At 39.6% G+C, this 128,509-nt stretch overlaps 2 protein-coding genes across 2 annotated transcripts in view; both read right to left on the bottom strand.

Moving 5' to 3' along the window:
• The window catches only part of wdr11 (WD repeat domain 11), a 51,553-nt gene extending 27,324 nt beyond the window's left edge, over positions 1 to 24,229 (bottom strand). Inside the window, exons 1-12 of the mRNA XM_027027527.2 lie at positions 24,075 to 24,229; positions 18,275 to 18,386; positions 16,192 to 16,345; positions 15,582 to 15,755; positions 15,100 to 15,292; positions 11,191 to 11,356; positions 9,299 to 9,401; positions 8,584 to 8,788; positions 8,319 to 8,419; positions 7,296 to 7,475; positions 3,782 to 3,866; positions 939 to 1,045 (exon numbers count right to left, since the gene is read on the bottom strand). Coding sequence (XP_026883328.2) covers positions 939 to 1,045; positions 3,782 to 3,866; positions 7,296 to 7,475; positions 8,319 to 8,419; positions 8,584 to 8,788; positions 9,299 to 9,401; positions 11,191 to 11,356; positions 15,100 to 15,292; positions 15,582 to 15,755; positions 16,192 to 16,345; positions 18,275 to 18,386; positions 24,075 to 24,160 — 1,666 coding nt within the window. The 5' untranslated portion in view covers positions 24,161 to 24,229. The remainder of the gene's footprint in view (positions 1 to 938; positions 1,046 to 3,781; positions 3,867 to 7,295; positions 7,476 to 8,318; positions 8,420 to 8,583; positions 8,789 to 9,298; positions 9,402 to 11,190; positions 11,357 to 15,099; positions 15,293 to 15,581; positions 15,756 to 16,191; positions 16,346 to 18,274; positions 18,387 to 24,074) is intronic.
• A 39,676-nt stretch (positions 24,230 to 63,905) lies between these two features.
• Positions 63,906 to 125,121, bottom strand: plpp4 (phospholipid phosphatase 4). Its single transcript, XM_027026355.2, has 7 exons — positions 124,666 to 125,121; positions 99,284 to 99,392; positions 96,194 to 96,284; positions 94,085 to 94,148; positions 93,524 to 93,648; positions 75,187 to 75,357; positions 63,906 to 68,405 (listed from the first exon to the last, which is right to left on the bottom strand). The coding sequence occupies exons 1-7, from the start codon at positions 124,752 to 124,754 to the stop codon at positions 68,194 to 68,196; spliced, it is 861 nt and encodes a 286-aa protein (XP_026882156.1). The 5' UTR covers positions 124,755 to 125,121; the 3' UTR covers positions 63,906 to 68,193.
• Positions 125,122 to 128,509: the final 3,388 nt, after the last annotated feature.

Genomic DNA, 128,509 nt, shown 5'->3' with positions numbered 1-128,509 from the left:
TGAAAAACTGGTCTTGGATCCCTGATGAATCTGCTGAGACATTGCAGTCTCACGGAAAGTTTCACACCTCACCCTGGAACAAGGAAAAACGTGCTCAGCAAAGTTTAATCGTCTTCCAAACGAGATGAAGAGCGCCTGCGTATCCTGTCCGCAAAAGTGAGTAGCGTTAAACGGGGCTGATCATAAATATATGGCCCGTGGTACGCACAGTGTACAGCCTAATGTGCAAGTCGCTCGGCCTCAGTGTTCTGCAGGCAGTTGGCAGGAGTGTGGAAATGCCTCTGTACTGTTCCCCCAAGTACCCAGAGCAGCACTGCTGGGGGCTGACGCACTCTTCTCCTGCTGCTTTTGCTGCATGCATGGCACCTGAAATTGGTCTCAGTGCGCAGGTCCCAGACCAGCTTGCCATTTCACCGAAAGGCGTGACCCTCCCCAGCACTCAGGCCGTGCTCCAGCCTCACATGCTCGCACCCAGACTAACAATGCCCAGGAAAGCAAAACGCAATGCCGACAAATCTCTCGCCAATTGCTAACGCTGCAGTGCAGTATCCCCTTAAAACTACAGTAAAAGATGGTGAGAAGCAGTGAGTAGAGTCGGCTGTCGCCTCCCACAAAGGCAAACAAGCATCCCTCTGAGAGCGTTTTCTCCCTCTGACTCGCTTTTCATTCACTCTCTCCCTTGGTGTGGCCTCCCACTGCCTCTCTGTTGAACTTTTGCTCTCTTTATCTTCCTGACCATCCTTTAATCCAACTGCTTCTGCACCCAGCGGCGCCCCTCATGACCAACTCAGACAGTCTGTTTCACGAATTTTAATGAGAATGTTCAAATTAAGGAGTGAGACAGGGATTTTTTGGAGTTGATGGTACGGTTAAGGCATGTTTAATGAAGCTTTAAGAGTGTGTGTGCTTGTGTGTGCGCGCGTGCACGTGTGTCTTACCTGTGCGTAAGTCAACATGCTGAAGCTCGTTCCTCACAAGGCCCATGTTATTAGGAGCAGAGGTGGCAAAGGAGAGGAAACTGGTCAGACTCACCCATTCAATCCCTCTGTGAGAGAATGTAAGAGGCAAGAGAGAGAGAGAGAGCAAAAAAAAAGTACATTTGATTTTAATGGTCCACTTCAATAAGTTTTTTAGAAGGCTTGACCAACTCTAGCTGTCTGTGGTAGCAGAATGTAGGCCCAGTCAAGATTTTACATTTTCACCTCTATTACAGTAGGTCAAGTCTTTACAAGTCCTCTATGATTGATCAAAACCAAGAGGCAAAGATGAAAACTACAGAAATTTTTACAGAAACTTTCCAAGGGTAGCTGTGGGGAGGGAGGGGGAGGATCATGTGGATGGTGAACAGGGATCAGGGAGAGGGGCAAAGTGTGGAGCAGCACCGCTGGCTGGGGATGCCAAGCTGAGTTCAAATAAGATGCTAAACGGCCACATGATTAATTAGCCCTCTTTTCTTTGAAATATGCAAATGATATGGAAATGAAGTCCTCCATGGAATGAGGGCACAGACAGGACCAAGAGTAGCTTTGACACTGTGTCCAGCCAAAGTGCAGGCTTTGGGGGGGTGTGAGTGTGTGTGTGTGTGTGTGTGTGTGTGTGAGCCAGGCTGAGTAATGGCTATTTGAATCTGTCCTTAAAATGTATGTCCATCAAACGTCTACCAAAGTAATGGGTGACCTGTGTGTGTCAGAGAGAAAAAGAGGGTAAAAAGAGAGAGAGCAAAAGAGGTCAGATGAATGACTAAAAGCGGTATTATAACTTCAGAGAAAGAGAGAAACGAGATATTATTTCTTTGAACTGTGATAAAAGGTGTGTGTAACAGTAGTTTTAAAGGACTGATGGTATTGAATCAGCCGTGTTCATTTTGGCCATTAAATTGACATTTTTCAGTATAAAAATGGAAAGTGGAAACAACCTGCTATACAGTGTTTACAGATGCAATCAGAAAACAGGAAGCTACCCTTTCTCCAGTACCTGTCCACCCAGGTATCTGAACATACATAAAATTAAAGAACAGCAGCCCTCAGAGGGATGCAATTGTTGCTACTGATAATGGATTTCTTTTATATGGTTGCACCAATATTTCACAGAAAGTGAATTCTACTAATTTTTAACTAGATCAAAGAGGGAACGCATGCTTCAAAAAACGTTAAAATACATCTAATTATGTTCTACATATTTGTTTTATCAATACACAGTGACATTAAACAAAAATAACAAAAACATCTTGCAATTACTATTACAAAGGCACCTAAACAGCTGGATCATATTAGGTCGAAAGCAGTTCAGCAGAACACTGATAGAAAGCTAAAGAAGCTATGCCTAAAGCTATATAGGTAAAGTATGGAAGCACAACCATACCAGAGAAAGTCAAATCCAAACGCAGGGAAGGCTGCTTTCAAGCGCATAAGTGAATGTGTTTCATTTCGTTAGTGTGAAAAATTGTCAGATGACTGAAGTCAGTGACTGGTTGTTTCCCATTTTACAATTGTATATATTTAATTTTATATTTTGTCATTTCCCATTTTTCAATTATAAAACAAAAATAAAATGGTAGAATCGATTATCTTTAGCCGATTCACAGCAGTGAATCAGCAGGTCAGATATATATATATTTTGTGGAAACATCAAGTAAGGACAGTGATTTAGGCTGGATGTTTCCTTAAACCGCAACACTATCTGGTTTCCATTCTATCATTTTATTTATTTGTTTTATTTATCATCTCAGTCTATAAGTTTATGCTTCAGCCAAATGTTATATAGAAGGTAATCTCTCTCTGCAGTATGGTGACAAGAACACAACTCTCTGAATTATAAGCATTTTAAGGCTATATTTCAGCCAAATATATAGAAGGTACACCATCTCTGCTTTTGCTGCGTGGTGCCGTTAACTCAGAGAAAAAAACAACAACAACAAAACAAGTCGCTCTTGCAAGTTTCACACCAATAGAAACACAATGTTTTTAGACCCATGAAAACACAATGTGGGAGGAGCTGTATGTGGTCCAACTTCGACTTTTGGCTCTGCAGCAAGGACTACTTGTAGATTCCTTCAGCTAGACATGTCTGGGAAGACTCCTCTAATGAGGTGTTGCCTGATAGCAAAAGAATGGATGGTGTTTGCTCCCAATCAATCTCGTATTGATATAATTGATTCAATCTCTTGCATAATTAGAAGGGTGAAATTGTTTCTGCACTTGTTAAGGGAATGGTAATTAACGAGGCACAGACTGCTGGGATGCTCTGGGGCTTAGGCCTAGTGCCCAAGAGCCAGGACTAGAGGATTCAGCCTGTCATGCAGGACCCAGCGCTCCAGAATATGAAGGCCTGTTGATCACGTTCGGCTGATGTTTCAGGACAAGGCCAATAAGATTTGCCTGCCTGGGTTTAATGAAATCAATGAGCCTGTCAGGGAAACAGTGATGAAAAATGCAACTGAGACAACAAAGATTCTGTGCCAGAAGAAGAAGAAGAAGAAGAAGAGAGTTCAACAGAAAGTCTGATTCCAATTCCAATTTTGATTATTTTTGAAGGTTTATCAATTCGAATTCTGATTCCAATTCCAGGTCTGGCTCTTATAAAATATTTTATAATCCATTCTATAAGATTCCATTAATGAAAAAAGTGAATTAAAGAGAGTATTCAGCAGTAATTGAAATGTTCAAAAATTAATATTTACACAAATTTCAATGAATTGAAGTGTCAGTAACACTTTCAACAACATCTGTTGTCAACGGCAGCAAAAAAAAACCTCATAGCAGTCACACAGGAGATTTCTCACCTGACTTCACAGGAATGGACGCTGAGTTCTTTGTGCAGGAGGCCACTGGTCAGGTTATACACCAACACTGAGCCATTGCTGCTGCCTGAGGGACAGATACACCATCATGCATTCATCCAGCGAGCATCAACCTAAATGTCAGCCCTTCATTGCAGCCTGACTTTTTGGGTGGTGAAGTGTCATGGTAAATTTCATGCACGTTTCACATTTTGCTTCAAGTGGTTGGGAAATATCAGAAACCATTAACCATAAAACATGTCAAAAACATGAGAAGCCACTGTGTTTCAGTGAGACCTTCGTAAATGCAAACCTGTAGGCTGGATCAAAAATGCTCGCAGCCAGCCTACAGTCCAGCTGTTTACCAGATGAGGCAGATTTATTTGTGCAGGGAACACTAGTGCCCAGCTTACTGTAACATTCCAAACTTAACAAATGTATGAAATACATGGGACATCATATCTATCCTGGCGGCCTGGATAGCAAGAATGAAATGAAGTGTTAGGTAACTGAGACTAATAGGCAGTGGAAGGTCAGAGGGATTATGGGGACACTGCTCACCCCATGAGGCACACAATTTCCTCCGAGACTGGAAGCACAAAGCAACCCAGGTGATGCGTCATTTCTCTCTCACTCACACACACACACACACACACACACACACACACACACACACACACACACACACATATTAATTTGCACTCACTCAAATACTCACACTCACTCACTCAATCATGCAAAACACTAACACCCACAAATACAAATTCTCACACACTCACTTAAACATGCATACTGGAGGAAAAAAAGGTAAACTGAAAATGGATGTGGAGAAGAACTAATCTATATTGTTCCTTCCCAATACAGTTCAACTGAAACTCACTGTAACTCTGTTGAATAGTTTTCCATTTCAAATGCATATCTGATCCAAGTATCAGGCTGGATAACCCTGAGTGTTCATGAGGATATCAGTCATGTGCAATCACACAACAGTGTGTAACTGTCTTTTTGCAGTGGCATTCTGATGGCCTTTATGACTGTGTCTGTATATGGGCAAGAGGAATTAAATTTTAGTATCCAATAGTTCTGAGAACAGAAACAAATGTGAAAATATACATACAAACTTTAAATTTTATACTTTATATATAGGTCATTTTACAGAGGTTTGTACTAGAGGTCTTTAGATAAGAAGGTAAACTGTCTCACGGTGATGAGGTGTATCTCTCTGACCTGTGTTTGTGTGTGTGGTGTCCGTAATGAAAGTTTCCACTGTCAAACTCCAGTGTTTACTACAGACTGTACAGACAACTGTTGCTATGGGCATGATGTAGCTGTCAGGGAGCCATAAATAGCGTGGGCAAGGAATGGAGGGATGCCATGATGAATGAGAGCAGTAGTAATGGAGGGCGAGACTGAAGTAAGAATGAGTGGCAGTGAAGTGGCTAAGGAGGAGGGGTCATAAGGGAGGCCATGTTTGTGAGTGCCAGCGTTACAGAGGGTCTGGAGCGGTCTGTGGGCGGGGCAGGGTCGTGTGCTGCAGCTCGCTAGCAAGGGTGTGAAACTGTGAAGTGAAGAGATGTGTGCTGTCTAAAGTGTAAATGTATCTGACAGTCTGAGAGTGGTGGGAGACAGCAGTCGGCCGTGAGTGTGTGTGTGTGTGTGTGTGTGTGTGGGTCGGTGGCAGTGTGGGAGGGAGGTTAAAATGTCTGGGGTGTTGGTGGCGGGTGGGGGTGTATCTGTCCTCTGTCTCTGAGATGGATCATGACAAATTTAGCCTCTGCTGCCTCTTCCGCTTCAGTATGTATACAGCCCAACCTTCCTTTCTCCCTCCATCCTGAGTGCTCAGAATGAGTCCACCAGCGTGTCGAATGCCTGCACTACACGTTGCTGCAATGGGCCCACACTGACCTCAACGATGCCCCAACAATACCCCATCCATGCCCCATCCATACCCCTTGATCCTCATCATTCACTGGCCAACCGGGGTGACTGATTTCCAGGAAAAGGCCAAGCTGATTGTTTAGGATTTGATTTTTGAGACTCGTCTATAAAGCCAAAGGCTGTTGCTGAAGCAACACAAAGAAAAAGTCTAGAAGATCTTCTATCCAAATGGTACCTTTCAACGCTTCTTTGCCAGGAGCACAAATATTCCCTGATGAAACATGAAACACTCATTTACATATATCTATGGCAATTATGTTCATATAAATGTTTCATGATTTAACATGCCCTAGCTAGCAAAAGGAGTCAGTGCAGAGCTCTGTTTGTAAGATAGACGTTTACATGACAAGGAGGTGGTCACTGGTCCTCAGCCCCAGTGGGCTCATGCACCTTTAAGCAAATGCAGGACAGTGTCAAATATCCAGTGCTTTTGGGTGGTGAAACTGGGTGAGAGCAATTCAGGAAATCTTTCCTAACAAGATTGAAGAAAGGTAAAAAATATAAACCCACTAATCATTGGGCTCCAATTATAATTCATATTTCTGCAGCAGTGATGGGGAAGAACCACATTTGCAACATGTTATTTCACTGATGGCAAAGGGGTGGGGAAAAAAAGCTTATTGCAGAGAAGCCTCATACAGTGAGGTGGTATACAACAGTATGATACAAGGAGGTGGATACATGTGTAGACCGAAGTCACTGGTTTCTTTCCAAAACTGAATTAATGCTGAAATGAGCTACTGATAGAGTGTACTTTTTCCTTTTTTTTCCTTCATCCAATTCCATGTTTTATAAGAATCCAAAAAGTTAATGTCCAAAAAGTTTTTTTGTTTTTTTTAACTGCCCTTGTCAGTGAGGTTTTCTAATATCCATGCACATGTCCAGTGAGATTTTAATCACTGGGATGAGTGAGTGAATGAGTGAGACAGGGAGAGAGAGAGAGAGAAAGTGCGAGACAGAATTAGAGAATGAGAGATTGAGAGCGAGAGGCAACTACTGCAGCAATGCTGGGATTGAATGACTTCATGACATGTTTGTGCCTTTTGCTCCTACCCAATCATTTAGCAGATTTGCCAGTTTGTTTTGCTTGGGCAATTTCTCCAGCATTTTGTTTGGAGCTACTCTGCAGACAAGGTCAGGAATACAGAGTGAGGTGACACGAGGTATCTGAATGGCAGGGGACACAGAGTGGAGATTCATATGCAGCTTTCCATCCTCTAACCCATATTCACCTTTCTCTCTTCAACTATTGTCCTAGTGTTTTACTCTTTGAGATTCAAATGGTAATAATAGTAAGAATAGGTTGAAATTGTTGGTGTGGAGGGTGCACGTATGGTGAATGCAAACATCTGCAGAGTATGAAGACCCTAGGAACACAAGTGTCTGAAATGCTGTATGTTGAAGAACAGATATCTGGCCTGCACAGCAGCACCTGATCATCCATGTGGGAAACAACATTTAAACCCAACTGCTTCTGATCCTTGACAAACCATAGAGCTGTACAAAGCAAAAGACAGCGCTCTCAACAGTTCTCAAACAGCTTGTCAGGGTGGCTGGGGGTGTTGTGGGCAGGACTCACCCACGGCCAGCAGGGGCTGATAGTGGTTGATGTTCTTGGTGGTCAACGGGGGACACATCCGCAGGGAGAAGGGTGGCAGGGGCAGGCCAGACAGCAGCCCCGTCAGTATGAAGCGCAGCTGCACCTCCTGCTGGCCCGCTGATGGCCAGGGAGGGTCTACGCCCGAGATCAGCGTGTGACCTGACAACAAAGTCAGAAGGGGTGGGTCTCGAGGGTTGAAGAGGCACGCATTAATATACATCACGTGGGCTACAGCCAAAACAAAGAAATCTGTTGGATTGAGTTTCAGCTTAAGGGCATTAAAAGGTCTTCAGATGCATAACATGCACAAAAGGATATGAAAGTTTAAATATAAGAATTATATTATATAATTATATTATAGATTTTTGATTAGAAGATTGTTAGTGCATACAGGATGTTCAGTGTGCACGCACACTACACACTGTTGCTATACCTTGAAGGCAAACAGGCAAACAGCAGTAAAGCCTTTCAGGGCCAGTGCTTAAGGAGATACAAAGCAGATAGGAATGCCCTATATTTATGAGAAGTTTATCTATGTTGGGCTGCTGACAGGAGCAGGAAGATGAAAGGTAGAGTTGTGGGGGCCACCGCGGGCATCTGCCCTCAGCCAGACTTCACAGGAAAAAAGCAGTTTATTCCACCTCGGAGACAGTGACAAGATAAGGGGTCTAGGGGATGAAATGGGGAAAAAGGGCTTGTCTTCTTTCAACTATGTTTTTTGTTGTTGCTGTTTTGCTGGTTATCATTTAGGACCATTTGTCTTAAAATGAATAAATTCTCTATTTTCTTTTTTATGTTTGATGGTCTATGTAGGAGATCAGGGTTACAACTGCAGTTTAGGTTCAGGTAAGAGTGAGGTTATTGTGGTTCGGGTCAGTCAGCAAAGGGTAGGGACAGGTTTAAGTTTATGATTAGGGTTATCAGTTGTTCATGGAATTAATAATTTACATGTTCGGTAATACACGAGTATGTATTGTGTATGTATGGCGTAGCATGTCTTACCAATCATACTGTTGAGGGAGAGGTCTGGGATCCGTTTCTGGTTCTGAGCCAAAGGAGTGGCACAGAAATCAAGGGGGGTGTAGAGAGGAGACAAGCCAGTACTGCAATCAAATCAGAAACACATCGGACGGGGGGGGGGGGGAGAGAGAGAGAGAGAGAGAGAGAGAGAGAGAGAGAGAGAGAGAGAGAGAGAGAGAGAAACCCCTTCAGAACCTTTGGTGTTGAAAACAACCCAAATGTGGCAAGGTGGCTGTTGCTGAGATACCTGGGGTTGGCTGCCGCTTTGCTTGCATGCGCCTTGAGCTCCCAGAGCATGACGCGTCCATCACTGACCACTAGAGCAGCCCTGTTCTCGTTGACAGGACAGAGCATGGCGCGGTAGGGTCGCACCGTTTTAGTGACACGGATTGCATCACACTGCGCGCGCAAGTCGTACACCAGCTCCTGCACAGCCTGCTCCGGGTCCACCGCTGAAATGGATGGTAAGGTTTAGTGCTTGGCCCTGCCCACTCCCGACTGGCCCCGCCCTGGTAGTGCATTCTAAGGGACAAGGCCTTCCGAAATGAAATCTGTGCATCTATGCATCCGTTTCTTCCTATAGGAGTAATGCAAACTGCATTATTTAATCTTTATCTAAAACTGTTTATTTAATCTTTAAAAGTCCTAGCATAAACATTCCTGTAAAAATTCCTTTAAATGGATGCAATTAAATGAGCTGCATTAACATGGAAGAGAGTAAGGACTAGGCCATTAGGTCCTACTGCCTTTCAAGACATTTCCTGGATGTCAACCATCAGCCATCTAGTTGATGGTCTATTGCCCTTACAACTGGGCCCAACTTGGGGAGGGGTGGGGTTGACCTGCTCTTTGAGAGTGCTAATAAACCCCAACAGTTTGATTTAATTTTGCATTCTCTCAAGGCCAAGCTGGGCTGAAAATGCATGGTTGGAGAGGGTGCTTAAATGGGGGGAGGGGCCTGCCTGCTTCCTCGGCCAATGGCGTGGTAGAACGGCACACGCGCAGGGTGATGCAGCCATTCTCATGCAGGCAGTAGAGTGCATCCCTCTGGGCACACGGGATTACCTGCCCAAAAGGAGATAGGATAATATGTGTGTGTTTTATTCTCAGAAATATCTTGACTGTGTAAGAAAACCCCCCCCAAAAAAACCAGTGGAAGCCTATTTGCAGAACTGTTAAGATAGAATTTAGAGAAAAACCCACTGGTTTCATTTTTTAAAAATTAAAGGAGAAAACATTAATTTTTTTTTCCACTCAGTTAATGGTAAGGTTTTGCATTACACAGAGGTAGGTCACATACTATATGTAATACAGTACTATATGACGTTCTGACGTATAAAAATAAGTGTCTGTCTCTCTGTCTGTCTGTCTGTCTCTCTCTCTCTCTCTGTGTGCATCTCCCTGAAGGCAGTCAAACTTGGGCTGAACACTGCCAGCAGTCAGTGAGCAGACATCTTGCAATCTTACTTTAAAACGTGGATGTGTGAGTTTGCAGAATGCAGCAACTAGTAACATACACTGTAGTATCAAAATATCTCAATATAGCATATTGTATATAAATAGAACTTGGCACCTTTCACATTATGCAGAGAATTCAACATAAAAACATTGCATTACTGATTTTGTATAACCAATTATTATTAGATAATTGGTACATCATATTGCTTTATTGTATAAATATACAAATTACATTTTTTAAATAATTTATTTTTCAGGGCATCTAGTCCAGTTCTTCTAGATTCTGTAAATGCAAATTATTTTAAATATAATATTATATTTAAAAAGCTTACTTTCAAGAAGGGTATATAAATGTAATTTTAGGAATGATGTTTTTAAATTTAACCTACTCTGGTTGAATTTGATCAACATTCATGCACTACTTAAAGTCTCTGCAGATTGTCTAAAACAGGATGTGTGCGGTACCATCACACCTCCATGGAAGTGCCAAAATCCCTGTAATCAAGCAATGTCTACAACTGCAAAGTTTTCTGGTGTAAAACTGTGAACCTGCATCAAAAGGTCAAAAACCACACATCTCCCCAGTTTACTATGCTGTTGTGAACATGGTCGATAGCTGGGCTAAGGGCCTAGAATTTCGATCAAGGTCAATTTTCATTGTTAGAATATTATGGGGAAAAAACAAATGCAATTCACTGTTCACACGTTTTTTCCCACTTAGTGAGTGTGAAGAGTGGAGCAGGCTGTTGCAGGGATTACTGCTAGAAGAGGCTGTCCTCACAGCATGCGTAACATACTGTAATATGCTTGTATCAACTCATCCTGATCACAAAGATGAAAGCAGGAAAACAGCATGGTGAAAGTTAAAGGTAAGAAGTGTGGCATAAAGGCATAAGAAGTGTGTAAGTAAAACTAGGACATCTGAAGTGAGCTGTTCAAAAGGAGAGGGAGAGAGCAGGGGAGAGACAAAGAGAGTGTGTGTGTGTATGTGTGTGTGTATGTCCTTTTTTGGCCAGCTCCCTGCTCCCACGGTCGAGCCCACATTCAGACCGTACATGTGCTCGCAGCTGCATCATCAGTCATGCAAATGCCCTTCCTGACAAGCGCTTAATAACACTTAGGAAAATATGCCCATTCCTAGAGAGAGTGCACATATGAGTGTGAGGTGGTGAAGGCCCATGAGCAGCAGGAGCACAGTGCCTGAGGAGGGAGTACGAGCTAGAAATCCAATCTCACCTCCATAAAGACAAAGGCTTCCAGAAAAAAGGCATTGTGCACACACACACACACACACACACACACACACACACACACACACACACACACACACACACACACACACACACACACACACACACACACACACACACACACACACACACACACACACACACACCTGTATAAAGGGCACACCAGAGCGCTCAATGGCCACCACCCCCACAGTTTGGCTGAGCTCCAGGTCCAGGATGAGGATCTCTCTGGGGTACAGCAGCAGCATGTGACTCCTCTTCGAGGGCAAATAGGACAGTTGGAGACAGTCGTTCAGTGTCACTGCCTCTGCCCTGCACACGCGCACACACATGCATGCACACACAAGTACGTACGTACGTACACACACACACACACACACACACACACACACACACACACACACACACACACACACACACACACACACACACACACACACACACACACACATAAAATGCTTTTTTGAGGCCCATGCTCACATATAAATGACAAATAATTGGCAGTCAGATATGTGTTTAATGTAGACAACAGCTTGTTAGTTTTTTGCTATTGTTATAAATTTGCAAAATTAGAAGTAAAGAAACAATCTGAAATTTAAAAAAAACTTCTAATCAGAGTCTAAATTATGATTTAAAATACTCAGCTGTAAACACCACCAATAGATGTGTACATAGTTACTACATACCTCTTAATGTCAGAAAACCTTTAAAATCTCTAAAAGTTCTAGGTTAGCTAAACATAAGAATTCAAATATAGTTACATTTTTAGTGAATGATCTAGAATTATTGTCTTTAGGCTATAAAATCTACTAGGCTTAACACTACCTAGAGAAGAAGTCAAGAGCACCGTTTAAGATTCCTTTTTTATAGTAGTGTTTTCTTTCAACCCTAACAATAGAAAAAGCTAAAAACATTGGCCCTTTTTTGGGTAGACGACATGTCACAACTTCAATCCATGCTACATGATGTGAACATTGATCTTGAGGATGCAAATATATTACAATCATAGTTATTGTTCAAACATGAAGCAATACAATCATGAGGACTGAAGTTATTAAGATTCAAGAGCAACAGAAACAACCTTCTGATATGAGCTTTGATGTTGCTCTGATTAGCATTAGTTAAGGTACATTGTTACAACACCCCTACTCATGTCTTCTTTATGCACTAGGTGGAATAATCATACAATGGAATTCTCTTTAGTTGTATTTGTCTACATATCCCTTACATAAGTCAAACTCTGTGTGTGTGTGTGTGTGTGTGTGAGAGAGAGAGTAAGAGAGTAAGAGAGAGAGAGAGAGAGAGAGAGAGAGAGAGAGAGAGTGACAGAGAGCAAGGGCAAGATAGTATTTCACTGAGATGAAGACTACAAAGCAGGCAAGATCCTGTTCAATACCATGGAACCTGATAAATAAGTAAAGAAGAAAAAAGGTGGAAGAAAGAGCTTGTTTTCTTTGAGTAAATTTGTTTGTAAAAATTCTGAAGAACAAAATGTTTTCTTCACTGTTTTATAGTATTATTGTCTACCAAGTTATGGACATGTAAAAAAAAATAAGTTGGGGAGGTGAATGAAGAAATTGATTTTAATGAATATTGCATTTCAGATGAAAACGTCTCATTTAAATCCATTTCACTCAATCCTACGTAAAGCTTCCCCACCCCAATCATTAGTTTAGTCAGCTGAGCCTAATACATCAAGTAGCATCTGCTATCTCATGCAGGTCAAAAGCGCACATGACCTCAATTACCAGTAATCGCTTATGTTTTCAGTAATGAACAGCTTTAGACGTAATGGCACTAAATGTACTGCAGAAGCCATTACAAACACATGCACTTGTGTAGGAAATGCACACAGCCAGCATGCTGAGCAAGGTCCTTTAAACCCAGGTCAAAACCATTAGCAAACATAACTGAGAAGTTTCAAGTTTGTCTCTCTGAAAGATTAGGCAGGCCGATGGCACTGTATCATAAAGGAAAAGGATTGCTCGACTCGCTGCTGCACAACACACAACCAGCTGAGAGGGAATGCAATAACAACCACCACAAATTTCCTCCGAGCCCTGGATCTACTAACTTTATAGGCCACTGACAATCACACTTAAAGCTGTTTATAGGGGATACTGTCAGAATATATTGAAGAGGATACTAAGGAGGCTGTTTTCTGGAAAATATAAGAGCTGAGAGCTGAAATGAGAGACAGTGGTGTGAGATACGAGAGGATATATGATGTTGTCAGTCTCAGTAGTGGGAGAAATTAAGGGAATGGCACAAATGTATTCATAATTCCAGCAAAAGAGGTCATTCTGAAGAATAACTAGCATCTATTTGTTAAATTCAGCTTAATTTAAAAAGCTTTCAGTAAAGAATATCCATCGATAACAGTGACAAATGTGTTTTAAACTAAGACTAGGTTGTGTCTCAAAAAAGCTTTTAGTTAAGACATAGGCTAAATAAAAGGTTTTATACATTATAACTTGCCCAACAAGTTCCAAATTCCACCCAAAATCTAAAACAGAGACTCCAGGGAATATCTGCTTGGAGTGAGTTATAGAACCGACAGTTTGGTTAAAAAAACCTCTAAGCAAATGAAATTTAAAAAATCAGAGATAAAAAAAGAAGAGGCAGGAGAGAAAGGCTGGTGGTTATATGGCTCTGAGGTCTGAGTGCTGGGAGATCCAGAAAGGAGACAGCAGGCGAAAGGCCCCAGCAGTGTCCTTGGTGCGAGACGGCCCTTCAGGCAGCAAGCGACACTGCAGTGTGCTGTAGTGCATGCTTTTTCTTCACCACAAAATACCTACACAACATTCCTTTATTTCCTGATTTCATGTACACTACAAAGTATTGGTCCCACACCTGACACTCCTGCTGTGAGAAAACACAGACAGACAAAGACGCAGAGAGAGAGAGAGAGAGAGAGAGAGAGAGAGAGAGAGAGAGAGAGAGAGAGAGAAATACCACAGAGCTACGGCCATAGCACCATAACACAGGATTTAAAAAGCTCTCTTATTAGTAGTAGCAAAAAAACAAAAAAACCCCTCTAAGGCTCCTTCATGAACACTACTGCCTAACCTGATCTCAGTCTTGTTCCAAACACACGTGTCAACCTGGCAGCCCCCATCGCAGTATGCACCTCTCCCAAAGGCCCAGCACAGCTCAGTGGCAGCAGTCTTCCAACCAGCAATTTTATTCTATTGTCTTCTCTGGTATCAGTACAGGCCAACATTTATCATACTCATAAATCATTTGCATTCCCATGTACTGTCAGGTCATATATTACTCTGGCACCCCTAGGCAGGCCTAATGCATGGCCCTTTTAAAGTCCTGCTGCCCTGTCCCAGATTATACCTCTCCCCTGGCACACTGAGCAGTTGTTGGGCTAATGGACGGCAGGCCGCAGTCTTTACGTGTAGATCCATCAAAGTCTCTTCCGCAAAAAAAACCCCAAAACTTACCGATGGCACTCCGCTGCAGACTTCGGGAAGCGGTGGGACATGGCCAAGTATATTGAGTTGCTAAAAAATAAAATGATCCCAGTGTTCAGGGCGTGTGGAGGATGGGGGAGTGTGCAAAGGGAAAGAGAGTGAACACTGAGCTTTTGATGATCAACAGAGTGCCTCGAAGCAGTCTCGTAGATGCAGGAATGAGGAGGAAAGAGCGGGTTGCTGAGGGGAGAACAACGGGGCAGCATGTGGCTCAGGAACACAGGGAGGAGAAAGAGAAGCAGAAGGAAAAACAAACGTTAGTGATCAATGGCTACTATCTGATGTTGATCAAGGTACAGATGTCCCCACAGCATGGCTGTCACTCGATGGAGAGGGGCCTGCTCCGGACGACCTCCGAAGGCGAGGCAGGGAATGATCGTACGTTGCACCGCTGGAAAACCATGCAAATTCAATAAACTCTGAACCCTCCAGCAGTCTGTTTAGAAATACACAGCAGTCTGGATCGGCTCCCAGAGCAGGGCCTGCTGCTTTTTCACAGTGGTGAGGGGTTCGCATCAATGAAACTGAGACATAAAACTACTGCCTTGCCTTGCCAACAACAGCAGTACTCACGTGGGTTTCTCGTTGGTGATGAGCACTTTGACCTTGTTGAGGGCTTTTTTGGCGCCTGTGGGCTGGATGGCAGTGGGTTTGCTGTGGGCAGGGCTGGAGTGGGGGCTGGCGATATAAACCTTCTTGCCGCTGCTGCCCGGGGGCTTGGAGTGGGAAAAGTCTGTGATGAAGACGATGCCCTCGCTGGTCAACACTGTAAAGACAATGGAATAAAAATGAGGGAAAACGATATGTTCAGTCAGTAGAACGGGCAGACATTATAACAGGAGATATTATTTGGGCGCAGACCTAAACCCTATTATGCAGATTAATTTAATTGAGACTAAGAAATTGATAAAACATGTTTAAAATAAATAACTCAGAAAAATGCTAATTTTTATGAATCTGTCTTCCTGAACTCAACTGCATTTTATTTACTTACCTCTGCACTCTAAGAAAACAATCAAATTCTCAAAAGGCCTCTTTAGAAACTCTAAACTCACAAGCCAGGTTGGCGGGATCAAAGGGGTCAAAGGAGAAGGAGAGGATGTTCTCAGCATAGCTCTTCTTCCACAGCTTGGTCCCTGTGTCTCCGTTCCACAGTACAATGTAGTTGGGAGGGTGCACGGCCAAGAGCAAGTCCCGCGAGGCATCCTGATTCCACAGCCAGTCCATGTCTGGTAAAGGGTGACAAGCCCAGAAGAGAAACCATCACAACTATTAGTTTCACATCAGATAACACGTTTAACATATTCCCGAGTTAGGTTGGACGAGTTTCTCTCTCACTGAAACACAGAAGAAAAGACATAGGGATGGAAGTGTAGGAAAAAGCTGAAGAAACTGGTGCAGTTGGACAGATCCGCTTTCACAAAACAGAGCACAAATCCAGAGAACGCTGAGGTCCAGTCTTATCTTCAGACTACCTCCATAGCCTGGCTACCCAACATGTGATGCTATATTTTGTTCCAACACAGCACCGCATGTTTTCATTAATAACCTTGCCTTTATTACAGAGGACATTACGGCTTCGTTATGGCTGTTGTGGTTCATAGCTGGAGGGACACAGCGGGGATTGTTGGCAGTGCAACTAGCGGAAATCAAGCTACATCTTACCCTGGATAGGCTTGGTGTGCTCCTGGATCTCACAGTGGGCTATGCCACTCACCACGTCCCACACGATGATCTTGCCTGCTGCATCGGCCGAGGCCAGCCTCAGGGAGTAGGGTGAGCTGAGGCTGTGGTGGTAGTTCTCCCTGGACCATTTCACCTAAACACAGCATGGGGAACACACATCTTTTACAGATGACAGGAGACTTAACAGTGCCTTCAATATCAGAAAGCAAGAGAATTTCGAGAGTCACTGAATCTAACAAAGCAGGATGTTGTGAAAGAGCTGAAGCAGCAATAAAGCAACTATCTGAGAATGCAAGTGACAGCTTTAAAGAAACAGTTTAGTGGAAATTTTTAACATTAGTCAATTAGATTGATCAGTCACTAATTTGTGGTAGCATAACGCTAAGTGGTGATTTTTAGCTAACAGTCACTGCTAGCTGCATTAGCGTTTTGAACTGAATCCCTCCTTGGAGACAATAGTGCCACATAGCCATCCCTGGCTTGGCATGTACCATGCCTTGAGGCTTCTCATCCTTTGCCCAGTGGTTTACCTTGGGGCTCGGATTCAGGAATCAGCTGGCGTGGCAGCAGGCATGGTTTACAAGATTAAAGTGTACAGGGGGGCCAGGCATTTCCTGGGAAAATGCGTTTTTTTATGAGCCATTACTCATAAGGCAAGCACTCAGGATCCAGCCACACCTATCTTCCTCGACAACATAACACCGCTCACCACTGAGCTCATCTTCCTCCACCACCACCACAATGACACTCTGGGGAAAAGCGACCATAACAGCTCTCTGGAGACGCATGCCGTGCTGGTCTGAGGAGCCATGATTAGACCCATTTTAATTTGCATAAAATTGGTCATGACAGGATAGCACAAAAAGCACAAATAAGAAGGTAGAAAGATGCAAGCAGAGCTCAAGGAAAGCACAGAGAGATCACTATCAGGCTGGCAATCCATTCGATTAGATAAGCTGACCTAAAGCTTTAAAACTAATGTAATGGGTTTAATGTTTTAGGCAAAAATTTAATGGAGATTCTTTTAACTCATGATTAAAAAAGCTAAAAGTGTATTAGGTGTATACAAGCAGGTTTAGAGAGGTAGTCATTTTTAGTCTCTTTACTTTTTTGCCAATTAAAATGTTCCTCTTTTATGACCTCACTAAAACTCCTTACAGGTGTTTTGCTATATAGTCTGTACATTATTTGTGGCCATGTACAATTTATAGTAGTCATCCTTTGTGTGTTTTAGTCACTTCCTTTCTTCAACAGTCAATTTCAGACCACAAGATTGGCTGGATACCTCTGGGTGTTTCTTCGGTCAGAAACGACTGGTTATGACAGATTTAAATGGCGAGTGATGAATTATGCATTCCAACAGATGTGCTACAGTATATACTTGGCTGTGATTATAAGCTTGTGCACCTATTCACCTAGCTAGATGAGCCAAATGAAATGGCTAGGGTGTGTAGGCACAAGGTAGCTATTTAAAATAGATTGTATATCACTATGGGAAATATTCAGTCAGGATCAGAAATGCTGTCTGTATCAGACCTCTTAAATGTCTGCTATAAAAATAAAAAATAAAAAAAACAAAAAAGAAGAAGAATTAAAAAGTTCAAAAATCAAATAAAAAAAAAAACACACGCAAAATTGACAAAAAAAAAAATCCAAAGTAAGGCACTGTTTAAAATTGAAATCCTAACTAAACTTTAACCTAACTAAAACCAACGTCTTTCAGCCCACTGAGATAGATACAGGATTATGCTGGTTTTGTGTCAGCAAGACAATTTGGCCCCAAGACAATTTGGACGGTCTATCATTTGATGCAGTTCCAAAACAAATATTAACTGGCCTAAAGACAAACCAGAAGTCTCAAACTAATTACAATTTTTTTCACCTGCATTTAGGACTACACATTAGGCAGGGAAATATGGTTAATCCATACTCATGTCTAGCCGTGTTCTGCTTGTTATTCAGCGTGCCCTTCATCCTGAGGGGCTTTCCTTCAAGTGAGTTAATCAATGTTCAGTATTTCTCTGGGTAAGTGATGAGAGTCTCGGCCTCTTTTGAAACGCACCTTGACAACATTGGCTTTGTGTCGCTCCAGGACCTGAATAGTCTGCGCTGTCTTTGGATCAATGATAAGGATGCTGGTGTGGCATCCTTGGGCGATCAGCCCCTGCCAACCCCTGAAGGGGGGAGAGGAGAGAGAACTTTAGGGAGGAGACAAATAAATAGAGAGAGGACAAAACATACAAGGCATCCACCACCCGCACTCCAAACTCCCAAGCACCAAGAGAAAACTGTTAAGTATTTAAGTCAAAGAAATAAATATATGACAGTGATGTCGGTTCTACTGCGACACTGTTACCCAAGTCTGGTAGGGCCTCAGCTCGGAGATTTGATACTGACTAACTACTTTAATAGGGGAAGCAATGTTGGAGGTTCTGTAGAAATTAGGTTTACTTTCCATAAATGCATAACCTTGCATACAATGGATGGAGGTTAATGAGGAAAGATCATACAGAGTCAAAAGAGATCCAAATGATAAAAAACACCCCAAAAACAAGCTCAGTCTAAATATGCATACATACATTGACACACCAAAGAGACTAAATGAAAAATGTTTAAATGGTTAGCCTATAGCATGAAGGAATGAATGGCGATGATTTGTTTTGCTTTCTTTGCGTCAAGTCATATTACCCTGAGACAGATTCCCTGTAGTGCCCATTACCATGGGCTATGCTCAGAATAAACAGAAGCCCCCACACAGACACCAACTGAGTAATTCAGCCCGACAGACTACAAATGCTTTTAGCTAACATATGTGCTATTACATCTTACTGTATTCTTCAAGCATGCACACACACCATCAATGAAGCAACACCGTACATAGCTACGTAACAAATCCAGACATACAATCAGACTTTAGGCCATCTTATCAATACTGGTATACTTTAAAATGATATTTAATTAGGCTTACTACTGTGTCCAGGCAAATTGACAGGAAACTTGGTTGAATTACTACTGTGATGTGAGTATATATAGCTAACATTTTATGTATGTGGTGCCATGCATGTATTGGTAGCATTTCCAGTATATTTTCAATTGTTTATATAAAGCTTACTGATACAAAATAACAATGGGGGGAAAAAAAACCTGCTGAGTTTGTAAGCACAAACTCACACACAGTAAATTATCACACATATACAATACTTTTAAGCTTTAGGCAAAAAATCCATCTTTTTCACATGAGTGCTGTCAGTCTAGACCAAAGCCATCAGATGTATGAGTCAACAAAACACTGAAAAGAAAAGGCATTATAGTACCTGCATTTCTGCTTTCTCCAAATCAAACATTTTATATATGGCAAGGGTTACAAATTCCCAGCAATATTAATCAGAAATGTCAAGTTAAACAAAAGCCAATGACACTGTTAACCAGTGCTGAGCTATCTATAAGGTGAATCGAATCATAATGGTGAAATGTAATTGAAGCTCCAACTACACCACTATTTGTCTTGTATCTAGCCCTCCTTCTGTATACTGATATATCTATAATAATCTGTGATACCAATACTCATATGGAAAATAAAGGGGTCCTTTTAGGGCAACATTTGAGTCAATTCTTGACTCCACTGGTGTTACTCAAAATAAAGTTGTATTTGATCACACGTTTATGTGCTTTGCATTTCAGATTGGTACAATATATGGGAGTAGATACTGTTTATACAAAGAGTGTGCTTACACTAATTTCCATTACAGATAATTCGGTAAATATATGTCAGTTTGCTAAGAAAGACAGCATTTTTTTTTAAACTATCTAATAGGCTGAATACATTTTTGATAGCTACTTTATATACTGTAATACCATCACATATGAGAAGAATGTTTACAATTACATGTGAGTAATTATGTGAGTAAAAATAATTTGACATCTTCCAAATAACATGGAGATAATCTCCAACTAATCATTAGATGACCCTTGTGGCAACCGATATTTTTCAAACTTGATATAAAACAATGAGTATAATACTGCATTCTTATCAAACTCAGCATCTAGAATAACAAATGATCATTTCAGTTTTAGATTCATCCTTTCCTTATTAGCATGTTTTTAGGCTTATTCAATAAAAACACAGAGACCTTATATATTAAAATTATTCAGATATTCATTATTTGCTAGAAGCAACATTTATTGATAATCTGGCAGGAACTCCCATGTCCCAGAACGATTTGAGGAAATTAGTTTTTTGGATATAATGAAGTCTAATCCTGATTCTGTCCTCTAGACCAACCACATGTGTACTTGAATCAATACAGTTTTAGAGGACATGATTGCCATTGGTGATGTTCTTTTTTTTGTAGTAGGAATAACAGGCACAATATATGTTATCGAGTTTTCTATATCTATATCCAGTTTTCAGAAACATCATAGCTCAGACTCAGCACAAGTAATGTATGAATTATTGCTTGCCTCAGACTGCAGATGTTTGTTTTTTTTCTTTATACTGTTTAACAAATTTCAGTGCAGTATTTTATACTATTGTACTTGATATTTTAAATTGTTTTAGGAAAGAGTTTTTCTGGTTTAATGGCAGCCTAAATGGGAATTTTATAGTATGTGTCCCACAAGGTTCTGTTTGGTCCCACTGTTGTCAGGCCTCTATATAAATCCCCTTGGACATGTAATTTGCAAACAATGTTGTTTTTATGCTTCTGCTTATGATACTCGATTATACTATTCGGTTTGGCTAGATCCTGCAACAAATGAAATGGGAGGCTGTTAAAGATATAATTATCTAGAGGACTAGAAAACTTCTAAATTATGATAAAATGCTAATTATAATGTTATGTACTATGTCTTTATCCTAGATCCTGATGCTTTTACTGTGCCACAAGCTAAAAGCCCTTAATGGCCTGGCTCTCACATATCTCACAATCCTGACAATTTTGCTTATCTGAGGCAGGCTTAATCCTGGTCCCTTAGATCTCTTGCCATTAAAATGGAAGAAATCTCTTATATAGGTCCCAAATTCTGGAATACTGTAGAATATTGGGAATGCAAGGGCTTTAAAATCCTGATTTTAAAAATTAACACAAATATATCTATAAATGTAGAGGTTGTAAAAAAATTTTAATGTAGTACACAAGATTTCCAAAGAAATAGAACATTTTGGACACATGTCTTTCATCAGCTGTGCAAGCAAAGTGCTTCTGAAATTCTACGAGGTGGAAGCAGTTAATCTCTAAACTCATAGATGTTTAAACCATAACATTCAATACATGAAGTTCTCAAATTCTGAGTGTAATCAGTTATTTTTTTCTCAGGTTTCCTCATTTCATTGTTGCCATAGCAACAAATGGCAATGCAAACAGTTAGCTCATTAACGTATTGTCCATTATCATTAAAAGGTCTTTCCACTGGAAATGACATATCCTTAATTCTGATGGTCTGAAGGTGTTTGACAAAATCTAGCTTTGTTTTTACTTTTATACAAGTGATTACATCTCTTGCAAAAGATACAATGGACAACTCCTACAATGAGGCATTATGAGAAATGGCTGATAGCAACTGATTCTTTAGGGCTGGTTATTTTATTGGATGGGATAATAAAATTATATGCACCACATCTAGAGCAGTTGCAGGCTATGTTGTTACAATTATTTTTCACTGATCATTTATCTTGTTCTTGAAATGCATGTCTTTGATGCTTGTCTAGCACATTAGTGGCTCCTTAAGGATGCAATCTCTGCATCATCCTGGAGCATTTTGAAGTGTTATAGAATATTAGCCATGGTTTTATTTGTAGGATAAGTGAACATGAAAGGAATTCTTGTTGTCTTGAATTTTAAAAGGCCAGTGCACCTGTTCTCTCAACAGGTAAAATGTAAGAAAGGGAATCTATCACTTTCTTAGGAAATTTAGTTATGAAAATATTCATATATTTCCATACTTTTTTGGAGTACGTCTTCATTCTCACTGCATATGCATTTTAGAAACTGTGAATAAGGAATGGAGTACTTATAAGTCTTAGGATGTGAATACTTGTACTGTAAATAAGAATGAGAGATTGTAGGTTTATAACAGATGCTGGTACTTAAACCAGAAATTTCAGACTTAACTGGAACATCCAAAAAAGGTTACCCTCATACCAGGACATGGTATACATCATGTTTATTCCAGAAATAGGTGTAACCTAGACAAGAAATAAATAAATAGCTGGAGCTCTTCCAATGTGTATGCAGCTATACCAAAAATGACATCAATGTCATCAATGCATCTCAGAAATACTGTGTGTGCAGGTGCAGTAAACTGTCACATAACACACATAATAACTACTCTCATACTTAGAATCAAAGCTGAAGTAGTTTGTAATTAACAAGTTCCAACAGCCTTAAAAAACCTCTTGGGCGGGGGGGGGGGGGGTTCTTTTCAGGTCTCAAACCATCTTTGTTTGGGATGGCCGTGTATTAATTTATGTCCAGTGATAAGGGTCACAGGTAGCATTTCTTTCTGGACTCAAAGATTTAGAAAATGTGCAGCTGATTAAAAACTTATGTCTAAATCATCCTCTGGAAACCTTGTGTGTTACACTGAAATTTTAATTACATTAACATACACACATATCAGGAAGTAACTGCAGTGTAGTTTTAAAACAGGTTTGTGTGTGTGTGTGCGCGTGTGTGTGTGTGTGTGTGTGTGTGTGTGTGTGTGTGTTATTAGTTTAGTGTCATCATTTGCTTTAATGTTCAAAATGACTTTGGCAGCAAAATGGTAAGCTCCATGTAACACCACATTACTAATATTTTTATTAGTAGTAGGAGTGGCAATAATGTTGTTGTGTTTGACAGTGTAATAAAAGGTAGTATGCCTACTTCAAGACTGATTAAGTGCCTTGCCTTCTGTGTATCTTCTGTTGCCATCATTGCAATAAAGCCACTGGCCACCTGCACCATTTTCCACTCAAATCTGCACAATTTGGATTAGTTTCAGTTTACTGGGAACAGACATAACATTTAGAGCAGTGGAAGAAGGTGAATTGACAAGGTTTCCTCTCCATTCATTTATTGCAATACAATTTCCCATAAGATATTGGTGAGAAAGAGTATCGGTGTTCCAAGAACATGTATGCATTTCAAAACCAGAAACATTTAAAGTGTTCTGCAAATAAAAGGGAGCCTAGGTCCTTACTGTAATATTCTTAAACCCGTGTGTGCTCGTCATGCTGCATATATCCTTCTAAGCTTTGACACCAGCTTACAGATCAACACCAAGTGAACAATACTTAGCAAGCCTATCCAATTACCTTTTGCCACGTCTTTCAGCTACAGCGTTGGCAACAGCCTAGCTCGGATAACTCTCTACATACAAGCAAACTTGATGCGACAAAGTGGTCCGCTGATGGTTCATTGCAATAGTCAACAATTTGATGGCTGAGTTAGGCTACAACACTTAAATAAATATTAACTAAACAAATGTAAATACAATTAGCCACATTTATTTTGCTAGCCAACATTCTATGACACAGCAAAATGACCAGTGTCGGTGTTAGGTCAATTCTCCAGGTGACATTTTAGCGTTGTGCACTTTGATGTTTTTAAATGGTAGCGGTTAGCTATTCATGCCAGGTTAACTAGCTAAACCTCAAAATCCATCAACCACCCGTCAGCATGCAAGGGGAGTGATTAATAGCGCTTGTACCCATGAATTTGTCCGTGACAGCACATTTTACATGAGCGACAGCATTGTTCTGTTTGTAAATATAACACGAAATCAACAAGGCTTTTGTGAAATCTAAAATAAAGCAATACGCATCTTTAAATTGTACCAAATACCGCAAAGGGTTAGCTACTGTGCTAGCTAATATTACTCACCAATCTACAGCAGTTTTGTTTTGTAAATTGAGAGTCCCAGTTAGTGTCCGTGCAGCAAGTTTAATATTGACAGTATATGGAATCATGTCTGAGATCGATTCAAAGTGAATGTTTGTCAGATTACAGCCTAATAAACAGGAAGTAAGTCAAGTGCATCAGTGTTCGGCTCCGAAAGGGAAATTATTCTTTACGCGTATAGTTCCTGGCTATGTTACCTAGGCTCAAACGCCTACTTTAAGTGTCATTCTTTGAATTTACGCTTTCCTTTACAAAAATGTAATAAAATAACCATTTTGATATTTAATGAATAATCTGTAATTACTAGGATCTTGATTGGTGCAACAGACAGAAGAACTGGCCCAAGTTTGCAGGGACGGTTGTTATGAGAAGAGTGGGAAAGAAGGCTGTAAGGAAAGATTAGCAGAGGTCTGATGTAATCGTGGGACAAAACATTGTCTGACAGGAATGCGCTGACACTGCCTGGGAAGGGCATCAGAATTTCTCATGGGCAGCCACTCTCTGGGAATAATCAATTTGCATAAGATCAGTGTCAATAAAATGTAGTTTACGTGACGTTTGATTTTGTCCATATTTGTCAAAAGAGCAACCTCTCCACCTAATTCATAGGTCAGTAATTTCCACCAAGCACTTCAGCATAGAGTTAGGGCGTGGAAACGAGCAAGTTGTATCCCAAACAGCATGAAAATACAAAGGCAACTCAGTAGGTTGATATTACAAACATGGGAAGCAAGGAGGTTCCAGGTGGTGCATGGGTGCAGAGGCTCTGTTTGCATATCGAGTACACTGAGTGCTTGGGGGTTGCTAGTGCTTTTGGAGGACGTGATCTGCTGCGCTGAGGAACGTTGAGCATTTTAGTTTTTGTTTGTATGATTGATTGCTTGTTGTTGTTTTACAGATTGTTATAGTCTGTAGTGGGTGATCTGAGATTAGGAAAGCAAGCAGAGAATCTCCTGTCTCCTCAGCAGACATCAACGATGCAGTGGAACTTGGGGGAAAGGGTATCAAATTTAAGCCATTTTCTTACAACCAAATAGTCACAGAGCCCTAGAAAGATAAACATTGGATTGGAATGGCTCGTTTCAGTTCCATGGTGAAACAATTCAAGAGTTTAGGGCAGAACTTGCAACCGCTAGGTCCAATGAGATTGCAGATTATTTTAACACTAGTCCACAGTGAGCATGAGGTCCTGGCTAGCTGCAAAAGCTGTAAGAAATTGTGAAATAGAATTTGTAGAAATTAGGATATTGTAAGCATGTGTTATCACACTGCTGAATACACACTGTGCTGTAAAGTTTTCTTAGCCATCAGAATGTAATGCTTCATATACTGGGTTGTCTTGAAAGCCTTCACTGAATTCAAACTATTTCAGCATGAGGATTTGCAGCTCAGATTTGTTGAGGGTCATGAAATAAAGACCTGCACCAATTTTCAAGTCAATTTATTTAGTGCTATTTACAATATATTCATCTGGGTTCAAGCCTTCACGAGCAAGCCAAAGATGACTCTATCATGAACATGAGAGGAACCAAGACTTAGAGGGAGAGCACACCCTCCTGCTGGACAACAAAACAGCAACAAAATATGCAATATAAGGATATTCAGGGTTCCTGAAAGTTCTAGTCTTGGTTTGATGAGTGTAAGTGTTTCCAAAACCCATCTGGCACAGGAACAACTCAGGAACAGACACACACACACACACACACACACACACACACACACACACACACACACACACACACTTTCTGTGGCATGACTCTTTCCAGTGTCCAGTGATATTAAAGTTATTACAGCATGCATGAGACCTGAATTTTAACTTGACCACATAAACACACAAAACAAACAAACACACACACACACACACACACACACACACACACACACACACACACACACACACACACACATGTTTAGAAATGTATTGACCTATTCAGTGTTACCAGGGAGACAGCTTCCCTTGGCAACACATTTCTTTTTATTCAGAGCTTTAGAATGATTCTTATTCCTATAATTACATTCTCCATGAGAGATGCAACGTAGCTATATAAAAGCTCAAAGTTCATCTAATTGGCTTCAGCAGTTCACTGAAAACAGGAGTTGTTCTTCGCCTTTGTCTTCAAGAATACACAGCCAAACACAGAAAACTAATTAAAATAAGCAAACAGCATTAGTGAAGGTGACATTTGCCTCAATAGAGTTAAGTAGCTGAAAAACATATTCTGGGCAGAGATTTCAGTTTCCAAAAACCAGCCAGGACATCACCTGAAAGGAGATGATACAGAAAGTGTTGTCATAAGCTGGAAAGAACGTTAAATGTTTGTACGAAATATACAATCGATGTATTTTAATGGAAAACTCAGCCAGGAAGTACAAGATCAATAACTGCATGTCCTTGTTTACAGGATGTCTGACCAGAGTTTATGATCTGATACACCATCCTCAATGCAATTAATATTTATATTTTTGTTGGGTGTGTTTTATTATATAAAACCCTTGAATTCACTGGGTGATAAAAAATAAAATATTTTGAAGTATATGAATATTTGAATATTTTCTGCCTCAGCAGATTTTCCTCTCAGTCCCCCTCAAAGCTTTTCATCAAAGCTGGGTTCGAGTTCTGTGCACACATCCCAAACCTATGTCACTCCTTGCCATCCTGCAAGAGGTCTTTTGTTATTTCCAGGCATAGTTTCTGTCATAGAGCATATTATATTTGAGTTGTGTTTTGTTTTTTGTCTTTAACATCATCATCTTATTGCACAAACTCTTGTTGGCTTATGACCATAAGGTGGGTCAATACAATTTATAAAGAAATAAGCCTACCAGGAACTGCATTGCAATCCAAACTGTACCCGCCAATGCTGTCACCAAACACTCAATATTCATTTCAAAAACATGGTAACAGTCCACACTGACACTGTGTTCATTAAGAGCTGGCCTTCTCAGCATAGATATTGGTGTTGCCACCAGAGCAGGAGCAAATGACTGTACCTCCCCAACTGTGGCTTAGAGCAGAAGCAGTAGACAGAAGCAGGAAATGACAGAAGAGAAGCCAAGAGACATCTCTGCCTTTTTCAGGACAATGACCCCACCCACCACCACACCCTCCCCAACTCCTTCTCACTGCCCTCACTGTGTGCTTGCCTTAATTTTCAGTCTTTCTCCAACTTTCATATTTATCTTGCAAGAACTACCTACAGAATATATTTACAGCATATAACAACCATAACAAAAGCATACACTGATGGCTTTGAATAAAACCATGACCAAATGTGCAATATTCCTCTGTTTTGAGATGTACACATTAAAGAAAATATCATTCAGTATGTGATTGCAATGGAAACAGGAACTTGAACCTTATTCATATGATGTGTTCTGTGATTTTGTGGATTCTATTCTGGAATCTGTACTTGAAGCTTCTGAAGTGACCCATAATTTCGTCATCCTCCTTGACTGACATGCCTTATTACAGTATAGAAACTCAGGCAGGAATAACCAGTACTGAATACTGACTAAAACTCTGATCAGCCAGAGTCATATAGGATTTCCTACATGTGAAGCATAGCAGGATAATGTCTTTGAACCTTCAAGTGATGAAAAGCCAAAATACGTCACATACATAATTATATACAAATTTTCCTTCATCTGCAACACAGTTACAGGTATACAGCTCAAACATCTTCTTTGCTGAAGAAACTTCTTTACTGGAAGATTTTTTTTTACAGAAAGCATCCCACTACAAGAACTTGATAAAATAAAGAATGGCCTTGGCTGGTGTTGTTAAAAGATAGCAGCACCTTTGGACACAAAATGATTTGTTTCCAGTAGGCATTTCAGGTTAGACTGTGGCTGATCAAGACTCGGCTCATGGCTGCCTAGTGTTTCTGTTTTGTACTCATATCCGATGAATAAAGAAAAGCAGCCTCTTCTCCATCCCTTCACCATGGGTACCAAGCACGTGCCTCTGCGTGTTGGCTGACGGTGCCATGGAAACTAAGCCCATTCCGCCCATGGGATCCCATTTTCGAATAAAGGTCACCTCCCTCATGGGAAAAAGGCCTATCCTTGGTGCATTTAAAGGTTAAGCAAGTGCTTTCTTGACAAATGGCAGCAAACTCTGGACCAGGTCAAGCCCAGAAGCTTTCTGCTGAACATGACCCTCCAGTCAGGTTGTTGGCTTCAAAAGAATGACGGCAGTCACTGATATGTAAATCGGATTCTGGCCCAATTTCTCTGCAGAATTCGCATGAGCTGTCTGTCCCGTTAGTCATGCAAGAGACTCAAAATCAGATGCTTTCTCTTCATTCATTGTGCTATAGCATTAGCTCCTCAGCTGAAATAATGGGCTGTCAGTTAGGTAGCTGAGCCAATATCAATGCATTCCCAGGTCCTTTCACATGACATCCCAGGATGTCGTTGTACCACTGCAAGCTACCTGCACTACTGGGAGCAGAAATTGCTGCATTGTGAGGAATGACTGTGTCTGTCCTCCCTTTCTCAGGTGTATTACACACACTAACTATATGAAGTCACCCATGACATAGCTGAGAGTTGTCTGGTGGAGCACCATTACTCTGTCTGACATGACTCATTACTCTGCTCCCATGCATCATGTCCAGGGCTAATTAATTCAATGTGGTGCATGGTTATAACAAACAACTGTAAACCTGGCTTTCAATGTTCAGCTGTAAATCTGTCTCAATGGGGCAGTGAAGACTTTATAACAATATATAACAGATTCATCAAAGCCTTGATTTTTTTTTTTGGTTAACAGCCAAACAAGGGAACCAGTATGGAAGAGAAACACCTCAGTTTCTCACCTCCTGATGAAAGATTAATTGCTTTGACCATCTTGTGTATAGGGCAGTGAGAAACTGTCAAACCACACTGTGTATGATGCTGTCAAGTAGGAACCATAACTGCTGTATGTTTAGGACTAGATTTATCAAGTGCTATTAGTTATTGTGGTTTATCACAGCCAGGTTAAGTAATGCAAACTCTTTTCCAGTCTCTGGTTGTGGAAATGGCTTTACAGGATTTAAATTAAGGCCAACATCATGTGTTTCAGTCTTTCAGTGCTCTATAACCAGTGTAAGTCTTGCAGGACAAAATTCAAACATTTTCAGCATGAGTAGAATGGAACCATATGCATTTTCCCCCATTAACACACACATATACACTTTTTTTCACCCGGGTGGCTCATTACTGTAACTCTCCCATATACCCAGCACCTTTTGAATGGCAGAAAAGCATCATCCTCCTCATGTGCTGAGAGGCACTTGAAGGGCAATTAGTCCACTTAGGTAAAAACATGTTGTACATCAAACCTGAAAGCAAGAACAGTGCTATCACCTCCCTTTGAAGTGCTTGTTTCAAACAGCTTTTGATTCAATGCTCTGCCTGACACAGGGAGTTAAAAAAGGTTCTTACTGTCAGTAGCAAGTATAAAAAGATGGCCAGGTGAACACATGGTTTCTGTCCATGTACTTGGACAGTACTGTGCAGGTGTTTTATAACACAAAAATGGATACCAAATGTAAAAGTATTTATTTCCATATTCAATATTTCTACTGAATATGTTCAAATTATTCTTCCAATGCTATAAGGCTTAACTTGTAAATCAGATTTTTGTGCCCATAAACTGAATTAGAATCACAAATGAGGTTCAAATCATTCGAATAACAAATGTTAAAGACAATACATAAACATAACAAGAAAAATGCTTAATATGGCATATACTATGAGATCAGTCACGATACTGAACAGTTATGCATTGCAGATGTAAATAATTTTGAAGCATCAAAGGCCAACCTCTTTATTTGCACTGAATACGGCACAAGAAACAACCATCTACAATGCACTTACAATGCACTTACAATGCACTTACACACACATGTGACTTGCTGGCATACAGCACAATTACTCTCTTGTCAGTGAATGCGCATGGTGGAAGGATATGGCGATGGCAAAAGGCATAATAGGTCAAATGAAAGTATATGGCATTAGACGAGGAAAGAAGAGGTTGTTTTAGCAGAGAGTGCACCTCCTGCCAATGTGCTAAAAGATGCACGTGGGCTAGTACTTCGCATACACCCATAATTACTAATTAAGCTTCAAATATTTTATTAGCACAAGTGAAAGAGCTTTTAAGGCCTCTGAGAGGGCAGGGGTGGAGAGGCAGCATTTCCAATAAAGCATTCAGCATTCAGCATAACATGCTGCATAGAAATTTGATCAAATGAAGAGGAAAGAAAAGGAAGACGTAGCTCCAGCAGAAGCGCTTTCTGGCCCCCCTATGCAGCTGTTGCAGCAGGTTGTTCAGAGCTCTGTAAAGTATAAGGCACCAAGCCTGGGTGTAATAACAGCCTTCACTTCATATGTTGTTCAGGTAACATTTCAAAGGGTGACCTTACTGCACAACAAGACCAATAAATAACTTAGCTGACGACTTTTCTTGTCTTATGTACCTGGAGAAAGTGTAAAATTAGAAAATCATGATACATCATTTGGGTGATTTATTAACAATCAACACAAAGGTTAAAGGTAGAGGTGGTTCTCACTGACAGTCCATAATTAAACAACTCACCCAAAAGAATTTGAAGGCCCAGTGTAGACTTGAAACTGAAGGCCCAATGCAGTCTTTGTGCTAATTCATTATTTGAACATAGGTTTATATAGCACATTCCTCTGATATGACTATGTAGTACTCGTGTTTTTATATAGTACTGATACCACTTCATTTCAGTATAACTTTCTCATTATTCATTATGGTAATTTATTACTGGATTCATGGAAATATTGTATAACAAATGTTAGGAGTAACCATGATGTTTTAACATTTTTATACAGTTGTGGCCAAAAGTTTTGAGATGTGACAAATTTAGGTTTTCACAAAGTTTACTACCTTTTTTTTTAGATCATTTTGTCAGATATTTTTATGGTATAGTGTGTAACGTTGAAAGGTTAAACATAGACATATGTTTTATTTTCCAAATATAACACTCACGACTCAACAAACACACTACTGGGATCAAACACCGACAACTTCAACAATACGACACGAGACACGAGACTTATATACACGCATGACAATTACACACAACAAGGATCAGGTGAACAACACGAGAGGGTGTGTGGCAATACAGACAAACACACACACACACACACACACACACACACACACACACACACACACACACTTGAAGGGGGAGGGGCCATACCATGACAGAGCCCCCCTTCAAGGGCGCGACTCCCGGTGCGCCAGCCTATCAGGCTGCAGCCCCGAGACCAACGCCAAAAGGCGATGTTGGAGGCCCGGACAACCCGCCACGGGCCAGCGTGAGCAGGGAAGCGGGGGGAAGGACAGGGACCAGGATGGTGACAGACACAGGAACGCACACACTAACAGGCACAGGCACAGACACAAAGGGGAACAAAGTGACCAGTACATTTAGTGTAATAGAGACAGGCACGGTGACAGGGACAGGCACATGAACACCACACACATTCAATAGTCTGGGGAAGGGGGAAGGAACCCCAGCCAGTCCCTGGGGAGTGTCCCTCGCCAGCTTAGGTAACGTCGACTGTCCTGGTTTTGGCGCTTGCGCTTCGGGAAGCGCACCAGCTGCATTGCCTGGTTCCGGTGCTGGCAGTGGTGCCACTGCCTTTTTTCCTCCACGAGGCTTAGGTGTAGATGCATGCACTCTGGGGCTCTTCGCCTTAGTCAGAGGAGTGTCCTCCTCCTCTGATGATGCCTCCCTGCTAGCCACCTGGGGCTGCCTTCTTGCTCCTGGGTGGCGTGCCCTCGGTGGTGCCTTAGATACTGGTGCCTTAGATACGTCGCTTTGGGAGGGAAGGTTCCTATGAGGGTCCTCTTCTACCTCCATTGGAGCGTACTCCTCACGATCGGAACCCCTATCTGACCGCAGACAGACGTCGCTGCACTCCTCTGTCTCTCTGTAATCTGTGTAGCCCCTATAATCATCCAGGCAGGAGTCGTAGGACCCAGCAGAGTCCATCTCCAAATACCGGTCCTCTTGGCCCGGCTGTTCTCTGTAGGACTCTGCAATGTCTGATCCCGGACCATACACAGGGCCCCCCCAAAATTGTTCAGCAGGTTCCTCCCTCCCTGTAGTTCCATGAAGTGAGGCCAGGATGAGGGAAGGTCTCTCCGCTGGACAGTAGGAGTCCACAGAGGACTCAGAAGACTGGAAATCGTTATACCAGTCCCGGGCGCCCACCGGGATTCCGTATGACTCCCCTGCTTTCGCACCTGGAGTCAGGAGGGTGCCCAAGAACACGGGAGACTCCGCTGCACGTGCTGTGGGAGGGCTTTCACTTCCTTTCCTCCCCTTCTTTTTCTTGCATTTCCCAGGCATCCTCGGCAAGTCTGTGTTTCTCTAACATTGAAGGGTTAAATAGGATGCGGGGACAAGGAACATTAAACATAGACATACATATTATTTTCAAATATAACACTCACGAATCAACAAACACACTACTGGGGTCAAACACCGACAACTTCAGCGATACAACATGAGATTTATATACACGCATGACAATTACACACAACAAGGAGCAGGTGAACGACAGGAGAGGGTGTGGCAATACAGACAGACACACACACACTTGAGCTGGGAGGGGCCATACTGTGACATAGTGAAGTACAATTATAAGCATTTCATGTTTTTAACTTTTCTATTGACAAATACATCCAGTTTAAGCACAAGCATTGTTCATCACAAAAATTGCTCCTGGATCATTGGGAAAAGTTGCTCTTGGAGGATGCTTTGATACCATTCCTTATTTATGGCAGTGTTCTTAGGCAAAGTTTTGAGCAAACCCACTCCCTTGGATGAGGCGCAACCCCACACATAAATGATCTCAGGATGCCGTACTGTTGGCATGACACAGGCCTCATGCTATCGCACACCTTTTCTTCTCTGAACAATCATTTGTCCAGATGTCCCAAACAGTGTAACTTCACCCCAGTCCTCTGCATTCCAATCCCTATACTGCCTGCAGAATGTCAGTCTGTCCTTGATGTTTTTCTTGGAGAGAAGTGGCTTCTTTGCTGACTTTCTTGACACCAAGCCATCCTCCAAAAGCCTTCGGCTCACTGTGCACGCAGATGCACTCACACCTGCTTTCTGCCATTCCTGAGCAAGCTCTGCACTGGTGGTGACCCGATCCCATAGCTGTATCCTCTTTAGGAGATGGTTCTTGATGATTCGGTAAATGGTTGATTTAGGTGCTATCTTACAAGCAGCAATGTCCTTGCCTGTGAAGCCCTTTTGATGCAATGCAATGATCCCTTGGACATAACCATGGTTAACAGAAGAAAACCTCAAGCACCACCACCCTTTTAAAGCAACCAGTCTGCTCTTCTAATCAGCATGACAGGGTGATATTAGCTTCCTTGTCCTCAGTAACATGTTCTACTGAGCTACCGAGAAGATCACTGAAATGGTGTTAGCAGGCCATTTTGTGATCACTCTTCACTGATCTGATCACTCTTCACTATCTAGAGTTAAAGCAAATTTCCACCATAAAAACTGAAGCAGCAAACTTTGTGAAAACCACATTTTTGCTAGTCTTAAAACTTTTGGCCACAACTGTACATTTTTATAGAATACATACAGCAATCATTCAATTAATCAAATTAAATACTTTTATTGTCTCAAATTTGTTGAGCAACAAATATTTAGTGTGATGGGTGCAGGCAGGGAGCGAGACACAAGTGTAAGTTTGGAAAGTACCGGCAGTAGCTCTCAAGGAGACACAGCAAATCAGTAAAACACTCAGGGAGTTTAGTAACAACTGCACAGAATCAATGCACAGCACTGGATGACATTCCTGTGGGCTTAAATAAGAGGGAGAAACTTAAAGACAAACAAGGGACAGGAGAATGGCAATTAAAAATCAGGGGTTTGGGAATGAGGAAGGTGCAGTGTGTGTATGTGTGTGTGTGTGTGTGTGTGTGTGTGTGTAGCAGTTGGTGTGTCCCTCGGGCTGGGTGCCTGGCGTACCATGACAGGAACCATCTCCGAAGATCCTGCCGACTTCAAAGAGTGGGGTCTGCCCGGATGACAGGGAGCTGACTTGGATGGGTGCACCTGATGGAAAGAGATCAGCAGGTCGGGCATCCAGAATCTGCAATGCATGTACCCACCTGCTCCTGGTGGTGATCCGGCAGTGGTGTTTCATTCTTCCAGACCCAGGACCCATGATCACAGGCTTCAGCAAACCAAGAATGCATGACTGCTCCTTGGCAAGCCAACCCTGTAGATGACATCATTATTGTGACAAATGATCATATACAGACCTGCATACTTAATATTAAATGTAAGCACCCCCTCACATATGTGATAGTGGGGAAAAATTCTAAACACAGATTTAAATTGTACAAAAGTGTACAATATTCTAGGATCAATTCTAGGATCAATCTATTTTAGTATGTGAAACAAAAAAGTTACAATTTTATTGAACTGTGCAATTAACATGCAAATTTCTATTATATACATTAGCTGAGTGAATTAAATGAATTTCATATGCATTACAGGGTCAAGTCCTTTGTCGTACTAGTTGTCTACGATTTTTTTCCATTTCTTTATGTAGATTCTTAGTGAAAGAGTGGAGTGATATTTGCTTTCAACTTTTATTAGTAAAAATAAGTTTTCAAGATTTGATTAGAATAAAAAAGTGACACAGGGCTGGAGTCAGGGAGCAAAGTGGAGGTTGATTAAACAAACAAAAGTAAAACAGTGATGCAAAGGACGCAAGCAGCAGACTGCAGGCTTGGAAGCAAGACGAGCTCAGAATGGCGAAGCACGATCTCCTAACAGAGGCTAATGTGAAGCGCTAAGGATGAAGAAACGCAGGAAGAAACAGTGACAAGAAAACAAGAAACAGGTGCACACAATGAACCAGTGTGGAGGAATGGGGGAGAGGGAAGTGATTGGGGAGTGTGATTTGTGGGTGCAGATTGGTGATAGGTGAAGTGCAGTTGTGGGTGGTTGGCTGCATGCCGACAATATCCTAAATCTTATTAGGATATCGATTGTGAATCACACTTGAGTATAGCAATTAAGTAATATGAACTGAATCAGAATAGTATTTTAACAAATCACTTTGGTTTCATATGTTTTGGATTGTGTCATGTAAATAAAAAACCTATATAAGAACCTTGAATTACCATGTCATTAATAGAGAAGAGAAGCAATTCTAACTGCACTGAAAATAAATGACAGGTGAGCAAGACGAGTTGTGTTAAATCTCCAGACATCCCCTCATATCCTAAAACTTCAGCTGTTCAGAACTCACGAGTGCCCACAGTAAGTGTGAATAAGTCTTTTGTGAGCAAGTGTGTGTGTGTGTGTGTGTGTGTGTGTGTGTACCACCCTCCTCTGTATGCTTTTTCTGTGGCCTTGAGCAAGCCTCTGGCTGAAAAGGAGTTCTGATGGTCGGTAACGCGGTAAAGCAAAGCATTTAACCCTCTTTTGCTTGGAGGCTTCTTAACGGTGGTTCAGACGTATGTATGTTACTAGTATTTGTAGAAACACAGTGCATTCCAACATGGAAATATAAGTTAAGGCGAATTCTCTCATATGGTTTCACTTTAGGAAACTTTGTGCAGCAATAATGGATAAACTGTTTAAAAGGTTCTAATGCTAATATGACCTGAATAGCAAAACTGCAAGAGTGATTTTGAATTATGTGCCAGGAATTTCAGTACATATAGTATGTTTTATAATACCACTGCCAAATGCAATATTACCTTTATTTTGTGTTAAGGCTGTTTTTTCCCCCTTTCATATTCAAGGGCATAATACATTTAAATAAGAGATATTGTGTGCTAATTTGTTTAATTTATCCACTCATGTTAAATGTTTCTCTTGATACAGTTACTCTTTAATACCCTAAAAGGTAAGAACCTACTGTAGATTGTATTTTTGCATTATTTTGTAACATTCTTTACTCACCCTAACTTCAGTCTTTACTCTTTGCTTTTAGCATAACATTAGTTGGATCTCATATTGAGATCCCATTCATTTATTAGATTGCTTATTACATTCCACCAACCTTGTGAAAAAGTAGGGCAGCGAGGAATTTCAAAGAGAGAGACTCAACTGAACAGTCCATTAGCAATACAGCACCTGAGACCTCTGTGCCTTTGGGTCTAGTTAAAATAACTGATACAAACCTCCAGGATCTTTTGGTTGAGAATCACACAAATAAAAACTGAAGTAAAACTATTTGTTTTACTCTAAATTAAATAGAAATCGAAGGTTAAAAACTTGAATTCGCCAAATTTTTGGAGCCGGTTGTTTTGTTTTGTGTAAATAAAACATTTCGTTTGTGGAACACATGGGGGTGTCGAGGCATCTCAGGAGGGACCTTCATGTGGATCCACAATGTGCCTTGTTCACTGTGAGCTTCTGTCCCCCCGATGCAGCCTGCATGTGAAGCTTGGAGTCCCGCTCTGAAGCATGTCTCCACTTCTCCACGGCTGTCTTGCTCCATCACGCCTGCAGCCGTGGCTGGTGAAATGACTTCAGGCTTCCCTTATGAAACGCCCATAAGCTGAAAGTTTAAGGAAAAAAAGAGAAGGCCTGCAGGCAGTGCCTGTAGTTAACGCCTGTAGGGGGCATCTTATACAGGGACGCAGGGCCAACACATGCGAGCAGACAGCATTGCATGTTCCACTCCATGTTGCTGCTAATGCTTCATCTGCGGTTCATGGCAACTCTACGAGCCCCTCTCGTTTGCCCTGAGGTTGAGTGATGTACTGAGTTTTGCAGTGATGGAGCTGTGCATTGCCATTTTTTTTCCTCCATCCGTCACTTTTGTTTGGAGGCGGAAGCTCGGGGAACCTGGCACTTTCACGCAGGCGTGATTGATGGTCAAAGCAGCAATTCGACAGACACTGCTAGACTCTACAGCAGGCCACAGCTCTCTGCAACAATTACAAGAACTCTAGCCTCCACTTGCCTTGCTCAAAATATCACCATAAGAGTGTAATGAATATCTAAGTTTGCATACTGATGTTAAAAAATGGTCATAATTGGTATTCTGTGGTTGTTTGGCTGGGTTTCACTGTAGCATAAAATTACTTATCTTGCACTGCCACACATTGTGGGAATGATAGAGATGTCGAGCATTTCCTTTCCTTAATTTGTGCAAAAGGAGCTCAAAAGTGCTTAGTGTGGCCAGAACAATGTGTTTTTAAAATACCAAGCTGTTTCTCCTTATGACAGTTCTCTAATTTTCTTGGTTTTTGGTGAGTTGCAATGCTCTTTCATTTCAGTCTCTTGTCACCAGCGGTCACAGCTGGCTGGGAACAGTAGTCCATGAGGGACAAACAGATCATGCTCAAAGAAAGGCCACTGTCACTCACAGCTATAATTGTCAAATGCCATTGTCATGAGCAAAAGACAGAAACTTTAGGAATGCAAGTTTATATATATGCTTAAAAAGTCACCTGGGCAGCAGATTTTATGCAAAGTTACCTTAAATCCCTCAATTAATCTCAGAAGTAAAATTTTATTAATATATCTTCAATTAATAATTGAATGAAATTATGTTCTCTGCTTTATGATATGTTATGATGCGTGCACACACACTGCAGTAAGTTATTGACTATCACTGAAATAACTGCTAATTAAACGAATCATTATTATTGATCACAAATTCAAGTGTCTGCATAATGGTACTATATGGGGCAATCCTACATTATTCTCTCCTCAGGAATCAATTAATTGATTGCCCTCCTGTTACTGAAGTGAGCCAGCTATCCAAGGGAATGTCAGGGTGAATCCTGTACAGGAGCCTTGCATTTATTTTGATGGAACAAATGGCTTGACCTGGTAGAATAATCTCAAACTGTTGAAGAATGTTCAATGTACAATCAAGACTGTATATTGAATTACTATTGTCAGCAATTGTAACGGTGAGCGGTAAGGAGGTGGGTGCATGTGCGGAGAAGACCGAGATTTATTAGTGGCAAGTCCACATTCAGAGTCCTCAGAACAGTCCAGGGTCATTTTATCAATATGGAGATTACGGGGATACATGATAAAGAAAAGCACAGGAAGGCAAACAAGGGAAGCAGACTATAACAAAGGCTAGGAAACACAAAGGCACCGAGTACAAATTTACAGACACGGGTTTTCAAATGCATCAATACAGACTTTCAAACATCCAAACAATGAACAGCAAAGACACTGGGAACACGACAGGGTTTAAATAAATGAACTTAACAAGACTAGAAACGAGGAACAGGTGTGGAAAATCAAACGAGGGGTGGAGGAAAAAAAACTACGGAATGTAAATAAAATACACAAGCCAGGGAAAATATGCAACATGGAAGCTGGGAGGGATAAATGTGACAGCAATATTTAAACTCTGGAGTCTGTATACAACCTACAACACCCAACATAAATCAGCCAAAAACTAAGATTGCTCTCAAAACCTAGTGTGGAAAAATGCCAAACAAATGTCAAGTTTTCAGAACCTAATTCCAAGCTTCACTGTTCACACTGTTCTGCATTGACCTGCCAAGCCAAGACTGCTTCTTTCCTGGGGAAGCAATCAGTATTCCCCAGCTGTGGAGGGCAACATTAGCAGATGCTAAACACTGTCTGGTCAGATTATGCAGGTAAGTCCCCTGTTGGCCCCCTCCCATATGCTACCCTGCCGTGCCACCGACAAGTAGGTTTTATTGCCAGGCACCTGCATTTATTCCCTGCGCTGGTAATTAGCTAATAACTCTTCCTGGACATCTGCTCCAAAATGCAGCGCATATATCTCGAACCTTGGCAAAACTGTGGCTTCTGAATGTGGCACAGCAAAAAGCGACCAAACACAAATAAAAACAAAGATATTGGTAATTAAGTCACACCCCTGGCTAGTAATCTTCAAGTATTGACCAGTCGCTCAAAGATTGCAGAACAACTGGGATCATTCTCCACATGCTGCTGAAAAAAGACTCCATTCTGTGTGGGGGTATGTGTGCATGGGGTGTGTTTTATATTGAAGATTTATTGTGCAAACATGCTCCATCCAAAAGAATATTTGTGGTAAATACACCACGATGTGTATATGTATTCACCATAAATCTCCACCATTTTATGAGTAGGCTATAATGAAAAACGATCAGTGTTCAGCAGAGAGTTTGAGGGATAAAACATACATCTGATTTAAAAAACAAATTTGACATGTTTTAGGCATGATTGCACTTGTAAGAGATGTTTATCAATCAGGTCAACACTTATGTTAAATGTTAATGGGAAATGCTACAGCCATAAATCTGAATACATCTTTTAGCTATTGCACAAATGCAGATGGCTCCTCCACTGCCACTTTAATGAACAGCATAGTCAGTAAGAGCATTCTGAGTTTTATGATCAACAGAGAGCAATGTTTAATTAGTTAAAGTGCTACTTTACTATGTGCAACAGCATTCAGTGACTCACCTTATTAAACCTCCACCTGCCATAATTACCAGGCCCAGTGAAATTGCACAAAGCCTAGTGTGGAAAAATTTCCTTTGTTTTCAGATGAGGGTAGGATATAAGAGTTAGAGAGAGAAAATTAATTGATAATGAACTGCTAAAAGAATACCAGTGTAGAAGGCAATGTGAGACTGAGACAAGTTATGGGGTAAAATATCAGAGCAGCCCTTTTAGGTCAGCCTTGAGGAAACCAGCCCTCACGCACACATGAATTTGCACATGCACACATTTACATTTATGTTTACGGCATTTAGCAGACGCTCTTATCCAGAGTGACTTACAAAAGTGCTTTGTCATTTACTCATAGTATACACCCTAGCCAGTGCAGTAGGTTAAAGTCCAATATACCAATGATCTAGGATACTGTAGAAATACAGGGATCACTGCTGATGCCTAAAAGTGCAAAATATATAAGGTCTATCTTAAACAATGATAAGTGTAATAAACAATAAGTACTAGAGTTTGTTAGACAACATCAGTGTAATAAACAATACCCTACAATAAGTACTAATTTAGTCAATATAGGAGCAGGGTCAGTTGTTATTTAAATTTTCCATGAATAGATGGGTCTTCAGTCTGCGTTTGAAGACTGCAAGGGACTCTACTGTCTGCACAGCAAGTGGAAGTTCATTCCACCATCTTGGAGCCAGGACAGAAAATAGTCTCAATGCTTGTCTTCCATGAGACCTGAAGCACGGTATTTCAAGCCGAGCCGTACTCGAGGTTCGAAGTACTCGAGGAACGGATCAGGCTTTGACCATCGACCTCATGTATGAAGGCAAGCATCAAGGTTTTAAATCTGACATGTGCAGCAGACACACACACGCACACGCACACACACGCACACCATATCGTAAATAAAATGAGTAATGCCTGTAACCCCAAAGCATTGCTATATTACATAGGCTGAACATAATAACCCAAGTTACATGTTTCAGTTTAGATCCTCCTAAACGCAACACTGCATATCTGTGGACTTACATAGCAGGGAGAACAAGAGAACCAACAAGGAACAGGTTTGTGAAATAACTAATAAGTGGGTGATTGGGACCATGGCAGGTGTGTTCTTCATACCATATGCACAGGCTGTGTTATTCATACGGTTACTGTGTATTAATATTAAGTGTATATATAGCATACTTCTGAAAGGCTAAACTCCTGAAGGGTCTGGGCACACCTCATTAAAATGTTAGCAAATTATGAGGCTTAGTAAGCATGATACATCAAGGAAATCACCAGCTCTACTGGATTCTGGCCCTCCAGAAGATGAGCTGGATATCCCCGTATTAGACCGCCAGCAGAATATCAACAGATGTCTGGATGGCCATTGAGACCTTCCATCATTGAGGGAGCCCCTGCCTCCATCCAGAAAAGAGCAGACGTCCCACAAATGGTGCCAGAGAGACTTTAAAGGAGCTGGCAAATGTGTGGTCCTTATGGTCTTCCCTCTCAGTAATTACCTACATTGAGTCCAGCGGACCAGCGAACTGAATGACACCTCTCCATTTCGTAAGGATTCAGCTCCCCATCTTCAGCCTGGGTTGAGGGAGGGGGCCAGACTGGCGGCATATGCAACATTAAAGAAGGTACTGGATAAGTGGAAGTCCAGGTAATAACTGAGAGAGATGGTGACCCATGGGATCTGTGCACTGCAGTGTCTGGGAAATGATGGTTTAAACAGCACTGTTACTCATAGAAGATGATTATGGCATGAGGTTATCCGTTTTTTGGAGAGATTCTGGGGTGGCTATTTTATCCAACACTGCTGTGTGTTATTAAATATAACACTTAATTATTGTGCTCTAATTATTTCCAGTTAGTGAGTGTCTTAAACATGGAGTGGTTCAAACTTGTACACAGGCCATTCATAAAAGATTTCTGGTTGACATCTGCATGAAAACTCCACAGAGCAATGTTTGTTTCTTCATTTGTAGAATTTTTAATTTAACCATGCAAGTCATTAAGATCATATTTTTATTTACAGTGGCAGCAGAAGCCACTTGAGGAAAAGGAAATAAAAATAATAAAATAATCATCACAAAGCTGAAGTAATAAAAGGAATATATGTGGGTAGAAAGGTGTGAGCACTGAATAAGAAGCATTGATAATATGAAGCTTAAGGTAAAGCTTAAAAACCCGAAGCCTCTGGAGGCTGTGCCCTGATCAGTGTGCCCTGATGTGGGTGGTCACAAGGTCAGTGACCTTTTTCCATGAGACTGTTCTGGATTATTCCGGTAGCAGGCTTAAGGATACAACTTAGATCAGTACTGGAGGGTGCGAAGTAAGACTTTCTTTGTTAAAAGAACTGAAGGCTCCTTTGTGAGTTTCTGTTGGCCTTTGTTCATCACTTCCCCACCAAGTAATACGGTATTACAGAGTAATATGGAAAAAGTACTTTATCTTACAGATAGCATGTTGTGCGAGGTGCCATGAGGTGTGGGATGAGTACTGGGCTGTAGTGGTGTCTAACTTCAAGTTGCACACTGTTGGATTTCAATTTCCATATATTAAATAATGTATGGTTTGGATATAATGGTGGAGATTTCAAACACTAGTATGTTAAAGAAAGTGGGGAGATTACATATCCATTGGAACCTGTTCCAGGATGACTCCCTCATTTATACTGAATTTTAATTGCATATAGGACAGTATCATCAGCATATAAATGAATTAAACCATTACAAGTAGCAAGGGGAATGTTATTAATATATATGGAGAATAATACAGGTCTTAGTATTAATCCTTGCAGGACACCTTGAGTAATCATATGATTGTGAGAGAGAACATTTTCTAACTTTACATGCTGTGACCTTACAAAATGATTTGTTGTGAACCAAAATAAAAGCTGCCTGCTGGTGAAAGGAGGGAATGTAAATGAGCCCAGAATGCAAACAGCTGAGAGAGAACAGATGTTGAGGAGATTTTGTGCTTTAATGCATTTTATGGGGTGGCCTTTGGTAGCTCAGGGTTCAAATGCAAACTAGAGAAAATTAAACAATGCTAAGTATGAATCAGCTGAAAGACTTGCTGCACTGTCACATTACTATAACACTGTCAGTTTTTCTAGATTCAAATCAAAGCTAGTGCTTGTGAATGGCACTACTTGTGATCCATGTGACTCCATAACTCCAGCAGCATACTGGCATATTCCAGCGTCACAATCCTGGCTCTAGTAATGGATGATTGAGAGCAGGCAGATCATGGTGTACATGATGGTGCAATCAGAGGTATTGTTCAGTTCACTACAGGGTTGCTGAATCTCACGTCAGCTACACTTGGGTCAGAGATTGCTCTCATGTTGTTCTTACAATGGCCACCTTTTTATACATGGAAAAAAAACTCCATGCCTTTTTTAATGGAGCCATTCTTTATTTGTTCCCTTTATAGTGTGTGGGCTATTTTAGATAATCTGTTTTTTGGAAAACTAGGAATCTGTTATCAAATGTTGCTAGTCACACAAATGAAATTTACTCATGTGTTGCTCAACATGTGGATATTTAGGACTATTTAGGATAGTAAGTGTTATTCAAGAATTTAAAGTATATGCTGTCTCTGTGTAAGTACAAAGATGCAGCTTGACAAGGCAAGTAAAAATATAATGTTGTCAATGTTGCATGATAAGATACATCAGAAAGTTTTTTTTTAATCGAATTCACCAGAGCATAGCACAAGCAATTAGATGTCTAAGAAAGATTTATACACAAAACCCTTGCAAATATTTGCTTGTGGGTATTTATGAGATATGCTTAGGCAGCTCAGAGTTAATTACATGCAGGTTACAAGGAATAACATCACCAGCAGAGACTTGATTTGGTCTGCCCTCAAGGAGAGAGCCTCCATAATCTTGGGTACGCTCCGTACCCTTATAGCAGAGGAGAGTGCCACTGGAAAATCTTGGGAGGGCCCTGAGTGTGGTCCAGGGCTAGACTCTGCATAGTCTTATGGACCCACGGCGGACTGTATGGATCCAGTACTCGGAGTCGGACTCCGCAGGGTCCTATTTCCATGGACTACGTGGATTATGAAAGGAACATGGAGTACAGCAATGTTAGTTTGCGGTCGGACTCTGAGTTCGACCGTGGGGAGGATCCTTTGATGGAGGTGGAGGAGGTCCTCTATGGGGACTCTCCCTCTGTCAGTGACACAGCGTCTGCAGACTACAAAAGTGACGAGCCTCTGGTACCCAAGGGTTCACCCAAGGCTCCGCCCAGGGCACGCCACTCTGAGGCAAGCAAGCTGCACCATGTGAGTTTCAGAGAGGCGTTGCCGTCGTCCAAGAAGGAAGCTCTCTCCACTAGGGCACACAGCCTCGGAACTCATGCACCCGTACCTAAGCTTCTTAGAGGCACCCGTACCTAAGCTTCTTTAATTCTTCTGGTTTTCCAGTCTGCTAAAATGTCACCTGTGTTTGTTTTTTTTAATTTAAAAAAAATTTTACATTTGTTTTTTGTCCCATGTACCCATCTCTTCTATTGCTAAGTTATTAACATCCACGCTGAGACATGCAGCTATGCTTCTACAGCTGATTTTCTTCACTTGCTCCAATGTTTTGATCTCACTCAGCATGTTGTGACACTCTGGCAGAGAGGAAGTGAGAGGCAGGATGCATGTGCAAGGAGGCTGTTTAATAAGGCAATGAACAACAAAACAAATAGTGAAGCTAACAGAAAACAAAATCAAAGTAAACATGTAACATGAGAAATGAGGAAACACGAAAGCAAAGCAAACCAGAAAATGGGTACAAGTGACAAACCAAAGAACTTTGCTTAAAAAAAAACAAACACCCCACAAAAACTAAACACATGACATAGAAACATATGGCACCAGGCAACATGGAATGCAAACAGCAACAATAATTGACAAAAGTAACACAAACAAGGCCTACATGCACACACACTGAACACCAATAGGAAACTCCTGGGGCAGATTACACAAGGGATAACAAACCTGACAGGTGGGAGGCGTGGCTATGGGCAGTGTAAAGGAGAAACACAGAACCAAAAACGAAAGAGAAAGCACATGGTAAAGAAACAAAACATGAAGTAGAGAAAAAGGTGTTGCCGTGTAGCCCACAGTCATAATCCAAAGAACATCAGCAAAGGTCGTGAATCCAGAGAAGCGATCAACGAAGCAAACCAAAAAGACAGACAAAGAGGGTAATCCAAAAAACATGCAGAAATCAAATAACCAGGGAAACAGACACGCTAACGACTGCTCAGAAACATACCACATACCATAAGAAGCACAAGGAAACAAAACCAGGAAGTAAACAAACGTAGTGACGTTGCCGTGGGAACCTTGATGCCAGGGAGGGGCGAAAGTGACAAGCCAAGACGACACAAGAGGCAGGGACAGGAGCCACGGCAGGGCGAGGAACAGAAACAGGAGCTGGGGAGGGGCAACGAGTTGTGATTGACACTTTATGGGGGATATGGAAGAAGACGAAAGATGGGACAGGACACTGAACAAGGGACTAGAGGACAGTGGACACCTTTATTATGTATAATTTATCTATTTTACTGAATTCTTATCTTATTGTGTATTGTTATATTTGATTAATTTTCACATTCATTTTATGTACAGTGACCTTGGGTTTATTGAAAAGCACTTATTATTATAAAACTTATTATTATTGTTTTCTGTGTATCATGTCTGTTTTTTTGTTAGTGAAACTATTACTCTGAGTTCAGGGTCAGTATAGTGAAAACCTAACCTAACAGAGAGTATATCGTATTCACTTCCCATCAAAGTGATTGACGGCTATCATCAAGGTGAAAGGTCACCCCCCCTTCCCTTGTTAGGTCACCAAGACCCATGACTCTAGGCTAAAGACTTACTGAATATGAGAATATGAAAGCTGTTTTTAGGTTCATTGTTCTAGTTGTGATGCTCAGTGAGTCCTTAGCCTACTTATAGTATAACGTAGGAGGCAGATTCATGGTGTGCGTTGCCAGTAAATCCCAGCTCATTTCCATCTGACACATGACTTTTCCTTTTATGATTGGGTAGTGAATGTCTGCTTCAAACTTCTCAGATAGCCTTCCTTTAAAAGAATCAATCCCTAAGACTTGTTTCAACTGTTTAAACAGCATATCAATCAAGCTGGACTGCTTTTGCAGCTCAAACCAGATGCTACGTTTAAAGTTCACTACTGAATCTGTCCTGATACTCTCGCTAGGCTTGGGAAATTTATGGCTATGAACTGAGAAGCATATGTCTACCTCACCCCTGGAGATGTCTTCACTACGATGTTGTGGTGGTCTTTGACTTTTCCATTCAAGCTCACTAACACCTCGGATCAGCATAGCTCCCCTCTCTCGGTAATGTAGTCAAACTCTGTGTGCCATCTTCTGAACTCTTTGCAGTCACACTGAACAAACACCACTTGCTCCTTAGCACAAGTCCAGTGGGTCTCTCCCAGTTTTGAGATCAGAAAAAGTGTTACTTTACCTTTTTATGCATCAAAAAGTGCCCCGCATTATGCTTATCCTTCAGCGACCAATAACGAACCGAATCATCCCATACCATTTTCTTGAATCTTACCATACCAGCGAGGAGTGTATGGACATACAGCCATCTTTAAAATGAATTAATAGTCTTAATATTTCATTTTATTAAAGAGTTCCTTCAATGTTCCCTACTCAAGCGCCGGGATATAACACATGACTTAGATGATAGGGCATGTGGTCCTGGTTCTGAGAGAGGAGTTTGATCATCTGCACAAGACTGGTCAGTTAGAATACACAAGTCTAGTTGGTTGGGAGAAAAAATGGGGCGGGGGGGGGGGGGGTGCATGCATGCAGTCAGTCATTTTGATGGAATGTGTATACAGATGAGGGTACAGGAGGGGTTGAGAGGAGGTGTGTCTTTCAGAGTGATTCTACCAATAGGAGGGGTGGGAGGTGTTGCATGTGTGGGTGAGTGACAGAGAGTGAGAGAGACAGATGGTTTGGGCATCAGTATGTTTCTGAGTGACAGATTACAGAGAGAGAGAGAACTGAGATGACAGAATGGGTGGTTTGTATTCATATGAGACTCAAAACTTTTATTTTTACTTAATCACCTTATTATTTCTCTATCAATGAATAAATATAAGTGAATAAAACAATTGTTGAGGACTCGCTGTTATAATCATCATGTTATAATCAATCAGAATAACCTTTGACTTATGGAGGGGTGGGGGGGAGTGGGATGGGGTGGAGAAGGGGGTGACCTTTGAACTTGATGACAGCTGTTAATCACTTTGATGGGAAGTGTATACTATATTCTCTAGCCTAACTCTCTTCAATTTTGAACTGATTAGGAGAATTTGTGGAAACCAGTGAGCTGGGCAAAAATATTTGCTTTAATATAACCAGACCCTTGTTTGATGATACAGATGGAGCTTTTTACCACTGCAGAAAGTTTCCTCAAAAGAATAATGTTTTTAGCCCATGCAAACATGAACATAATTTAGCAAGTTTGAAAATAACATTTTCAAACATTTCAAAGTTGTGGGTGTGCAATGGGTGAGAATAAGAAACATGTACATATGCATAAACACATCCACACACAACCACTCACACAACACACACCATTTCAAACATTTTACATGACATCTTAAATCCATGCTGTGGAAAATCACAGAAGTTGCATTTGAGTTGTTTAGAAGGCTGAAGCAGTTTTATTACGCAAAGAGCACACTCCAGGATGCTTCCACCTGCAGCCAAATGATTAGGTCTGACAGGCCTACACAGCCCCTTACCGAGACAGCAGACATGGCACTCATCTGACCTATTGGGGTACCATAATAGGATGGGATTTGGATTAAAGGGATTACTATCCCACCCTAACCTAGGGAAGGCCAGAATGAATGCTGGAAGTCAATTGACAGTCAGCTTTCTCAGGTCTCCTTCTACCAAGGAAGGAAATAGCAGTTGAGAATCAGGTCAGGAAGTGGACAGCCAAAGTGAGGTCCACAAACAGACAGGATTAAAAGAATACTTCATTGTGGGTGGGTTCCCAGCCTGTTGATTGCTATTACCATTGGTTCCTCATTAGCAAATTTAGATTAACTCATGCTTTACACCACTGGGCAGAGCTGTTGATGTGATACCTCCTTACCGATTCATTTAAATGATCTGTTCCACCAACCCCCCTGGAACTTTCCAGCACTCTATTTTTTATCACTGCCACATAAACTGTTCCCTCTATCCTGAAAATGCTCTTAGTGTCACGTGCAATTGCAGATCTTGGCCTAATGCCACATGCACCGTGGCAGTTGCAGTCAACAGAGTCCTTAGGTGTTACGCAGAAGGGCTGACTGTCAGTGAATTGAATATGCATCTGACGCCAATTCAATTGTTGACAATGTGTTCTAGCCATGGCTCCAAGTTGCTGGAATCCTTTTACATTTCACTGGATCAGAGTTCCCAGGGGCAGCAGCCATTTAGTTAGAGAAAAAGATGTGAACTGATGAGGCAATGAGTATTCCTCTAAATTCCGTGTATTAAAATTATGGTGAAATGATGTCTGCTACAGTAAGCAAAGAATGGGACATATGATTTGTGCTCATAGAACAAGAGATATCAATGTTGTGTGTGTGTGTGTGTGTGTGTGTGTGTGTGTGTGTGTGTGTGTAGGTGTAGGTGTGACAATGAGGAGTTATAGCAGGATGCGGGGACGAGTCACGTAGAACTAAAACATACATTTATTACGACACAACTCAACACAACACAATGATGACGTAGCATGCAGGTTATCGGTTAAACATTAACACTATTCACATTTAGACAAAAGACATATACACACACACTAACGATACACAATGAGGAGCAGGTGTGAAACACAAGGAGGGCGTGGCCATACAGACAAACACACACACACACACACACACACACACACACACACACACACACACACACACACACACACACACACACACACACGGAGACGTTTGGGAGGAGGGGTCGTACCGTGACAGTAGGTGTGTAGACAGTAGACAGTAGTGATCTTTATATTACTACTTTCTTGTCATGGAAAATAAATATGAGCCCATCTGTAAATCGCCAGTATGATTAATTTATATTTCAGCCTCCTTACCTGTTAGCACAAGTAGGCTGTCAGACTGATGCACAGAGAACCAAGTGCTATGAAAGCAGCCCAGAATAACAAGCTATTTCTGTGGTGTCATGCGGCAAAGGGACAGTATGTTACTACTCTAATTAGCTATGGAAGCCAGTCTGTATGGTGGTTCAGATCTGTTTATGTGCTGCTTGAGTGAATCTTGTAACTTATAAACTGAGAAATAAGAAGCTCATCTCTCCTCCATTAACACTATGAATAGCCCCTGGATGCAATACAATGTGTTTGTGTGTGTGTGTTGCTAGTGGGTTTTCTGTCCAAGCTATATCCAAACTATTCTTGGGAAACCCCAATGTTTGCAGTAACACAAGCCAAAAACTAAGTAAACACATTAAATTGATGCTGTTAAAATGTAGCAAAGGCACAGGACACCAACCCCTCCCAGGTCTCAAACCAAGGCCCAACAGGTGATAAGGACATGCCCTGACAACCAGACCAAAGAGCCAGCACCCTGGCAAAGGAGCTAGAGCACCCATTTAACCTTCCTAAGTGACGGTCTTCATGACACAAAGGTAAAAACATTATCCTTAAATTTAACAATATCGAACATCTGCCTATATCGAACATTATGCCATCGGTCCATGGCAAGGTAGGGTTAAAAGCATCCAACAGCTGGAACAGTAGAAACCAAGCTGTGGCAGTAAAATTCCAACTGTTAGCTGCTTGGAAAACATCTAAACTCACTCATAGCCAGCTCATTTCTGCCTGCTGGTCAGGACACAGATGCAGCCAGGCCTTTCAACTGAAGTCTCAAAAATAGACTCATAGGTTCCTTTTATTATGGAATATAATGGTATGTAAGAATAATTGTAACATTAAGCTATAACATTAAGATTGTCCATCTTAAATTGTAGAACACAAGTTTGTTTGGAATAAGGAGTTCTGTTTGGTGGATAGGCAGTCCTTGTCTGGGGCATTGTAGGGCTACTAGTATAAACAGTAAGTGATTGATAGATTTTCTTTGTTTAAACTGAAATTGTGTATCTCCAATTGTCACTCCTTGTTAATTTGAACATTTAATCGGGGTTTTGAATTCACCTGTTAATTGAGTTTATGTAATGTACTGCTCATTTGATAAACTTAACATAACAATTGCCTTAAAGAGTGGATTTTGTTTTTAGCTACTGAAGGCTATTGGAAATTTGGTATAGATTTGTTTTCCTGATTTTTGATGCAATTCCTTTGTCACAGCTGAAGGATAAGGCTCACTCCGCCTTGGGGTAAATGTTTCTTGGTCAAGATACACAGTTACAAACTAAAAGCAGCAGTTTAGACAACGTCTGCCAATGCCATGTCATTGAATCTGCTTTTTCAGTGATGTTAAATATTTTCCCATAAAATCTTAATGTGTTTATGTTTGCTTATGAACACATCTATTTTAGATTGCTGAAAACTTATATTTTAACATGACAGCCTGTTTCTGCCTCTCCCACCCACTTTGTATTTTATTCTCCTTCTCTATCCTCTCTCTGTCTCATACTCCCCAGATTATAATGCAATTTATAACCATCCTAAAACCATTCTCCATTTTGACATTAATATGCTGACTGGCTGAGAAAGAAATGTGAACATAAAACATTTATATATATATGAAGAAAGGAATAATGAATATATTAGAAGGAAGGCTGAAAGATCGCTGGACAGAAGTGCAGTGTATTAAGATATATGTTCACATGTTTACCCAGCCCAACCTCACAGGCAGGCAGGTGAGGAAAGGATATTTTCAGTAAGTGCTGTCTCAGACAGGTTGTGAACCTATGCTTCAGTCATCTTAAGGGAAACCGCATGGAAATACACAGGAAATTATCAGCAAGGGCATTTTGATTTGAGGGTGTGGGGGAGCTGAAAACTACAGCACAAAAAAGATTGGTTCACCTTGCAAATGCTGCTATACTAAGACAGCCACTGTTCTTTGTTCAGAATGATCCAGAAGGCCACCTTGCCCTATACCTATAGCTGTGTTCAAGTGAAATTATCATATGTGGATTGCTTTTGCATTTATTTTCATAAATATAAAAAAAACAAAACAAATCTCACATTTTAAAATACAAATAAAACAAATAAAACACAATAATACAAACAATAATGATAATAAAATACATATACTTAGGTTAAAGTCATTAAAACTCAAATTTATCACCTCAACAGATTCTATGGAGCTTTAATTTTAGCAAGTTGATTAGAATATCTACTGTGCATGTGACACAAGAACTTTTTACATAAAATGTTTACAAACAGGTCATTTCACTTATAATTTCCTGTATCAAAACTCCAGTGGGTCAGAAGTTTACTGTGGGTGAGAAGTTGACTGTGCTTTAAATAGCTTGTAAAATTCCAGAAAATTATGTTATAGCATTAGAAGCTTCAGGTAGGCTAACTGACATATTTTGAGTTAATTGGAGGGGTACCTGTGGCAGTATTTAAGGCCTCCCTCTTTGCTTGACATCATTGGTAAAGTCAAAGAAAATCTGCCATGACATAAGAAAAAGAATGGTGGCCCTCCACAAGTTTAGTACATACTTGGGAGCAGTTTTCAAATGTTGAAGGTATTCATCTTTTCAAATGATAATATGCAAGTTTAAACATCATGAGATCACTCAGCCATCATACCATTTAGGAAGAAGATGCATTGCGTCTCCTACGGATGAACGTACTTATGTGCAAAAAATACAAATCAATCCAAGAACAAGAGTAAATGACATTATGAACATGCTGAAGGACATGGGTACAAAAATATTTATATCAACAAATGTGTCTTATTGATATGTCTTGAAAGGGCACTCAGTAAAGAAGAAGCTCCCAAACCACCATAAAAAACTAGGCTGCAGTTTGCATCTGCAGATAGAGACAATTATCTTAGCTTTTGGAGAAATGTTTTCTAGTCTGATGAAACAAAAATGGAACTATTTGGCCATAACGATCATTGTTATGTATAGAGAAAAGGGGGAGGCTTGCAAGCCAAAGAACACCATCACAACTGTGAAGCATGGAGTGGCAGCAGCAGGTTGTGGGGGTGCTTTTCTGCAGGAGAGACTGGTGCACTTCACAAAATAGATGGTGTTATGAGGAAGAAAAATTATGTGGAGATATTGAAGCAACATCCGAAGACATCAGTTGGGAAGTTGAAGCCTGGGCACAAATGGCTTAAGGGCCACAAAAGTAAAGGTAATGGAGTGACCACCACAAAGCCTTGACCTCAATCTGAAAATTGATGGGCAGAACTGAAAAGACATGTGCGGGCAAGGAGACCTACAAACCTGACTCAGTTACACCAGTCCTGTCAGGAGGAATGGGCCAAAATTCCAGCAACGTATTGTGAGATGATTGTGGAAGTCTACCAGAAATGCTTGACCCAATTTTAAGGCAATGCTACCAAATACTAACCACATGAATGTAAACCTCTGAGATAGTGGGACTGTCATAAAAGAAATAAAAGCTGAAATAAAACCATTGTCTCTATTCTGACTTTTCACATTCTTAAAATATAGCAGTGATCCTAAATGACCTATGAAAGGGAATGGATACTAGGATTAAACATCACGCATTGTGAAACACTAACTTTGAATATGAATATGGCTATGGTCTATGTAAACATGATTTCAACTGTAGTTCTGGTATCAGGTCCAGACCCCACCCCCAATTTGAAAGAGGAAAACTGCTCTTTCACAAACTGAACGGCTTTCATAGGATGTCTGAAGGGAAATGGCATAACCCAGAGGTGACTAGACTCTACTAGTATCTACTCTGCAGTTTCCTATAATGCATCTGACTTTGCCTCTGTGTCATGCTGCTTCCTAGCTATGCATCCCTAGTCTTCATTACCCAACATCACTTGGCCTGACAAGTTGAAAACACACGACCTCTCTCCTTCAATTTGGCTACTGCTTCCTAGATCAATATCCCCTGACTTCTAAATGTTTGTACCTGTTATAGCTTTTTACAAAGTTTTTTGTTTCCATCTCCCCATCACTTCTTCGCAAAGTATTGCCAAAGTTTTTCCTGAATTTACGAAGCATTTTTTTGTTTTTGTTTTTCCCATGTGTCTGTTCTGATTATGTTTTTGACCCTGCCTTCTCGCTACTGGGTTTCGAGTTGGCCTTTGTACCTTCGCCAGTGCTCCTGTTTCTCTGGTTCTGACCTGTTTTTGGACTCTGTTTATTCTGTGGATGTTCCCCTGGCATGATAGTTTCTCTTGCTTTTGACCTCTGCCTGCGTTTTGACAAAGAATTTGGACTACCCATATACAAGTAAAGATTTTTTCTTCAAATTTCTGCCTGATTTTGTCCCACACCAAACATTATTGCTAACAACACTGTTATTTAAGTACAGTTATTTAAGTAGGGGAAGCTACATTAAGGAATACACCCCCCCCCCCCCCCCTAAAAAAAAAAACAGGGGTATGACTACATGCTGGCACAGGGTAGCAATTGCCACCTTAGAAAAAAGCCCAGCCACTCCAGTTACAAATTCAATAAAATTCAATACAATTTTATACATTTTATCAATACAATTCAATACATTTTAACAAACAAATTCAATACAATAAAATAAGATGTATTAATAAATTATACGATTACATTTTACATTAGAAGTTTTCTCAAATCAGAATCGACAAAAATATTACATGTATACATTTAAAATAACATGTGGTCAGAATGGATTGTTGTTCATTCCCCTGACTGGCTCAGAAGGAATTTGATGGTTAGTTTGACTTTACAATGTTATTGGCTGAAAAAAGTAAAAGAATCTGACTTTAAAAATCTGTAAATATCTTATATCTTATAGCCTTCTCTGCCCCTCCATGTGTAAACTTACTTGTTAAATTAGTCTTAGGATATACTATGACCTTGGCTGTGTCATTCACTTAATTGTTATGCTTCGAGGCAGATGAGTAATAAGTTTTTCTTTTCCAAGTAAAAAGACATTTTCCCAATATAGTTTAAGTGCACTCTGAATACAAATCCATTCCTCATTCATGTACATGATAGCTAATTTTAATGTTGGTACCCAACATTCCATCATTCTTGACATTAAAAAGACAGCTGTCTAGAACACTGTAGGGTTGAACTCTAATGTCTACAGCTGGACAGGACATAGAACTAGGCAGCATAACACATTTAAATTACATGTATACAATCCAATCATGGACTCCATGATTGAAGAGGTAGATAGGCTTTTCTCAAAATCCAACTGTGTGATCATGAAAGGGATTCCAGCATTTGACCTCTCTGGAAGCAGGTTTTTTAGTTAATGAAAGCAGTGTCCTTTAGTACAGGCATATGACTCAGATATTAAGGACCTAAAACACGAGCTACATCAGACTAGAATTATTCATCTTTGCACATGGTTTTGATTTATTTGTTTTATTAATCTTTTTTATTTTGACTTTCTTCATTGTAAAAATCATTGTAAAACACTTTTGGCAACTAATATCATTTACAAATAAATACATTAATGTATCAGTTATTTGGCAAATTTTTGTCAAGTTGAGTAGTTCAAGTTGTTAATTTCTATTTCTACATGACTGCAGATAAAATAATCACTATGAGAGGTATATTAATCTTATACAATTTGACTAGACTTGCTTTCAATACTGTAATGAATGAATGTCAAAACATTTCAAGACCTGAAATGGGAAGGACTGAGCCTTCTGTTGTTCTTTGCAGAAGCACTACCATCTTACACTCCAACATAGTCCTGGGGGTTCCAGACTGGCAGTCCTCCTGTTACCACATATTCTCATATTAGTTTCAATGTAGCTACTAAATATTTCAGAGTAGTTACTGAATCATATAGCATAAAGCTAATAACCAATGAATGTATCTATAGTTTAAAGGTTAAAGGAGTACTTTAGAAAACTAGTGCTAGTGCTGCTTATAAATAATGAAAGCCAGTGGGACACAGCTAGCTTTAGAATCAGCAATGTTAGCATTTTCCATCATTTTCCTTTTAACCTAAAGTAAATCCATGGATTTACACAGTAGGACAAGCATTAGAAAGGGTATGCATAAGAGGAGGACCTGATTCCATCACTACAGATTAGTATGACAAGCACTGATTCAGGCGGTTGGTCAAATTATAGTTGTCTCAAAAAAGATTTTCAATATGCAGGGGCACATATACACATAATTTGTGACTTTACAAGTCACCCAATTCAGTCTAATAGAAAAGTACAAGATCAATCAAGGACTTTTTCTGTAGGGCAAGAGTGAGTGGAATCGTGTAAATATCACTTCAAACTAACCTTGAGAGTTGAATCTACATGGCAGCTCTTTTTATAAGGTGTATTTTGTATGTTTGTTCATGTGTGATCAAGATAAATATTTCTTGAGGACAGCTGAGTTTGCAATTGTTCGTGTATCAGATATGGGATCATATGTTGCAAACAATGAAGCTTTGTACCTGGAGCCCTACTGGACCAATACAGCCTCCACACATCCTATGTGAACTGTGTGCTATGCACACAAACCCAGAGGGCAGAGCAGGCTGGGCTGCTGGATCTCTCTGCAGCCTCCAAGCAATATCACACAAAAATATTCTGCTGAGGAGCACATGGGAAAGATTTAGCTGATTTCCAGTAACTGATGCAACGTTAAGCCTTTGGCCACAGGAAGACCTCTATTGTCTGAAGCTCAGCCCCATCCCGAAAGATATGAACTGTTTGAATGGCTCCTTAGTGCCGATTCTAAATTGCTCTGTGTAAAATATTCAAATGCACATTGATGACCCATATATTTGCGGAATATTTAAATTACCACTGATCCTGCACCTATGTTGAGTAACTGAAACTCTGTACATATTGTAGGGTATTGTTTATTGCACTTATTGTTTTCTGTTATAGAGCTTGATCCTTGTATTTCTACAGAATTCTAATTCAAAGGTATCTTGGATTCTAACCTTCTGTACTGGCTAGTATACAATCTATGAGTAAATGACAAAGCAGTTTTGTAAGTCACTCTGGATAAGAGCATCTGCCAAATGCCATAAATGTATATGTAAAAATCAAAAATACTGCCGGCTTTGTTTAAGGGCCAAGACAAGGTCCCATGAAAGCTTATAAATGGACAAGAAGGGATTAATAATGAAGTTTCCATTATTCAAATAAATTTCATGTTTTTAATTTATTTTTTTAATATGCTATTTTGAATATACCATTCCAAATGATTTCATTTGAATTTCACATGCAATATGTAGTTTATAACATTCAAATGAAGTTTACAAAAAGAAATCTACTTTTCAGTTGTTTCCAGTGTATAGTATTTGTAAGTGGTAAAATCTTTTTTGAAAGGAAAACTTGTCCAGGAAAATTTTTTGGTGAAAGGAGAACTGATACCTTCTATACTGGAGAGGTTTATCGCATTAAATGATAAAAAGCAAGTTGTGGGAGTGAATTGGCAGAATTGGTGAAGGCTATTAATAACATTGAGAAATCATGTTTCCCAGTTAATTGAAACTGTGGTGTCTCCAGTTTGGCTTGCTGCCTCGTATTAGATTGCCACTGACGCTTTATGAGGTCACAACTACTGAAGTAGAGAGGCTGGAGATGATTTTGAATAAGGCTATAAGGAAGTGGCTAGGGGTGCCATGTTTTTTGAGTATTGTGGCATGGTATATTAGAGGGGTGCTGAAGCTAATGCTGACAAGATTAGTTGAGGAATTCAAATGTACTAAGGTAAGTTGCTAGATGATTTTGTTAGGGCCCAAAGATGCAGTAAGCAGAAGCAGCAGCACCAGTCACAAAATCAGGGAGAAAGTGGAATCAGCAAGTGGTGGTGCAGTCACTCAAGAGTGCATTCAATCATAGGGAGGTGATTGGTCAAGTGTAAAGCGGAAGAGCAGGACTTGGTTCTAGGTTTTTTTTGATGAGCAGTGTGTTGGAGAGCGAGCAAAGGCTATAAATATTAGCAGATGGGCTGAAGCATGAGATCAGAAATTGGTCATGGATTTAGGTTAAAAAAAAAAAACTACAGGCCCCACAGTGTATTGCTTGAGGCCAGATATGGAGTTGTACTCAATGTACAGTTGTACTGTTTATTTTATAGAGATAACAATTCCATTTGAGGATGCAGTTGATGAAGTTTTTTTTTTAAAGGAAGGAGCTGAAGTACGGAGCTGACTTTGCGGCTGAGGTGAGATAACACGTGTATATAACAGACAGGTGGTAGGGGATATATAGTTAAATCTGCCACATCTTTGCTTGTGCAGGTTAGTTTTAGAAGCTGTAAAATAATGGTAGCTGTGAAGGAGTTATCTGAAGTAGCTGAAAGGGCTAGTTAGTAATGGGGATGACGATAGCACATGCTAGCTGGAGAAATTCATTATAAAGGTGGAATGGCTGAGGTGTTTCAGGTACATGGAGGAATGGGCAGATGAATGGGTTGTTGTCTCTTCTCATTGTATAATATGGCAGATCCAGATGGAACTGGTGGCACTGTGAATGCATTAACAGTGGCACTGTGGCCTGGTATGGCCTTAGGGCATTTTCACATTTGTCCTGAATTCCGTACCAGGGACCGATTCTGGGCTTGTTGGTTTGCATTCACACACAAGATGTGGCTTGATTGCAAAATTCCGTACGTCACTTTTCTGCCATTTTCCATCCATTTGCTGCTTTTTATTATTTTGATACAAACACTCAGATGGAAGGAACAGCACTTTTAAGATACATGGAATTTCACTGTGCAGGAGCATCTGCAAACAAGGAGCTGTTCTCATATGAGAGGTTTTTTGTTGCACTTCTACATATATAGATAGGCTCCTTGTCCTACGGTACTGTGCAAAAATTTTAGGTACCTGAGAAAAATGGATTTTAAAAGTTTATCTGGATAGTAAGCGTTTAATTACTCACAAAATACACAAAATTTGAATAGGGAAGTAACACAATAAGTCGAAGCAGTCACATCATTACAAAATGAACCAATCATGCAGCCCTACATGCGGTGCTGTGAGCAGATGACATTCACACTTCCTGCGGACCGCTCTAGAGCTTGTTAGAAGTGAACTGCTGACCACTCCCAGGCTTGAAAACTGCTTTCACACTTGACCAAATGTACTGAACATTCGGTTTATAGGTTTTTCATCCTCTACATGTCAGTTGTGTTCTTCTTCTGAGGAGCTGCTGAGCAAGCTGTGGCTTTCAGGGCATTTTTGGCCTTCCACAGTGCTATGTTTCCACTCTGATAGAGATTGGGGTTCAGGATTCAGAATTGAGCAACAGCTGTGCCATCTGCTGCCTACTGTGGACCACCTCCTGAAAATGCTGCATTCTCTTTAGGAGTGAAAGGATTGACAGGAGACATCCCACTTCTGTTGCCATATTGGGCTTCATCAGCCCAGCCATCTGCAGGTATGCTGAAATTACTGGCATTCTGAAATACATTAGGAATGCAGTGAAGCTTGAAATATGACTCGTACGCTGAACAAGGCCCGGAGCTCGGAGGCTGACGACCTCTGATGAGCTCCTGAGATTAGATGTAGGCCTGTTGCACAAGCTATGAGCCTGCTTTGCCTTTTCCCCATTTTAGGTGTATTTGTCCAGGATCTTTTTTGTTGTTGTTCTTTTTATGTAGTTCTGCTATGTGAAGCATGAGACTTTGAACAGACTATCACCGCCTAGCTGCTCCTTACTATCTTTAGAAGTGGCAGGGGAGCATGGTAGCGTTTACTGCTTGCCAAGAGGACACCGTGCTGCTTGGTCACAAATAATTACTTTTTTTCACCCAAGCATGGGCATAATCACAAATAATTTGATTTCTTGCCAAAGTGGAGCTATTCATCAACAGGCATCAAACTGTACCAAGGAGAATGAACAAGTCAGCAAAGCAAACAAACATGGCAAACTGACAAACATAAAGATAAGCTTATATATTGACAGTTAGATCATTTTAATGATCTACTTTAATCAACATACAATAGAGAAGAAGACTGAGAGGCTAGAAGAGAGAAGAAAAGGGCAGGAAATGCATAATTAATACCAAGGATGTTTATAACGCTGTAGAAAAGTAATGAGAATGCTGAACGCTGAACAGCAGTGGTGCTACTCATCCCAATAACCATTCATTACACTGATCAACCTAAAGGTATGCCAACTAAGATGTTTCAAAACTATGGTCCACTCTTCTTTTAAAAAATATGAGACATGTGAGACTTTAAACCAGCGTGGTTATCTCTTTGCAGTCTTCCTGGATGACCTGGGTGTGTATGTTGAATTTTGAAAAAATCTTAACAAATAGTTTCTCCACTGCTTCTTTTATCAGTTAACCCACATACTTTATCTCTCAGTCTGCTCTTTGCTCATAATTACCTCATTCATACCCTTTTTACTCTATAGAAACAACAGCAGTTGAGGTCACAAAAGTCAGATGGTTGACTCCAAAAGATCTCTTCTATTTTTCTCAAGAAATATAAACATTATTTTCTGTTAAAAATATGATAATTACTGTGCCCTCAAACACAATTTGTTTTTTCAAAATGAACTCAACATGAGTCACAGTCATTATGCATCATTATTTCATAGGCTGTACCTTTGTGGCTGTGATTATGGCCTACTGCTGATTGCATCTTTAAAACAAAGAGAATGTGAAAGGACAAGTGAAGCAACATTTTAATATATTAGAGAATTAGCCATGTTAGGACTAGCCAAGCGGCAGTTTGTAAAATATTCTTGTACCTTGCTTTTAAATCAAACATAGCTATATGATATGAGCTGTGTGTTGTACAAGAACTGGTAGCAGTGGAGATAGCACTTCTGGCTTGTTTATTCTCAGTAGATTTAATAAAAAATGGCACACCTACACAGAAACTATAGCAATAGATATCATAGCAATAACAGCAGACTGTCTGAGCAGATGGTGTTAATATGCTGGTCATGCGACATTAACAAGGAAGGGAGGAGAGGGAGAGCAGAATAGAGCTCTGTCTGGTTCCAGCTGTCATTGAAGCCATGTGCTCTTTATATATGCTTTGTAATGGCAATTAGTGCTGCTTCATAGTTTCCCTTTGTAAAATATGACTGATGGTTAGAACATATGAGTGCAAATGGAGAGACATAAATAGTCATTAAAGAGCCAATCACAAGTCCTGAGTTCGTGAACTGATTAAATGGAAAGTAATCTCGGTGGGTCTACTCTACCCTTTCTCTCAATGTTTATCTCCCTGATTTATCTTTATCTCCCTGATTTATCTCAACTACCCTTTATCTCAATGTTCAATGTTTTCTATGTTCTTGAAATTTCAGATCTCCGAAGTCACTTCAATTTTGTTTTCACTGTAAGAACTACAAGTGGGCAAATGAGTCAGTAATATCTTCTCACTGAAGGCCCTATTCTTTAATGAAAGCAACAGGACCAACACTTCTGACATGCATTATTGCATTATTTTTCCAACTTGGAACTGGGGAGCAAATGCGATATAAACACTGCTCCAGCAGGCACCAGGGAAGGAGCTCTGAATGATGCTGTAGCATCGGCGTGTTTTGATGTTCTGTCTTGTGGGACTGAACAAAGATGGCACACCTAAACAAGGGCATAACCAGGCCATCCACAATGCTGTGTTCTTCCCCTTGAGTGCCTCCCTGCTCCAACAAATTTGCAATTTGGATGTTCAGAAGCATCAGAATTCTTTTAACAAGATCAATATCTCACATTCTTATCCTGAGTGCTAAGGGACACTGTGGACCTCCAAGAACAAAATAGAGATGGCAATCATAAGGGAAAGCATTTTTCATAAACTCATTTGGCTAAGCAAAACTTTTATTTTATAAGAAAAATCACATTATGACCACAGCAAAGTCAAATGAAGGTGCCTACATCTTCAAACTGAAACTAGATTAGAACAAATCTTCTTAACCTAGTCTGCAGTGTGCAACTATAATGGTTTAATTTCCAGCTACATATAAATCTGGGCAAAAGGCATTGGATTTCTGCAGCTTTGATGACCTAGTTAATGTGTTTTGCGAGTTATAACAGGACAAAAATTCCAACTGGCAGTAGAACACTGAGGGCTGGATTGAAAATCTAAGCACCAAGCTTCAGCCTGAAAGGGGGACTGCTACCCACAGAATTATGTTCCACAGAACATAATTCATAACATAAATCCTGGAAGTAGTGGAGAAAAGTTCTGTAATTACTGACTTTATCCATATACCATGAAAACAACTATTGCAACAATTAATTTATGTGGTCACAGCAGACCTGGCTGACAGCTTTTGATGCTTGAAGGGCATTCTATGGGAAGTCCAGTGACAGAACCTTAAGCTAATGCTTCAAGCTAACATTATAGCCCGTAAATGCATGTAACAGGGCACTACAGATAAATGGGACAATCCTAAAGCTAAGGCAAGAATGGTAATATGTACTGCCTGAGGAACAACTGCATCGAGGTCACCTGATGAGGTAGTTCATAATTCTACCCACTGTCTTAAGTGCTGCCTTTTGGCAATTTAATAGCAGTTAGTCACAAGGTATACCTGGCAAAGAAGGCTTCTCTAAAAGCAAGAATGCAGAGAATTCAAACAGGGAAAGAAACGTCAGCTTCAAGAAACAAGAAAACAGGAATTACATATGAATAGGGCTGCACAGTTTGGTGATGACTCAGATACACTTACTAAACCTGGCACTTAACCAATAAATCTCAGACTAAAGACATCTTTTTTCAAGTAAGATGTATAATGTACAGTTAAATTACTGTTGAAAAACTGTACTTTCAGCAAGCTTTTTTTTTTCTTTTTCTTTTTTTTTTTTGACAGACTGGAAATATTTATGAGGTCCCTGGTCATGAAAAGCCATGTCCAACTTTACTGAGACTGTAGAATGTTTTGAGGACTGAATGGAGCTATGAGATGCTTCAGCAGGGCATTTCATTAGCATCCAGCTCAGGGGTGTCCTGCTGTGTCAGCAGGAGAAAAGGTTGGTGTTTAGCTTGGCTGAGCTCCAACGAGAATGCCGAGCCACAGTCTGCTGGGCAGGGAAAGCAGAAATAAGACAAGGAATCCCAGGCTTTGGCCACTTCCTGCCTGTCATTTATTCGTTCATATGCCTTTGCAGAAAATCTCACTGGTGTTGAACATGATACATTCTGAATAATTCATTCAGAAGAAAGTGGATGACCTCCCAAAAAGTATTTAATTATTTAATATCAAGTTAATTCATCATTATGCTGACATTAATATTGACTAGAAATGAGAGGCATATTCCTTATTTGAAAAACACTTGGGTAAAAGAGATTCTGCTGAGTTTTTAAAAACTGTGATTTTATCTGTTTATCTGTATTTGGTCATTAAAAGTTTATGTTCATTGTAATCATGATCAAGTGAGATCCTTATCATGTCCTGGTCCATTCTAAATGCATGTGCATTGCATTGCTGTACCAACTGAAGTGAAGAAACATTCTTTCTTCCCTGCACTTTCCAATCAGACACTTTTTTTTTCTTTTGGGATATAAAAGAAAAGCTGTTCATTGGCTCCCAGTGCTCCAGTGCAAAAGAAAAGCCATATCCAATAGAAAACAAACAAAGATATTCAAAAAGGAAAATGTAGTATTTATAAGTATTTACAAGTTCAAGGAAAAAAAAAAGTGCAATCATAAATTCTCCCATATTAATCAATTTCAGAACATCACCTCTCTTGAATTGTCCCTCAGAAGTTTATATAGGGAAAAATGGGAAATTAGATGATGTCACTTCCTGTCCATTGGCTGGAAAATTCTCCATAAAAGTCCCTTTCAACACTGGCTACAGTTTCTTTTCCGTCCAAGCGTTATGGAAGCCTCTCCACAAAAACAATCACAGGCAAGTTCCGTTTTCTCCTAACCTACTTTTGTTTTACCTACTTAGATAAAATACACAAACCTTTCTGTTGTTCCACAGTACAAATGAGTGTTGTTGGATGTTAAATATGCAGTAAGCAAAACGCTGCTGATAATTATATTAAGTAGGCATATAATAGCTCTAAATGTCCATTTGTTTGACACTTGTGGTCAACTCAGGTCAGATTTAACCCCCCCCCCCCCCCCCCCCCCAAAAAAGCCCGTGTTCAGTGCCAGTTGTGTATTTCCGTCCCCTGTATGTCCTCCATTTTAAGGGTTATTAAAGTGTCTCCTGAGTAGCTATGCATTATATATTAAGGCATGGTGCTATTATTTTATTTGCAATGTCCTACTCTCTTTTTTCTCTCTCACACACATACCTAAATAAACATGCTGTGTGGCATACATCAACGCATGCCTGTTGTTCTTTCGCTGTCTCTTCATGTTAGCTGTTCATGTGCAGTGCAAAGTGCAAAGTGCTCCGCTTCGCCTGAGCCCCGCTAGCAGTACTGGGCTGCTGCCGTACGGTCCCATCCAACCAGTAATCCACACCATACTGACTAGTTAAAGCCCCAAGCAGGTTGGCAGGAATGCCGCGTGTAGATCCCGTCGGTCCTCGCGAGAGAGGAATGCCTCATAGAGAGCTCTTTGCTGCTGTAGGAGATGCCGTTTCCTCTCCATGTGTTTTGCTTCCTCCTTGTTTGAAGGGCCACTCTTTTATTAGACCTCGAGCTTCTTGGACTTTTAAGAGCTTTTGCTTGCTTTTCATCTGTACCACAACATTTGCATTCCATGCCTGGAAGAGGTGGCGAGGCCAATCCAGGCTAAGTAAAGACAGTGCTACTGACATGAAATTCTTCAAGTACATTGCATGCTTTTGTATTAGGTTGAAAGATTTCACTGAATAATAATTACAGCATTATGACAACATTACCAGAAACTATTTACAAATCATTATTAAGGGATTTATAAGGCCTGTTATTACCGATACATATCTCGAAACATTGTTGCAATTGACCCCAGGAATACTTTTGGTTATCTTATCAATAACATAACTAATAAGGTAGTAGGACAAGTTAGCGTAATGTAGTCCTATTGGTTTCCTGACACACATATTGATTCTTAACTGCTGCCTGAGAAGCAACTGTCCAACATCCTCCACAATCCACTCCCATCAGTACACAATGGTGCGTGCAACCAATCACATCATTTGCTGTGCATATTTGTGTAACACAAATGCATATATTATAGAAAGAAAACATTCCAGTTAACAATTCCAATATTATTAAAAACACCTGCATATTACAAAAAGAACCAAACAAAAATGAATATGGACAATATTTCGCATATCATAATTTATTGAAAACTCCTTACATAAGTGCAAGTTGATGCATAACAACACAATAACAAACCTTCACCGAGAACAAACAGTATACTGAGCTCCTGCAGCACCTGCTGGCTAGCCAAACCTGGACCCAGCCCCACCGGAGTCGCACAGAACACCCACTCTGAAGCGCTCAGTGGCGTTAATGCACAGGAATAAATTAAACAGTGCTCTTTTTTTGTCTATTTATTTATTTTTTTGTCATGAACCGTAAAACATGATTCCATTCTTCTAAGAGCATACTAAAATATGAACCCAGTCACCAAATTTCGTTCATTTCATTGATTTTGATGTGCATTAGCAGCGTGGACAGGTCAATGAAAATGCTCTTTTCAGCTTGTTAGTTTTACTGCTTGTACCCAGCAAAACATCCACTTAGACATGAGGAAAGAATTTTGCTCGCTTTTAACTTCATGGACTGTTTTGACTCTTAAGCAGATCATTTTTAGACTATTTGTACATACACAGTATAATCAACAAGAACACGACTCAAAGTGGTTTCAAGGCCAGGACATGCGTCTCCATATAAAATGATCTCTTTTTACAACTAGAATTGACATGCCATGTGACTTCAGAGAACTAGAATTCTTTTTATCCTATAAGACAATTAGGAAACAATTGGTTTACCATTTCTGAGCAACAGTAGACATAGAACAAAAGGAGAAATAATGGGTAACATATTTAATATCCACAAATTGTATAAACCTGTGAGTACAAAATAAACCTTCTGTACAAAACAAATGGTTCACATTATGGGAGGGGGGCAGCCTGTGGACCTTTTTCCTTTTCTACAGCACCTATGTCTAGGAAAATTAAGAGGAGGAAATAGCAAAACATAAAAACAAAGCAGATTAATATTATGAAAAGGAATGTGATAAGTCAGATTCCTCAGTATAGTAGATATGTTGCACATTTATAAGCTTTGGTCACTTTTAAATAATGAAAAATGACAGAGACAATAAATGCCCCTATTTTCACAATAAATGCCCCTATTTTCAGTAGCAGATACTAAAATAAGATTCATTCAACTTTTGGGCAAATTACACTGACAAGTTAAAGAACTGTATTTAACACTAAGGTAACACACTAAAAGGTAACAACCACATAAAACATGAACCAACTGCCTGGGTTGCCATACGAGTTTCATGAGACCCCAAAGTGGGTTCTTCACCCTAAATGAATTCATTAATATCAGAGTCATGCAGGCTTGGGTTAAGGCAAGCAAGGTGACTTCCATCTTGTAAATGGTTATTTTTACTGTTAGTCTTTCAGGATTCCTGCTTTTTGTCCTTGTTTTGTTGAATATACCCCAGAGCAGTAACACATCTGATATTTCATTATCAAGCCCATTATATTCAACAAAAACATTTGTGCAAGCAGGACTCCCAAGGATAATAAATTCTTAATAAGTATGGAATTAAATCTCAAGTTAACAAATCAACAAATCTTTGGACAAGCAATTAGAAGTTATGGTAGGGGACATTGTAAAAGGCTCAAAGAGAAAAACTAATCTAGCTGAGCAATGCGGTAGCAAGACTATGTAATTATGATTATGTAATTAAAAGTTGTTTCCATGTGTGTGAGATTTCTAGTGATTTCTAGCCCAAGAGTGAGTGACCACAAGGCTTCTTTCCTCATGCCAGAGACCCAACAATGTTTTTCAGTCAGAAAGTGCTGTTATTACTGAATAAAAATGCTAACAGTAATGTTTTAGCATTGTTAGCAATATCATGATGAGTAATGGCTGTTGTTAGCCATATTAGCATTTTCTATGCAGCTAATCCGTCATATACATTAATAGGTCCATCTATTAACAGCAGATATGTAAACACTTTTTAAAAACACACATATAAGGGAACAGCACCAGGTATGTTAAGGTATGTGTGGTGCATAGGCATGCTCCTTTATCATCTGCATATTCTTATTTGAAAAATAACTGAATAGAGCATGTGTATGATATAGCAACCACATAGAACAGATGCTGTGGTGAAAGTCTACAGGCTGGGTCTCAAACAAAAGAGTCTGGCAAGAGTTCACTGTCTCCCTGTAGTGCACTAAGAGTTCTCTGGCTCCTCATAGTGCACAAGGGGCATTGCCTGCAGTACAGCAGTAGAAAAATGGGAGACCTTCACATTATTTTTGTTACATTTTATGAAAACCCTTTGACTTTTTTCCACTTTATGTGGAAACAATCTGTATTGCTGTGGCCAAAGGAACTTTCTGCATGTTCACAGGAATATTGGCAGGTTTGTTTGTGTGTGAACAATGCTATAATTAGCATGTTGTTGCTTTGAAAATAGGACTACAACCGAAGTAACAAATGGTGATAAGGGGATTATGAACTTATCCTCGACAAGCCAACTTCATTATTTCATTGTCACTAGTTTCAGCTGTCACTTCATGCATTTCCCTGAATAATTATCTTTGCTTCTACCATTTAAAAGAATTTCATCTTAAAAACATCAAATATCACATTTACATTTAAATTACATGTATCACTTGCTAAGGGAAAAAAATCTTTGGCCTACTTCTTGTTTACCCAGACAGCGAATTTTGCGTTTTCAAACATGCTTAGACTCCTTCAAAAATCAAGATCAAGTACATTGTGGCAGGTACTTGGGCATTATTTAACTACTCAAAAAACTCTTTCCGCTCTATGCATATCACTGAGTGACAATCATGGAAAACATGATAACAGAATTTTACACATTTTCCTTTATGTATTTTAATTCTACATGGAATGGCACTGAATATTTACTGGTCCAGTACTGGTCCTCTCTCTTTTTTGTAATTAACAACAGTCTAAATCATAATCACCACAGAGTAGCTCCCCTTTGTGTCCAATCAACACAGGCAACCTTATAAAAACATAAGTGGCATGTTAATGAATAATCCCATTAGTGGGATGATTGTGGCAGGCCATAAACAGCCAAGGAGACACACTCATGCTAAAAGTTCCCAGCCTCTGACAGAGGTTTTCTTTTCAGTGCTGCACTAATGTGCTCAGTAGCAATGGCATCCGCTCTGGCCCTGATGAAAATGAATTCAGGTGCAAGTTGGGGCATCTGCCCTCCAAGTGTCATGCACCCTCTATCTGGCACACACGAATAGCCCCTGCTCAATATCGATCGCCCGGCGTTTGGCCGCAATTTGTATTCAAATTGTTTGAGTGTCCCAGGCATGGAAAATGTCAAATAGAGGCAAATTTGGTAATCAGGCTGGGTGAAAGCAAAATGGAGCAAGAAGGAAAGATGGATGAAATAAGAGGACAGATAGTAGGAGAGAATGACAAAATATAGAAAGGGAAGAAGAGAGAAAGCACAAGTGAGTGTGCTGATGTAGGGGGGAGTGATAGTACTGACAAAGCAGTTATAAACTAAGGACAGAGATGGAGACTGGGGAAATAAAAGAAAAACGTGAAAGAGAAAACAGAGAGCAAAATGTGGAGGCGTTAAGTGATGAGCTACGTGTATGTGGGTGCGAACATGGTGAGCGAATGAGAAAATAAACAGAGGAGGTGGAAAAGGCGGAGCAAGGTAGGAGAAGATAAGAAAAACAAAAGAAAGGACTGGCAAATGAGGGGGGGCACTCTAGGAAGCATCGATGTCAGCTCTCTCCCAAAGCCAAAGTGTAGCAGGTCTATATTTATCAGCATGTTGCCATGGACAACCAATGAGTTCACAGAATGGACTTTCGGAAAGTGGTTTTCCTGCCCACTGTCTCAAACAAATGAATCATAGGTGGAAAAGCCAGTAGGAGAGTGAGTTAAAGGACACTTTTCCACACAACAGTCAGAAACACTATGACTGAAAGGATTAATTAAAATTCCCTTGTAATGCCATGTTGCTCCTGTATTATTATTTTAATTGAAATGACCCAGACCTGGTGAAAATAAAATACATGGTACTGTACTTTCTCTTTCTTTTGTGCCATTATTAGTGTTTCTTCCTCTTTATGTAGCTTCATCAAGCCACGTCTGCATGATCAGGCATCAAGAAACACTTTTTCTCTTCACTCTCCTTTCTGCTACACTACAACAGTTGAATTTGCTGTCAACAGATGTACTGAGTGTATATATGCATCCTCAACAAGGCTTCTTACTGAGAACTAAACACATAATAAAAGCTGACTGGTGAGCAAAAAAGAAAACAGGTGAATTGGTACAACCCACTGGAATGTTGTAGAGTCAGTCAGCCTGTATGGGTCATACCAAGTGGGCAGAGCAAGAGGGGGAGCCTTGGAGCAGCAAGTGGGCTGCTGAAGGGTCGGGATCTATTAGTCATACGGGCCCCTCGGTGATGCCCTCCAGAGGTAGACTGGTGGCGTTGTCCGTGGGATGAGGCTGGTCCTCGGTGATGGGTGCATGTTGGGAGACGCTCAGTGCCAGGCTAACATAAGGCAAGTGGCAGTCTGTGTGCAGGAATGGTGGGTAGTGCTGCCGGTAGCAGATATAGGCAAAGAGCAGTCCTATCACTCCCCCGATGAAGGCATCTGTGAAAACAATTCAAAGTCTTTCAATAGTTCTCCGTTAGTGATCCCTCGCATAAGCTCAGAACACATTACAAATGATTTAGTCTCACTAACATTGTTATGGTTTTCCACTATTTGAGATATGAGAAAATATGAGAAACTTCCATGTTAAAGCATAAAAAGAAGTGAAATGTTGATCCATGCGACCAACATCTTCTCATCAAATCTCATGTTTACTGGGATGTCATTTACTAGAATTACTAGAATCTTATGTTGAAAAGATGATTGCTTGAAAATCCCCACACTCAAAGATTATTTTCAGGAAAAATGTTATCTCCCATGTAATCTCTTTATTTGACAAAAACATCCATAATCTGATTGTCTGTCATAGTTACCAATGATGTTTTACATTTTAAATACATAATCCCTTTATGTATTCTGACACTTTGGCTGATAAATGCAGTAATGGGTTGGAAATACCATCACAAAAACAATACCCCTTTCTGGACAGTAAACCTTAATGTACTGTATTTCACCCAGTTCAGTGCTGAGGTTGGCATACCCCTCACTGATTTTTTTTCCTGCACAGACTAGTCAATTTAGAGAATACAGTTATTGAATCAAGGCCTACACAAGGTCTATGTTTAAGACAAACATGCTTAGAGAGAATAAGACAAACACACTGACTTCAAGGTCCAGAAATGGATTGGGATGGAAGAATGCAACATCTTAAGTTTAGAAGAAAGACAACATCCCAAACACCTCCCTTCTGGTTATCTCCTCACTGTCCTCCTTGCGTATTCTGCAAGGTGGTAGAGGTGGTGGTGGTGGTGGTACTTGACCAGCCTTCTAGCGCAAAGCACAAGCAGCCCAGAAATCCAGGTGATCCAAGGTCTCCAAGATCTTTGGCTTTACATTCATTTTGCAAGACATAACTAATTAACTAAAGGTGTGCAACACTCACAAGTTGGACATTAAACCTATAAAACATAACAACACTTTAGGATCTGGCACTAAGCACTGAGGCTTTTCTGTCATTGTTTTAAACCAAAAACATCCTTTTACACACTGTTTTGATCTCAAAATACATCGAGAGATTAAGATTCCATCACATTGGTACATTCACCACTTCATTGCCTGTAACTGCCACACTGCTGAGGTTTAAACTAAGGTGCAGCAGCCACCACTATCTCTCTGTTACTCAATGTTCTGCTCCACTTTCCTGTAAATATAAGTGCCTAGAGAAAACTCTGTTATGTGCTGCTTAGAGCCTGCACAAATACGCTTCTCAGTTTCCCCGCCTGTGAAAACCACCCTTGATGAAAAACTTTGTTCAACACGCCCTCAGCCAGCAGCAGTCCTGGCTATTGGTTAAGGAACTCCTGCTCGGAGTTCCTGCTCCACACAATGGTTACCAGCTTGGATGTCAGCTGTGGACAGAAGCAGTTTGTGTTAGAAGGGGCCTGGAAGGGGTGGTGGGGTGGTGTTAACAGGCCCATTCTCGGATGCCATCTGCCTCCTGTTTGGGATTCATGGGAAACTGCTAGGAGGCTGTAGCGTTATCCACTACTTCAAAATGAACCCAAAGGAGTGGAACAGAGATGACCTGTAATTTTGTAATGTTAGAGGAAGCTTCGTCCTTAACCCCTTTAACCTGATTCAGAGGATTATCCTATGATCAGCTGGTCTAGTTAGCTATGTTCAGACAATAAATCTTAAGAATAATTTTATATAAGATATATAAGAGGAAGCATTTAAAAAAAACGTGTGTTTGTGTGTTTGTGTGTGTGTGTGTGTGTGTGTGTGTGTGTGTGTGTGTGTGTGTGTGTGTGTGTGTGTGCGTGTGTGCACCTACACTTCGTAATCAGGTATGCCGCTTGCATAATCAGCTGGCCAAATGAAGAGACAGAAGCCACTGACAACAAGAAAAGGAAACTCCTCAAAATGCACAGAGGGATTCATCCCAAATCTAGCATTCTGAGACTGTACACTAAGCAGAAGGAGGGGGTCCGAGGACTAGTGAGCATCAGAGCCACTATCCAGGAAGAAACATCCAAGATCCAGGAGTACACCAGGAAGATGGGAATGAAGAGGAGCAGGTGGATGGGAATGAGGAGGAGCAGGTACCATCATGAGAGGATAAACCCCTGCACACTGGCAAATAGTGGCAGTGGCTGATATGGAGAAATCCAACCAATGGCTGGAAAAAGATTGATTGAAAGGCAGCATGGAGACACTAATCATGGCAGCACATGAACAAGCCCTGAATACAAGATCAGTAGAGGTTGGGATCTACCACACCAGGCAGGACCCCAGATGCAGGTTGTCCAACGATGCCCCTTAGACAATCCAGCACATAACAGCAGAATGCAAAATCCCTGCAGGCAGAGCATACAAACAGATCTGTATTGAACACAGTCTGGATGTTCTGAGGTCAAAGTGGGATACACCCCCAAAGGTGGTGGAGAATGACAGAGATAAAATCCTGCAAATCTTCTGGAAACAGACTGAAAAATGGCTAACCAACTAGATATAGTAGTGGTGGACAAACAGCAGAAGAGGGACATAGTGATAGATGTAGCAATCCCAAGTGTAGTGAGGATAGATTCAAAATTATTCACCTGATGAAGTTCTAACCTGGTCAAAAGGGGAGCTCTCTTTCACCCCTATGCCACAGACCAGACCTGGGACATGCTGGAGCCTGGAGGATTAGCAACAAAACCATAAAAGGCCCAGCTATCAAGATGACCTGGTCCCTGACCCTCAGCCCCCTTCCCTCTAAGGATTTTAAACTGATGGATGATAAAGTGAAACACGCTTACCAGCCTGGGTATAGTAAAGAAGACAATAAATTCCATTACACTCAAATTCCTACTAGGGCAAGTAATTTTGCTTCACCCACATATTCATCAAAATAACACCTCACCATTTAATCCGCTATGATGTCAGATAATCAACCAATAATGTATGGTGATTTTAATATAATTTCCAAATTGTGATGTGTGCGCCTGTTGTTTTATAAATACCTGCTGTCGCATTATTCTGTTCATTACTTGTCCTTCATTTATTTGTATTATTCACTCATATTACCTGATCTGCGTGTTGCCTAACCACATGCATACTGTAAACAAATTGTTACTTACTCCTAATTGTGTTTACCAGAAATCCTACATGAAACAATTAGACAATATATTAAAGTTAGTAGTTTGTAATGTCTGAAACCAATCAAGAAATTAAAATAGGAAATTAAATTAAAATACTTGATTTTGTTTATGACACTTGGGATTGCTACTGCTGTTATTATTATTATTATTATTATTATTATTATTATTATTCCTTTATTGCTTTATTTCCCTATTTTCTTTATAATTGATTCGTGGTAGATCTTATGTAATTCCTGTATACCTATATCTCTTAACAGAGGTTATTGAATATGCAAGCCTCGTTTCTTCCAAAACTGACAAATTCTACCCCCTCAGTTGAGTGGAGAAGTTGGGTTGGTGAGTGGAGCTGAGAAGCTGAGAGATGAAGAGAGGAGTCTATCGAGTTGAGTAGTCTAGTCAGGTCCAAGGTGTGAACTGCAACTGAAACATAGAATGGGGGCCACCCCCCCCCCCCCCCCCAGACTACAGTGAAGACAAAGGTTTTTTTCCTTCTTTTTTCATTTCTCAAACAAGTCTTATTATCTTATTAATTTCTTTTCGTTAGTGTGTAGTCGTCGGAATTGACCCATCATGACCCTTATTGAACACACTCATCCAATACACTGCCGGTAAAGAACCCACTCTATTTTCGGAAAAGGTCTGTACACGAAGGCCTATGTGACTCTCACTAGAGCCAGATCTGAAGGTCCAATTCCTTGAACTAAGAACCCTGGTCTCCACACCATCACTGAATGTCAAGAACTACAAGGAACAGTGGACTGTTTCAGAGTCATCGGACAATTTCACAGGAAGGGCACTACTCTCATTAACAGTCAAGCAGTTGGGTGAAAGACTGATCTTAACCTCTGGTACGCTGACCTGATGCCCAAAGTCAAATGCACTCTCCCTTGTACTCTCTGCGCTGTCCGAACGATCCAATGGATCACGCTCATGCATCTCCAGACTGTTCCCCAGCGAGCTGTAAGAGCCGACATTTCTTTCCTATGTTACCAGTTGGTATCATTAATAGCTTTATTGTTTATTAATCAAATTAGAATAGTTAATGTTTTCCTCAACTGTGACACAGCCTCATAACTCTTAATTAGTTTCCCACTTCACTGTTTGCAACGGCTTTCTCTCCTGATCCTCTTATTAGACTATAGGACTATAGGCATACTTTTATTATGAATTTGTTGATTAATAAGGTTAAGCTTTTTGGTCTTGATCAATAAGTAGATTACAAGGTTGATTTCTCCCATAGATTGCATAAATCAATCTATTTACTTTGTTTCTCTAATAAATTTTTAAAATTAGCTTATCTTGTTAGCTGTATCCACCATGATTTGTTTGTGTTAACTTTAGCATGTTTACATTGTTAGGCTTGTAATTATAATGATTCTAGTGAACTAGACACTCCTGGTCATTTATAAAATCTTAGTCACTGATTGTGGTGCATGTTTCCTTATCTCGGCTTATTCAATACCTTGGTTATTATGTCTGCGAGCCCGAGTGATGTGTTTGGTAGATGAGAAAATCACGTATCGAATTGGCGACTTTCATGAGTTGAGATTGAATTATTAGTCATTAATATGTTAATTAAAATTAATACATTTTCCCTGTTAATCAGGGTGGTGCCCCAATTAAATTTAACAACAGTAACTAACAACTCACTAACACTACAAAAATCACTACACAAGCAATAGCAACATCAGGAACAAGGAACAAAAAAAGCTCAATAAATACCAAGGGCTGAAAGAAGAGCCTAAGAAGATGTGGAAGGTGAAGGCAGCAGTGGTTCCCATGGTAATCGGAGCACTAGGGTCTGAGAATGGCTCCAGCAGATCCATGAAAAAGCATCCAAGATCTCCACCCAGAAGAATGCAGTCCTGGGAACAGCTAAGATACCACCCAGACCCTCAAGCTCCCAAGCCTCTGGTAGCAGACTAGAGCTCTCTTTCTCTCTTTCTCTCTCTCTCTCTCTCTCTCTCTCTCTCTCTCTCTCTCTCTCTCTCTCTCTCTCTCTCTCTCTCTCTCTCTCTGTGTGTGTGTGCATAGGCACACTTTTTTTTTTACATTGCCTAGCAAACATCTGCACCTGTAATATAGAAAATCAATAACAAAGCTTAATTTTTATAACCTTGAAACCTTTATAATCCTTATAATCATGAAAATATGCCTCAGTATAGGGCATGCATTGCTGCACGCCATGAGTTCAGTTTAGCTGCTGCATATATTTTTCTGTTGCTTGTAGCTAGTTTATAGCTAGCTTTACACAGCTAGCTAGCAATTTTTTTTTCTCAGAATATAATTTATATCACACAACACTTTACTTTCATAGTAATAATGTACATTAGGAGAGCACCGATTTACATACATATATGTGAGGCTTAAAGAAAATGATATATTGCGAGCTACTTTGAAATTTGGAAATTGAGCCTATTCTCTGTTTATTATGTCGGTGTAACCTCAACAACAAAAATCTAGTACACTGCTGCTCTTAGTGCATAGTTAGCAATGGGTTAGCAATGTGCTACAAAACTGTAATCTTTCCTCCAGCAAGTCTAACAGTTCTGCTTTCACTCTCTTTAATTCAAAGTCAAAAAATATCATATTCAAAGTCAGTTCATACTGTGTGGTTGTGTGCAGGAGTGTTTGTGTGTGTGTGTGTGTGTGTGTGTGTGTGTGTGTGTGTGCTCATGCAGGCATGATTATGTACATGAAGCTATCAAGATTCATCAATTGGCAGATGTCTTCTGACAAGCAAAGAGGACGACAGCTCAGACACCATGATCAAAGTGTTGAAGACTGCAGGAAAAACAGCAGTTTGGAAAAATACTGCAAAAATTCTAAACCTAAAATATAAAGCAATTCACTTTTTTTCTTTGGCTTTGACACAAGTTGAAGACCTGTTCAGTTCTCCAATTTCATCTTGTCTCTCATGACTTAAGGGCTTATCAGTGATGTCTGACATGTTTGTACCTCTCCGCCCCTCTCTGATTAATGATGACAGCAAGCTGGGGTACTGGGTGTTCCAGGATAACGAAAGGGACTGATGGCTACAAGAAGATCAAAACCATGTAACCACAAAGGTGTTCATTAAAACAAGTCTATAGGGCCACTGCTAAATTCTTTATATTAAACAGGTTTTAATATAAAGCAACACATGTTCGTAAACTAACAGCTCTTCTTGTTGCTGTTCCTTGAGCAGCTCGTTAAAAATCTTTTCCCATCTGTCTGCTGTTATAACCTAAACAGAAGCTCTCAGGGAATCACTGACCATGTGATGTTCGTGAAATGCTACAGACAGTGGCCTTTTACTCCAAAAGACTTGTGATGTGAGTTGGGTCAGGGGTATGAAAATACCACAGTGCAGCAGAATGTAACATTTATGTTCTACATTCAACTCTGAAGTGCTATGACTCTCCTGTACAAAGGTTTGACATTTCTGCCTTAAGCATTTAAAAATGATTTCCATTGCAGTAGGTAATTCAGGAGAGATGAAAAGGTTTGATTGCAGAAGGCTAAGCAGATGTGAATTCCCATTCAACCCTGTTCGGATCAAACCAGCATCTAGCCCTGCTGCCCGTGACCTGGGCTGTTAGTTCAGGCTGCGGAGTCTTGTTTGGGAGCCGTAGGCAGCCCTGGACTCTTCCCCTGACCTTGCCAGTGGTGCTTGTAGTCACAGGTGCGAGACAGGGCGATCATCATGGCGCTGTAGAGCGGCAGGATCATGGCGCAGAGACGCCAGCTGCGCCCGCGGCCACTGTCCGTGAAGCACTGCAGCTTTCCCGCCAGGTAGAATGAGGTGAAGCCCAGGCCAGAGAAAGCGACTGAGAGACAAACGCATACACAGACAGAGAGAGAGAGAGAGAGAGAGAGAGAGAGAGAGAGAGAGAGAGAGAGAGAGAGAGAGAGAGAGAGAGAAAGAGAAACAAGAGGTAGAGGCAGAGAGAAAAGCAACAAAAGGCAAGAGGAAGGATTAGTGAGAGACAGAGAGATTCACACAGTGAGTTCTTGATTCTAGAACAAAGAGAAACAGGCTTAAAGCTGAAATTGCTTTGTTTAGCTATAACAGTCATGGGATCTAAAATTCCCATATATTGGTTTAGAACCAACAAAATGTTGAATTGTTATCCAACTAGAGCCTGATCACATGTTTCTTGCAATCTCTCAAACTTTATGTGCATGCTATGAACTCAACATAACATGTTAAAAACCTCAGAACAAGGCTGTCATTGGCACAACAGGGAGGGCTGAAGAAATGATCATTAATTCTTTTTTCTGTGGCTGATGTTCTGACGTAACACACTCCCCAGAGAGTCGAAGATGAAGGCCAGATTTCCCAAGATTCTTGCTCCCACTCTCACTCAACCTGTTGCCCTGGAAACCTGAGGTGACATGGCTGGAAATGGTTCTGCACAATGTACGGGTCTACTGGGAGAGAGTGCCACAACTTAAAAAGCTTTTAGTCACTCTAGTCCCTGGAAACAGAAAAGATCTCAGAAATCTGTTAAACTAGACTCTTTATGCCACAGCTTATTTTGAAACCTTTAACAGAAGAGCTAAGTACCATGGAGAGTATGACTTTGTGGGTCTTTTTTAGCATTCATGCTTTTTAGGTTAGGCCATTAAAACTCTAAACCAAATATTTTGTGTGACTAAATAGGTTCTCGGTTCTTCATAGCATATTCATGAAGAAAAAATAAATGAGTAAAATAAAATAACTCGTTAAGAGAATCAATATCAACACATTTTCTTTAATGAGATAAACAAGTAGTGTGATCAATAAGTATATTTAAATACATTTTAATCACATTTAAATCATTTTGGATCTTTTATTACCTATAATAGCAGCTCATTCACTTGACTGGTCATTTACTGTGACTATGACTACAGCAGTTGCCAGGAATCTTATTTACTAGATGACACTTTTAGGTTTCAAGTTAGCAGAACCCAGTCATGGACAATTAAATCAGTTGAAATTTGTGTAAAAATCCAATCTGATCTCCCAGACGTCAAATTAACTTGATTAATTAAATGATGTATGAACATATAAAAAAATCTATATTTCTACATGCTCTTACACTTTGAAACACCTAATGTGCACCTGCATGCACTGGACACTTTATGTGGTATATCAGTTTTACATCTTATACCCCACTCAGTCAAACCCAAAGATCTCTTTGAAACATTAGCATTTTATATAACTCGAGTGATTGATATGGGTATGAAATCACTATAAGGTTTCCCCATGCTATGAAGAAGGAACATAACTCACAAATTAATCTGACAGTATTGACTCACTATATAATGCCCACATTACTATGTGTTTACATAAAAACACCAGCTGCATGGATATGTCTGTTATAAGCCTTTCTGGTAAAGCAGCAAATTAACCAAACAATGGAGCTCTAATATGCCTTTCAGTGAGCAGTGCACTGCAGCACTGCAGGTTACTCATCATTCCTACTCAAACACATACCGTGTTCTCCACAATTAATGATGGCAGATGGAGATGAACAACAACAAAATAAGCCATGGAAAAATGTCTATCTTTTTCAATCTCCTGTTCATTTTATGGCCCTTTCTTTAAAATGATCATCATTTTATACCATTTGTCACCTCTTGCATGATGAGTTGTAAGTAAAACATTGCTCATTAAGAAGCAATTGCTCAAATGTTTTTCAACTGATTGACAGCAGTGTAGAGTTCTGGTTGTGGAACATATAAAATCAAGCAGTATTTTTTCTTGTTTGTCCTTTTGCATTTGTGGCAATGAGACATTGTGCATGTGTATGCAGAGTAGTATGGATCAACAAGGCACTGTGTGCAGGAATATCTTGGGAAATCTTGCAAACCAATCAGAAATGTTAAAAGGGGGATTTTAAAATACTATTTCCGTAGCCTAATGTGGCATGGTTTTGTAAAACAATGGTTGACAAGTTCTTGCTCTGGAAGCTTTTTCTACCCCTGGGAGAAAAGATGTCAGTGTCTGCATATCGAATTTCTGGTATGAACATTTCATGTTCCAAGATTCATCCAGCATGCAGTGCATTAATGGCGGTCGAGATGAGGTTAAGGGAATTCCAAGCCTAGCTCTGACAAATGGACTACTGTTCTCTTCAAGCTATATTTATACATGCTCTTACCACCCACTTTGAAATACCTATCTTGCACCTGCATGCACTGGCCATTTTAGGTGGTATAACTATCTATAACATCTTATACCCCACTTGGTCCTGCTCCCCCAGCTAACACTGGTGACTCTCTGACCACACAACCACTGCTGACTGGATATTATTTGGGTGGAAGACAATGGTTTTGGCAAGAGTGTAGGGGTTGCACTAGTGTATAAGACAACTGTTTTTCCACAAATCACTGCCCACTGCAGGACACCTACTAGGTGTTTCAGGTTTTAAAAAAAGCATCTAATACAGTTGGTGGTGAGTGTATATATATGGAGTTTCCAGTTTATTAGGTGCAGCTACTTTAGAATTGTGCCTACCTATAGGCTATAAGTCCAGTCCCTAGTCAATTATATATACTGGAAAGTTAATTCAATGGTGGTTCTTACTTTAAAACATAACAACTTAGGTGATATTTGGGTATTTTGTGTATCTATAAATGCATATTTATATGGTCTCCCCTTTCACTGCATATTGTTACAGTGCCCCCATCACTGTTCCCTTGGCACTAGGCGGCATGTGGTTTTCATTTGTTTTAATCCACACCTTGCGTTTTGTAAACCCTACTGTTTATTGTTTGCACATGTGAATTGTTTCCCTCTAATATACTCATATATTTATACCCTTTGTCTTCTGGTCTTGTTTATCAGTCATTACTTACCCACCTAGCCTGAGTGTCTCTTGTTCCCTGTTTTTAAATTACGCTTTATGCCAATATGTTTTCTGATTTGCTTTTGTGTATCCCAGCTTTTTGCCCTTGCACTTGAATAACAACAACAAATTTGGAATTGCCCTAATAAAAGATGCTCATCTTACACACACACACACACACACACACACACACACACACACACACACACACACACACACACACACACACACACACACACATATTCCCTTCCCGGTTCATGTTCGTTAAGTTGATTCTGATCTCCTGTCCGCTATACGTTATTACTGTGTACTCTCCTAAATTTCTTTCCTGATCTATAATCCCATGTCGTAGTCTAGTCTCTTTCCTCATCGCTAGGTTCCTTTCCACTTCCTTGTTTTTTACCCTGTTTGTTTGAGTGTTATGTTTCCTTGTTATCCTGTAGGTTCCCCCTTAATATTTAGTCCCCTTACTTATCCAGTGCTCACCCTCACCCTGAATTGGCCTCTTATCTTTTTGGTTTGTTCCTGGTGTTTCTGTTATTAATCTAGTCAATTTAGCATTGTCCTGTTTATCATTTTCGCTGTGTCTTCCCCTGTTTTGGATTCTGCTCGTGCTCAAGTCCAAGTCACTGGTACTTTGCACATGTGTTCGCCCCCCACCTCACTCCCGTTACACTTCTAGCAATGGTATAATGACTATATATCATTATTTCTCAGTCTCTTTAAGATACAAACAGAAAGTACAGGAAATATGTACACAATTTAAAAAAAAAACAATTTTCAGAACAAAATAGCTTCTACAGGCAAAAGTAATAATTTAGTGTGACCTCCCTTGGCACTAAGCACATTGATCTCTTGAGGGGACTGTCCTGAAGTTTGCTTCTGGTACCATTCCATTCAGGTTCCATTCCATTTAGGTTTAAGAGAGTTGGGTTCCTGCTATTGCTCAAGTTTAAGGAAATGTCACACTAAATAGTACTATAGAATCTAGGTTTTTTTTTCAGATTTCTTTTCTGTTTTTCAATGCTGCATACAAATTTCCTGTATTTCCTAGTTGTATTCTAATAAAGAGACTGAGAAATAATTACATGTGGTTATACTATTGCTAAAACAACAAATCTAATGGTTGCCTAAGACCTTTGCACAATACTGTATATAAATCCTAAAATGATTCCATGTGATTAACTGCAGTGTACTGTAGTGACAGATGTAGAGATATACAAAATGGTAGTGAAGTTCACAAAGTTTCCTGAGAAACAGGATGTTTCGGACTTTGCTTGTACAGCTGATGAACGATCACTGTACAAAATGTCCTGATTCTCCGGTAATCTATCTCTCTCTCTCTCTCTCTCTCTCTCTCTCTCTCTCTCTCTCTCTCTCTCTCTTTCTCTCTTTCTCTTTCTCGATCTGTAATCTCACACATATACATACACACACACCCACACCCACATACAAGTGTATTCTATATTTGTAAGTGCTTGCTGAAATGCAGCATAAATGCATGTTTAAAGCATCCAGTTAACAACTACCCTTCAGTCACTCATGAAAGAACCAAGTATAGGTCAATACAATACACCAAGTATCTGACTTTAGAGAACAGCTGGTCTGCCAGGTGAGATAGCACTTACTGTAAAACCAACTAAATTGTATGTCATCTTATTAGGTACACCTACAGAGAAGATTTACATAAAAGTGCATCGATGTAAAAGTTTAAAAACTAATTAAATAGGGATATCTCCTATAAGAATTATTATTTAGATTTTGGTCTTAGCATGCTTCAGAACTAGCAGTTTTCTATATATTTTACATATCAAAAATACAATTTTATATGTATAGCTTTAATGATTTGGCTTTTAAACACAGATTAATTTAGGATGCCAACTATAGAACCAACATAGAATTTTACATTTATAAGCTCTTCATTAAAAAAATCTTCCATCTCAATATTAAAGTACAGTCCTACAAAAGGTCACAGCACTGCAAAATCTGCCTACACAACTAAAAGCAGCATACCTGAGCATATACGCAGTGTGAGGTCACATGGTGGAAAGCTTCCTTTGCAAGAGGATTAAAAAGACAAGCTACGTCTCCTAATGGAGTAATTAAATACAGAGCACAGCAACAGAAGTGCACTTCAGAAGGATGGTCACCTAGTGCAAACTAGATTAGAAATGGATTAGCTGTCGCTGTATTAAAAGAGCCTGTACCCCAGTACTGTGCTGTAGGAGAACATGAGCATAAGAACAATAGCTCTGATTTCAGATAACTGCACAGAAATATAGGTATACCTTTCCTCTGTTTGGCAGCAGAGGATGTAGCCTCTTGGAACGTCTTCAGCTTGTGTGCAGCAGACACAAACTCCCAGCTTGGCCTTATCAAAAAGGAAACAGCCCTGGAAAGCCAAGGAACAGTTTTGGCCAGACAAACCCATCAGCTCACATTGCTCTCCTGGGCAGAGCCTGCGACTCCAATAAGGTAATGCTGAATCACTCACTTCCAACTGTGCCTTTCCGACCCATTTATAGGAATACTCTAACCCAGAAATTCAAATGTGGCTAATAATTCAATCTTATCTGCATAGAGGTTACCATGATTACAAATGACCAAATTAACTTTTTCATGACTAACGATGTTTTTGCATGAGGCGCTCTATTAAGAACATCTAGGGGGGACAGATGCCAGTGTGTATATTTGTGTTGAGGGTAATGAGAGGGGACAGATGTATGTCACATTTAAGAGACACAGAGTGCTCTCCTAGAATATAAACATTCATACCAACTTAGAAGGTGCTCTATAGATTGGGGTTTAGAAACCTTAAACAGAAATTCTTGTGTTCTGTACATATGGTCAGCCAAAAGATCTTGTGAATGTGTTTTGATTTTACAAATATAAAAACCTTGCCATCATGGACATTCCAACCTATAAACATCATAAGTAGTCTTGCAGTTAATTAAACGTTTAATAGTATACTCTTTACTCAACACAATATCTTGAACAACTACATAATCACAATGGTTTCATCAACTGCATTTAAAACATGCAATAATATTACTTCTCAACTCCGTCTGTGTAGCAGGAAGATAATTAATAGCTAACTAATCATCAAGTTATTATGTAATATGTTTGATTTGTTATATTTATATATTTAATGCATGTTTCATTACTTGTTTATTATATTGGGTGAATTTGAAGTCATATCTATATATGTTAATGTTATGAGTTATGTGATGAACTAATTATCTTATAACACCTGTGCTGAGTTTGGTACTCCCTCCTTGATGAAACTCCTTTCTCCTTTCAGATTTTCTTGGGTGCCATTTCATGCCATTTCTCTATTTTCCTCCTGATTCTCATTCTACAGATTGTTCAGAGACTGTTCAAAATGTATTAAGACAAAGGTGTGTGTGTGTGGGGGGGGGTAATGGTGGGGGACTAATAGACCTTAAAAAATGTCCTCCTTTCCCCCACCACATTATTCTGCCCTCTGCATGTATTTAGAAAACAAGTGCATTTTGGGGAAGTGTGTACAGAGGAGTATTCAGCAACCCTCCCCAGAAACTTGAAAAATCCCATCAACACTGCAATAACCTGCCCCATTAACAGAGCTGTAAAGGCATTTCAGCCCAGCAATCTGGCACATTCCTGTTATGTGACATGTTATGTGAATTTCATCATCAGATATATGATAATAATACTCTGCTAAATGATAGTAATACTCTGCTAAACAGTTGCTGGTGTCCATTAGGTTTGAGCCATTCTGGTTATTTACTGATATATCCATGGAACCAATACAGAGATGGCATAATTACTGCACTTCATACATATTCATAATTTACATTCACATTCATCATATTTATAATTCACATTCATGATAAAAATGCTAATCAAAGAGGAAATAAAATTCAATTCATTTTGTGCAGTGTGCTAAGCCTCACTGGTTTCACACTGCTACCTGTGCGCATGAATACTGATTTGTCATTAAAAATATTCACGTCTAGGTGATTCTCTATACATGCCAGCATTATCCACAGAAAAAAAAGTAAATTCACAAGGATTATTCACTGAACTAGAACTCGAAACAACTGTAAACTAGGAGCTTCGATGCAGCTGCCTTTTACATGAAAGAAAACAAAGTTAGGATGATAGAGTCTATATTATTCTTGCTATTCAAATAAACTTCAGAGGTGAGTTCTTTATTTACTTCCCATTTTGGTTTAAATGTTTACACATCTGCTACCTAGAAGTATGAGGCACTGCTGATTACTGCTCATAATGAATGCTCTGTTAAATAGCTGTTTTTTGGGTTTTTTTTGCTACACTAATTTACACTACACTAACTCTTTATAGACTCTTGGGTACTCTCTAAAAATACAAAAACAAATACTAATTCATATAAAAGTTTTTCTGCTTGCCAGTAAACCATTGCATTGGTCAAGTAAAGACTGAAAATTCTTGAAATCTGTTGGAGCAAAACTAAAATGTGTTACCCATTTCTAATGGTTTGGTTAAGTAACTAATTAATTCCAGCTGTCCAGCAGGGCAGCAGATCTCTAATGAGATAACAAAATCAATAAAGCTGTGATAGCCCGAGTGGATCCACGAATATCATGACTATAAGTGGAAATAAATAAAATGGACAAATTGAATGCACTGATTGCACACCCAGCTGTGTTTTACTGAGACATGGCTACGCACTGATATCCCGACTTGAGTGTTTTCATCCCCAGTTTTCAGACAGTGAGGGTGGACAGAAACACGAAGCTGAGCAGCAAGAAGAAAGGAGATGCACTTGTATACGTAGTGAACAACAGTATATTCCCAAACATATTACTGTGAAGGTATGCCATTGTTGCCCAAATGCTGAACTGGTAGCAGTCAGCCTACGTCCATATCATCTACCCAGGGAGTTCACGAGTTTATAATTGTTTACATTCCACCAGAAGCCAATGCAGACATGGCATGTGACCTCATACTCTCATGCATCGCGAGACTTCAGACCCTATATCCAAACTCTTTCATTACCATCACAGGAGAGTTTAATCATGTTTCGTTCTCCACCTCACTTCCAAAGTTCCACCAGTTTGTTGACTGTGCAATCAGGGAGAACAGACTACTGGATCTTCTGTATGCAAATGTTAAGGATGCATACAGTTCATCTGCACTACTTTCACTGGGCAGGTCTGATCACAACATGGCACCCACTTACTGATCTATGAATCTAAAGCAGCTTGTGAATGCAAGGAGAATAAAGAGGTGGCCACCTGAGGCAGAGGAGGCTCTACTGGTCTGCTTTGAGACAATAGAATGGGGATTGTTATGTGAATCTCCTGGTGAGGACAAACAAAATTACAAACTGCATAACTGACTGTATAAACTTCTGTACAGACACAACTGTTCCTGTCAGGAAGGTGCGTTGTTTTCCCAGCAACAAACCAAGGATCATCAAACACCTGATGGAACTATTAATAATAAGAAACAGGCTTTCAGAAAGTAGGATAGAGATCCAAAAGGAGCTGAAGGTGAGACTGTGGGAAAACAGAGAAGCCTACAGAAGGAATCTGCACGGAAGACTTCAGAAGAGCAATGCAAAGGAGGTGTGGCCAGCGCATGAAACAGATCACAGACTTCAAGCTCAAACAGCACATTGTGAGAGACATTTGAAAATGAACCAATGAGCTGAAAGTGTTCTTTAACAGATTAAGCATGACACTATCCCCCCCTCCCCACCACCAGAGGCATCTACCTCACCCTACTTCCACACCACCTCCACTCCCCCCACTCTGCTACCCCCTCACCACACAGCCATCATCCATGGACTCACAACAATCACACCCCCACTTAGATGTAACAGCCAGCCAGATGAAGAGACAGCTGAAAAACCGAAACCAGGCAAAGCTACAGGACCTGATGGAATCAGCCCAAGGGTTCTGAAAGTTTGTGCCACCCAGATGTGTGGAATTCTTCAGGTCTTTTTCAACCTGAGTCGTAAACTACCTCAACTACCTCCTCCTTGAATGACTTCACACTGGTGGCTCTCACATCACATGCTATGAAGGTCCTATAAAGACTTTTGTTAGCACAACCTAGACCCCTGGTTAGACTCTTCCTGGATCCCCTGCAGTTCACTTACCAGCCCAGAACAGGCATGGAGGATACCATAATCTATTTACTGCAGAGGGTGCACTCTCATTTGGACAGTAACAGTTCCACAATAAGAATCACCTGCTTTGATTTCTCCTGCACATTCTATACCATCCAACCTCTCTTGCTGGAGCAGAAGATGGATAGAACGCAGATGGGCAATTCCATGATCGGCTAGGTCACGAACTACCTGCCTGACAGACCCAATATGTGCGGCCGGGTGCCTGCCGGTCTGATTGTCTGGTGAGCAGCACCTTTTCATCCTGTACACCACTGATTTCCAGTAGTCCTGACACCTTCAGAAAATTACACTATTACAATATTTATTTTTATTGTAGCTATTTTTATCACAGCTGTTTTTTTGTGTAACTATTGTACTTACATATTTCTCTACTGCACTGCTGTGACAATTGACATTCCCCCTAGGATCAATAAAGTGATTGATCAATCGATCTATCATGTGACTATAGTCTTAACAAAAAGTATAAATAAAAATTGGACAAAGTTTTTATAGCCATTTTCTATAGCCTTAAAACTATTTTTAGAGGCACTCTATAGCCAGAAAACTAGAACTTCATATTCTCTGTTAAGGAAATCGAGCAGATCTGCACAAGCTGTGCACTGATCCCAGATACAGTCCTGAGAGCTCACAAATTCTCGGAAATGTCACGCACATGCACGACAATAAGGCTAAAGCAGGACAAACTGTCGCCTAATCCAAATATCAGTGCATCTGTAATCTCCCTTAGTAGGAACCAATCACAGGAACTCAGAAATGAGGAAATGATAAACACAGCAGAAATGATAAACACAGCAGGGCCTCAGTAATGTCCTAAACCTCTAATAGTTAAAAGATCACTGAATGTGACTCAAGTGACAATGCGATTGATTTTACATTACATAAGTTACATAGGAGATTAATGGTTTTATTGACAGGGCTGCCCAGTCCATAACACATGGTCTGCATGGTACAAACAAGGATATAAATACAGGGCTCCTCCATGACTAACCAGCTGACCTTGAGCGGTGGAGAGGGGGGCTTTAATAGCTTTTAATGACATGACTAAATTTAGGCCAAGCAGTATTTGGTGCAGCTCCTTGGGTGGGAGGGGGACTGCTCCCTTTGTCAACACCACAGTAAAAAGTAAACTCCCCTTCCGTGAAGATGAGAAAAATGAAATAGAAAATAAACACAGACGTGATGGCACTAAATTCTGACTCATCCAAAGATATTGTTAGAGACTCAAAGTATACGACTGGGCATGGTTTAAGCTGAGCTCTTTTTATTTGGGTGCTGCTAATTATTTATCTGACCTGGCACTAGGAGAGTGTTGAGGGCTGGAAAGCTTGAAGAAGGTGCAAATGCATCTATTTTGAAAAGCTGGTGTGGTCTGAATAATATCCTAGGCAGTTTCAACTATGCAAGGCACACCTGGGACACAACATGTTTATGCTCCTTCATTACAGCAGATAAGCAGATCCTATTGCTCTGCTCTGGAATTTAAGCAGATCTGAGATGCAGTAAATATCAATCCTATTACACTTCTTGCCATCATTATGAATGCAGTTTTCACACTAATCTCCTGGCTAACCACATACACGAACATCATTGGGATTCGATGAATAAAGCAGAGGCAGGAACAAAATGATTTACAGTAAATAGAGTCTATCCATCCAGAGGCTTTCGTTTCTTATTTACTGATTATGTGACACAATGTAGATATGAGTTCTGATTAATAATTACTTTCAATTTTTACAATATTTGAAAGCTCTTAGGTGCACTGTTATTCATAGTCAGGTCCTCCGTTAGTCAAATGCAAAGGAAATTTTCCAAGCTTTGGTTTTATGTCTTTTATGAATCACATTTACATCTCATCTAAGATGGATCAGTGGTTTTACAATTTATTCCAGCAATCCAGGATATGTACAGAAACTCATTACACTCCAGTCAATGTTACATTGAGGGCCATACATCACTTTAACAGAAACATCTCAGCTCTTTGGTGGAAAAATGAGTTCGGCATTTATATTCACCATACTTCACCCCCCAAGTATTTAAAATACTGCCATGATAACCCTTGGTTTACATTTGAGCTACATCAGCTACTTCATGAATGTAACTCAGCATGATCCAGGACATGTAACTCAGGATTAGAGGCTGGCAGGATATCAGATTCAGGATTAGAGGTTGAAATGTATCTAAAATCATAAAATGACTGTTTGCTAGCTGTAATTTAACTAACTTGTAGACAAGACAGGAATCTTAAATTCCATAAATGCCATAAATGTAAATGTAAATGTTAAATTACTTTAATAGTCATTTTATTTCCTGTGGTTTCATATTCATGTTTAAATTTGAAAATCATTTCAGAGTTATTTCAGGTACTGACATCAGTAATGGCCAGGTTTTTAATTACAAACCTCTGTTGTGGTAAAAGAAGTGGAGAGCTCTAAAAGCACTTAATTCTAGAAAGCCAACTTCTCCAGATAATCTAGAACCTAACCTAGTGTTTTTTAAATTAACATCAGAATCTATACTATGTGCACAATTATTAGGCAAGAGAGTATTTTGACCATATCATTATTTTTATGCATATTTTCCAACTCCAAACTGTATAAATTTGAATGCTTATTGGATTTAAGCATATCAGGTGATGTGTATTTGTGTAATGAGGGAGGGTGTGGCCTTAGGAGATCAACACCCTATATCAAGGTGTGCATAATCATTAGGCAGCTTCTTTTACTCAGGCAAAATGGGCCAAAAAAGAGATTTAACTGACTCTGAAAAGTCAAAAATTGTAAAAAGTCTTTCAGAGGGATGCAGCACTCTTAAAATTGCTAAGATATTGGGGCATGATTACAGAACCATCAAAGGCTTTGTAGCAAATAGTCAACAGGGTCTCAAGAAATGTCTTGAGAAAAAAAAGGCACAAATGAACTGCCAAAGATTTGAGAAGAATCAAATGTGAAGTGACCAGGAACCCATTATCCTCCAGTGCCATCATATTGCAGAACCGCAACCTATCTGGAGTGCCCAGAAGTACAAGGTGTTCCGTCCTCAAAGACATGGTCAAGGTAAGGGTTGTAGATGGACTCAAAATCAACTCACAAACCTACTGCCAGTTTTTAGAAGATGCTTTCTTCAGTGGTACAGGAAAAAGTCTGCATCTTTCAAGATGATCATGATTTTTTGCAGGACAATGCTCCATTACATGCGTCGCATGGCTAACCAGTAAAGGCCAACTGGTTACTGCACATGCATTCTCTAGGGGTCCCATGGGTGGGATTGATCTGGCATACTCAAATAAATCACTTGATAGATGTACTGTATTTTAAGAATATTTGATGCTATCAACATAAAATTTCTTAGGACTAATATAAGTACCTGCTTACTGATTTTCAGCCATCTACATGCAACCGTTTACCAGAAATTCCACGGTCAATTCACTGTATTTTTTTGGTAAATTTTCACAACAATCATGTCTGCCCTTTTAAATAGCCTTTTAATATATGATTCCAGTATATGATAATTTCAGATTTTGCCATAGAAAATTAAATTACCATCAAAGCAACTGCGTGACATGTTTAAAAAGTATATAGAATGCTAGTAAAGTTATTTATTTGCTTGCTCACATCTTTGTACAAAAATATGCGTTCCTTTCTTCGTAACCTAACACAAAATATGCTGCAATGAAGCCATGAAGCTAATATTGTCTTTTAGTAAGTTGTGATAGCAAACTTTTAGCAAAAAGAATCATGCACACTCAATGTACAGTGACTGATGACTTTGTGTGCATTTGGAGAGGTTTTTGGACACTTTGGAGATGTCTAGCACACCTAGTGGAAATGAATCAGGAAATGTAGAGCATGACTGAAAATGGATCTCCAGCATCAAAATGCACATTATAAACCCCCTAGTTGCCCAATAATTATGCACATATAGATATTCTCCTAAGAAAGCCAAAACCTCACTTTTATTTTCTTAAATATTCAGGTTTGAGTTTTATTAACATTTTTGGATTGACCAAGAGCAGTGTAATTGTTCAATAATAAAATGAAAAATACAACTTGCCTAATAACACAGTGTATAACTCTACCAATACAATTCCTACAAACTGGAAAGCTACCTTTTTTATTCCTCTTTTGAAAGGAAGCAACCGTTCTATTTTAAATAATCATAGGTCGATCTCTAAACTCTCTGTGGCTAAGGTGCTTGAATCCTTAGTTAGTGATAGAAGTAATAGAATACCTGGCTATTAACACTACATTGTCAACATCTCAATCAGGATTCCACAAAAACCACAGCAATATTACACTGCCATAAGGATCATAAATTGGATAACTGAAGCTTTAAATAATAAGAAGTGTTGTCTTGCTCTTTTAATAGACCTCTATAAGGCTTTTTTGATATAGTGAATCATATTATAGTTGGGTGGATAAGATTTTGCTTTTACTGAACATTCAGTTGGCTAGGATGCAAATTATCAGATAAAACTAAGATAGAATGCAGGCTACTCAGCTAGAGGGTGTGTGTGTGTGTGTGTGTGTATATATGTATATGTATGTATATGTGTATATATATATATATATATATACATACATATACATATATATATATATTACACACACACACACACACACACACACACACACCCTCTAGCTGAGTAGCCTGCATTCTATCTTAGTTTTATCTGATAATTTGCATATATATATATATATATATATATATATATGAGTAACTGTAGTGTACTGTAGTAAGAGATATGTGTTTGCACAGATGATGAAGGACCTCTGTCTGAAACGTTCTCTGGAAACTGTGTACTTTATATATATATATATATATATATATATATATATATATATATATATATATATATATATATATATATATATATATATATATATATATATATATATATATATATATATATATATATATATATATATAATGTGTTTGTGTGTACTGGATAAAGCCTTTTTTGCTAATTTACAAAGGCTTTTGATAGAGTACAAACTTCTAAATATAGATAAAATTAAACTTTTTTTTTTACTACATAAAAACAAAGTTTAGAATTATCTGAGAAAATTATTACCAGAAATGGTAACATAAGCTGGTATCTACTTATAAATATTTAAGATTTTTAATTAATTTTATTAGATAAACAAGGCTTGTTTTGCTTTCAATGTCATATAGAACCTGGTGGAGTCGATTTTATCTGCCTTTGACTGTGGGGATGAATATGAATACACCTGCCCATTGTTTTTATATGCTGGATACCATGGAGTACTGAGATTCATCAGAAATTGTGGTGCTCTTACTTAATCACTGTTTCATATTCAAAAGTGAGGTGGCCTGCTATAGGTATTTTTATTATTAGTTACATTTATACATCACCTTTCTCAAACCCAAGAACACTACAGACAGATATCAGCTTTTACACACTCACTTGATGAGAAGCAGAAGCCAATTTGCATAAGGCATACTCTCAGTCAGAAACCACAGCCCCCTGGGGGATTGCACCAGGTACAGGGAAAGAGGTTAAGACCAGGACATACATATGTATATGTACATACATACACACAGGTCACATTCAAACAGGACAATTTAGAGTACCCAAACAACCTAACCTCTATGTTTTTGCATGGAGGGAGGAAAGCAGAGACCCCAGAGGAGACCCACACAGGCAGAACATGGAACCTCCACCCACCTAGGGACTCAAACTCAAGATCTTAGTGCTGAAAGGCAAACATGCTAACCACCAAGCCATGTACCAGCATATACCTGTCTTTTTATTTATAAAGCCATTCTTTGTAAGATGTCCACTTATTTAACTTTTAAAACTGAACTCGTCATTACAATCACCATCCTTTGGACATCTTGTGATGTTTTACTGAAAGTACAAACTGAACTGGAAAAGAAAGCCACGGATAGGACCCAGGCGCCTTGATACTGAGTAACAAAACCATAAACGGCTTAGCTTATCATGCTGGTCTGACTTTCTGACTCTTTCTCCTCTACATAGGTGTCATAAAGCCAACAGATTGGAATGCAAATGTAATGTAAATGTAAATGCGAGAAGGTTCTACCACCCTGGTTATACTGTGAGTGTGACCATAAATCAGACTCAAACCCTTACCAGGACAACCAACATTTTTCATCCCACAGAAGCATGTTCACAGATATATATGTTTCTCTTTCCCACAGATTCACAAAGTAACAACTTGCCATGAATCCCCCGAAGCCTAAGGGCATTTTCACTGTTTTTTCATATTTTCTTATATTCACTTTAAAGGTTCTTACTTATAGCATGATACCCATATGATTCATATCAAAATACTCAGACCAATCTCAGCTCTCTTTTTAATGAGGCGCCATTTGACCTAGAGCATTGCAAAAAGAAATACCTTTACTCATGTGCATAAACTGTTTTGGTGTTTAAAATGTTTACCAAAGTGTTTGGTTCACAAAAGCAGTGAAATTATATATATATATATATATATATAGCTAGCTAACAAAGTAAACGTTTACTAATGGATGGTCAGTTTTGTCAAACAAAAATCACGTGTATTAGAAATCAATTTCACAAATTTTGCACAGAAACAACATTTATCTTTTAGCTTAGACATTATACCTAAATGTGACTAAATCCATGATTACAGAGTTATTAATTTAGCCATCAATTTTATTTTCATAGTATTCTTCATCAAAGGAATCAAACCCCTCAGTCTCTAAAGCTCAATTACCTTCGTCACTACTTTCCCAAATTGATGCAATTTCAGCAGCTGTACAAATGTTGTACAACATTTTAGATGTTTCTGACATGAAGGGTAAATCCCTAGTGATTTGATGATTGTTTATTGGTTACTTTCATACATATTGACACACAAATTCATCAGTCACACACAACAAATAATTGAGTGATGCACGAACACGCCAATCACACGGTGAGAGGCAGATGACGTGTACCTTTAATGTATATTCTAACCTCATAGTCTCTTTATTCTTACCATTCACAAAATTTAAAGGGCAAGTTGCACAGATTCACAAATATCTGAACCATGTTTCCATGCTGTCTTATTGCAAAGATATTAATAAAAACATTGCAAAACATCAAAAATGACGCGCCTGTACGTGTGGACCGCTACAGGTTAACCTACTATGATGTCAAATGATAATCAGCCAATAATGTGTGGTTATTTTAATATAATCTCTAAATTGTGATGTTTGCTCCCATTATTTGATAAGTGTTAGCCAACTTTATCCACCACGAATCAGTTGTGTTATCATTCACTTGGTTGCTTTTTTATTATTGCTATTATAGCGATTTTAGTAAGCTTGATATTCCTAGTCATTGGTAGAATCTTACTCAATGATTTTTGTGCATGTTTGTGTATCTCAATGCTTAATAAATAAACACATCTTGATTATTACAACTGTGAATCAAGAGTGATATTCTGATGTTTGGTAGATAAAATAAATAGAAATAATCACATATCGACTTGGCGATTTTCACGAGTTTAGACTGAATTCTTAATTATTAATAAATTAATGAAAATGAATACATTTCCCTGTTAATCATGGTGGTGCCCCAATTAACCTTATCAACAGTAATTGACAATTTATCAAAAGTGTTAAAACCGATACGTGTGTGTAATAGTTTTTATTTTAATGCCTCTATTTTAATCTCTTTGTTGACGCTTTGTTGGCCAGGTTTCTCTTGTAAAAGAGATTGCTTGATCTCATTGGGACTATCCAGATCAAAAAGATCAAAAGTGGTGAAAGTTTATTTAATTTTGTAATTTACCCATTTTTAGATGTTTGTTGTTTCCCCTAACATTTAAGCATTAAAATGGTAACAAATTATACAGATTTAGCCATTCTCTGTCCACTTTTCTTTTTCAACTGCCTTATTCAGTTGAGTGCCCGAGGAGCAGCAGTTTGTCATACGTTTGCCATATGAGTGAATGTGTTCAACAAACACTGAAACAGGAGATATTTTTGGCTACAAAGTGTGAAGAGGATAAGGACAGTGCAAAAGGAGCTGTATCATATCCTAATAAATCAATTCACTGAGCCTCTATTTACACACACAAGCGAACAGCTGATTATTCTCTCCTTCTCTTTTCCACATTGTTTTTAAGAAAAGGTTGAAAACAGACATAGAATTTGAAGGTTATATATATCAATTATGGCATACAAATGGAAGATGTACATTATTGCTCTGTTCATTGGTCTGTCACATTCTTTTTTTGGACTGAGTGGTTGGAGGATTGTGTGGTTGCAGTAACATCACCCTATATTGCTACTACCATGAATAAACTGAGAAGTGGAAAAAGGAAATGTTAATGAATATTGGCCCAGTCTCCAAAAGAAAGATAGAAGAGAAAAGCTTAGTCTCTGTTATTATTAAACTGAGAGCACCAAATGCAAAGTGGCCACAGAGCCCGCTCCAGGTTGACTAGTCAAGTGGGTGCTGTATAGTCACCCTGCGGAACGCACTGAGGTTTTTACAATGAATTGTCAAGGGGGCGTGCAAGGTTGGGATGCACTTTTATGGCAGGTTTTCCACATCCAAGGCAGATCCTGTTAGTTTTCTTTTATAGGTTTTTTATTAGTACAACTATTTATTGTCTAGAACAACTGGCTTTTAAGATTCTGCCACTAATTTCAAACAGCAGGTGTGGAGCATTATGTCTTGATTTACTATACAGCAAATCAGAGAAGTGGTAGAAAGTAAACAGTCAGTCATTCTCACATTCATAGGTAAATTTATGGATGCAAGCACCAATTTCCAGTAACCTGAAGAAAAATCTTGAGACTTAAAGTGCTATGTTTACTGAAAAACTCACTGATGCAAGATAGGAAAAGAAAAGTCCCTCTGACCACCTGATGCATCTAAAGAGTTCCTTTCAATAACAAATACATTTGAGTGTACATGTGCCAGCATAATAGTACCTTCCCTGTACTGTGGAGGAGCTGATATTACTGGCCCTTCAGCCTATGATGACGGACACTTACAGGAGGAGTGGCTGCTGGGAAAGCTCTTGCGGCCCTCAGACACCAGGTCGGGCTCTCCTGTGCACAGCATTTTGGGGTTGACCTGGCCATCGGGGAAGCAGCGATGGAAGTAGTCTGGCCTTGGCCTTCAGCCAGAAACACACAGGGCATGTTTGATTTGCTCAAGATTCATGGGTAATTTGATTTTGGAATTGAATATAGCTAAAGTAAATAAACAAGGACGACAGATGTTAAAGGATGAATCGAGTTTATCCTTATCAGGGTAGATTTGTGTAAACAAAGTGAAACACTATGTATAATCACCATGACAACAGTAACTTGTGGCCATTATTGGAGGATTATTGGAGGATTCTGTTCAATTATGGCGTTAACAATATAAAGAAAATTAAACAACATAAAGAAAATGAAAAAAGATTTATATATTTAAAGAAGAGAAGGTTTAAACTGAGTCAGCACTGAAAAGCCACAGCAGGAATTTTAATGAAAAGATCTATTGTAAAAGAGCTGATACTATCAGAAAGACAGAGCTGATACTATCAGAAAGACAGAGCTATGTATTACCTGCCAACTATCAGCTTGATGGTGTTTGTGAAGACGCCATTCAGTGCGAGTGCAAGAGACACAGCTGAGAAACAGAAGACAGATACAGAGAGACACAAATGAGAAACAGAAGACAAATACAGTTTAAAGGGTGAACAGGTAAGATAAGATGAATTTCATGAACGATAAGATGAACTACAGGTTACAAATGCAACTCCACTAATGACTCTTATTCAGCATTCTTAGAACTTATCATAAACATCAATGCATAAGTGCTATGAAAAGTGCTTGCAATTTTCCCATATATAAAATCCCATCACTTGTTCACTTTTTTAACTACTAAAGCATATATAATTCCCTAAAGTATCCGGCATCCTCCTGAATAGTCCTGCCAGAGAAGGAAAGGACTGCTAAAGCTCTCTTTAATATCCATTAGCTATGTTATCTCTCATAGTCCAGCCCCACAATTAGTCATTCTCCATCACTCATCATGGTTCCCAGAGGAGAGAGAGTGAAAGCTCTGGAAGTGATGTTTGATGGGCATGATTCTGAATTAGATGAGGAAGGTGTGATCTATGTGAAAGCCAGTAACTGGGGACAGCACTTCACCAAATATATACTGTATGTCTACTGCCAAAGGCCATCCGTTCCCTTTCGCTGCCACTGGGTGAAATGGTGATTGCATATTAAATAACTTACTAAGTTCGTTAGTAAAAAAATGGTCAGTGTCTTATGTGTACACGCACGCGCGCACACAGCATATCGTATTCTCAAAAGCACAGCAACCTTGGAATCATCTTGGATGTTAACTGCTTATCAATTCTCTTATGATGGTTCCTGTGCAAGAGCACAGCTCTTTGGAAGAGCTCTTCTCTCTAGGTCATTTGGGAAATGTCTATAAGGCTGTCATGTCTTTTCTCAGAGCTTTCCTAAAATTTAAACAAAAACTATTTTCAGAGGGTTTGTAAAAGAGGAGACAAACTGTGAGAGCCTATACTTCCCAGCAACTGCACCTAATGGATGGGTTACACAACCAAACAGGTGTCGGCCCCTGGATTGGATGGAGAAAGGGAATCTCATTTTCTTCTAAAAAATCAAATGATAAGATACGTGATATAGCAAGATCTTCTGTGAGTCTAGCTCCTCAGAAATCATTCCATATCCAGTCACTGTGAAACTGGGATCAAGTTTGCACTTCAAGTAAATAGTAAACCTTGTATCTTCATGTTACTGAGAAAGGTGACAGATGCCTTGTTTTCCTAAATATGAAAGAAGGGAATAACATCTATATTACATTTAACAGCAAGACTATGGTCTAATCCATCCAAGACAATCTCTTAGGCCTCATAAACATTTTCATTGCTAATTTATTCCCTGCAAATGCTTTTCCATTACTTTAAACTTTTATTTCAATATCAAGCAACTCAAGAAAAAGTAAACATTAGGACTAAGTCACCCAAATTACATCTTTTCCTTTTTTCTTTTCCCTGATTCATGGATGGCCCCCGACACCAACCGCTGCTGGCCTCTGCGTTTTGACATCAACATCAATACAACTCTTAACCCACCACATGAGTCTGTTTAAGCTTTTAATAATTGGAATATCTCAAATGAAACTTCACCGAATAGTAGCACTTTGCAACAAAGAGCCATACAATTACAACAACAATTCCAGGCAAAGCAAGATGAAACACTGCATCTGCAGTACAGCCATCCGTGACATCTTGGCAAAAAAACACACTACATTGTGCCAATACTAAAATAAATATCTGAACACTTTCCTGCTTTTAACGCTAATAAAATCCTTTTCAGTGTTGACTTCAATTTAACACTGTTTAAGACTTTAATCTCTGAAGTGACGCACGGGTCTCTCTCTATCTCTCTCTCTCTCTCTCTCTCTCTCTCTGTCTCTCTCTCTCTCTCTCTCTCTCTCTCTCTCTCTCTCTCTCTCTCTCTCTCTCTCTCTCTCTCTCTCTCTCTCACTGTTCAGTTGTTTAGTTTTTAATTTGTGTTTAGCTTTCTCTCCTGACCTGAACATGGCTGGCCAGAATGCTAAGAAACAACATCAAAACAAACAAATGAAAGCCATATGATGCCGCGTAATTTGAACTTAGCTTTCCTTGCACTTACCCAAACATGCCTCTTTGATTTCTGTCTTATCCGTCCGTCGTATAATCTTCACCACAAATATCACTGCCAGAGGGGTGAGGAATGATATGGCCTGCGTGAGAAATGAGAAACACCTTTAGAACCATGACAAAAGCAGTGGAAAATAGCTGTAGTCCATGTAAGACTATTGCTGATTGTATTGAAAACCAATTAGAAATTGAAAACTGTTGTATAAATTGTGCAATCAAATGAATAGAGATTTTTACTTTCAGAAAAATATATATATTTATAAGGTGAGCAACAAATTCCTCTGTGGAACTTTATTTTGAAACAGCAGACAACTAAAGAACAAAATTTTTCTTTTTACCAAATATCCTTCAAGCTAATATTAGTGATGAAATGGACAAAATAGATTTATTTACAATTACAAATCCAGCCACCACACGCAGAACATATCCACAAGTAATTGACTACCAACGAACAACACACAGTAAATTTTCCAAATCCGAATCATGGTTTTTCTTATGGCCGAGTAGTGGATTCATTAAAAGGGAAAGCCGTAAGCCAACCTTCAGTACTACACATTCGAAAGTATCCAGGTGTGTGCACATAGAGAGCCAAGGTGTAGCACAAGAGTCTCACTCCGCAAAGCTGGCAAAGAAGTCCTTTATCCAGCATTGCAAATGATCCTCAGGCATGCTGGTAGATAGGTGGAGTCAATAGGCTATCACATCACCTCCCTTTGCACAAACTGGGCACTCCAAAGAAAAAGAGCAAGAAGGGGCATAACACATTCGGCTCAATGAAAACTCCACAGTCTCCCCTTCAGGTCACTGTGAGCATTCTGCTACCCACTGGGCTTCATTGGCCTGAATTAAATAAGATGCATTTTGGTAGTACCATCCACTCCTCCGTACTATGCCTGAAGACTCTCACTTCACACTCACTGCCTGTGAATTGATTGATGATGTGGGCTTTTTTTTCTATGCCCAGGTAATTACTGGCAACCTCAAAAAGTGGTAATTACCTTCAGTTCCCTCTGAGCACTTACTTGGCCTCTATAAGCTGTGATGAATGAGAAAAGTGTAGTACGTCTTGTAGGGATGAGTGTTTTGCTGGAGCATTTCCCATAAAACATGACAAAAGCCGATACCTTTACAGGACTAATTTTGTTTATAGCTCCAGTAATGGCTTGGAGCCAAAGGGACAAATAAACAAATTGACATCACAAACAAACAAAAGTGTAACTACATGCAGTGTCCTAACCCTAGAAACGTGTAAAGTGTAAATAGTATGAAAAGAGTTCAAAAAAGGAAATGCCATATGACTTCAGCCAGCCTTTAGTGGACAAGTAGACTAGTAATATGTAAGTCCACTACAGTTTTGCTGTCCAAATGAATCAGCCTTTTTTTGTCATCATTTTAAAAACTAGGATAAGATTGTGCTGGTCTGTGGCAGCCTCTCTCAAAGAGTCACCATATGTGATCTGATTTCTTTATGACCCAATGTCAAGACAAAGCCACAGTAATTAAAAACATGTCAAGATATACACCACTTGCAGTGCTAGCTATTAGTCTCTTGGCTTGAAGCCAAGAAGTGCAGGTCCAAGGCAAAACTCACCGCTTTTTCAGCTACCAGCAGATAGCATATATCACCGACCAACTGCACTACGGCAAATTATAAGGTTGCCCTCACAAAGTTGATCAAATCTCCTGATTCATTAAATGTGAGGCAGCATAATCATCATTCACTGTGCTGCTATTAGTCAGGTTTTATGACCCCTGCAGTAGCCAAATTGCACTGAGGTCTGCCAAAGACCAACCTATGAGAAATATTCAAGCATTTGCCTGATGACACTCAGCTTCTTGACCTTCCTTTATGTATATTTTTGTGGAACGTTAACATTAGGGAAACACCAATGCCACTGTTGCACAATGATTTTACAGCATGTGACACGCAAAGTTCAAACAACAAAACAGAGAAGTCTCCATGCTAAACTAACAATCTGCAGTGCCTATGGATATTACTAACTAGCCACCAAATAGACTCATGTATTCAGTGTAATAGCAACCCCACATCCTTGGACCTGGAGGAAAGAAACTAATTCACATTGCCACCAGGTGCATTATGGGATAAACAACAGCATGTCTAAAAATGAAACTGAAGGATCTGATCTTAAGAAACTTGCTTCATTGCTTATGGACAGCTTTACAAAATTATATTAACATGATAAGTAACAGGATGATGATTAATACTTTATGCAATAATAGGTTTTGCACAAGCTGTCTTTGCAACTTACTTTACTAAATCAGACTGCTAATCAAAAAAAATCTCAATTCAGTCATCTGAAAGAAACTACTGACCTTTACATATAATCATATCAATAATCCAAACCAGAACATCTCAGAGTTCCACATCTGCACAGCTCCCACAGAAAATGGAAATCTACACCAACTAACGTTCTGCCTGAGTTGCTCAATTTTCAAGGCACACTTCCTCCTTCAAGTGAAAAATGAAAAAAGTTTATTCTTAGAATATCTATCACAGTATTGTCAATAATTGCTGTTCTCACAATTTCTCTCTTCTTATCATACCTTCTTATCATGTTCGAGACACTTTCCACAATGGAAAGCCTATATATCAATAATCTCATTGGCTGTCCTGACAAAGAGTAATGACATATATGATTTCTGTGTCTGTTCTATTCTTTTGTATTATATTATTTTTACTACACTGATGCTTAAGTATATTATCTGGGGACAACTTTGAAAATGAATGACACCCAGCTGCCAATGTTTTGCGACTGGTCTTTTAAAATCAAATTTGGTGCTAACCACACCACTCTGCCCACTATCTGGGGGGCACCAGGCCATGTGGTTGAGAAGAATGGAACACTGCCATCCTCCCCAGCAAATCAGAACAAGGCCAGTTCTATTCTCATGGCTATATGATTGAGAATTAGACGTAAAGGTCCAGCAACAGAAGTCGACTCTGTGCTCTTCCGCCAGGACCTTGGCTGGGCAGTTGTGTATGCTGTAGTCCAAAGCCTCAGGAACTCTGTAACTTGCTTAGTTGCTTACTCTTCTGCCTGAAGCACCATGCTGTACTTACGAACATGACCCTCTTGGGGATGAGATCTGATTCCACCAGAGGGTTCTTGTACAGCCACAATTCCTCCGGCTGGATGACTCTCTCAAAGGGCTCCAGGAACTCTGTGAACCTGAGAAAGGCACAGAGAGACTCCCTCATTCAACAGTATTAGCAGAGCTCAGACCATTCAGGAAAGTATTCGGAAAGGAGGATCAATTTCCTGAGATTTTATTGCTGTTTTTCAATTTATGACCTATGTTCATACCACTTATGTTCAAACCACTTAGGTTTTCAGTCCATTTAACTTGCTAATTGTGTATTCTAACAACAAAAGAATATGTGCATTTATACCAGAGCCTCTTTAATGTAAGGCACTTAATTTTCACAAAGAATAAATGTGCAAAAATTGATATCACTGTTCAATTTACAATAATGGTAATAATGTAATGGTAATGGCTCAAAAATAAATGGTAATCACAATAAAGGGTAATTATATTTGAATAAATAATTGAATTTCCTGTCAAATCTTGAACCCCAATCTATTTTTTCTATTTTTCATTCTATAGAAAGGGGAAACATGCCATTTAAATCCTTCTGTAGTGCATCTACAGTTGTGGCCAAAAGTTTTGAGACTGACACAAATTTTAGTTTTCACAAAGTTTACTGCCTCAGTTTTTTGTTTTTTTTAGCAAACCCACTCCCTTGGATGAGAAGCAGCCCCACACATGAATGGTCTCGAGTGGTTTCAGTGTTAGCAGGACACAGGACTCATGGTAGCGCTCACCTTTTCTTCTCTGGACATCATCATTTGTCCAGATGTCCCAAACAGTCTGAAGGGGGCTTCATCCCGGAAAATATCTTTACTCCAGTCCTCTGCAGTCCAGTCCCTATACTTCCTGCAGAATGTTTGTCCTTGATGGTTTCTTGGAAAGAAATGGCTTCTTTGCTGCCCTTCTTGACACTTCAAGTCATCCTCCAAAAGTATTTGCCTCACTGTGCGTGCAGATGAACTCACACCTGCCTTCTGCCATTCCTTATAATTGTACTTCACTATACTATATAAACAACTGACAAAAATCTGAGGCAGTAAACTTTGTGAAAACTAAAATTTGTCAGTCTCAAAACCTTTGGCCAGGACTGTAGTATTTTGAAGTCAGCAACATATACAGACATACAACACAGATACATGCAGCAGCAAATATATTACAACTTATTTAGGTCTACATTCTGTTAAGTAAAAACAAGCTATTTTATATGATATGGCCCATAAATTGTAGCATAACCTTGGGTCATATGGTAGAGAGGCAGGAATTGACAATGCAAGTGTGGGTATGTGAGAGTACAGGCCATGCTGGATTACTACTGGCTGATCAGCAGCCTGATGGCCCGTGGAAAGAAACTGTCCCTGTATTGGCTGGTTCTGGTTTTTATGCTTCTGAACCATCTGCCGAATAATGTACTGTAGCTTGGGTGGGTGGGATCTCTTATGATCCTTTTGAACTTCCTCAGACAGTGTTTGGCATACAGCTCCAGGAGTGATGGAAGTTCAACCCCAATGATGTTAGTCCTCACTTCATTTCCTCTGAAGTGCTTTGGGGTCCAGAGCCATGCAGTTCCCATTTGAATTCTTGCACCAAAAGGTGAATACAGTCTGTAGTAGACCAACATAGCAATCACTAAGAATCAGAACCACTAAGAATTAGAACATGTGTTCTCAGCCTCTGGTCAGGTGATAGTTTTTCGTTTTGTTTTTTTGACACTACAGCATATATTTTGGAATAAACTTAGATGTTATGGTTTATCCACCTTGGGGCAATAACAAATACCCAAAAGCTAATAACTATCCTGGTATGTGGGCATCAAACAAACATGATAATGTAAGGTACATTCGAGCCACAGTTAGAAATTTCACAAATGTGTAATTAATACATTAATACAATAGATATCATTGTCTCTCTTGTCTAAAATACCTTTGTCTAGAGTCATTAATTACTATTTGAACTGCTTCTCCAACCAACATGTTAATGCTGTAAGAAAGCATGGTTCCTGCTAAAGGCATTCCATTTACAAAAAGGTTTAACTAGTCTGAATGCCAAAAACCCTCTTTGAGTACACTACAAAGCAAAAAGAAATGGCATATAATTACAGCTTTATCAGGCTGTAAGAAAATCTTCAGCTTAAAGATAAAAGGGTGACTGGACATTAGAAATAAAAAATAAATCCCCCCGAATGTCAGCATTTAAACTCGTGATATCTAATTATTGGATAATGGCAAATAAATTAGGTCATTTGTTTGATTTTTTCAAAAACAGGCTGTTCACTGGCAAGAACAACCCAAAATGCAACAAGACGCATTTCATATTGGCATGACATTCTCCATCACAACTGCTAGTCAAGGAATGCAATCCAATGGTGATGCAAAATTGATGTGTAGGAAAATTAAGGAAAGGCTTTTACTTGAGACATGAAGCCTGCAGTTCAAGCCTGCCCTTTTCTTTTGTTTGTTTGTGTGTGTGTGTGTGTGTGTGTGTGTGTGTGTGTGTGTGTATGTGTGTGTGTATGTGTGTGTGTATGTGTGTGTGTATGTGTGTGTGTGTGTGTGTGTGTGTGTGTGTGTGTGTGTGTGTGTGTGTGTGTATGTGTGTGTGGGGGCACACTGCATGCATCTCTAGTCATAATGCACAATGTATCACCATTACTATCTCCCAAGCCCCAAGCATCTTTTCAAAGCAGAATTACCCTTGAACTGGAGTGAGTAAATGCCTTCCATCAGTATAAAAAACACTGATGCCATGGGTTTTGCATGGACAAGACAAAACAGCAGATGAAACGAAAGTGACTTACGTTCACACACAGCAAAGTGCAGCTAATTTGGCTCGTTCACCATCATGCTTGGCTACTCTACTTTCATCAGTGCTTTACAAGTCCTTGGGTTTCTGACACTAATTCTTTTTGTAATAGATGAGCATCCATTCAGCCCATAAAAACACCAAAGCCTGCAAACGAGGAGAAGGGACCTTCCTTAAGTGGCCCGTTTGTCTTCATTTGGTCTTCACACTGAATCTTTTCTCTCTTTTTCTTGGGGCAGGCACCTTGGAAAAACTAAATGCCACCACCATTAGCAGCATCACAGACAGAGGTAAAAACACAAATAATTTTTTCTTTCCCCCTTATGTGTATAGTTTTAAGGTAACAGTAACCTTGTTACTGGTTTATGAAAATTATTACATTTGCTATAATACATACCTGTGTGATTAGGAATTATAAGCAATCATGCTAAAGCAGCTACAATGAAGTGAGAAGCAATGGCATGTTGCATCATTAGCTGCACAAAAAGAGGTGAATTGGAACAACTTTTTCTAAACATAAAAATCGAATCATTCAACAAGAACCCATAATCCTCTGGGTTCAGTGTAGTTATACCAAGGAGTGTTATTCATGCAACATTAATTAAGTATTGCTTGTTACTGCAGACTGAGCTAAATTGTTCTGTCATGCATGCCACCACCTTGTACGATTCAGTGGCAATTGCAGCGACCCCAGAGACATGCTTTTCTAAGCTGTGCAAACGCAGCAGCTACACACAATTAACTTTTGTTGCAACAAAAGTTTCTGCTTCTTTTACTTTTGAGCACTCTACTATGTAGCAATTCCCCATCAACTCCTACATATTAAAAATGTAATCGAGCAATGTAGAGCAGCTGTCAAAGAGAGATAAAAGCCAGTTATCTCCCCCCACATCCCCATCCCCAGCGGCATCTCTTTACAATCCAGCGTCTGTAAGGCAGGATCAAAGAGGCAACACATGAACCAGAAGCGTTGTATATGAGGGAGAATTTTTACAAAACCACTGATTTACTTGCCTTTGTAGCATTATAACCTCTTGGGAGAAATGGCTAGATGGATTGCAGCTTGAAGCAGGGGGAATTAAAACACAGCTAAAAAGTGTGGAAGTGAAATTTCATTACTGTGTTCAAGACTGTAAAGTTTTAGCTTATCCTTTTAATTTAAAAAAAAACCCACACACACACACATATATATATATACATATATATATTAATTTACTTAATTTGTTATTGCAATTATTTCAGTGGTTGTTTTGGCAAGAGCAGGGCTTTTGAGAGTGGGAGGAAGTGACCAAGACTCATTCACGATGGATTAACTGTGCAATAAAATTCTGTGACATGGGCTTGGACCATTTAACAGCATCTATCCTGTGGAGTTATGGGAGTTCCCAGTACTCTCACAATTATTTCTTCATTATTACCTAAACAGTATCTCTGATTATCCATGTTCCATCAGGCATTCACTTACAATCGATTTCAGACTTGTAGGAGGCTCTCACTTTCCTGCCCATGTGAAACTAATGTTAAACAAATGCTTTGGATATCATTTTTTAATATGCTGTATTTCATTATTTTGCTGGTAAAGGTCCTGTATTTACATGTATGAATCAAGTAGCAACTTTCTTGGTCTCCTCACTTCCCTAATGAAAGGAAAAGAACCTCTGAACTCATATGAGAGACTGTGCCACCTCATAGATGGAAAGTCGTGAGGAGATGAGAGGAGGAGGGAGAGTGAGAAAAGGATGAGAATAAGATGAGACTTCTCCAATCTCTGTGTTGGCTGAGAGCCCACCATCGTTCCTGCAGGCTGATCAGCTGCCAGGTTTGTTCGGTGGAACAGATGTCGCAGTAACGGCTTGGCAGGGGGGAAGTTATTGTAGGCTGGGCACGACCAAGCACGAACAAACATACAAACACCCACAAACACAGGCACACTGAAAATAGCATTGGCCCTACAAGATGTCAAGGCATGCTCCCACCCCACCTCAGACATCCATATGGGAAAGTGACCTAATATTACTCCCCATCCCTCCTCAAAAAAACAAAAAAACAAAAACAAACCAAACATACACCACAGGGGGAGGCAGACACAACACTCAAGTAAACAGAGTTTTAAATAGCCTCAATTCAGTTAAGTTACAGCACTAGTCAGACGCAGCCGCAGTATTCACCCAATGTTACACACACTGTCTACGCACAACACACATGCAAACGTATACGCATAGACAGACAGACAGACAGACAGACACACACACACACACACACACACACACACAATTTAAGTCTCCAATCAGGGTTATTAAAGGTTCTCTATTTATTGTTATCATAAATTATCATTAACCTACATTTGTCACAATACTGTTGTCGTTTCCAGAGCAGCCTTTTGGAAATCCCTGTTGCCAGTTGTTTTTTTTTAATGTCTCTAAATATTACCAAAACAATTCATCTGATTGGGACCAAGAACCAAGTGGGGATTGAGTCTTAATCCAGACCATATCAAGACCAGGACTGCAATGGAGCAGTGCAAATGGAACCCAAGAGATTCAGGACTAAAACCTTCACATTTATAGCATTTAGTTGACGCTTTTATCCAAAGTAACTTACAAATATGATTGAGCACAACTTGAGCAATTGAGGGTTAAGGGCCTTGCTCAGGGGCCCAACAGTTGCAACCTGGCAGTGGTGAAACTTGAACTGGCAACCTTCTGATTACTAATCAAGTACTTTACCCACTGATCTACCACTGCTCAATAATCAGAAACATAGCTGATCAAACATCCGCTGTGTAGACTGAGGCCAGATGCTTTACTGACACAACTGTGTTTTGATGTCTTGGAAACAGCAAATCTTTTAGGTCTAAAATGAAAACACACACATTGGTGGCAATGTATTATTCTCAAGGAACCTACTCCAGTTGCAGAGGATTTCTTCCTTATAAACATCCATTTGTACATTCTGTTTAATTTTGTGCATATAGAGGTTTAATGCTTTAAGAGGATCTTGCTTGTCATTCACTTTGTTGCTATCTGGGTTATGAGTTCTGGACCATCACAACTTTAAAATCCTATCCAAACAGACCATTTATTTCAAAGCATTACTTTATGATTCCATAGGCGTGGAAGATTGTTTGGACCAATTTCAGAATTATCCTGCCAGAGATTTGAAAGTCAACACTTTACGCTCATATATTAAGGCCTTGATGTTTAAAATTTTAGAAATATTTATAAAAAGTTTATAAAAATCTTTTACGAACCACTAAGAGTATATCGAGTATATATTGTAGAATCTTAGCAAAAAAAAAGCCAACTCTCTCGCAATAAACTGAAAGCAATCCTTAACAATACTGTTGTCATGCACACAGTTAATGTATTAGGTCCGAGGCAGACAATGTAACGTGTGGTGGCCCGAGTGCCGCAGAGCGAGGGGCAGGACGCACAGACTTTCTTCGACATGGACGAACATTTAATTGAAACATAAAGACGACGGCACTGACGTGTTACAAACATTGAACGCAACACGATTACATTTAACAACGGCAAGAAAAACATTTAACGTTCACACATTACGCCAACAATAACCGACAACACTGCACACAACCACAAGAGTTTACATACACAAAGACTAACACAATACAGGTGTGTACAGGTGTGGCTATGAACATGACCCTCCTACTGCACGTGGCTGGCCAAACCACGTGCCTCGCGGGAGGCGAGCGTTCCGTCACAGACAATAGAGTGTCCTGCTTCTAAAATGGGTACAAACCACAGGTATGTGCCTCATAGAAGAAACTTCACATTATTCTTAAAAGGAGGAAATGCTGGCATTACTGTTACATATTTTGTTAAATATGGTGCATTTACAGAAGAATATGTAATGTTTTGCATTGAAGTTTTTGGTTTCTTCTGTAGAGCTCTGTTTAAATCCCAAATATAAAAATTATTTGAATTGGTTTCAGTGTGCTGCAATTTCTAAAATTATATGTGACCTGTTCAATTTTAATACAGGAACTGTATTATATACTACTTTCTGCAATTTACAAGATACAGTATACATAAAATGTTAAAACACTAGAAATTTGAAATATTTTAAAATGCTTTTAAAATTCACAGTTTTACCATTCTGACCACTTCATAGTGTCATGTGCAGAGATAATCATATACTCTGGCCCACATTCAGAAACATTAGATTTGAAAATTTAAACTAAACTAAACTAAACTAACTAGATCTGAAAGTTAACTAGGAGTGCCCATTTAGGCTAGTACCATGATATCCCACCACCTACCATTAAATAGATGCTTGTAAATCCCATACAGAATCCACTCCATGTGCACACACACAACACAGTCAATATACATTCCATTCCAACCCCTAAAGCTTAGTTTTTTTTTTCTTTATAAGAGTAGAAGGCATGATCCAGCCCACTATCTCCGCAGTAATCAATGTGTATTTGTATGAGACTCCAGGTCTCTAGGCTACTAGGTGAGAGATGAGCAGCAGGTTACAGTTCCCACTTGGATGACTTTACAAAGGCCAGACCATCACCAAAAAGTAATAGAAATTTGAGCAGCTGTGCAAGGTAGGAGTGATAGACAGCCACAAGAACTGTGCAGACACCTCGGAAATTTCCCTAAAGCACGCAATCATGGCGAGTTTGCTGTAAACACCTTGCAACCACAAATTGGAGTACAAGATCTCCTAAGATTCCCAACAAAGGGAATAAGACCAAACAATGTTTGCTTTTTTTTGGCAGATGTAAAAGAGCATCCGGTTTTTGAATAGTAAAAGTATGAAAATGAATATTATTATATTCCTTGGTGGCCTGTGAGTGTTACCTCTAACCACCATTGGGAATGTATAATGTCCATAGCTTCATCTCATCTTTGCTCTCCTTTTGCACTTGTATGTTATATATTACTGGCGATATAACAAACTGAGTCACATGATTGACATGAGTGTTGCTCTGGCTACTGGTCACAAAATGACATGGGCTTTCACTTCTCTTTAGCACAGTAGATTTTATATTCTAGAGCATCAGACATCAGTCTTCTTTCTTAATATTTGACCATGTTTGGTCCAAATTACTTTAATCCTTTCTCTTAGTGTCATCACTCTGAAGGTCTTTGTGACATGTCGTGCTGTACCCCTTTGTGCAAAGAATTCAGCAGTTTTGGGTTGAAGCTCTTAGCAGTTACTATTAACAGGAAAATTCCTAACAAGAAAGACTAAAAAACTGTGCTGGAAATTAGAGTGGTGCAAGCAAATATAACAAAATATTAAATCTACCATTCACAAAGGGGGCAAACAGTTTTTGCTATTCAACCCTCCCCTGGGTACCTCCATTGTGGCAATTAGAGCTAATTATATGGACAGTATGTCTCCCATGGCTAGTGGTTTCATTTTTCAGCTAATGATCACATTATTAACAGGTATCCCACAAGTCTAGGGCACAGACCTCTACAGGAATCCAAGATTTAGTCAGGCATGGTTTGGGCAGCTAAAAGGGACTACCCGCCAGCCGAAGTTTTCCACGGAGTGCAAGCAGAAGGCGGCACTTACTGTGCCTGCCAGGCAGCCGCGTGCATGGAATTCCAAGCATCATACGTTCAGGCTGAGGACAGAGTTAATCGGGGCCAAGCTATGACTGACGCATTTGCGACCCAGTATCTGGTCCCAGTCTCAGAACGAGCACTCCCAAATCTCTAGGGATGTAAAATCCCCTCCCATGACATGTAACTGGGAACCAAAAAAGAGAGGGATTGGTTCAAGCCAACTGTCAATCTGGCTCTCCACATCATCTGCCAGCCTGAGCTTCAAGATCAATACTTCTATCAAATGTTGTAATTGCCTGGTGTATGGACACTTGAGTTGGCGGACTGGGAGTAAATGGGGTCATATAAAAGGAAGAGATTGGGTTTAAGCATAAATGGAGGGAGGAGAGGCTGTACCTGTTCTTTCAGACCATCAAGGACACAGTTCCTACAGGGTTTGAATTTCTGAATGAAACTTTTTACACTCCATGTATTAATTCCAACACAGCACAAGTGCTCATTGTGTATGTGAACTGCAGTGCCTTAGCAGTTTGCACCCAGCTAATGCAAAATGAAAAATACTTTCTGCCAGCAGTAGTAAGCAACACTACTCCTGTTTCTCCTGCTTCCCATGTATTGTTAATCCTGATTATTCCCCTGAATATCTGTCAATAAAAAGAACTTTGATAATATTAATTTACTACCATGGCAATCAGACTTCCCCGATGTTATATATATATATATATATATATATATATATATATATATATATATATATATATATATATATATATATATATATATACACACACACACACACACACACACACACACACACACACACACACACACACACACACACATACATATACACACACACACAGTAATCCTGTTTGTTATCCCTAGCTCTGAGAAACATACCACATCATGAACAGGTTTTTTTATTATATTTTATTATACTACACATTGTCGGTACTTTCATGAAGCCTGTATACTAACATCACCTGCTTACAGCATTTTAGATACCTCCAGACACTGAATTACCAAGTAAACCTTGGCCTCTGCTAGCATTTAATGGAACAGGTGGAATATTTTTCTCCGCAGCCAAGCTCAGACCATGGCACAGAGGACACGGGGGCTACCCCAGAGGACCTGTGTCATTACTTGATTGAAGTACCTCATCACATCCCCTCAGGTTCATCACCTTCATTAGCCAATAATTCTAATGTCTACTCACCTCAGTTCTCAGCCTGTGTAACAAAAAATAGAAAAAGAGGTGGAGGGCAGGTGGTGTTTGGGGGTGTGTTTGAGCGAGTATGTGCACATGTGTGAGAAAGCACGAGAGTATCAAAGAAACTCCTCACACTATACTTTGCTCCCATTGACCTCATTATAATCTACACAGTTTGCTCAAACCCCGCAGTCACTTCAGGCCTGATTGCAGCTCCGCGGTTGGCTACGTGTGAATCATGCTCCAGTGGTGCAGGAAGAGCATGGCTCCTGGGCCCCCGATTCTCTGCCAGCACTCAGAGAGCTCGCAACCACTTCCTTGACTACACTCTGCACTAGTGCCACTCTAGCCATTGCTGTGACTTCAGCTGTCATGCAATAGCAGCAGCCTGTCACTGAACAGCTTGGTCTTCCTTCAAAAAGAGATATAAAACCTAGATTCATGGCTTTTTTTTAATAGACAACCTTCGTTTCAGCTAAGAGCTCCTTACCCAGCTTTCATTCTTATTCAGATCTCACTTGCACCAGGTGATATTTCATAATACCTTTACAATGCATGACATTTGCCATTAAAACCCTAACTAGCGGTATTACAATTACACCAGGACCACTGCAATCTATTGCCCTTGTAGCAAATTATTCTGTAAATGCACTAGAGTTAAAGCAACAAAAGGAAGCAGAATTTCATATATACAGACACAGATCAGCTTGCGGACCTGTCTGAAATGTTTTTTTCTGAACAACTTGTGTGTACTACACTACATGTTTTTTTTCTGAATGTTTTTTTTTAATTTTATTAAAGCTCTATCTGTGTATAAATATATAAGGAGTGTACAGTTCCACTGTGTGTATACAGTATAAATAAATGCTTGTTTGTGTGTGCGGTATGTGTTACACACACATATAGATATACATGCATATATATACTGTGATTTATATATCTAAAGAAGACTCCAAGGAGTAACTGCAGTGTACTATAGTAACAAATGTAGAGGTAGTCAGAATGGCAGAGTAGGAGTAGGTTAGTAGAGGAAAAGTTGTAGTCAAGTCCCCAAGCTTTCTAGAGAAACAAGACATATGTATATGTAAGTAAATGTGTGTGTACATACATGGTACACACAAACACACACACACACACACACACGCACACACAAAGATAAGCAAGCAATAGCAAATCAGCTAGAGCTAATGATTGTAGATAAGATGCAGAAACACATGCGACTGAAAGAGGAAACAAAAAGTCAAAGGCTGAAACCAAGATTGTCCCAGTGGTTATTAGAGCACATGGGTCTATGACTCCTGATCTGAAAGAGGCTTAAATAGATTCCAGGAATGACACCATCAATTTAATTCCAGAAGCAAATGACCTCTTTTTTTTCTTTTTTTTTAAAAAAAAAAGATCTCACATGAATGTCTTAGCCCAGAAGGGTCAAATGTATGTCCAGAGGGGTCAATCATCTGTCCTGGAGGGCCATAACACTGCTATTTAATGTTTTTTCCTCAACCAAGCACAACCAACTGAATTCATGGAGAGCAAGATAATTAGCCAATGAGTCAACTGAAGTATGTTTGAATAGAAAAACCACTTCACAGTAGTGTGCAATGGTCCCCTGGGAACAGATTTCCAATGACAAACTCTCTGCATTACCCACTTCTCCAGCCTTGCAGCCATTACTGAAAATAACCATTTTCCGATTAGGGCTGGCTTGAGAAATAGACAATGAGTACTCCTCTACCCTGACATTCTGCCATTCCCTACACCTCTCATGAACCCCGGTGTGAGGGAGTCCTCAGGCTGTCCCCCACCACGGAAAGAGGCTCAGCCTAGGAGGAGAGGAAGATTTCCCAGCCTTGGCCATCAAACGCTTGGAGCGGCACACACATCCAATGACATTTAAATACTGTTGGCATTCTCATTATTGCTCTCAATAAATGTCACAGGTGACAGCACATGGCTGCGTTTGTGTGACAGTACTGTGTCTGTCCAAAGGCGATTTATCCCAGCTCCAAATGCATATGGTTCAGTGAAGATCAAAACAGACAAGATGAGTGATGTATACTTTTTGAAAGGAATAAAGACACACATCAGCTTCACATATTAACAAGTAACTCTTGGTGCACCCAACAGTTATATATTGAATATATAACATATACTGAAACACTGATAAAGGATCTCTTATCAATATGCAGAAAATTACTTAATTATGGTTTAATTTGAATTGGACATAGAATTGAAACTGAGAATGACTAATATATTAATCAAATAGAAATCAGACACAAGCTGCAGAGGTCATGAAATTAATGAGCATTTCAAGTGGTTATTTAGCAGATGACTATTCTATCATGTGTCACTGAACGCTCGCCTCCCGCGAGGCACGTGGTTTGGCCAGCCACATGCAGTGGGAGGACTTTTGTTTGTGGCCACGCCTGCACACACCTGTACTTCGTTTTGTCTGTGTGTATTTAAACTCACGTCAGGGTGTGCAGCGTTGTTGGTCATTGTAGACGTAATGTCTGAATGTAACATGTTTGTGTTAGATGTATTCTTGTGTATCGTGTTTGTTTAAATGTCAAATTGTTTCATGTTCATGTTTATTATTTGTAATACGTGTGAGTGCCGCTGTCATTTATGTAATAAATGTTCATCCCTGTCGAGGAAGTCTGCGCGTCATGCTCTATGCCCTGTGGCACTCAGGCCGACACGCGTTACATCATGTGTTGTCACTTCCCAAAAAACCTTATATACAAGCTATTTAGGCTTTAAGCAACTACAGTCATGCATGGTCTCCTATATATTTCAGGTTAAATCACACCAGACAGGAATAAGCAGATCAAACTGAATTTCATCTCGCCACACAAATCCAGCATTTTGCAACAGTTTCATGAACAAATTCATGAATTCCAACTTGGTGCCCTTGACTTGGTACACTTGGCTTGGCACACCTGACGTGAGTTCTCTATGACCTCATCTCTGCTCAACTCGGCTTCCTCGACATACATTTTCCACTTTATAATGAAATGTTACAAGACAGTGCAGACAGAAGTCTAACAAGACATTTTTCTATGTCATATCTTGTCTGACATCCCAGGCGCTGCAATATCACCTGCATACACAAAACCACGGCTAGGGAATCAATGTTCCTTATTGAGCATTGTCAGTCAATTTCTTTCCAGCAATCCAAGGCCAGACAGGGCATGACTGAAAAGTGAGGCAGGGTTTCAAGCAATGTTTGTATGTTCAACAAATGCCTCCCTAGTGCAGTAGGACAATGGGTAGGGTGGGGTAGGGTGGGGTAGGGTGTAACACAGCTACTACATGAGCAAAGCCTGATAGATCAAGCTTTTGACATGACCAGTTAATAAACAGTTTTTAAAAATTGTTAATAATGTCACCTTAAACAATGGCTTAAATTATTACTTTATTATCCATCCTCATTAAGACATTTAGTTTGGGCAGTCACAAAAATGATTATAACCAACCACTATGCCTGTGCTTAGTTTCAAAGTAAACGTTTTCAGTTGATGTGGACATGATGTTGTGGACATATGTAAATGATGTTGTGCTGGGACAATGTTTGTGATCTGAGAAATAAAATGGGCTCTGCTTTAGTAAAGGTACCTGAAAAAGAGCAAGGAGGCTGGTCCAGTGCATTCTCTCTCTCCCTCTCTGCCTCTTAGCTCACCTCATCTATTATTATTATTGTCTGTAAACACTCCGGCTGGAGACATACAAGGGCCTTGGTAACGGAGAGGTATGGAGCAATAACTCACCCTTTGGCTCGTTCTTTCTTTTTTCCACTCTCCCTCTCTACCTATCTCTTTGCTCAAGAACCAGCAAGGCCATCATAAGAAGGAACAGTGAGAGACAATATTGGCAATGCTGGGTCCTGCTATTTAAAAATTGAAATTTTTGAAGTTTTCAAGTGTCTGCACCGTTTATGCAAAACTGGAAATAACTGGCATTGTTCACTGGCAAACCAGGAGAAACTCCTTTGAGACAGACCAAGCAATGTGGCAGAGATGGAAAAAGAGAAAGACTGAAACAGTAAGTTCACCTCTTGCATGCTTTGAGAGACCCTCTCAGCTTAGCACTTGTGCTAGGTGGTCTGAGTGAGAGCTGGTGTCTTGCAACAGCCCACTCCATTCACAGGTCACATTATAATTCAGGCCCTGACAGACCACCACAGCAATGACAGCACCCTCAGGTCTTAGTGAGCCATAATTCTGCACCCCAACTGTAAATGCAGCTATGTCCTTCAATATGAAGAATCAATTCAGGCTCTACACAGGGAGCTGTACATTCTATAATGTACAGTTGCAATAATTATTACATTAAGTATTACACTAGAAAATATGAACTATACTTAATAAATATAGGCAGATACATGCTAAATATACCCAGAAACAACACTCATCACTTCTTTTGTTAGAAAGACCTACCTTGTACATTCGCTCACTTGCCATTTCATATAGATGCATTTTATAAAATAAACTGATTGTATACCTAACTGGAATTTCATAAATGATGACGGTATACCATACACCCATACACAGCTCAACACCATTAAACATGTTTCACATGTGGGAAGAGGTTTTGACACTTGCATGCAGTGTTTTGTTTTATCCTAACATCACATTACCAATGTTGAACTTGAACATATTTTAAGCTCTCATTGTTTCCTCAATAGTAACATCCCATGACCACTATTTTTCAATTTGTTATGCTTACTCTTGTTCAGTTTGGGTAGACTCATAGACAAACATTTGGTGGCCTATTAAATGATGGAGGTTCAGGTCTTTAGAAATCTTTTTTTATCCCGTTTTATTTTCTTGCCATTTTATTGTCTTTATTGTCAGCGCCTGACTGTGACGCTTAATCAACACCTTTTAAATGATGACGGTATACCAAACACCCATACACAGCTCAACACCACTAGACATGCTTCAAATGTGGGAAGAGAATTTGATACTGGCATGCAGTGTTTTGTTTTATCCTAATATTATATTACCAAATGTTGAACTTGAACATATTTTAAGCTCTCATGGTTTCCTCAATAGTAACATCCCATGACCACTATTTTTCAATTTGTTATGCTTACTCTTGTTCAGTTTGGGTAGACTCATAGACAAACATTTGGTGGCCTATTAAATGATGGAGCTTCAGGTCTTTAGAAATCTTTTTTTATCCCGTTTTATTTTCTTGCCATTTTATTGTCTTTATTGTCAGCGCCTGACTGTGACGCTTAATCAACACCTTTTAAATGATGACGGTATACCATACACCCATACACAGCTCAACACCATTAAACATGCTTCACATGTGGGAAGAGGATTTGACACTGGCATGCAGTGTTTTGTTTTATCCTAATATTATATTACCAAATGTTGAATTTGAACATATTTTAAGCTCTCATGGTTTCCTCAATAGTAACATCCCATGACCACTATTTTTCAGTTTGTTATGCTTACTCTTGTTCAGTTTGGGTAGACTCATAGACAAACATTTGGTGAACTATTAAATGATGCAGGTTCAGGTCTTTAGAAATCTTTTTATATCCCATTTTATTTTCTTGCCATTTTATTGTCTTTTCTTGCCCACTTGTCTTCTGAGGTGACCTGAAATCTTTTGATCTGGCCCTATTGCATTCAGACAGAATTCTGATATATAGTGTATAACACCTCACTACATTCACTCTCTTCTGAAAATCATAGCTCATTATCCTAGTAGTTCATTTCTTCATCAATGATCAAGAAATACATAGCAAAGCAAAATATGTGTGGCAAATTAACATTCCTGAGAAAAGCACAACTTTGAATTTAGTGCCACATTGGTCTCATTTATAGTACAAAAGGTGGGTGTCTATGGAGACAGCTAATTACAGAATTTCTGCTGTGTACTCCACATACATGCATACCAGAAAACAAGCAATAATTACATGCTTACACTGAGAAATGCCAAGAAATAAGACTGCTTTATTTAAGATACTGGCATTGTATTCCCGTACTGAAGCAAAAGTTAAATATGTACCTTCAAGACTTGCTTACCCGATAATCAGTTTCATTAAGTAGACTGTCAGTAGCACTGGAGGCTGAGGGTACAGCTAATAGGAATAATTTGGCCTAGCTTCTGTCAAGCTTCAACTTTCATATAACAACACTTCATATAAGCATTCCAGAAAACAAGCAATAATTACAGGAATACACTAATAAAGACCAATAAATGCCACTTTATTAAAACTATTGGCATTTTTACTACTGTGCTGAGGCAAAAGTTCAATGTGTACTTTCCAGATTTGCTTACCCACTCACTTTCACTAAGCATATTATCAACTTTGTCTTGGCATTAGTTCATTGTTTAAACTATATTACTGTCAAGAAATAACCGTCCTTGACCTCTAAAATTAAAAGAAAAATGAAGCTGTCATGTGGTTAAGTGTGAAGCAGTTCCAACGACGTGAAAGCCATTTTATATAGTTTTTATATGTTATGAGTAAATTAGCAAAACAGAAAAGAAAAAAGACAAAATGTCAATTAAAAAATTATTCTGACAGACTGAATTAATGTGTTTACCTGCATGGTACTGAGTTATACAGATCAAAGCTTAACCATAGTGGTTGCAGTGATTTAGAGCCTTCACCGAATACATGTTCCATCCAATAAACACAACGTTGAATCACATATGCAGTACTCAACACAGAGATTACAGAGAGTACCTCAACAGATTCACAGATGCACATGACAGTCGTGACAATGTCACAAGGAACCATAATTTCTGTAGCTGGGCTTCAACCCAGCTACAGAAGAGAGAGAGAGAGAGAGAGAGAGAGAGAGAGAGAGAGAGAGAGAGAGAGAGAGAGAGAGAGAGAGAGAGAGAGCTCAAATGTAAGAACAGAGTATTCAGACTTCTTGGCACAAAGACCACCAGCCCTATTTGACTTCCCACTTGAACCTCTTTGCTACTATTTTCATGCTTCTGTAATTGGCCTCCCATATCTGTAATTGGCCTCCCATATCTATCATTAAACCTTCCATTTCTGTGAGGCTGTAGAGGTTTTATCCCATGTTTAATCATCAAACCTCCCATTTCTTTGAGGCTGTAGAGACTTTAACCAGTCTTTAATCATCAACCCCCCCCCCCCCCCCCCCCCCCCCGATTTCTATGAGGTTATAGAGATTTTAACCATGAAACTTCCACTTTTACCTTGATCTTTCACATTTCAGTCCTCAGTGCAAGAGGGCAATTTTAACATCAGTGAAAGTGAATTACTACATCCATAAAATGGACTTGGGTTGCATCTTTTACAGAACCAAGTCAAAATGTGGCCATCATCTAAAGAAACGTGAAGTGATTGTCTGCACTCTTTAAAAATTCTGAGACTGGGAGAAACATGGATTGAAAATAAAAGGGTGGCTCTTTCCCATTTTGTTTTTTAACCATTCCTCTCTTACTAAAATAGCTTGCTGATAGGACTCTTTTATGCTTTGTTAGCTTGATGATTTATACCCTGAGGAACAGGATGATTCTCATGAGGGCCTGTTCATGGTCTAGAGGCTCACTGGACTGTGTCAAGATATGGCTTTGTGTGTACATATACTGAACAGTAGTACATCAAACATATTTACACAAAATCACAGCATTTCTAAAATATATCATCTCAAAAAATGGAAAGAAAATTTTGCTTTATTTGATGTCATGCAATGGTACCATCTTTACCTTAAATTCAGCACCTGACGTTGATGGTCAAAGTGATACCACTTTGTGATGCTCCAGTGATATCAAAAGCATTCTTTAAACAGCCATGGTTCACTGCTTCAATGTCATAACCATGGTCATGGCACTGGGGGTTCCATTGTACTGAAGGTTCCATTATACTGGAAGAGCCTATCAATGGAGGATATGCTATTCAAGAGGGTCAGGCTGCCAGCCTGTTTTCTGTGTTTTCTTGTTTCTTCTTCAAGAACTCGCAAGAAAATCAACCAGCTTTGCTACTGTTCATACAAGTACAAACAGTTTGTGAGGTTTTAATCTGGAATCCATTGCTGGGACCGAGTTCAATGCAGCTCGCTATCCGCAGCAGGTTCATCAGAGGAAAACTGAGTTGGAACGATGGTAGTGTTCCTCTTGCCTCACCCATGCTGAAGTTATTTATTGGCCAATCAGAAATGTGTAAGCAGTTCAGCTGCAATGAGACCGCTTTTTTCCCAATGGGAGGAGCAGCTGTGTGCCAGTGAATGGTCTCCTCTCAGTGAGAAACTGTTGTTCCAGACTTTGTATGTTTGGAATAAGCCACTACTTAGCTCTCACTCTCACAAACAGCAAGAGTTTAGGCACATAGCAATAGCAATGGAAACTAGATATGAGGATACATTAAAAGGCAAAGTGTGAGAATCACAGTACTAAGAAATGCTATCTCACTCTTAAATACCCAAGCTATCAACTTTTTTCTTATGTTTTCATATGAACACCAAGCAGAGTGTATTCTGGATAGACTTAAAAATAACAGAAGAAAAAAAGCCTTTTTTAATATTAACATCATACTTTATGAAGCATTCGACAGCTGAACCTGTATGTGGTTGAAATGAAATGTGTGGATGGCATGTATAATGAAGCTCTCACTATCATCATCAATGTCTGGACCTCCAGAGTTGTAAACCACGCTGAATGTATTAGTTATGCATAAACTATATTTCAGTTCAAGCATGATTTTAATCCTCTTTCTCCTTGTCAAGACATTCTGTTTCTAATTCACCTGTTTCAGGCATTGTTGAGTAATCAATAGTCTTGACCGAGGGGATTCTGAAGAGAACATGTACCTAAAAAAGACCAGCATAACACCTTATAAGTTTTTATTACAACACTGCCGTAACACACATCAGCACTTAGGCATTCTTCATATTTATTCTGGCACCCAAATGCAACCAATAAGTGCAGTATAGAGATAAAGCCTTGCCCATCTTACATTAACAACATTCTGTATTAGTACTGTAGGAAGATTAGTGACAGAGTAAGATGTTTGTATATGTTTGTGTGTGTGTGTGTGTGTGTGTGTGTGTGTGTGGTGGGGGGGGAGTGAATCTAGTTAGCTAAAGTGATTTGGATATGATGCATACATAAATTTTATGTCTGTGCTCAGTTCTTATGTGTTCACCACACTAAAAAACAGATCTTCTCAAAGGACAGGAGCGAGGGGAGTTCAAACAGTGCACATCCGAAGGAGCGCCTCACCTCTGCATATGCACACCAGGAGGAGTGCATCACCTCTGCATGTGCACATCAGGAGGAGCACATCATCTCTGCAAGCAAGAATAGGGATGATTCCATGCCATTTCTATTAATGTTCATGCAGGAGTTTTCACAAGACGCAGCAAACCCGCATTCTCACTTATAGCCGAAGTGGAGTAGAGGCATTTGCATTATTCAGAGCATCAGTAAGACAAAGCACAGTGAACCCCATGTCAGAGGACTAAATTCCATCTGCTTCAAAGGTGTACTTACTGTACTTACTGTTCTCCTAGACTTAAGTACACAGTTGTAGGTCTACAATCTAATATCATATAGTATCATAACAGCACCCAATCAACTTTCAGTTCAGTCACTCCCCATGGTTGGTCTCAATTGAATATTACCAACTCATGTAGATCATTAACTCATCATCTTGATTGCCTATGTATATACTATATATAAATATAATTATTCAAAATCTCCCTCAAAAATGAAGTGATCATCTAACTATTCTAAATCATTCCCACCTGAGAGTTGTTTTATTTTTAAATAATAATGTATTCTTCCAGAAACATGGCACACATATTTGTTCAAAAACTATTGGCAGCCCCTAAAAAACATTTAAAATTTAAACAAAAATTCAAAATCTTGGAGTAAAAGCCTCCTATTGCTGCTAGTCTCCATTATTGTCTATTGTCATTATTTACCATTTCTGTTTCTTGGGCTATATATATGAAGTTACATACTATCATTTTGTAGACATCCATGTTGATGTGTGGATGATGTGGACCTAAGAATTGGTTATATAAAAACATACTAGTCAGTTAACATTTCCATTAAGTACAATCAGGGTGATAATAAAAAAGTCTGAAAACCATAGAACAGCAAACTCACTGCAACTAAGCTGTCTGAACAATGGTTTTGTAGATACACAGGCCATAGGAAATCAATCATATTGACTGAGTTTGGTCAATTAAAAAAAAGAGTGCACACAAAAAATTGTTTGCAAATTATTGTAGTTATACAAGATCTTTAATAATAAGCACAGGAATTAAGTACAAACATTTCGATCACTAACAATAGTTAGAGATTTGCCAGGAAGAGGATGCATAAGCATATTGCCTCTATGTGCAATAAGGAGGATGGTAGGAGAGGCAAGGAGGACCTTAAAGATCCCAGTTTCAGATGTGTATAGTTTATAGTGGTTTTCAACACCACTTTCATGAGCACTTTTGGAAGAGGTCTACAAAAGAAGCCTTTCCTAAGTGCAGTAAACCTGAACTTTGCTAAATGTCACTGGAATGACAAATGGAATCATGTAATGTAATTAGATGAGGCAAACAACGAACTTTTCAGTCATGCAAGCCATCACATTTGGTGAAAAAATGGTGACTACAAAGAAAAGATCCTGATTTTCCACTGTCAAATACAGTGGAGGATCTCTGATGCTTTGGGGCTGTTTTGCAGCTTAAGGTCCAGGGACTCTTGTGAAAATCAATAGCATAATAAATTCCACGAAATACCAAGAGATTTAAGCCCAAATTCTGCCTGCCTCTGCTAGAAGGCTGAAACTTGGCTCTGGGAGAGGACTTTCAAAAAAGATAATGACCCCAAACACATCAGAATCCACTGAGAAATGGTTTGAGTAACACAAAACCAAAGTTCTGCAATGGCTTAATTTTCCAGAAAACACTTTGGTAAAACCTGCATGATGTATTGAGGACTTCTTTCCACAAATGAAGACTCAATAATATCAATGTTTAACATGCAAATATACATTTTTCTAAAGGCCATTTATTCCGGAGTTGAGGACTGTGTGTGATGCACACACCCACACACACACACACACACACACACACACACACACTCATTCTTTCTCTCTGTGTGTGTGAGTAAAATTAAATTTGATAATAAAAATTATTGTCATCTTTGGTGTTTTTGTGTTCCCTGTTATTTCTAATCTACTCTCAGCATCACATTTTGGACTGCTGTACTGCTTATCAGATTTGTTGGAGACTCTTGCTGGGTACATGGGGCTCTAGTTTTTGGATCACTAGTTTGGCTGTCAGCACAAATTGCTGCTATAGGCCAGGATATCCAATCTCATTTGTCACATGCAATAACTTCACTTTACACTTTATCATCTTGGTTCTGAGAATGACTGCACACTGCACCAGCTGAAAGTTGAGCACAGTGGTTTTTGAGCATTCTGCTGTCCCATTCAAAAACAGCTAAAGTGGGTTAGCAGTCTGCTTCCATCACACTGCACTTCAAACTACTGGCCTTTATCCCTTCTGTATTGTGCAATTAGTAATTACAATCATTTGGACGTTCTCCTCCTTCAGCAGAATAACCCCCCCCCCGACCATTTCTGCCTTCTGTATCTTGAAACTTTATCTATACTTGTTACTTCTCCATGCAGTTGCTCAATTTCTTCCTGAAGGACATTGGTATCTTCACAGTGAAATACAATTGCATGAATTCTGCACAATGTGGGTGCACAACAGGAATGGAGTGGGTCTGAGATGTTTCCATTGATCAACATGTTTTACAGGTCTGAGGACATGAATGAAATGAATGGCATCTAAACAGGACAGGAACAGTTATTTTCAAAATGTCTTGCGCAACAGGTGGACTGCCCAGTTAAAATTTCAATGGATACAGCAATTTGAAAGAGACAGAAACTCTTTAATCAGATTCTTTTGAATGAATTATTTCCATCCAACACAAACCTTCAGTCCTGCTGTCATGCTTACCATCAGCATGTCATGTTTCATCAGTGTCACTGTTCATTTTCGTTTCCTCAGTGTCTTCCACCGGTATAACGTGTTGCATGTGAATTTCTCCTAATCGGCTCCTACACATTTGAACTAGATCGCAATCTCAGAACACAATTAACGTAATCCTTTCAGTCACCATGACAATTATATAATAATAATTGTAGATGGCATGAAAGGAGTGATTAAACACTTGCATTTCTGAGGACTTTATTCACATAACAGAGTCTTTATTTCTGTTCTCCAGTCTTCTACCGTCACCCCCCAATAGGAGCAACAGTAGATGGAGATGAAACAGTCCAAACCTCATTATCTTCCCTGTGTGTGTCTGAAACAAAACATTGCGCATGATTTATAACCTTCCCCATTTGTTCTTCTCTCTTTTGCTTTGTATTTAAATGTCATACCTCAGATTTTGTTTGAATTAAGCCTCCATCGCTCTCCAGGGCTCTGCTTCAATGCCGTTTTCTCCACCACCCGTTCCCCATAAACAAGACATTCTCAGAGCGACAAATTTACCGCAGCCTTTTACAGCCAGTGATGTCCTCAGAATGTTTGGCACCCAATAAAATAGGTACCTCATGGTGTGGGCAGAAACAGAGGGTGTGCAAAAATGGCAAATAAATGCCTCAAGAGCATATGTGAGCGTTTCTATGAAGCAAGGGTGCAAGGAGCAACTAAAAGTGGCCTAGTCTGACTTCGGATTTTACAGTATCCAAATAACAGGTTCTTGAGAGGCTTCCGGAAAACATTCATTTTAAACAAGCCTAGACAGGATATTAGACAAAAAAGAGGCATCCTTTTCCCCATTTTCTCATTAACATTTCAACAACAATAGCAACAATAAAAATACTGGAAATGTATTTCCTTAATTACATATTTTAGGGGTACAGTATCCTGGGGATTTTTTTTTTCTTTTTAAAATGTATTTATATATTTCTTTTTTGAAGAATGGAGCCATATTTTTACATAAAGTTTATGTTTGAGGATGACAGAGTCAAACTGCATTGTGTTTACCAAGTTGTATTTTAATATGAGGGCAAAAGAGAATGATGACACTTTAATGTCAAATGTATGAAAATGAGCTGTAGAGATAATTGTTTCATTTATTTGAGGTTCCTGTAGTATTTGCAAGTGTCTGATTGAAAATGTTAAACCAAGTTAAGGGAACACTGATATTTGCTATAAATTCATGTTAAATACAGAATGGATATAATCAGGAATAGTATTCTCCCACCTTATTCAACCCACACACTCTTCCAAACATTATGGGAAGGTTTTAAACACCACTGAACATTAGAAGTAGCTATTTGGTGCTCATACATTAAATCCTTGCTACTGTAACTTAGCCTCTACTCACAAAAGATGAAGTGAAAAAAGGTGAAAATCTATCTGTTTTACCCTTTAGTCTCATAGAATTCAACATTCACACAATGTGTTGGCTTCTTAAAGAACGTCCAATCAGTATTATGCAGGAATGAAATGTTGCAACATTTGTACATGCTCACAATTGAATATAATCATAAGATGGTGAAGGCATCTGGAAATGGTAACATGAATAACAAACTTAGAAATCCACATCAAATCATCCCTGCAGTACAGTGACAAATGAAAGCCAAGTTATCCAGTAGCATGTCAAAGATAAGATGTCCCAAATGCTTTTTTAAAATCATTTTAGTTACTTTTTTGGGGGAGGGGGGGGTGTGAATTTTGGATGAATACACAAGAATATTAGTGCATTCTCCAGTCACTGTGCTATACACAGGCAATGTGACAGATCACTTAATGTGCATGAAGAGCTTTTGAAATTAGTGATGCTGCACAAAATGACAATGGCACATTACTTTAGGGAGGGTGTGACAAAGATCCATCAGAGACACATCTCAGAGATCCATCCAGATCCATCAGAGACACATCTCAATTTTACAGCCCCGTCAAGTATTTAAGTCGCCTTGTATTACAGTGAAATACAAGTGCACACTATATGCACAAAATATCTCAACTACCTTTCTACAAACCACTGCAATTACAACTGCAACAACAGTGCAATGTATAATTATACAATTCTATGAATGAACAGTATGCCAACAGACGTTTGGTTATTTCATGTTAATTTCCCTATTAACAATAAAGGCTTGGGGAAAAAATATAACAATTCGTTTTTCTTGCTTTCAGTCCACGGTCATCAAGATGCTTTTCTCTGTAGTTAAAATGTGATTATGGTGTTAATAGCCCGACTGAGGAACAGGCAACCCTTGTCAGTTGGCGGTACTAAGGCACTTCGGTTGGGAAATGATTACCATTCCATCGACAGATTCCATCCGATCCACAACTTTAAAAAGATAGGAATCTAACTCGGGCTTGTGTTTGCTCAGCAAATGACCCCTGACACCTCTGCCTTCGCGTAATCTGCTCTTACTTTCATCAAAGCGAACACGGGAGATGGTCAACTAACAGACCCACGCGTCAACCTTCCCCGCGGAGCCGAGCGATCCAACAAACGGAGGTTAAAACTACGGGCTCAGCTGCTCGCCTGTGCGCTTCCGTTCGCTACGTGACACGTTTTCCTGCCTCTGAGCGGCATCCAGCACTGTGCCTCCATCTCCCGTCGTTGCGATCAGCATTCAGGAGTGGTCGCTCCTTGGCACACGCTGCCTCCAGAGCCATCATGTCTGGGCAGAGTGACGGAGGACACCTACACCGAGCAGATGTTGCTTTTACTGCATGCAGAGGTCATCGGGGAGGCAAACGACAGCAACCATAAGGAGCTGTGTGAACTGCATGTGGCTGCACCCTTAAGACATCCGTTACTCTGTGTGTGGGAATTCCTCATTGGAAGACGTTTTTAGATTTTTTGTTAGATTCGGATTAGATTGTAGATTCTTCTTTTATATACAGAGCAAGACGTAGACAGAGAGAGTTATTGCTTACATCTTTAATCTCCCATCTTCTACTCCAATTATATGAAAATTGTTTGAAGCCAAAATAGCTGTGCATTAAGTCACCTTACTGAGGGCATTTTTCCATTCCAGATCTTTCATAGAGTGAAAAAAAAACAAAACTTAATATATTACCAGAGAATGAGACAAAATATTCAATATAGCCTAATTGAACAATCAAGATGTCAGCCCATGTAAGACTGTAACACTTAGCCCAAGGACAAAGATTAATGGCAGACTACTGCAAACTTCTATTTTTAACGCTAGCTCCTGATTTGTGGTCAATGGGACATCAATAATTAATGTAACTTCAGTTCACAGCTCCTTGCCTGCCATTCTAACGTCAATTATATATTATATTAAACACACACACAAACACACACACCACATAGTCTCATAGGACAGAAATATTTGAAAAAACGCTCAGTTCAAATCATGGAGCTATAATAGGGCTAAAACAACCTGTTGGCACAAACTACTGTAGGGCTTAAGTCACGTCGGGGATGATGCAATTCTTTCAAACCTAAGACTGTAACCACGAAAGGACAACGTGCAATCCAAATACATGATCTTGCGGCCACTCTCTTTTTGTGTCGCAAACAACATGGACTTCAGACTTTTAAAAATATCTTATAAAGACGCTGTCCATCTTAGATCATATTATAATTCAAATAATCGCAGATGAAATCTTCAAACGTTATCTACATGTCACACTGATGTTGTGATCTAATGAACTGCTTTAGAAACCTTTAACTCGTAGAATTTCGCAATGTCTTTATTAGTAAAACAAAGTTTCAGTATTTATTGTGTCACAACGCGATTGGCTACTTTTAGGCTACTATAAGCTATAGGCTACTCACACAAAAACTCCAAATAGCAGAACTCGAATCCCAATCTCCAACGCCAGGTCGCGCATGTCTTTCCTTCGATCTGGAGGCGACATCTTCATGTTCTTTTATCTCTCTCTCAGCAAATCCAAAATTGATCCAAAGATCAACAATGCGGAAAAGTCATTCGTTTTCCACTTATTGCTCTGTCCTCCTTACCACGTTAGCCTCGAAGCTTACGCCCGTTGGGTTACAGTGGAAAACTCGCACGTTTTCTTGATTCTTCGTCGCCGATCTTTGGCTGCGGGACCTGCAAAATAATAGTTTCACGTTTGTCCTTCCTCAATTTCGGTCTCTAATCCATTTGCATGTGCGCATCCGGTGATCTTGTCCATCAACCAGGCGAGAAAACACCGTGGTGAGAGAAACAAAGATACAATTGAACTTGCTTTTGAAGACGTCAGCAGTGAATGGTAATAAAGAATAGGAGATGCCGCATGGCAGAAAGTGACTCAAGTTTGGTTGGAATCTCTCTCTCTCTCTCTCTCTCTCTCTCACACACACACTCTCTCTCTCTCTCTCTCTCTCTCTCTCTCTCTCTCTCTCTCTCTCTCTCTCTCACACACACACACACACACACACAGTCCCCCAATAATTTTTGTTAGTAATAAACTTCTTTACACTTGTAGCATTGATCAAGGACTGTAGACTAATTAATGTAAGAAAATAAAGGAAAGCATTAAAACTGCTTACAGTATTATCATAATTTTTGTTTCATTTTCACTATGAAACGTTACTTCTTTGTTGTGACACTATTTTCACCTCCTCTTCCCCAGCAAGCTGCAGCAAAGCAGGTGCGCAGAATGATGGCAGTACCTGGGGGAGAACTGAGAACTGAACCTGCAGGCAAAACGCAGCTGTACCTCACACAAGTCCATGAATATTTTATGCAACTTTAACACAGCCAGCCTACCACCTACTCCCGCTTTCACTGCAAAAAAGATGTATGTTTTAAAAAGAAATCCATAAGTACATTTTTAGACACTTTACAGTTTCTCTTAATTTAGTTTGCCTAAGTGGTGTAGGATGTTTAAGATGCTCTTGTGTGAGCACTACGGTCTGTTGTAAACATATGTGGGTGGGCACACTCCTTAATCCCCCATGCTCCTACAGGTTCATACTCTTTTTTTGCACAAATTCATGAAAAACTCCACCTCATCTCGCATGCTCGTGTTCCAATGTTCTGCCAGCACAAACACCTTATGCTCCTTTGCTTATGATAAGCCTGTAATTGTAATCACCTCAGTAATGAGCACAAAGCAACAGTGAGCTCACATCAAAATGGCATTACCCCAAAATAAAATCTTCACTTCAAAGTACGCACAAACAAATCTCTGCAACAATAGTGAAAAATAGCGTACCAAACAATCCTGAGAAAAACGCTTCCTCTGTTGATGAAATTATAGGTCATTAATGGTCAAAGTCAATGTCATGCTTAGAATTATGGAAACTTGTAAAAGGGTTTATGTGTGAGGTTAATGGTGTTAAAGGATTGCTTTAAGCTTAAATATCATCTATCCTCTAATACTAGATGTCCACTGTAAAATTATTTCAGTATTTATCATGACATAGTCATATGAATTTCATATCTGTGTTACATAAAGTCATTATATGCATTGCACTTTTGATCCCTTAAAAAATGTGAATAAGCTTATGAATCCCCTCATACTTGCAGCTGAGCTAAACATTATAATATTATGTGTTTATTTATATAAATGTACTTGCTTCACTCAGCTCCGGTTTGTTGCTCCAACTCAGACACCCACTCACCTAAGATTAGCTCCTAGTCTCCCACTTTGTCTTCTTTAAGAGATTCATTCAATCTTTTGCAGCCAGTGCTGGAAATGTCCCCCACAGGAAAGTGTGTATGGACACAGCTCAAGCCAAAAATACCTGTATAGAGGACAGGTAGGTGGATCACACCTTAAACCAAATGTCCTGTATGAGAAAGCTGCACAGCAGTGGTAAGGACTGCTCTCCCTACAGCCAGCCGGTGTTTGCCTATACCACAAAGGCACAGTGAGAAAACACAGAAGCTTCGCTGCAGGATAATGGTGCACTGGGACATGAAATGTTATCCTGTTTCCGGTGTGTGTGTGTGTGTGTGTGTGTGTGTGTGTGTGTGTGTTGGAGGTGGCAGGTAACATTTCATTGTAATTGACAGGTTTTTTTATTTTCTAATATTAAAATGTTTGATGGACGCAGCATTTAGACAAACCTACTCTTGAAATGAGTAGAAGAATAGTTTTAAGGGAGAGAGAGAAAAGAACACTCAGTGACAGAACTATACATTTCCTTCATGTCTCCCTTACACTGTGATATAGGTGTAGGTTATACAGTGTAGGGCGTAAAAAAAAAATGTTACTTGAGCTTTGTAGCTTACTTCATTTGCTTTGATGCCATTATGGTGATGACAGTCAGCCCTGCTGTAAAGGTCAGCTCTGACAACATTATTACTTTCTCCTGCCTTGGAAAGTCTTACCTTGCCTTAACACCACAAAACCACACCATAGCAGAGAGCCAAACTACGCCACTATGGCTGTTTGGCCTTTTTAAATTGAGACAGGTTTCCGTTCAGTGTGCACTGTGAGCCTTAAATCATTGAGATTAAATCCAGAGGGGATCTTAGATTAAAGTAAGAGAATTATTGCAGACGTCATGCATCTTCTATGACTCACAGCTCTGAGGATATTCTGGCATTCCCAGAAGGCTCTGCTGCTCTTTCAGCTGAAGATGATTATGGTAAATGAGTTTGATATTATCCAACTATTTATTACAGTAATCAGCACTTTGTCTAACAGAGCATCATTTGGGGTGCATGTTGGATGAAATGCATAAAAACGTTTGAGGTATCAGAATTCTGTTTCAAACAACCTCACTTTAAAACTGTTTCTGTTCTGCTTAATAAATCATGAACTTTTAAAAATTACATGTTTTTTATCTGAATAAACAGACCAATCCTTAAACGATGGTATAATTCTTTCTTAGACTCTTTTACCATCTTGTGGTGGTAAGGTGCAAACACACCTGAGCGTTCTCAGATGAGAACAGGCATAGAGATCGAAACATCGACATATTCTCTATTTAATGCCTTTAAGGTAAAACTTAGATTTATTTCATTTTTACTTCTTTTGGATAATTGAACCTAGTTTACCTAGTGATTGTTTTTTTTATGTTAAATGTTACTAGGTGTATATCAACTTGGTATTGATTTTTGCTGATCTCAACTCTGGAAACAGTTCAAATGTTTTAATTACACCAAGCTGGAGAGTGATGTTTAAACAAGGACACAGTGTCATTGATGCGAAGCACCAAAGCTATTTCAGTGCTACCAACACCCTATAGATCTGAATTATGTTAATGGTGAATTGAGTGACTGAGTAAATGAGTTAGTGAGTTACAAGCCAAGTCCATGAGGTGCTTCACATCTAAAAAGAAATAATTAGGGGCACAACAATTAAGACAGGGTCATTCAGATTAACATCATAAATTGGAGATTTAGCAGTGACAGATATCAGTGAGGCTAATAAGAAAAGCAACATGTTGCTGGACATTTTTATTTTTGGGTTGGTTGGGTTTTTTTTGGTTTGTTTGTTTGGGGGGGGGGGGGGGGGCTTAGAATTGAACCCCACTGTGAAACATAGGGTTCATTTTACAGGTCATAATTGTTGGTCTTGTTAAAAATTAGCTTCAATGGTTGTGAAGTTTACTGCAATGTATGCTTCTGTCCCAAAAGGTTTGTGTATTATTTGCAATCAATGACTGAATTGCAATCAATTATCAAAAGTGGAATAAAATATTTATTTTGTGTAGTGTA

The sequence above is a fragment of the Electrophorus electricus genome, chromosome 11 (genome assembly GCF_013358815.1).
Source record: "Electrophorus electricus isolate fEleEle1 chromosome 11, fEleEle1.pri, whole genome shotgun sequence".
Classification (NCBI taxonomy): Eukaryota; Metazoa; Chordata; class Actinopteri; order Gymnotiformes; family Gymnotidae; genus Electrophorus; species Electrophorus electricus.
Note: the sequence above shows the minus strand (reverse complement) of the source record. Positions and strands in the feature narration are given on the sequence as shown.

Coding starts and splice junctions, on each gene's coding strand:
- plpp4 (XM_027026355.2), bottom strand. CDS start 124,754: ATGAAGATGTCGCCTCCAGATCGAAGGAAAGACATGCGCGACCTGGCG. Junction 99,393..124,665: donor CTGCTATTTGGAGTTTTTGT/GTGAGTAGCCTA, acceptor TGCCTTTCTCAG/GTTCACAGAGTTCCTGGAGC. Junction 94,149..96,193: donor AATCAAAGAGGCATGTTTGG/GTAAGTGCAAGG, acceptor TCTGTTTCTCAG/CTGTGTCTCTTGCACTCGCA.